General features: G+C 43.0%; 1 protein-coding gene, 1 long non-coding RNA gene, 1 other non-coding gene and 1 pseudogene across 5 annotated transcripts; 2 read left to right on the forward strand and 2 right to left on the reverse strand.

Annotated features, from left to right (window-relative positions):
• The first annotated feature begins 16,691 nt into the window (after window positions 1–16,691).
• Window positions 16,692–52,900, forward strand: LOC132407311 (uncharacterized). 2 transcript variants are annotated; one of them, XR_009516447.1, is made up of 5 exons: window positions 16,692–17,654; window positions 35,313–35,367; window positions 36,354–36,422; window positions 51,753–51,893; window positions 52,000–52,900. It is a non-coding gene; the product is annotated as an uncharacterized LOC132407311 (long non-coding RNA). The 2 variants fall into 2 exon arrangements; XR_009516446.1 differs by lacking the exons at window positions 35,313–35,367; window positions 36,354–36,422; window positions 51,753–51,893; window positions 52,000–52,900 and adding an exon at window positions 27,632–31,385.
• Window positions 31,475–49,619, reverse strand: LOC132407309 (zinc finger protein 239-like). 2 transcript variants are annotated; one of them, XM_059993631.1, is made up of 3 exons: window positions 49,432–49,619; window positions 44,504–44,658; window positions 31,475–33,131 (listed from the first exon to the last, which is right to left on the reverse strand). In XM_059993631.1, the coding sequence occupies exon 3, from the start codon at window positions 32,721–32,723 to the stop codon at window positions 31,602–31,604; it is 1,122 nt and encodes a 373-aa protein (XP_059849614.1). In that variant the 5' UTR covers window positions 32,724–33,131; window positions 44,504–44,658; window positions 49,432–49,619; the 3' UTR covers window positions 31,475–31,601. The 2 variants fall into 2 exon arrangements, with proteins under 2 accessions (XP_059849614.1, XP_059849613.1); XM_059993630.1 differs by having other exon boundaries at window positions 44,504–44,662.
• A 66-nt stretch (window positions 52,901–52,966) lies between the features above and the next one.
• LOC132377461 (zinc finger protein 239-like) lies at window positions 52,967–55,387 on the forward strand (annotated as a pseudogene).
• An 18,969-nt stretch (window positions 55,388–74,356) lies between these two features.
• trnal-caa (transfer RNA leucine (anticodon CAA)) lies at window positions 74,357–74,470 on the reverse strand. Its single transcript has 2 exons — window positions 74,433–74,470; window positions 74,357–74,391 (listed from the first exon to the last, which is right to left on the reverse strand). It is a non-coding gene; the product is annotated as a tRNA-Leu (tRNA).
• Between the last annotated feature and the right edge of the window lie 69,709 nt (window positions 74,471–144,179).

A 144,179-nucleotide genomic window follows, 5' to 3' on the forward strand; every position in this document is an offset into this window, starting at 1 on the left:
TCTTCGATGGAGCAGAGTCAGAAACCAAAGAGTTGCCAGCACCAGTCAGGGCTTTGGGGCTCCAGAAAAAGATGGGGTCGTGAGGTTTTGAGCGGGAGGAGGGCAGAGGAACCAGACCAACAGGATCTGGCTATGAATAAAAGATGAGAAACATTTGGAAACTGGTTAATTGAAAAACAAATTGGTTAATTTCTACAAAATATTGCAGATAATCAGCAGAACAGGCAGCAAATGTGGAGAGGAATAAATAAACAGCATTTTAGCTGAACCCCTTCAGCATACCTAGACTGTGTACTCCTCTGCTTAGTTGCTGCCTGAACTGCAAAGCTCCTTCAGCATTGTGTGTGTTTGAGTTCCTTTTTTTCCAGCAACTGCAGAAACATGCCCACTCTGGGTGATCAGAATGGTAATCTGTACGTGAGACAATGTAGATGGGGGAGGTTTTAAATAGTAGTTTTGCGTCTATATTTACTCAGGAGATGGACACAGAGTCTGGAGAAGTGAGGCAAAGCAGCATCAACCGCATGGACCCTGCATGGACTGTTTACAGAGGTGGAGGTGTTGCTGTCTTAGGGTAAATTAGCATGGATCAATCCACAGGGCCTGAAAAGTTGTTCCCTGGGACTCTGTGGAAGACAAGTGCTGAAATTGTCGGAGCCCAAGCACAGATATTTAAATCATCCTCAGTGACAGGTGAGATACTGGAGGATTGGAGGACAGCCAGTGTTGTTCTGTTGTTCAAGAAAGGCTCTAAACTTAAACTAAGAAATTGTATATTGGTGAGCTTGTCATCAGTGGTGGGAAAGTTAATGGAATGTAAGTACAGGAACTCGATATACAAGTTTTTGGATAGATGTGGAATGATTAAGGACAAATAGCATGGCTTTGTGCATGATAGGCCATGTCTAACCAATCTTATAGAGTCTCACGAGGAAGTTATCAGGAAAGTAGATGAAGGCAAGGCTGCTGATGTTGCCTACATGGACTTTAGCAAGCCACTTGGCAAAGTCTCACATTGGAAGTTGGTCAAGAAATTTCAGACATTCGGCATTCAAGATGAGATAGTAAATTGGATGAGACACTGTCTTAGGGAGAAGCCAGAGTGTGGTAGCAGATGGTTGCCTATCTGAATGGAGGCCTGTGACTAGTTCTGTGCCACAGGGATCAGTACTGGATCTGTTGTTGTTTGTCATTTATATCAGTAATCTGGATGATAGTATGGTTAGCTGGATCAGCAAATATGTGGATCACACCAAGTCTGGGAGTTTAGCGGACTGTGAGCAGACTATCATGGCTTGCAGTGCCAACTGGACCAGCTGGAAAGATGGTTTGAGAAATGGAAAATGGAATTTAATGCAGACAAGTATGAGGTGTTGCACTTTGGCAGGACCTATTAGGGTTAGGGTTAGGGTTAGGGTTAGGTCTTACACAGTGACTCGTCGGGAACAGAGCAGTGATGGAGAGGAAAGGAATCTGGGAATACAAGTCTATATTTCACTGAATGTGGCGTCACAGTTCAAAAGATACAGAGCGAAAGATTTTGGCCCATTGGCCTTCATGAACTAAAGTACTATCAACAATAGATGGATGTTATGTTGACGTTGGTGAGGCCTAATTTGGAGTATTGTGTGCAGTTTTGGTCACCAGCCTACAGGAAAGATGTAAAAGAGGTTGAAAGAGTTCAGAGAAAATTCACAAGAATGTTGTCAGGTCTGGAGGACTTGGGTTATAAGGAAACATTGAACTGGACTGGACTTTATTCCTTGGAAAGTAGAAGAGTGAGGGGAGATGTGATGGAGGTATACCACAGTTTTGAGGGTCATAGATGGGTTAAAGGCAAGCTGGGTTTTTCCACTGAGTTGGGGTGGGACTACAACCAGACGCCATGGATTAAGGGTGAAAAGTGAAACGTTAAGTGGATCAAGAGGGAAAACTTGTCCACAGAGATGGTCATCCAGGTGTGGAATGAGCAGCCAGCACAAGTGGGGCATGCGAGCATGATTGCAACGTGTTAGAGTTTGGTATAGGTACCTGGATGGTAGGGGTATGGGAGTGGAAAGCGTAAATAGCTTGGCACCAACTAGATGGGCCAATGTGTCTGAATCTTTCTATGACTGTGACATGAATCTTAAACAATACTAATATTCACTCTAATTCATTTTAACAGCTGTGCAGACCAACCATACAAATGTTATATACATGGCGTTAAAACTGTGGCACTTTAAGTTAACATTACGTAAAATAAAATCCCAGCTTCACGTCAACAAAGGGTATTTGCATGAGAGTGTTTCAGTTACTGTGGGGCCAGGCTCCCATGCAGCTCAGTAGGAACAGAGAATAACACCAATGGAGAGAGTCAAACTGAGCCAATTCACAAATTGGAGAAGGTAGAAATGCCCCATTCTTCTAGAGACTGGAAGAGGATCAGAGACTTTGATGGTCATTCCAGATACCAGCACTGCTCCCAGTTACAAGATGATTTCTCTCTGCAACTTGGGTTGAACCTCACTGTAACAGTGTGATGTCAGATCACACCTTCGTAACTAATCTGATCTCATCTGAAATGTTGTCCTTCACCCACTGATTGATTTTGTAAATCTTTTTACAGGTTAAAAATGACAAGGAAATTGCCTATGGGAATTCAAACAAGACACACCAGTCTTGCTGTCTCTGTCCAGATATTTAAGAAGTGGAGCAAGGGATTCCCTCAATCATCCTTCCTGCTCAGACTGTGGGAAGGGATTCACTCTATCATCTCAGCTAAAGTTACGTCAGCAAGTTCACACTGGGACAAGGCTATTCACTTGTTCTGTGTGTAAGAAGGGATTCAGACGATCTTTCCAGCTGTGGGCACACCAATCAGTTCACATTGAGCAGAGGCTGGTCATCTGCTGAAATTGTGGGGAAGGATTTACTAGGCCATATCTGACCGAATGGCACACCAGCGAGTTCACACCGGGGAGAAGCTGTTCACCTGCTCAGACTGCGGGAAGGGATTCACATGCTCATCTAAACTGAAGGAACATCAGCGAGTTCACACTGAAGAGAGGCCATTCACCTGCTCAGACTGTGGGAAGGGATTCTCTCAGTCATCCTCCCTATTGGCACACCAGTCAGTTCACACTGGGGAGTGGCCGTTCCCCTGCTCAGTGTGTGGGAAAGGATTCACTCGATCATCCTCCCTATTGGCACACCAGTCAGTTCACACTGGAGTATGGCCATTCATTTGCTCAGACTGTGGGAAGGGATTCACTCGGTCATGTGATCTGCTGGCACACCAGCGAGTTCACACTGGGGAGAGGCCGTTCACCTGCTGTGAATGTGGGAGGGGATTCGCTCGGTCATCTGATCTACTGATACACCAGCGAGTTCACACTGGGGTGAGGCCGTTCACCTGCTGCGAATGTGGGAAAGGATTTGCTCGGTCTTCTGATCTGCTGGCACACCAGTCAGTTCACACTGGGGAGAGACCATTCACGTGCTCAGTCTGTGGGAAGGGATTCCATCGATCATCTGACCTTCATAGACACCAGCGATTTCACTCTGGGGTGAAGTCATTCAGCTGCTCAGACTGTGGGAAAGCATTCACTTTATTATTTCACCTACGGAGACACCAGTCAGTTCATGCAAGGGAGAGGCTTTTCACCTGCTCAGTCTGTGGGAAGACTTTCACTCAGTCATCCACTCTACAGAGTCACCAACGAGTTCACACTGGGGAGAGGCTGTTCACCTGCTCAGACTGTGGGAAGGGATTCATTCGGTCATCTCATCTACTGAGACACCAGCAAGTTCACACTGGGTAGAGGCCGTTCACCTGCTCTGAGTTTGGGAAGTGATTCATTCAGTCAGCTTATCTACTCAGACAGCAGCAAGTTCACACTGGGTAGAGGCCAATCAGGCTTTGGGAAAAGATTCTTTCAGCAATCTCCACCAAATGTGTGTCATTGAGTTCACACTGTGGAGAGGTTGTTCGCCTGCTGCGAATGTGGGAAGGGATTCACTCAGTAATCTAACCTTGTGACACACTACCGGGTTCAAGCTGGGTAGAAAGTTTCAATAAGCTGCATGTTGGATATTTGTCCATCACCATTGCTGAATGTCATTTCGAGAGTGACTGTCGGTGCTGAGCTCTGCAATTATTGCTGCTGCTTGCCCCACCCAGTTCTGCACCCTGGTCACTGGACTTGGGGGGAGTTTCTTCTGCTGCACCTTCACCTTTAATGGGACTGGGGTTCAATATTCTGCATCTGATACAAATAAATCAGCTCTATTTTAAACTCGGTCTCCGGTACTTAGTGAATTTATAACAGACCTTGTGTACAGTAGAGAGTCAACTCAGGCCTGCTGGACCCTGCCAGTGATTCTGTTCCAGAGCAGTCCTTTTAGATCTTCTCCTGTTGTTCATCTCTCGCTCTCCCTGTGGTGATGGGTTCCAAACAGTCACCACTCTGTGGGTGAGGAGGTTTCCTTTGCATTTTCTGCAGACTGAAGAAGTTGAGCTGACAGCAGTTCTGCCTGACATGTTCTTCACCCCTCAAATCTCTGCGCTGATAGAGAATGACATTGCTAGTTAACCTCCTTATTCAGGGCTTATTCCACATTATGGATTATTTTCCCTGCTTCTACAGGGTTGTTATAAAACACCACTGTCCTCTAAAGACTGAAATCAGAATGGAAACCATTAATTGGATGTTCAACTGAGCAAGGTCAGAAACCGGAGGCGGGTCCGCACAGGGCAGAGTTTGGTGTACTGGAGGATGGTCGGGAGAAGAACGTATGATGAGGAGAAGGGACTCAGCAGCGGGACGTGGCTACAAATGACACAGTGGAAACATTTGGAAGCTGATTGACAGAGAAAATCTTTTGTTTGTCTGACTGATGGCGCACTTGTGGTGAGGTGCTCTACGGGTTGAAGAACATGCGTGTTGGGAATGGTTTTATCTATTGAAACAGTTGTTCCTGCTTGTTTATCTTGTAATGTTATATCTGGATGTTTATTATGGATTGTCCTATGTGAAATAATGTATTGATTATCATATAATCTGTAAGATTTTGACGATAAAACTGCATCAGGCTAGGATTTATGGTGCCTTTATGAAGTGATGGAGGGCATTCATGAGTTGGTATTTTAAAGCAAGATTTTGGTGAATGATATTTGCCACTTGTTTGTAGCTTCGTAAGTAATCAGATTGAGTTAAACTGCTGCAGGATCCTGGAATGTGTTGCATTGTGTCTGGTTTCTCCTGGCACTTTCTGTACTTATTGCCTTGTTTGTTGTATTTAATGTATTTTTGATTGTTTTTCTTTCTTTTGTTAACTACTTTGGCCTGTATTTCTACAAGGGACCCCTCTGTTTCTGGGAAGAGGTCTCCAACTCTCAGTCAGGTGCTCAATGCTTCCTTGTCACCATCTCGTCTGCTCAGATCATTGGGATGTCTCCCATGGAGGGTCATACTCATTCGAGTGGTTAATGCTTTCTTCCAGAGTGGTGATTTATTTTTCCGATTCGGCCTCTCTTTTAAGTTTTCTGGTCTGTATTTCTTATCGCAATTGCATATACACATATGGAGTGCTGAATCCTGTTCATTTTTGATGAAAATATATACTTAGAAGTTTTATCTGACTGTTGTCTGATTTTTTTAAATGTGTGTTGTTCCTCTTCCTCCTTGTGTCCAAGGTAGTGTTAATCCAAATGTGTCACTCCTGATGAAGGGTTTCAGCCCGAAACATTGTCACTACCTCCTCCCATAGATGCTGTCTGGCCTGTTGAGTTCTGCCACATTTTGTGTTTTTATTTTATTTCCTGCATTTGCAGATTCACTCGTGTCTGAGTGTGAATAGACTATTCTAAAGTTCTTATTTATCTTTGTAAATTATACTGATTAAAATTGGACCAAGATATTTTTATTAAAATATGTCAATGTTGGTATTGATGAAAGTGTTTATTGCCTTTGTTGTATTTGTTAACTATTGAGCTCTTTTTTGGCAGCATTTTTAAGTCTTAAACTAAATTCTGTCAAAGGCTTTCCCTATTTCGCACTATTTGCTTGTTGAAATTCCAGCTACATGGGTATCAAGAGTCTCGATAAAGAGTCTTGGCCCGAAATGTCGATTCCCATCCACAGATGCTGCCTGACATGCTGAGCTCCTTAAAGACTTTGTGTGTAGTTCTCTAGATTTCTAGCATCGGTGGGTCCTCTTTTTTCACAGATAATTATATGTTTCTTGAAAGAACAAGCTGGTAGTGGGGTAGTCTGGCTGTGTTTGTAAAATATTAAATAAAATCATTAGAAAGAGGTGGCATATTGTTGGCAGGTGTATAATCTGTGGAGAGAGTAAAGGAACTGCAAATGTAATAAAAAATCCCTGATGGGAATTGTATAGAGACCTCCAAACAGTAGTAAGTATGTGGTCCACAAGTTACAATGGGAGATAGAAAATGTGTGCCAAAAGGGCAATGTTACAGTAGTCATGGGGGACAGTCACGCAGTTGATTAGGAAAATTAGGATGGTGTTGGTCTCAAGAGATGCTTATTTAGAACAGCTCGTGGTTGAACCCACTTGGGGTCAGCTATTCTGGATTGGGCGCTGTAATGATCCGGAAATGATTAGGTCACTTAAGTTCAAAGAACACTTAAGGGCAAGTGATCTTAATGTGATCAAATTCACCCTGACATAAGAGAAGGAGAAGTTAAAGTCAGATGTGGATATAAAGAGATTTAGAGAGACTGGAGAGAAAAAATGGTCAAAATTGATTTGGGAAGAACACAGGCAAGGATGAAAACAGAACAGCAATGGCTGGAATTTCTGGAATTAATTTGGAAGGCACAGGATATATACACTGGCATGCAGAAGTTTGGGCACACCGGTCAAAATTTCTGTTACTGTGAATAGTTAAGTGAGTAAAAGAGGAACTGATTTCCAAAAGGCATAAAGTTAAAGAAGTTAATGGTTTAAGCAAGATTGTTTTTTTCTTAATTTCCATCTTTTACAATTTCAAAATAACAAAATAGGAAAAGGGCCAGAAGCAAATGTTTGGGCACCCTGCATGGTCAGTACTTAGTAACACCCACTTTAGCGTGTATCATACTGTTTAAGTGCTTTCTGTAGCCAGCTATGTGTCTTTCAATTCGTTTGTGTAAATTTCTGGTTTCAGTCATTAGCAGCAAAACACTGACAGTGGATCTTACAGATCAGAATACTATAAGAGTCACAGAGCCCAGCAGTACCGAAACAGGTCATTCGGCCCTTCTAGTCAATGCTGACCTGTTCTTGTTACTGCCTGGTTCCAATTACCTGCCCCAAATCCTCCATACACCTTCCATCCATGTCCTCACTCAAATTTCACTTTTGTGTGTAAATCAAACCCACATCCAACCCTTCCACTGGCAGCTCATTCCGCTCCCACCAAACTGTGAGTGAAGAATTCCGCTTCAGCTTCCCCGAAAATAATTCACTTTCACCCTGAACTTATGTCCAATGTCAGTGCGGAGAGGGAAACAGAGCTGAGAATTTATACTTAATATCTTTCAGAAAAACTAATTGTTTGAACTTACTGGCTGTAAACCTACTATCCATTCCCTGTACGTTCTCAACCTAATTTTTGAGTTAGATGACAAGTAGCAATGTTCAAAGTTCAAAATAAATGTTATTATCAGAGTACACATTTGTCACCACATACGACCCTGAGATTCTTTTTCCTACAGAAGCACTTGCCAAATCTATAGAATAGTAACAGGGTGACACAATGAAAGATCAAGTAGAGCATAGAATTCAACAAACTGTGCAAATGCAAATATAATTAAATATCAATGAATAATGAAAGCAATGGGTGTAACCCTGGGGAACCCCACTAGGCTGGGCCTCGAGTCCAATAAACAGACTCCCACCATCACTCTCTGCTTCCTACCATCAAGCCAACTGTGCATTCAGCTCTTCCTGGATACCATGTGATCTGACTTTCCACAGCAACTTACCATGCTAAACCTTAGCAAAGGCCTCACTGATGCCTATATTGGCCTCGATCCTGGGACACAGTTGTCTCAGCTCAGAGGGCACAGATTTAAGCAGAGGATGTAGAGGTTTAGAGGGATCTGAGGAAGAGATTTCTCACTCAGAGGGTAGTTGAAATCTGGAACACACTGCCCGAGGTGGTGGTGGAGGCAGGTCCCTTCACGACATTTACAAAGTGGATGAGCATTGAAACTGCCGAGATACAGTCTGCTATGAACCAAGTGGTGATAAATAGGACCAGTGTAGACAGTGAGTGGATGGTCACAACAGGCCGGCCAAAGGCCTGTTTCGGTGCTGTGTGAACCTCTACTGGACACATTAAATTAACGATGGTGGCACCATAAGGGATTGATTTCAAAACTCCACACAAAACTCCAACCTGAAATAAACCGGACTGCACCCCTTTGTCACCACTGCAAGTATCTGTTTCTCTCAAGGTAACATAGATTGGTCACTTCTGCTAAACAACCGGCAATTGATGAAGTTCCCGTGTCTTCTTCCATTAATATTGTTTCCTTACAGCAAAACTAATCCTCTCACTGTGACAGAATCAGTGACTAAATCCGGCCCCCAAACACTGTGCTTTCATCCCTGCACATTGTAACTTGAACCATCTCATTGAGGGTCTGATGGAGACACAACCTCTGCCCCGGCTTCTGACATTGCAAATACCCTCAGAATGGTTTTCTGATTCTGTCTGAATGTTTTGGTACATTCAGTTCATCATCAGAACTGACAAACCATGTCTTCCCACAGCTGGTCCCACCTGTTGGTTTGTTCTCTTTCGTCCACCTCCGGGGAAGCTGCAGCTCCACACAAACTCCTCACTTGAGTCGACTGTTTATACATCACTGTCACTATTCCAGCTGCTACCATCCAGGAAGTGGTACCGCAACATAAAAGGCAGGACCAACAGGCTGTGGGACAGCTTCTTCACCAGGACATCAGACTGATGAACTGACACTGATTTGAGTGTACTCTATATTACATTGCCGGTTTTATTTATTATAAACTATTATAAATTACTATGATTGCACGTTGCACATTTCGATGGAGACATAACGTAAAGATTTTTACTCTTCATGGAGGTAAGAAATAAAGTCAATTCAATTCAATTCCTGATTCTGTGTCTGACCTACTCGCCTCTGGGTATCTTCCGTCAATAATTTCTTCCTCAGTCACCACCTGTGAGATTACACACAAAAAAAATCAAAACGATCTATGAGACAGCTCCTGTACCCCTCCACCCCTGAACATGTGTAAACTCTCTCCTCAGCCCCTTCCCTATTACCTTTCCCATTCAGTCTCCCGATGTGCCAGCAGATCTCATAAAAGGCTGTACAAAGCCGTGACCTTCTCTGACGTACAATTCAGTGACATTGTTCCTTATCTGCACTCGCAGCCCATGACGTCTCTCCTAGATTCTGGGGCTCTGTAACACACAATTTTGTAACACATAATCTTGTTAGCAGCAAGATTAGACAGTCATTAAAATGATTGTTGTTTCCTGAAAGGAGACGCGAGCTAAGCTGTCTGAACCAATGCACCAGATCCCCCCTTGTTAACAACTTAATTCGTCTCGGGACCCGGACCCACACTCCACTCATAACCTCTATCTACCCACACACAGTCAGAGCTGTCCCTTCATCCCAAACCCCTCAGAGAACCACAAGGAATTGATCCCACAGCCGGGGCTCGGTTGCAAAGTTAAAACCGGGACTGAGGAGAGCCTGGAGCCTCCAGTCGAGACAAAACCGCGCTGCTCACTCAGTCAACAAATGGACGCAGGACTTTACGTCACACAACGCCGGATTCAGAGCTGAAACCCTAATTTAATTTTGTTGTTCCAAATCGTACGAAACAAAAGGTGTTTTACAATTGAAGCGCTCCCCCGCACGTGACGTCACACAGGAGCCCCCACGCGCCTGACGTCAGGCAGGGTCCCGTCATTTCTGCATTTGCTGCCACGAGCACGGTCACACGCGCTGCTGTGCTCGAGCTGTTTCGGTTTAACGGCTGAGCAATTAAGCACGAGCCAACGCCTCCCTCCCCGAACAGTCAACCGAGGAATTGAATTGATCGCAGAGCTGCGCTATTCCCATTGGTGCGAAGTGATGTCAATCACTGGTTACACCCAATAGTGGAGGCGGACCAGCCGAGCGGGCGCAGATCCATCTCCTGCTGCAGCTCGAACTGTACGTTAAAGCGGAACAAATTTCAAAGAAACTTGATTTTGATTTATATCTATTTCCATCCAAGGAAAGTTGGGGGCGGTTGTGAAGCGTCTGAGGAGGTAGTAGACCACACGATCCATCGCTTGATGCCGCTTCCCCGTGGAGGGATCACGACATAAAAAGTGAGGAGAGGGGGATTTTATTGAAAGGATGAAGATGGTGAGAGAGGGGCGGACAGGATGTTTGTCCCGGTGAGGACCGGAGGAGCCCACGGTGGTGGTGAGCAGAGGGATTCACCACATTGAGGGGCAAACACCGGCAGACTGCTTCCCTGCAAGCGGGGCCAATTGTCCGGGCAAAGTGACAAATAATTGGGATTTGTTGAGACTGTACCTGGAATACGGTGTAAAATCCCGCTCCCCATACTAACACGGGTTAACACGACCAAAGAACAAACTGCCAGAGGAACTTAGTCGGGCAGCATCTGTGGTGGGAAATGAACCATCAACATTTTGTGCGGAGACCCTCCCTCTGGACTGAGAGTGAACAGGAGATATTCAGAGAAAAGAGGTGAGGGGTGTGGATTGGGCAAGAACTGGGGAGTGAGAGGTGGATCTAGCTGAGGGGGGAAGTGGGGTTGGAAATAGTGATTTGGGTGGGTGTTGAGTGTTTGGCGAAACACGGGTCGACAGAAGATGGAAATTAATTCCGTATAGGATTAGCAAAGTTTTCAGAGAGTATTTGCTATACAGAGTGCAATTAAGATTAACCAGACTGATCCCTAGAGTGGTGGGTCATCATATGGAGAAAGACCAAATGCGATAACCCTTTCATTTAGAGAATCGAGGACTCAGAGGTGAACACATTGAAATGCACAACATGATTACCGGTTGCACCAGGGATCCCAGTCACTGGAAAAGTGGTTGGACTGTCCGGGACTGAGATGAGGGGAAATGTCTCCACTCAGCGGGTTGTGAATGTCTGTAAATCCCCACCACAGAGGGCGGTGAAGACTTGGTGACTGTCCTCACATAAAACAGAGGATGGCATATGTGTGGAGACCGAAGGGATCGAGGAAATGAGGATCGGGGAGGAACGTGTGGCTGAGATGGGAGAGCAGCCGTCATCTTGTTGATGGTCAGAGGGGCTGAATGGCCCACCTGTTTTTCACTTGATGTTTCAGTGTTCCTGTCCAGCGAGGCCAGAGGAATGTGAATAGAAATTAGTGTTTGTAAACATAGACTGATTTAAATGAAACCAGCACATTTCCTGTGTGGGTCTGAATTGTGTGTCTGCCCGGGATGGAAATCGAAACTCTTATTCCGAGAACTCTGTGACCTGGCGGTGGAAGGAAGGGGATCGGGGAAGATATGGAGGGAAAAAGCTGAATATGTATCCGGTATTCATATGAAAATAGTATAGGGAAATAATGAAATGATATGGGAAATGTGGCGATTGATTGGGCAGCGTGAGAAGAGGAGCAGAGTCTCCGGGTCACGTGGGAGACCGAACGTCACGTGCCACTATTTCACTGCGGATCCGCAGCTCCTGTGGGTTTGTTTCTGAGACCCCGCCAACTGCCTGATGAAGCGTTAAACAAATCGCGCATGCTCAGGCCAGGATGGGCTCCGTTGTTTTTTAGTCCTTTGTGGAAGCGGGTCGGCGAAGGGATCGGGATCGGGAGGGGGCCTTCCCCCCTAGGGCGGGGATCCAGAAACGGATTTTTCTCTGCGGGGCAACACCAACAATTTCTCTTCGGTAGGTATTGAAGCCGGTCCCGAGCGGAGAGGTCTGGCAGTGGGGAGTGAGTTAACTTTCCCGAACTCAAACAGGAGAAAAGCTGCAGATTCTGGAAATGCGAGCAACGCGCACAAAATGCTGGAGGAACTCAGCCGGCCGGGCAGCAGATAGGAAAAGAGTACGGTCGACGTTACCGGCCGGGCAGCAGATAGGAAAAGAGTACGGTCGACGTTACCGGCCGGGCAGCAGTTAGGAAAAGAGTACGGTCGACGTTACCGGCCGAAACCCTTCGGTAGCACCTGAGAATAAAAGTTGGGAGTGAGGAAGAGACAGAGAAGCACAAGGTGATCGGTGAAACCTGAAGGAGGAGGGAATGGACTGGCAGCCTGGCCTCGCTTCCTTCACAGAATCTGCCGGGGTCGGTCCGGGTTGTGAGACCTTCACACAGAACCGTCTTGAGATGAGCCGCCGCTCAGCCCCTGTTGTTCTGTTCTGATTAGCAGGGTGACGTAAAACATGTTTCTACATTGTTACTGACAGAGAATTGTATAATTTGTATTCCGTGTGTTATCTGAATGTACTTGCCTGTGATTCTGCTAAAAGTCAGTGTTTCTCTGTACCTGTACCCTCCCGTACTTGTGCATTTGGCAATAAATTCAACAGGACCTGAGAAATCTCAGTGAGCTTTGATTAGTGATGATCTTCTTGGCAGCTCGGTAGGTCGAATGTGTGAGACAGTACACTGTTAAATGCAAAACCCTGAACAGTTTTGATGGTCAGAGGGATCTCAGACTCCAAGTTCATCGCTCCCTGAAAGAGACTGCACAGACTGATCGGGTGGTTAAGAAGGCAAATGGTGTGGTTGTTTTTATCACCTGATTCATTGTGTTCAAAAGATGGGAAGTTGTGTTGCAGCTTTATAAAACTCGTTAGACCACATCTGGAATGTTTCATACCGTTCTGGTCGGCCCCATTCTCGGAAGGATGTCGGGGCTTTAGAGAGGGCGCAGAGGAGGTTTACCAGGATATTGCCTGGAGTAGAGGGAATGCGCTATAACGAGAGGTTGGACAAAATTGTGTTGTTTTCTCCGGAGCTGTGCCGGCTGGGGTGAGACTGGATAGACATTTATAAGATTACCAGAGTATTATAAGAAATGTCTCAGAAAGGCAGCGTCCATTATTAAGGACTCCCTGTACCCAGGGGTTGCCCTTTTCTGAATGTTACAGTGAAGGCACACAGTCAGTGATTAAGGAACATTTTCTTCTCCTCTGCCATTCAATTGCTAAACGGACGTTGAACATCTAATGTTACGTACTCGTGACACATGACAGTGGTACACTTGTCACGTGACTGGGGTTGAAACTATACTGGACTTGAGGTAATGGTCTTGTGATGGTGGAGGTGTGTCATTTTCCCGCCAGTAGAGATCACGTGACAGTTTTTTTTACAGGTTATAAAACGAAGACCCCACCCTGTTATGAGGGGCAGTTCGTGGCTGGATTTGCCATGTTGACTTCATGCCGCTGCGTGATTTAATGTGATGACGCAGTTTAGTTGAAGGATGAAGTTTTATATAATGCCTACAGTTTAAAAGGTCATTGCCAGCAGTTTCTTTACAATACTGCTAGTTGAGAATCAGTGGAGAGTGAAGATCGGAGTTCGGGAGTTAAATATCGAGGAGAATCTATTTCGACGGTGAAAGGCGTTCGACCTTGTTTAATCCTTATTCGGAAGGAATTCGTTGACTGTTCTCGTGTTAATCTCTGCGGGATAGCTGAAACGATTGAGGACAGTGTGATAAAGGAAAGGTCAGTGCTTTTAAGCCGTTTCGTTTCGTAAATTCTTCGTGGGAAAAGTTCGACGTCGGGGATCGAAGCAAAACGACGTGAAAGAGAATTTAAATCGTCTTAAAAAGTCTCTCCCTTAAATGGACTGTGAGCATTAAGAACTGTTTAAGCTGCCGCACAGCAGTTGATTTCCGATTACGTTAGTGTTTGTTTACTTTTGGGGGGTTTGTTTTCATTGTTTAAAAAACGTGTTATTTGTTATATAAACCCTTGCCTAACTCGTATTTATTGTTGCCTGAATACGTAACATTAAACACTACCTCATTTTTAAAATATATAGTATTTCTGTCTTTTTGCACAATTTTTTAATTTATTCATAGAAACATAAAAAACCTACAGCACAATTCATGCCCTTTGGCCCACAAAGTTGTGCCAACCTGTCCCGACATTAGACATAACTAATGTTACCCATAGCCCTCCATTTTTCTAAGCTACTTTTTCTCTCTTTTTTTCTCTGATGTCTCCAAGTACCTATCCAAAAGTCTCTTAAAAGACCCTATCATATCCGCCTCCACCACCGTTGTCGGCAGCCCATTCCACGCACTCACCACACTCTGAGTAAAAATCTTTTCCCTGACATCTCCTCTGTACGTACTCCCCAGCAGCTTAAACCTGTGACCTCTTGTGGCAACCAATTCAGCCCTGAGAAAAAGCCTCTGACCATTGTCACGTACACCGTGACCGGGTTACCGAACCAGCAGAAATGGAAAGCACATTGGAATCTGGTATTACTGTAACTATAGTGTTTATTATTAAACTAAGCAATACAATACTCTAAAAATGCACATATATGAAACAGGTTAGCAATGATATATGCAGAAGTGTGGAAATAGGAATCAAAACCAAGCTTTTTCAAAGACTAGAGGTAAATGGATAGTCTTACGATGGTGAAGAGTTCAGTTCAGTTTAGGCCGTGGTAGTTGTTTGTGTAACGTTGGAGAGACAAAGCGAGAGGTGATATTGCTGTCGAACTGTCCGTTGTCTTCCTGTTGTGACCACGGACTATGACCATATCACGTATGACCGTTCTTCAGTGGTGTACCTGTCACCCAGGCAAGGGTGGACACACAACAGTTCCCCACCGATTGCACTTTCACACACTGTGAGTCACTGATCAATTTCCCGATTCTAACCTCCAGAAACCCCCACCTTCACGTGGATGCACAATGCTTTTTCAGTGTCCCGTGGTGTGTCCACCTGCATCTTAGCAGGCCTGCTTTTTATCTCCCCTTTCGGGGCACCAGCCATCCATCAAACTGGTCCCGCCTTGCTGTCTCGGCAAGAATCTTAACGAGCAGGCAAAAGTGTCCTTGGAGCAAAGGTAAACACTCAGCCAAGGAGCCATTATATTAAATCATGTCCCTCTGTCTCTCTCATCTGTGCTGGATGCCTCCCCCCTCTTCTTCTTCTCTCTCTCATTAGCAGCATATTTCACGGGGGGGGGGGTGGGGAGTCAACTCTGAACTCCATCTCAAGCTCGGTTTGCTCACCACACTATCCACATGATCAATGCCACACATTATAATATGCACTTCTGTCAGGTCACCTCTCATCCTCTGTCACTCCAAGGAGAACAGTGTGAGTTCACTAAAACTATTCCCATAAGGCATGCTCACCCATCCAGGCAACATCGTTGTAAGTTTCCTCTGCACCCGTTCTAAGGTTTTCACATCATTCCTGTAGTAAGACGACCAGAACTGAGCACAGTGGGGTATGACAAGGGTCCGATATAGCTGCAACATTACCACTTGGCTCCTAGGATTCATGGAGGTCAATGCACCGTACGCCTCCTTAACTGTAGTGTCAACCTGCGTAGCAGCTTTGCGTGTCCTATTGACTCAGACCCCAAGATCTCTCTGATTCTCAACTCTGCCAAGTCTTACCTTTAACGCTATATTCTGCCATCATGTTTGACTTACCCAAATTAATTACATCACACTTACCTAGGTTGAACTCCATTGCCCACTTCTTAGCCCAATTTTGCATCTTATCTATATCCCGCTGTAACCTGTGACAGCCCTCAACATTATCCACAACAACAAAAACCTCAACAAAAACTAACTCATCCCTCCACTACCTTATTCAGGTCATTTATAAAAATCACCATGAGCAAGTGTCCCAGATATACGTATACTGTAACTGATTTAGTTATATTTTCCCTCCACCTTCAGTGTTCTTTTTCCTTCTGTATTATGCATTGCAATGAACTGCTGCTGAAAAGTTAACAAATTTCATGATACATGCCGGTGATAATAAACCTGATTCTGATTCTGAGAGGCACATTCAGACAGTTCAGAGGTAATCTACTGTAAACAGTACAATTTGTCCGTAAATAATTGAAAATGTTTTATTCCATGAACGTCTCTCACTGAATCACCTACGACAAGACCTAATCAGTGATTAAGACAGTGCCAAATTGTCACATCAAGGTAATGTACCTTGAGAATTGTAGCAACACCAGATTTGACACTATGCATTATGCTCACCCCATCACTAGCAAATGCTACAAGGTTCTTTTTCAGGTAAGAGCCATCGAACCCATAGTTATGGAGACAGTTCAATAGATGCTTAGCAATATTTGCAGCTTTCTGATCAGGCAATTCAATTAGATCTAAAAACATACAATGGGGATCACCTGCCTTATCACTTTCACATTTCAAATAATCTATTAGGGCGGTCTTAACCCTTGTTGATTCATCCATGAGAACAGAAAATTTGCCATTTATCTGCTTGATATACTAGGAAATTTTCTTTTTCATTTGAATGGCTACAGTTGAAGTCAGAAGTTTACATACACCATAGCCAAATACATTGAAACTCAGTTTTTCACAATTCCTGACATTTAATCCTCGAAATCATTCCCTGTCTTAGGTCAGTTGGGATCACTACTTTATTTTAAGAAAGTGAAATGTCAGAATAATAGAAGAGGGTGTAAAAGAGGTTTACCAGGATACTGTCTCGATTACAGGGTGGACAAACTTGTTTTTTTTTTTCTCCAGAGTGGCGCAGGCTGGGGTGAGACTTTTATAAAATTAGGAGAGGAATAGATTATGTTTATTCCTGGGGGTTGAAATGTCTGATCCAGTTAAGTTGAGAGGAGATGTGAGGGACAAGTTTGTTTCTTTCCACAGAGTGGTGGGTAGCTGGAGTGCTCTGTCAGGAGTGACGGTAGTACCTACTGGTCACGTAGCCCCATTTTCCCCTCCCATTCAACCGCAGATGTAACAATCTCTTCACGTATGCTGTAAGTCTCCGGATGTTTTTTTTTTCCCTTTTTGCTCAGTATTGAAGTGGATTGTCTTCGAGATTAGGAAAGTGTCCACGCCTCGAGGGCCGGGGAGCCAGGGGTCGGGGTCAGGATCACTATACATCACTGATCTACATCCTGGTACCAATTTGCCTCTTATTCCTGGAAAAGTATTCAGTGCAGTTGTTGCTAACAAGGTTTACAAGAGTAATATCAGGAATGATCGGTTTTAAGTATAAAGAGCATTTGATTCTGATGGTTCTGGACCTGTACTCAATGGAGTTCAGAGGGACGGTGGGGGTGGTGGAGGGATGTACGGTTAAGTAAACCTACCGAATGCTGAAAAGCCTGGATACAGTGGACATGGAGAGGATGTTTCCATCTTTGTCTTGTTCTTAATAACATTAAGCAGAAATGTTTGGTTCCTTTACCGTTAATGTGCTTCATTAACTTTTATGTTAAATTTAGACCTGCGGTGAGAGATCTATTGCAAGAAAAACCCCAACTGGAAGCGAACCACGACTGAAGACGAGGGAATATCAACAAGTGAACCAGCCCGAGGATTGAGAGCATCAACTAGAGAGGACCCAACTGATTTGGAAATTCCAGTGATTCCGTCAGGAGAAAGTTTGGTGAGTCTCATTTACTGAAACACTGGTCCTTTAGACATTACATACCTGTACAAAGGAAGGTTGGAAATATTTGGAGAGAGAATGAATGTGCCCAGAAGAAACAGTTATGCCCCTGTCAGACCCATTTGCAATCACTCAAGGTCTGGTAATGTGCTTCCAGCAGCCCAGCCCTTTAAAACCACTCTTATTCAATGGAAGTCGAATCCGGATAGAGTCACTCAGAGACCGTAGAAATACTTTATTTCAAGCACCCGGGGCTTACTTAGTTAGTCACTCAAACAGAGACAGTTTTTCACTGTTCCGACCCATCCACTAACTGACTAACAATTCCCCTTACACCACAGATATATCCGTCCAGATACCCCCCACACAAGACGGGCTGGAGCCAAAGTTATTTACTACATGACAGCCCTTAAAGTCAATTTACAAAATAGTCATAATGGCTTACACGCACAGAACAGACTAAAGCTATTCTATCTCTACAAGTAAATGCACAAGTAGATAAGCATCTGGAAACCCTAGACAGCTACCCTCAAGAAGAAATATGGCTCAGCATGACTTAGCACATCTGTTGATCACTAGCAGTCTCTCGGAAAAACAGGCTGATATTTTTGTAACAAACTGTTAACACTTTTACATACTTTATCATTCCCTCCTTTTGACAATTACATGATCAACTGTGCAGTAATGTTTTACAGAGAAAGCAACCGAGTACAACATTGACTTATCAGTGTGTAAAAACAGCGTACAACGGTAATTATAACAATGATATACACAACTATTAGGTCATAATGCAATATCATGCCCCACATATTACCGAACAGGCCTTCAAATATCATCATTTCGACCCTTCAGTAAACCCGTGTAAATCCACTTTCTTGATGCAGTCAATCTCCTTGGCAGTGTGCCCAGAGAGGGATGTGATGTTAATAGACTCATCAGGGATATAGGTGCAGCATTCTGCGTCAATAAGAGCACTGGTTTCCCCTTTCTCAGCTGGGATAAAATCTAAAGCCATACGATTCTTTTGCTGGATTGCACTCATTTCAGTGGATATTTCTGTTACTTGGTCCTGTGTTTTTGTCAAGGTCCCTGCAGTATTGTGGCCAGCTCTTCACGTGCTGTAGCCAAATTGATTATCTCTGGTGAATTCCTGGCTACTCCATAGGAGAGAAAAGTGCTCATCCAAAATCACTCAGTCTCAGTTATTACTCTTCGCTTCTGGGCACCTGCAAGTATGGCCAGGATGCATGTTTCCCAGTAAAGGAAGTTCCATTTGGTGTGGGCCTGAGATACCATCCCTCAAAACACTGACAGTCACAGTTATCTCTGGCTGGACCACAGTTCCTCACTTCTCTTCCCTCGGTGTTACTTGAGAAAGCCCAGGCTAAGAGTTCCTCACTCTGGTTGAGCGGGATTACTGACATTGGAATCATAGTTTTACCATGCTGCAGAACTTCAGCAGAACCCCAGCAAGACCCTAGTTCTACCTGTTTGGCATCGGTGTGACAGCGAGACAGCAAGGTGTTAACATGCGGGCCCCCGGATGCTGAGGTGATTCTTCTCAAAGACATAAACTGACATAAATATATCACTGTTACATACCCGTAATGGTTTAAATGAACCAGCAGCAATAGACCACACCTGGAGTCTAGTTTTGATGTTAACACCACTATCTATATTTGTATCTACTTATAACAACTTAAGCAAAACAATCAAAAGTTAATGGTGTTATGAGTATACATATGTGTAAATATAACTCCCAAACCATTGAGCTCAGGGAATACCAAGCTTAAAGTCTTGAGATGGTAAAGTATGAAAGACAGTTCATCCACGGAATCAATGATGAGTGAGCTATTTGTAATCCAGGGTAAATGTCGAGAGAAGGCAATTACATCGAATTCCACAAATTCCACTGTGGTAAAACAGGGTAACAGTCGCCGTAGGTCATATCCATCGTCGTTCCAAATCCACATATGAATTATCACCAAAAGTAGCTTATCACAGGTGTACCATCTTCAAAGGGAACTACCACCCAAGCAAGTGTTAACACACAGGTAGATTCCACAAGGTACTCCCAATCCAGATCCAACACACAAAGTATTACCGACAGTGATTTCCACAGAATATCCCCTCTCACAAGTGGTTACCACATAACACACCCAAATCCAGCTGAGGGTTAACAAAAGTGGTAGTCACGGGATACTCCATCAAAATCTGCATAAGGATTATACGAATTATCACCAACAGTGATTTCTCACAGGGGTACACTCTTCAAGTGAATTACCTCCCCCAGGCACAAGTGGTCCTCACAGGATTCTCCCAAACCAACAGATCCACTCCAGTGGATCAAACGAAGTGACAATCACACATTCGGTATACGCAGGATCAATAATCAACCCACCGACTTTGGCACAGGAGAGTCCAAACATGACCTTTGGCCACTAGGTCCTCTATTTCGAACCTTCTATCTTCTTTCTTTCTCTACATCTGACTGTGTGTCTGTGACTGTCCTTGCGGGAAGAAAACCTGACTGCGAGCTCTGTAAACACAAGTTTAAACACTCTGCATAATCAAATAGTTCTTCCCCTATCTCTCTTAGTAAGAATCAAACAGGAGCGGAGAACACCGGCGGCTGATGTCACTCAGGCACTCTCTCTTAAAATGACAGTCCACGGCAAGAAACCTGGGGGTTCATCACTCTCCACTATTAACCAATACATTTTACTTTAGTCCGAGAGAGTCCAACTACTCAGTTCCTACAGTAACACGTTTGTAGTCTGTTCGATGTATCCACCGAGACTGCCCCTTCAGTTTAACAGCCGTGGGAGTGGTCAGTAACACCTGATATATTCCTTTGCACCAAAATCTGAGTTTCCCTCAATCCCAGTTCTTAGTCAGGAGAAAATACCCAGGTTCTATGGTGGGATAGTCACTCCTCTCTGTGAGGTAGTTCTCTTCCTTGTAAGCCTGTCGTACCTGTGAATGGAATGTTTGGAAAATGTTGGTTAGTTGGCATATATATTTCCCCACTTCTTCCCCTAGTGTATGCCTATCCAATTTTGCTGGTCGACTTTCTGGGAGCAATGGTACACAAGGTTTTGGTCCCCAGGGTGTCCTCATGGACTGTCCATAAATGATTTCAGCTGGTGACAACTCTGTTTTCCCCTGTAACCTTCATTTAGAATAGGACTAACGGTCGGACCTTCAACCAAGTGAGTCCAGTGTCCGCTGTTAGTTTGGCCAGTTTACTCTTCAGAGTGCCATTGGCTCTTTCCAGCGGCCGGTGGGTGGTGTATACAGTGGAATTGTTGCTGAATAGCTAGTTTATTACATATCCCTTCGTTAACTTTCACTATAAAGTGTGGACCATTGTCAGAGCTCAGCATCTCTGACAGGCCATACCTGGGAATTATATCCCGTAATAATACCTTCACAACAGTAATAGTAGTATTATTGGCAGTTGGAAAAGCTTCGATCTATCTACTAAACACACCTATAATAACTAAGCAGTATCTATAGCAATGTACTCTAAGCAATTCAATAATATCAACTTGTAGACATGAAAAAGGTGCGCCTGAAAAGGGAGTCGTACATGGTGTGCAGGGTGCATGTTTCCACCCATTCCCTCCTTTCCCAGGTGTGTACAATCATGTATATAATTGACCAACATTGGTTAAAAACTGTGTAGGAATACGAACCTGTTCCACTGGGGTGATCCAAAGACCTAGATTGGGGTCTTTCTGGCACCACATTTGGGACCACAGTTTGCGCCCCTCCTCAGAGGCATCCCACTGAAAAGTACGTATCTACCACGTCTGGCAAACCCGTTCTGCTTAAGTCACGGAAGGTTGCTTGACGGGAACCCGAGAGGACTACAACTACCGAGGATTGTGCTGCACTTTTCGCTATCTTATTCGCTAAAGCATTGACTTCAGTGTTCCAGTCGGACATGTGCGTGTGGGCCGCACATTTAATAATCGCCAAAACTTGAGGTAGCTGTAGAGCGGTGAGTAAGCTGTCTACAAAGGTAGCATTACTAATGGGGTGGCCAAACGAAGTCAGGAATCCCCATGTTCTCAGAGAGCCCTGCAGTCATATACAATTCCAAATGCATACCGAGAGCCTGTGTAAACGTTCGCACTTTTGTCTGTTGCTAGGATACAGTCACGAGTCAAAGCAAATAGCTCAGCCTTCTGGACGGAGACAGCTGCTTCAAAAGAGGCTTGCTCAATTGTAACACTCTCTGTCACTATCGCATAGCCAGAATATCATTTTCCTGCTGGATCCAAAATAGAGCTTCCATCCTCATAAAATGTTGCCTCGGGCTTGAGGGTGTATCGCAGAATGGATGGGAGAGTCTGCCTGCTTTGATGGTGATATGGACCGTGGTGGTGGGGGGGGGGGGGGAGCGCAGTTGCTGTGGCCGACTTCATGGCCTTAAATTGCCCTGGGATAGGATACATCATCGTGGGTTTGGTCAATATTGAAAGTGTGTTTTCTTTCCAATATCTTTATTAATCTACATATAAGAATATGGAGTACAAGAAAAAAAAATCAGTACATAATACCAAATAGCATATAAAGACTACTTTCCCTATATTCATACATATATAACCATATAACAAATACAGCACCGAAATAGGCCATTTCGGCCCTTTAGTCTCTGCCGAACACATTACACTCACATAATCCCACCGACCTGCACTCAGCCCATAACCCCCAATTCTGCTACATATACCTATCCCACTTTTATTTAAATTACAATATCAGAACTGCCTCCAACAGTTCTACCAAAAGCTCTATCCACCCAGGCACCACTCTCTGAGTGAAGAAGTTCCCTCTCATGTTACCCCTAAACATTTGCACCCTAACTCTCAAATCATATCCTCTTGTTTGAATCTCCACTATTCACAATGAGAAAAGCCAATCTATGTCAACTCTATCTATCCCCCTCATAATCTTTAACACCTTTATCAAATTCACCCTCGACCTTCTACACTCCAAAGAATAAAGACATAACTTGTTCAATCTTTCTCTGTAACTTAGGCACTGAAACCCAGTTAACATTCCAATAAATCTTCTCTGTCCTCTCTCTAGTTTGTTGACATCATTCCTATAATTCAGTGAACAGAACTGTACACAATACTCCAAATTTGTCCTCACCAATGCCTTGTATAATTTTAACATTACATCCCAACTCCTATACTCAATGCTCTGATTTATAAAGGCCAGCATACCAAAAGCTTTCTTCACCACCCTAAACACATGAGATTCCACCTTCTAACTGGCCTAACTCTCTCTGCAAGCTTTGAAAACCTACTTTATTATCTACAATGCCACCTATCTTAGTATCATCTACACACTTACTAATCCGATTTACCACCCCATCATCCAGATCATTAATGTATATGAAAAACAACAATGGACACAGTACAGATCGCTGAGGCACACCACTTGTTAGTGGCCTCCACCCTTCAAACAGATTTCCACGACTACTCTCTGGAATCTCCCATCTTGCCACTGTTGAATCCATTTTACTACTTCAATATTAATACCTAACGATTGAACCTTCCTAAATAACCTTCCGTGTGGAACCTTGTCAACGGCCTTACTGAAGTACATATAGACAACATCCACTCGTTTTCCCTCGTCAACTTTCCAAGTAACACCTTCAATAAATTCAATAAGGTTTGTCAAAACATTATCTTCCACACACAAATCTATGTTGACTGTTCCAAATCGGACCGTCTATCCAGATAATCATATATACCATCTCTAAGAATATTTTCCATTAATTTACCCACCACTGACGTCAAACTTACAGGCCGATAATTGCTAGGTTTACTCTTAGAGCCATTTTTAAACAATGGAACAACATGAGCAACGTGCCAATCCTCCGGCACCATCCCTGTTTCTAAAGACATTTGAAATATTTCTGTCAGAGCCCCTGCTATTTCTAACTAAATTCCCTCAATGTCCGAGGGAATTTCCTGTCAGGATCCGAAGGCTTATCCAGTTTTATATTCCTTAAAAGTGCCAGTACTTCCTCTTCTTTAATCATCATAGTTTCCATAACTACCCTACTTGTTTCCCTTACCTTACACAATTCAATATCATTCTCCTTAGTGAATACCATAGAAAAGAAATTGTTCAAAATCTCCCCCGTCTCGTTAAGCCCCACACATAGCTGTCCTCTCTGATTCTCTAAGGGACCAATTTTATCCCTCACTATCCTTTTGCTATTAATATTAATATTAATATTGAGGTGATTTATTTTCACCTTACTTGCCAAAGCAAACTCCTATCTACTTTTAGCTTTTCTAATTTATTTCTTAAGATTCTTTTTACATTCTTTACATTCCGTGAGCATCTCACTTACTCCATGCTGCCTATGTTTATTGTAGTTCTCTCTGTTTTTCCAAACCGAGTTTCCAATATCCCTTAAAAACCCTGGCTCTTTCAAACTTTTAACCTTTCCTTTCAACCTAACAGGAACATAAATAATCTGTACCCTCAGAATTTTCCCTTCAAATGAACTCCATTTCTGTATTACATCCTTCCCATGAAACAAATTGTCCCAATCTATTACTCTTCGCATCTCCTCAAAGTTAGCCTATCTCCAATCAAAAATCTCAACCCTGGGTCCAGACCTATCCTTCTCCATAATCTTATTGAAGCTAATGGCATTGTGATCACTGGACCTGAAGTTCCCCAACACATATCTCCGTCACCTGACCTAACTCATTCCCTAACAGGAGATCCAATACTGCCCCTTCTCTAGTTGGTGCCTCTACGTATCGCTGCAAAAAACTATACTGCACACATTTTAAAAACTCCAATCCATCCAGCCCTTTTACAGAATGGGCTTCCCAGTCTATGTGTGGAAAATAAAAATCTCCCACAAGCACAACATCATGCTTACTACAAATATCTGCTCTATGCTTATAAATTTGCTCCTCCAATTCTCGCTCCCCATTGGATGGTGTATAATACACCCCTATAAGTGTTACTATACCTTTCCAATTCCTCAATTCCACCCAAATAACCTCCCTAGGCGAGCCCTCTAATTGCTCCTGCCAGAGCACTGCTGTAATATTTTCTCTGACAAGCAATGCAACACCTCCCCCTCTTGTCCCTCCGATTCTATCACACCTGAAGGAACGAAATCCAGGAATTTTTAGTTGCCAGTCACACCGCTCCTGAAACCATGCTTCACTAATAGCTATGCCATCATATTTCCAGGTATTAATCCATGCTCTAAGCTCATCCACCTTTCTTACAATGCTCCTAGCATTAAAATAGACGCATTTATGAAACTCTCCACGTCTTCCTCTCTGTTTATCCGTAACGGAGCAAACAATTTATTTTGCCTTTTTCTTCCTTCTCCCCTACATCTTCATTCTGAGCGCTCCCCTTCTCTATCACTTGCCTATCCTCCCTCACACAGTCTACAAACTTACTCTATTTGTGAGCTAACCTTCTCTCTCCTAGTCACTTCAATTTGATTCCCACCTGCCAACCATTCAAGTTTAATTATTCCCCAGTAGCCTTAGCAAATCTCCCCGCAAGGATATTGGTTCCCGCTAGGATTCAAGTGCAACCTGTCATTTCTGTACAGGTCACACCTGCCCCAAATGAGATCCCAGTGATCCAGAAATTTGAATCCCTGCCCCTTGATCCAATCTCTTAGTCACGTATTTATCCAACACCCCATTCCATTCCTACTCTCACTGCCGCTTGGCACAGGCAGTAATCCTAAGATTACTACCCTTTCGATCCTTCTTCTCAACTCCCTTCATAACTCCCTATATGTTCCTTTCTGGATCATTTCACTTTTCCTACCTATGTCATTGGTACCGATATGTACCACGACATCTGGCTGTTCACCCTTCCACTTCAGGATATCTTGGATGCGATCAGAAACATCCCAGTCCCTGGCAGCAGGGAGGCAAACTACCATCCGGGTCTCCTGACTGCGTCCACAGAATAGCCTATCTGACCCCTTAACTATCCCTAATACTACTGCCTTCCTATTCCTTTCCCTACTCTTGTGAGCTACAGGGCCAGACACTGTGCCGGAGGCACGGCTACTTTTACTTCCCGCAGGTAGGCTGTCCCCCTTCATCAGTACTCAAACAGGAGTACTGATTGTCAAGGGGTACAGCCACAGGGGTAGTCTGTAGTACCTGTCTCTTCCCCTTCCCTCTCCTAACTGACCCACCTATCTTCCTCCCGCGGCTCTGGTGTGACCACCTGCCTGTAACTCCTCTCTATCATCTCCTCACTCTCCCTGACCAGACAAAGATCATCAAGCTGCATCTCCAGTTCCCTAACACGGTCCCTTAAGAGTTGCCTCTCAATGTGCCGGGTGCAGATGTGGCCATTCGGGATGCTGGGAGACTCCAAGACCTCCCACATCTGACTCCAACCACAGAAAACCGGCCTCACACACATACTACTTACTTTTGCAATCAACAACTGCCTCGTCTTGTCACGTTACCGCCGAAGCCCATTGAGCCAAAGCCCTTTCACTCTGCTGCCCGCTGGATTTGGCTGCCTGCTTTTTAAACTGTTCACACTCAACTGGCTGACATCACGCGCCTGCGCAGTCTGGCCTCACTCTTCTCCGAGAACTCAAAATGTTTCCCATTAGAAGTCCTTCGGTGCTCTGCCGCGGCCTTGTTCCGAATCAAAAACTTATGCAGATTTCTTGCCCTTTTTAAACTGTTCATGCTCAACTGGCTGACATCACGCACCTGCACATTCTGGTCTCTATCTTCCCCCGAGAACTCAAAATGTTTTCCCACTGGAAATCCTTAGGTGCTGTCCTGCTTCCTTCTTGTTCCGATCAGTCAATTCGTAACATTGAAATATAGTAATTTTATTATATTAAATAACATTTAATAACCAACGAATATTAAAGTGAGAGTATCGATTTTTGATAAATCCAGTTTGGTTATCGAAAAAGACAGTTGGTAAAATATTTTCAATCCTATGGGTCAACTTTAGATAGGATCTTGGTATCAACATTAAGTAAAGAAATTTGCCTATAAGAAGATCATTCAGTTGGGTCCTTATTATTTAAAGAATAAGCATAATGGAAGCCTCATAAAAAGATTGAGGGAGTCTGCCCGACTTAGCTGAATTAAAACACAAAAAAACTAAACATAAATGAGGTATAAGCAGTGAGGAAAATATCTTGTAAAACTCTCTAGAAAATCCATCGGGACCCAGAGCTTTCCTCAATCCTAATGAGCGCACAGCCTCAACAAATTCCTCAAAAGAAATAGGTTGTTCCAACAACTTTGTTGTCGGCAGAAATTGTAGGAATGTCTAGTTGAGCTAAAAAATTGTTCATTACAGTGTTATCCTTAGGATGTTCAGAGCTATAGAGTTTAGAATAAAATTCTCTAGAAGTATCATTTATTTCTAAATAATCAGTTGTCTTATCACCATTAGCTTTGCATATTTCTTTAATATACTGTTTAGCTATAATAGTTTTAATTTGATCAGCCAATAATTTACCTGTTTTATTTCCATGAAATAAAAATTGACTTATCTTTTAGGAGTTGTGTTTCAATTGGGTAAGTTAAAAGAAGTTCATATTTAGTTTTAGTTTCAACACGTCTTTTATAGAAGGCAGATTCTGGAGCCAAGGCTACACTTGGTGTAACTGTTTCAGCTGATTAGCTAAATCACATATCTCCTTTTTAGCTTTTTTTCTTAATACTTGCAGTATAAGAAATAATTTGTCCTCTAATATATGTCTCAGACATCCCAACTGATAAGACGAGAAGTCACCTCTAATGTATTCTCTTCAGAAAAATTGTCTCTCCATAAACTTTAAAAAATCCTTATCAGAAAAGAAAGCTAGATTAAATTGCCAAAACCTATTTGTTGGAAGAAGACCATGAATGTTTAAAGATAGGAACGCAGGAGCATGATCTGAGAGAGCAGTCTCTTTATATTCACAGGATCGAACTGATGGAAACATTTGGCGAGCAATAACAAAAAAAGCAATCCTGCAATACGTATGCTGGACATGAGAAAAATAAACAAATATCCCTTGTCTGCTTGATGAAAAAAACGCCAAGCATCAACAGAGTCGGGGAGAGTGTGCAATGAGCTGCCAGAGCAAGTGGCAGGAATGATTTCAACCTTTAAAAGAAGTTTGCTTATGTTTGTGGATGAAAAGGACATGGAGGAAAATGGTCCAGGTGGAACTTGTTGGACCTCGGCTTTAGCACGGACTACATCTTCCAGTGCTGTAGTATTCTATGACTCTAATGCCTTCGCAATCTCTTCAGCTACCTCTTTCTGCACCCTAGTGTGTTCACCTTCAGGCCTTTCAGATTCCAAAACACGTTTTCTCCTTTGTAAAAGCAGTGGGTGGCTTCAATCTGTAGGAAAATTGGGAAAGTCAGATTGGTATGAGATCTCAAGAGGGAATGTATTGAATGCTTATGAAATTGATTTTTAGAACAGCTTATGGTTGAGCCTACTCGGGAATCCGCTATCTTAGTTTGGGTGTTGTGTAATAACTCAGATCTTATTAGGTAGGTTAATATAAAGGAACCATCAGAAGGCAGTGATCATAATGATTGAATTCCTACTGCAATTTGTGAGGGAAAAGCATAGTTCACATGCATAGTATCACAATGGAATAAAGGGAATTACAGAGGTATGAGAGAGGTGATTCCCCAGGTGGATTTGAGAAGGATACTGGTGGGGATGACATCAAAGCAGAAGCGGCTGACATTTCTGGGAATAGTTCATAATGTACAGAATAGGTCATAATGTCCCGCAGTAGTAGTTCACAAACGGCGGGTCTAGACTACCGGGGCTGACAAAGGAAGTTATGGACTTAAGGTAGCAAAAGTGAGTAGGAAGTTTTATAATTGGGTAGCTTTGAAAATCCAACAACAGGCAACTGAAAAAGGCTATATGAAGGGGAAAGGTGAAATATCAGAGCAAATTAGACAATAATATACACCATTATAAAAATGCAAAAGGGAGGTTATAGTTTATTTCGGACCTCTGGAAAATGATGCTCATGGGGTAGAAATGGGGAAGAGATGGTAGATGAACTTGATAAGAACTTCGCCTCAGTCTTCTCTGTGGACACAGCAGTGTGCCAGAGATCTGTGAGTGTCAGGGAGCAGGAGTAAATGCCATTGCTATTACAAAGGAAAACGTGCGAGGCAAACTCAGGTTCTGAGAGTGGACAAGACACCTGGACCAGATGGACTACATCCCAGAGTCCTGTGTAACGTTTTAGAAACAAACCAGCAGCAATACAGTTCACACCAGAGTCTGGATTTGATGTTAAAACCATTATCTTTATTAGTAGTTACTTATAATATTGTAAGTTAAACAAATTAAACAAAAGTTAACGGTATCATGTGTATAAATATGTGTAAATGTAACTCCTAAACTATCGAGCCTGGGGGATCAAGGTTTAGAGTCTTGAGATGATAACGTAGGAAAGTTCGGTAATCGGAGGAAGAAATGATCAAAGAATATTTGTAGTCCAGGGTAATTGTAGAGAGAAAGCAATTATATCCAATTCCACAGGTAAACGCAAACCGTCGTCGCAGATCTCGTACGTTGAATCGATCCAAAATCCACTTCGAAATATCACCAGTGACCTGTCAGACGAATGTCGTCTTCAAGTGACTACCACATAACTTATCCAGGCAAGGGTTAACTTCAAGTGGCACCACATTACAATCCACTCCTTTGGATTATACGAAGTGACAAGACACACATTCTGGAGCAAACCTTGCCCTGGCAGTTCTTAAATAAAAGTCTAACCCAGACTACGAGAGTAGCTGTTCTGTCTCCCTCGTTCTGACTCTGTGTGTGTGTCATATATATCTATCTATATATTTCGCGCTCTCCACATCTCTATCTCGCACTCTCTTTCTCTCTCTCTATCTCTAAACTGAGAATGCAGCCTGCTGACGTCACTGTTAGTCCCGCCTCACTCAGGAACTTTCTTAAAGTGACAGTCCACAGCAAACGAAACCTAGGGATTCGTAACAACTGAGAGAGGTTGCTGAAGAGATAACAGATGCAATGGTCATGACCTGTCAAAAATCACTTGATGTGGGGTGCCTTGCAGAAATACGCATCTATGTGGTTAACAAGAGGAAAGAAAAAGTCGATAGTACATGAAATACAAACAATAAGGCAGTAATTAATTTTTACACTCGGTGAATGTGACTGTAGCAAAACCCAATTTCCCTCGGGATCAATAAAGTGTGTCTGTCTGTCTGTCTCTGCAGAAAATGCCAAGAGAAATCAGACACAATCCAACACATTTCAGGACCCCAAAGCACTTTAACTCAATCTGATTACTTACAAAGGTACAATCAGTGGCAAATATGATTCACCAAAATTTTGCATTAAAATACGAACGCATGAATGCCCTCCATCAGTTCATCGAGGCACCGTAAGTTCAAGCCTGATCCACTTTTAGAGTCAAAATCTTACAAATTACATGATAATCAATACATTATATCAGGTAGGACAATCTATAATAACCATCTGGATATAATATTACAGGATAAACAAGCAGGACCAACTCCCTCAATAGACAAAAGCATTCCTCCACCAGTGCAGCACCTCACAACAGGGATTGTTTGCGTCATCAGTCAGATAAATGAATTATTTTCTCTGCCAATTATCATCCAAATGTTGCTGCTCTGTCATTCGTTGCCACACCCTGCTGCTGATTCCCTTCTCCTCATCATACATTCTTACCCCAACCATCGTTCAAAGCCTCAAACACTGCCCTGTGTGGACCCGCCTCTGGTTTCTGACCCTGCTCCGTTGAACCCATTCTGCCTTCAGTGTTTAGAGGACAGTGGTGTTTTCTGACAACCCTTCAGAAGCAGGAAAAATGACCCATAATGTGGAAATGAGCCCTGAATAGGGAGGTTAACAACCAAAGTCATTCTTCCTTAGCCCAGAGATTTGAGGGGCGAAGAACAGCTCAGACAGAACTGCAGTCAGCTCGACTTCCTCAATCTGTAGAAAATTCAAGGGAAGCCTCTTTACCCATAGAGTGGTGACTGGAATTCCTCCCACAGGGAGAGTGAGAGATGAACAACAGGGGAGGATTTAAAAGGACTGTTGCAAACAGTACCACTGGCAGACTCCAGCCAGCATGAGTTAATTCTCTACTGTACACTAGGTGTGTTATAAATTCACTAAGTTTAAAATAGAACTGATTTACTTGTCACAGATCCAGTCCCATTAAATGTGAATATGCAGCAGAAGGAACTCCTCCCATACCAGTGACCAGGGTGCAGAACTGGGTGTGGTGAATAGCAGCAATAATTGTAGAGTTCAGCACCGACAGTCTCTGTCGAAATTGCATTCAGCAACAGTGACGGACAAATATCCAGCATGCAGCTTATTGAAACTTTCTCCCCAGTGTGAACCCGCCAGTGTCTCCCAAGTGTAACATGCTGCAATGTTTCACAGCTAATGTAATGGCCTCTCTGTAATGTTTCACTGCTGAGGTAATGGTTTCTCTGTGGCAGAGATAACAAGGTTTTGGAGTGCGGTGCTATCCAATGAAAGAAATGTTCTTTCTTTGTGTCTGGAAGAGAGATTTTCACGGTCGCTTGCCGGGACAGATGAGAAGACAAATGGAGAAAATGGGCCCGTATTTTTTTCTTTACTAACCCTATAGTGAAAGTAAGAATTATAGAGCTTAGTCCTTTAATGACATAGTTTGTTATTTCAGGGTACTGATCTGTAACAGGGGGCACATCGCGCAGCATCCACCCAAACAAGATTTCTTAAGTTTGGCTAGGCTGGGGGGGGGGGTGGTGGCAAACACCCCCTATATTAAGCTGCTAGGTGAAGAGAGAGTTACATAAGGTTAGATGACAGAGTGAATCCCTTTCCACATTCACAGCAAGAGAAAGGATTCTACCCAGTGTGAACTCGCTGGTGTCTCTGGAGTTGAGATGATGAAGCAAATCCCTTCCCACAGTCTAAGCAGGTGTATGGTCTCTCCCCAGTGTGAACTGATAGGTGCACTTGTAGGTGGGATGACTGAGTGAATCCTTTCCCACACTCTGAGCAGGTGAATGGCTTCTCCCCAGTGTGAACTCGCTGATGTTCCTTCAGTTTATATGACCGAGTGAATCCCTTCCCACACGCTGAGCAGGTGAATGGCCTCGCCCCTGTGTGAACTGACTGGTGTGCTTGTAGGTTGGATGACCGAGTGAATCCTTTCCCACACGCTGAGCAGGTGAATGGCCTCTCCCCAGAGTGAACTCGCTGATGTACCTTCAGTTGAGATGATGAGGTGAATCCCTTCCCACATTCTGAGCAGGTGAACAGCCACTCCCTGTTGTGAACTCGCTGGTGAGCAATTAGGGAGGACAACCGAGTGAATCCCTTCCCACAGTCTGAGCAAGTGAATGGCCTTTCTCCAGTGTGAACTCTCTGATGTATCTTCACTTGAGATGACCGAGCGAATGCCTTCCCACAGTCTGAGCAGGTGAATGGCCTCTCTCCAGTGTGAACTCGCTGATGTATCTTCAGTTTAGATGACTGAATGAATCCCTTCCCACAGTCTGAGCAGGTGAACGGCCTCTCTCCAGTGTGAACTGACTGGTGTACCTTCAGATTAGATGAGCAAGTGAATCCCATCCCACAGACTGAGCAGCTGAATGGCCTCTCTCCAGTGTGAACTCGCTGATGTACCTTCAGTTTAGATGACAGAGTGAATCCCTTCCCGCAGTCTGAGCAGGTGAATGGCTTCTCCCCGGTGTGAACTCGTTGATGTACCTTCAGTTGTGATGAGCAACTGAATTTCTTTCCACAGTCTGAGCAGGTGAACGCCCTCTCTCCAGTGTGAACTCTCTGATGCACCTTCAGTTGAGATGAGCAAGTGAATCCCTTCCCACAGTCTGAGCAGGTGAATGGCCTCTCTCCAGTGTGAACTCGATGATGTACCTTCAATTTAGATGCTTTAGTGAATGCTTTCCCACAGTCTGAGCAGGTGAACGGCCGCTCCCTGGTGTGAATTTGCTGTTGAGCCATTTGGTCATAAGACCAAGTGAATCCTTCCCCACAAATTCAGCAGGCGGTTAGCCTCTTCCCAGTGTGAACTAACTGGTGTGTCCACAGGTGGGAAGACTGTCTGATTCCCTTTTCACAAACAGAACAGGTGAATGGCCTTGTTCCAGTGTGAACTTGCTGATGTACCTTCAGTTGAGATGACCAGGTGAATCTATTCCCACTGTCTGAACTGATGAATGGGTTCTCCCCTGTGTAAGATGATGGGCATGCCAGTCGTTCAGATGAATGAGTGAATCCCTCCCCACAGTCTGAGCAGGAAGAATGATCGAGTGATTCCCTTGTTCCACTTCTTAAATATCTGGACAGAGACAACAACACTGGTGTGTTGTGTTCAAGATTCCCGTAAACAAGTTCCTTGTCATTTTTAACCTGCAAGAAAATTTACAAAATCCATCAATGGGTGTAGAGCATCATTTCAGATGAGAACATTTAGGTTATCAAGGTGTCATCTGGCATTAAACTGTTACATTGAAGTTCAACCCAAGCTGGAGAGAGAAATCATCTTCTAACTGGGCATAGAGCTGGTATCTGGAATGACCCACAAATTCTCTGATGCTCTTCCTATTTCTATAAGAATGGGGCATTTCTGACCTGGCTCAATTTGACTGTCTCCATTCCCTGTTCCCACTGAGCTGCATGGATTCCTGGAAGTGGAAGCATTGGACAGGCAGGAGGACAAAACTAGCTAAACTGAGAAGCCAAAGCCAACATAAAAGCCAAAGAGAGGGCAAAATATAGTGCAAAAACTATATGGAAGCTTTTAGAAACCAACAGAAGATGACTAAAAAAAAGCCAGATGAGCTCAGGGCATGGGATTATGATATGGTTGTCATCAATGAGTCTTTGTAGACTGTTGTCTGAGGCATTTAGAGGAACAAAATATCCAGGGCCTCAATATCTCTTGAAAACCAAGGTTCCCTGCACCAGTTACCTTTCAACTTTTATTTTGTCAGGCACATACAAACTCTACACCATCAGAATTTCATTTCTGAAGGCCTCCCACTTACCAAGTACTCCATTGCCAGAAAACAGCCTGTCCCAAACCACACTTGTCAGATCCTTTCTGATACCATCAAAATTGACCTTTCTCCAATTCAGAATCTCAATCCGTGGTCCAGATCTCTGTTTTTCCACGTTTACTTTGAATTTCATGGATTATGATCACTAATTTCTGTCACCAGCCCTGGATCACTCCCTAACGGCTTATTGCACACTTCTACATCGGGAATTCTACATATTAATTAAGGGCACATTTGACAAACTCTGCTGCATCTAGTCTTTTACGGTATGGGAGTCCCAGTCAATATATGGAAAGTTAAAATTATTTACTGTATCAACCTTTGTTTCTTCGCATGGTCTGCAATCTCTCTACAAATTTGTTCTTCTAAATCCCGCAGACTGTTGGGTGTAAGCAAGTCCCAATAATGGCTACAATAACATAATGCCCTGTCCTCAGCTCATCTGGCTTTCCTACGATGCTTCTTGCATTGTGATATACACAGCTCTACACATTCATCACACCATGCTCATCCATTTGATTGCTGACTCTATCTGAGGTCTGAACAACATCTGACTGGTGTCAAGAAAACAATCTCTCCATCATTGTCACAAAAACAAAGCAGCTGATTGTGGATGACAGGAGGATTGGAGACAGGCTAGCCCATATTGACATCAAGATATCAATGGATCTGGGGCTGAGAGGGAGAACAGGTTTAAGATCCTCAGCAGAAATATCAACAAGGATCTCACATGGTCTGTACATACTAGCTGTGTTGTGAAAAGAGCTCAGGAGCCCCTTTTTCACCTCAGATCATTGCAGACGTTTGGTATGGGCCCCAAATTCTAAGAGCATTCTACAGGGAGACAACAGAGCATCACTGCCTGGTATGTGAACTGTACTTCCCTCAATCTCAGGAACCTGCAGAGAGTGGTGCAGACCGCCCAGCGCATCTGTAGATGTGAACTTCCCATGATTCAGGGCATTTACAGAGACAGGTGTTTAAAAGGGGCTCAACGGATATTGGGGACCCAATTCCTCACAACCACAAACTGTTCCTGCTGCTACCATCCAGGAAACGTTACCACAGCAGAAGGATTAATAGGCTTTGGAATGGCATCTTCTACCAGGCCATTAGACTGATTAAGTCATGCTGATAGAATTGCATTTTTGCTATATTGACTGTCCTATGTACAACCTATTTATTAGAACTTACTATAACTTACACATTGCACATTTAGACAGAGATGTAATGTAAAGATTTCTACTCCTCATGTATATGAAGGACTCTGAGCTGATCCAGAATTCATCCATTTCAAGTTCCAACTCCTTAAACTGCAGGGTTACAAGCTGCAGCTGGATGCACATCTTGTAGGTGAGGGCACCAGGGACACTGGATGTCTCCCCACATTCCCACCAATGTCCCCTCTATTTTATAATGACCAGTGTGCACATAAATCATGTACAACATGACAACATGTGCATAGTGATTTTTATATAGTGAGGTATTCAGCTAGCAAATCACTGTCAATAAGAACTTTGATCTCCTCTAGGTTCGATCGAGTTCATCTGCTCACTCACAGGAAGTGCATAGAAGGCCTCTAATAGGTAATGAAGGATTTTCTCACCAAATTTCTTGCATATTGTCCATAAGTGGTTTGTTTGCTAAATTACGCTTTAAAAAGTCAGAGTTCCATATATCACTCCACTTCTTCCCACTTGTAAATTCTCCAGCAACATTTGTATCACCACAATTCACACAGGTAACACCCGTTTCTATAATGGACATAAATATTTCCTGTGAACCCTCCTGAGGAATGAAGGATATATTAAAAAAAAAACATTTTGAACCTATGTAATCTCTGGCTAAAAGAATATTTGGGACTGAATAGGAATTTTTGAACTGAAGTAAACTCTGTGTTCAGAGATTAGTTAAGACAGGCTCATTACCAGTTCTCTGTGACTTGCAGAGAGACTCACTGAGAGCTGATAACATTATGCATTCTACCACAGTTTGAGTGAAGGGAGGAGGACTCGCTGATAAGGACAGGAATAAACATCTGTCTGTAATTAAATCAGGGTCTTGCAAAGGGAATAACTGATAAGGAATGGACAGTACACCCATCTGTAATTAAAACCTTCATTTAGCGAACTCTCTTATCTATGTAAATAGGTTTTTGCACCAACAGACTTGGTGGGCATACCAGTTCAAATAACATCTTGCAATAGTAATGTTTGGGGCTTACTATGTATAAATGTCTGGGTTCATGTATAAATACACGGCTGTAACCGGACTGAGTCAGTCCACTTGTCAGATGGTGGCAGTGCTTACCTGTCTTCCCTTTGACAAATGGGTCTCAAACTCCTGCAGGAGAATGCGCAATAAACCGTGGTAACGATAAGAACCTGGTCTCCCAGGTTTTATTCAGATACAACTTTAACATTTAGCGTCATGAACAGGATCCCAATATAGGGATGCCAAGCAGACGGGCTGAGTAAGCTGCTGGACCACTCTGGGGAATGCAGAGACTGACAGGGCGCCCAATAGGTATTTTACCTTTTGTCATTCTCTGTTTGTTCCTTTCGATGTACAGTCCTTCACCCAAGGCTGATCGCATACCTTGATGGGACTGGAAAAGTATCTGTTGGGAGACTTGTATAAGGTAGGCAAAATTTTACTAACTAGGCAGGAGGAGGTTTCAGGTAAATTTCACTAAGTGGACAGGAGGCCGATGTGCCGGGTAAATTTATTAAATGAGCATGAAGTGCCAGCTGGGTAAATTTATCTGATTGTTAATTGAGCAGGAGGCTTAGTGCCAGGTATATTACTTGGTGAACATGGGTTAATTGCAGTCATTTGTTACGAGTGGGACAAGAGCAGCCCTACATAATATGTGTGAGAGTTTTCCAGACAAGGAAAAAGATTTGCGAATATGGAGTGTAGTGCTGAATAAGAAATTGGGGAACAAAATGTGGCCACTGTGGGGGGGGGGGGGGGCGCCCTGGGATATTACCTTATGAGAACAAACAGTAAATTTGATATGGAAAAAGAACTGTGGAAAGAAGTGGAAATTGTTGAAAAGGGAATGGAAGGAAAGGCAGATGCAAAATGGAACAGTACATTATTAGCAAGTTGGAGGAATAATATATGTGACAAAGGAATAGAGGTATATACCACAGAAGGAACGCCAAAGGTTGCGAGACACTAAAAGCGGAGCATGAATGGGTGGATGGGTGCCGAAAACAAGACCAGGGAAATCAACATAAGCAAACCAAGGCCAGCCTAGATAGGAGAGCAGGGCAGGAACATCAGTCTGAAGTTCGAACTGATGGGGAAACAAGGGATCCCAAACCCATGTCTGGCATACCAACCCTGTATGAGGACAATGAAAGTGATGAGGAGTGCGCACCCACCGTAGCACCCCCCACCCACCTTACCAGGAGCCAAGTGCACCCAGTGCTCCCAAACCCCAATGCTCCCAGTACTCAGATACAGTGCCCTCTCAGGTAAAACAGAGGCCGCAGGGAAAGGGAGGTCCCTATACCCTGAGAATCAGAAAGGGAATACTGAGGATTATTCCGAGACAGGGAGGGAAGGATCCAATAGGACTCCAGAGTTAATGGCTCCACAAAGACATTGACTCAATGGAAGCAGCCAGAGAGTGGTAGTGGAGGATTGCTACTCTGAGTGGAGGCCTGTGACTAGTGGTGTGCCACAGGGATCAGTGCTGAGTCCATTGTTATTTGTCATCTATATCAATGAACTGGATGATAATGTGGCAAATTGGATCAGCAATCTTACTGATGATACAAAGATTGGAGGTGTAGTGGACAGTGAGGAAGGTTTTCAAAGCTTGCAGAGGGATTTGGATCAGTTGGAGGAATGGGCTGAAAAATTGCAGAAGGAGTTTAATGCAGACAAATGTGATGTATTGCATTTCAGAAGGTCAAACCAAGGTAGAACATACAAGGTAAATGGTAGGATACTGAGGAGTGCAGTAGAACAGAGGTATCTTGGAGTACAGTTACATAATTCGATAAAAGTAGCATCACAAGTAGATAGGGTTGTATAGAGAGCTTTTGGTAAATTGGCCTTTATAAATCAAAGTATTGAGTATAAGAGTTGGAATGTAATGGTGAGGTTGTATAAGACATTGGTGAGACCGAATTTGGAGTATTGTGTGCAGTTTAGGTCACCTAATTACAGGTAGGATAGTAATAAGGTTGAAAGAGTGCAGAGAAGGTTTACAAGGGTGTTGCTGGGACTTGAGAAACTGAGTTACAGATAAAGGTTGAACAGGTTAGGACTTTATTCCCTGGAGCGTAGGAGAATGAATGGTTAATTGATAGAGGTGTAAAAAACTTATGATGGGTATAGACAGATTGAATGCTAGCAGACTTTTTCCACTGAGGCAAGGGGAGAAAAAAAAGAGGTCAGAGGTTAAGGATGAACGGGGAAAAGTTTAAAGGGAACATTAGGGGGCTTCGTCACGCAGAGAGTGGTGGGAGTGTGGAATGAGCTGCCAGATGAAGTCGTGAATGTGGGTTCACTTTTGACATTTAAGAAAAACTTGGACAGGTATAAGGATGAGAGGAGTTTGGAGGGATATGGCCCAGGTCCAGGTCAGTGGGACTAGGCAGAAAAATGGTTTGGCACAGCCAAGAAGTGCCAAAAGGCCTGTTTCTGTGCTGTATTGTTCTATGGTTCTAAAGATAATTGCCCACCTGAATGTTGCCCAATCCACGAGCAGGAGGGACAGCCCTCAGCGATTCCTGTGTATGCACCCTGGAAGCCTCAAGAAATGAATCAGGCCCAAATAGAAAAGAAAAACCAGCACAGTTTGCTCAGCGTGTCTGCAGTACTATCCAAATGTTTAATGCGACCCCGCAAGATTTATTCGGTCTCTGCTGCATGATTCTCTCAGCTGATGAGGGGCGGAAATGGAAGGCAGAACTGAGATACCAAACCTATCAGGAGTTACAGGCGGGAATCCATAATGAGAATGAACAGACAGACCAGATCATTCAAGCCTTGGAAAGGGCTCTCCGGCAACCTGTAAACATCACTAAAGTACATCAATGCAAACCTAAGCGTGGGGAAACAGGACCACACTATCGGGAGCGATTTCTGGCCTGCTACAGCACTTTCACAGAAAACCAAGTCTTTACTGATGGGAATCTGTTCTCCCCAGTTTATTGCCTTACTGATCCAATGCGCACCAACTAAGTTAGCCAACATGATTACAACAAATAAAATGGATTGGCCTGACAATGACTGAAATTGAATGCGATGAGCTTTGACATATTATTGGGACCCTACATTCGTATCCCGATCAAACCCAAAGGGAACTAATATTAAAGGTGAATATGTTCAGTGGGGAAAAAAGACATGACTGTGCTATATCAGGGGATAAGAAATGAGAACAAAAACCTAAGGGACAGGTGGGGACAGCAACCTGTTTAGGAATTGACAATCAAGGATGCTTCCTACTGTGAGTACCACTCCTCAGGAAGAGCCCAATGTAATATTGCAAGTTGCTGGAAATCCCCTTCTGTTTCTGATTGATAGGGGGGCATCCACAATATCTCTCAACCAGGAAATAGCATCGGAAAAGGGATTCCAGCTATCAGACGTTACAATCACTGTGTCTGGGTTTGAAGGGACGGAGCATACATATTCACGTACCCAGCCACTGAATGTGGAATTCCAGGGGACCCAGTGGGAGGTTTAATTTACAGTCACCACCAGTCGGGGGTGTAATCCTGCAGAGAGAGACTTGCTCTGTCCATTGGACATTGAGAATCTCTGCGTGGACAAGAGTATCACCCTGGGACTAGTAAACAACCGACAGCATCCCCAGTTTCTGAACACCCAATCTGGCACTTAATCTGGACTCCACTGCGCTTGAACCCTTTCTGCCAGCGGCCGACCCTCATGTGACTCTGTGCTTGACCCTCCGAGGTGCTCAGCTGAGAAAAACCAGTAGTATGCACCCCTCAAGGGACAGAGGGTCCCAATCACGGTGACTGGAGATGTTAAAGGAAGAGAGGGCAGTGCATTACTGGCCGAAGTTCCGGATTTCCTTTGGCGACAGATAGGACTGGTGGTTTCCCATACCACCGTTAGGAATTGCCCTGGGTTCCTTGCCTACTTTTTGATGTAACAAGCCTCCAGCAACGAGGGAGACTGGCAAAACTTGGTCGCAGGCGAACTCAAATACTGGAAGGACTCTGATCCAAAGGCGAGACATTTGGTAAGACACTCTTTTAATATAGACCGAACCCCAGATGTTGTACCCCATCTCTGGGCAACTTCAGGCCATGAAGTTGGCCTCACCAACTGCCCCCGCCCCCCCCCCCGCCTGGATCACCATGAAAGAAGGACAGACTCTCCCATCTATTCTGCAATATCCCCTCAAGCCTGAGGCAACATTTTATGAGGATGGAATCCCTTTTGTGGATCCAGAAGGAAAACAATATTCTGGCTGTGTGATAGTAACCGACAGTGAAGTAATTGAGCAGGACTCTTTTGAAGCAGCCGTCTCGTCCAGAAGGCTGAGCTGTTTGCTCTGACTCGTGCCTGTATCCCAGCAACAGATAAAAGTGCGAACGTTTACACAGACTCCGGTTATGCATTTGGAGTTGTACATGACTACGGGGCTCTTTGGGAACAGGGGGATTTCTGAATTCGTCTGGCCACCCCATTAGTAATGTCACCTTTGTAAACAACTTACTGCTCAACAGTTACCTCGAGTTTTGGCTATTATTAAATGTGTAGCCCACACCCACATGTCTGACCGGGTCACTAAAGGCAATGCTTTAGCAGATAAGACAGCGAAAAGTGCAGCACAATCCTCGATAGTTGTATTCCTCTCAGGTTCCTGTCAAGCAATCCTCCGTGACTTAAGCAGAATGGGTTTGCCAGGTATGTACTTTTCAGGAGGACGTCTCTGAGGAGGAGTGTAAACTGTGGTCCCAGATGGGGTGCCAGAAAGACCCTGACCGTGGTTTTAAGATTACCCCAGCTGGATAGGTTTGTGTTCCTACACAGTTTTTACCTATATTGGTTGATTATATACATAATTGTACACACCTGAGAAAGGAGGAAATGGTTGGTAACCTGTACCCTGCACTCTGGGGACGACTCACTTGACAGGTGGACAAGTTGATTTTATTGAGTTGCCTAGAGTACATTGCTATAGATACTGCTTAGTTATTATAGATGTGTTTAGTAGATGGATTGAAGCTATTCCAACTATCAATAATAGCGCTATGACTGCTGTGAAGGTATTCATATGGGATATAATTCTCAGGTATGGCCTGCCAGAGATGCTGAGCTCTGACAATGGCCCACACTTTGCGGTGAAAGTAAACGAAGGGGTATGTAATGAACTAGCTATCAAGCAATAATTCCACTGTGTACACCACCCATGGGCCACTGGCATGGTGGAAAGAGTCAATGGTACTCTGGAGGAAGTTGGCCAAACTAACAGTGGAGACTGGGCTCACTTGGTTGAAGGTCCTACCGTTACCCTATTCCACATGAGGATTACCCCACAGGGGAAAACAGGGTTATCACCAGCTGAAATCATTTATGGATGGCCCAAGAGGACATCCTGGGGACCTAGACCATGCGTACCATTGCTCCCAGAAAGTCTACCAGCAAAATTGGATATGCATACCCTCAGGGAAGAGATGGGGAAATATATATGCCAACTAAAAAAGATTTTCCAAGCATTACATTCACAGGTATGACAGGCTTACAAGAAAGAGAACTACCCCGTAGAGAGGAGTGACTATCCCACCCAAGAACATGGGAATTTTGTCCTGACCAAGAACTGGGATCGAGGAAAACTCAGAACTCGGTGAAGAGGACTATATCAGGTGTTACTGACCCCTCCCACGGCTGTGAAACTGAAGGGGCAATCTCGGTGGATACATCAAACATACTACAAACGTGTTACTGAAGGAACTAAGTAGAAGGACTATCTCAGACTAAATGAAAATGTATTGGTTGATTGTGGGGTGATGAACGTCTAGGTTTCTTGCCATGGACTGTCATTTTAAGAGAGAGAGTGCCTGAGTGACGTCAGCCGCCGGCTTTCTCAGCTTCTGTTTGATTCTTACTGAGAGAGAGGGAGGGGTGGAACTATTTGACTCTGCAGCGTGTTTACACTTGCTCACAGCTTGTGTTTCCATAGCTCGCAGTTTGTTTTATTTAAGCAAGGACAGTCAGAGACAGCCAGTCAGATGAAGAGAAAGAAAGGAGATGGAAGGTTTGAAACAAAGGACCTAGTGGCCAAAGGTCACTGTTTGAACACTCCTGTGCCCACAAGAGCAGGTTGATTATTGATCCAGCGTATACCGAATGTGTGATTGTCAATTTGTTTGATCCACTGGAGTGGATCTGTCGGTTTGGGAGTATCCTGTGAAGACCACTTGCGCTAACCCTTGCCTGGGGGTGGTAATTCACTTGAAGAGGGTACCCCTGTGACAAATCACTGTTGGTGATAATTCCTACAATCCATATGTGGACTTTGTTGGGAGTATCCCGTGGCCACTACTTTTGTTAACCCTTAGCTAGATGCGGGACTGTTATGTGGTAACCACTTGTGAGAGGGGATATTCTGTGGAAATCACTGTTGGTAATTCTTTTTGTGTTGGATCTGGATTGGGAGTACCTTCTGGAATCTACCTGTGTGTTAACCCTTGCCTGGGTGGTAATTCCCTTTGAAGATGGTACCCCTGTGATAAACTACTTCTGGTGATAAATCGTATGTGGATTTGGAATGACAATGGATATGACCTACGGCAAATGTTATCTTGTTTTACCACCGTGGAATTTGTAGAATTCGATGTAATTGCCTTCTCTCGACATTCACCCTAGATCACAATTTTTTTGTCTCTCATCATTGATTCCGTGAATAAACTGAACTTTCATACTTTACCATCTCAAGACTTTAAGCTTGGTATTGTCGGAGCTCAATAGTTTGGGAGTTATATTTACATATATGTATACTCATAACACCATTAATTTTTGATTATTTTGCTTAAGTTGTCATATTATAAGTAGATACTAATAAAGAAAGTGGTTTTAACATCAAAACCAGACTCCAGGTGTGGTCTATGGCTGCTGGTTTATTTAAACCACTACGGGTACGTAACAGTGGTGTTCGTGTTTATGTCTTTGAGAGGGATCACCTCAGCATCCAGGGGCCCCCATGTTAACACTTTTCTGTTTCTCTGTCACACCTATGCCAAACAGGTAGAACTAGGGTCTTGCTGGGTTTGTGCCGAAATTCTGCAGCATGGTAAAACTATGATTACAATGCCAGTAATTCCGCTCAACCAGAGTGAGAAACTCTCAGCCTGGGCTTTCTCAAACAACACTGGGGAAGAGAGACTGCTGTGGTCCAGTCAGAGATGACTGTGACTGTCAGTGTTTCGAGGGATGATCTCAGGCCCACACCAAATGAAAGTTCCTTTTACTGGGGAACATGCATCCAGGCCATACTTGCAGGTGCCCAGCAGCAGAGAGGAATAACTGAGACTGAGCGATTTTGGAAGATCACTTTTCTGTCCTTTGGACTAGCCAGGGATTCATGAGAAATAATCAATTTGGCTACAGCACTTGAGGAGCCGGCCACAATACTGCAGGGGCCTTGACAAGAAACACTGGGCCAAGTAACAGAAATATCCACTGAAATGACTGCAATCCGGCAAACAGTCCTACAGAATCGTATGGCTTTAGATTTTATCCTCGCTGAGAAAGGGGGAACCTGTGCTCTTATTGACGCAGAATGCTGCACCTATATTCCTGATGAGTCCATTAACATTACATCCCTCTCTGAGCATACTGACAAGGAGATTGACTGCATCAAGAAAGTGGAGAAGGATTTACACGGGTTTACTGAAGGGTTGAAATGATGATATTTGAAGGCCTGTTCGGTAATATGTGGGGCATGATATTGCATTATGGCCTAATAGTTGTGCATATCATTGTTATAATTACTGTTCTACGCTGTTTTTACACACTGATAAGTCAATGCTGTACTTGGTTGCTTTCTCTGTTAAACACTACTGCTCTGTTGATCATTTAATGATCAAAAGGAGGGAATGGTAAAGTATGTAAAAGTGTTAACAGTTTGTTACAAAAATATCAGCCTGTTTTTCCGAGAGACTGCTAGTGATCAACAGATGTGCTAAGCCATGCTGAGCCATATTTCTTCTTGAGGGCAGCTGTCTAGGGTTTCCAGATGCTTATCTACTTGTGCATTTACGTGTAGAGATAGGATAGCTTTAGTCTGTTCTGTGCGTGTAAGCCATTATGACTATTTTGTAAATTGACTTTAAGGGCTGTCATGTAGTAAATAACTTTTGCTCCAGCCTGTCTTGTGTGGGGGATATCTGGACGGATATATCTGTGGTGTAAGGGGAATTGTTAGTCAGTTAGTGGATGGGTAGGAACAGTGAAAAACTGTCCCTGTTTGACTGACTAACTAAGTAAGCCCCGGATGCTTGGAATAAACAGTTTGTACTTCTACGGTCTCTGAGTGACTTTATCCGGATTCTACTTCCACACAATTGGAGTGGTTTTAAAGGGCTGGGCTGCAGGAAGCACATTACCAGACCTGGAGTGATTGCAAGTGGGTCTGACAGAGGCATAACTGGTTCTTCTGGGCACATTCAGTCTCACCAGGCATATAATGTCTAAAGGACCAGTGTTTCAGTAAATGAGACTCACCAAACTTTCTCCTGAATGAATCAATGGAAACTCTGAGTCAGAAGGGTTCTCTCCAGTTGGTTCTTGGGCTGGTTCTCTTGTTGCTGTTCCCTCGTCTTCAGTCGTGGTTCGCTTCCAGTTGGGGTTTTTCTTGCAATAAATCTCTCACCGCAGGTCTAACTTTAACATAAAAGTTAATGAAGCACATTAACAGTAAAAAAAAACAAACAGTTCTGCTTAATGTTACAAAGAACAAGACTAAGAACAAGATGGAAACATCCTCTCCATTTCCACTGTATCCAGGCTTTTCAGCATTCGGTAGGTTTACTTAACCATACATCCCTCCACCACCCCCACCGACCCTCTGAACTCCATTGAGTACAGGTCCAGAACCATCAAATTCTCTTTATACATAAAGCCGATCATTCCTCAGATTATTCTTGTAAACCTTGTTAGCAACAACTGCACTGAATACGTTTCCAGGAATAAGAGACGAATCGGTACCAGGATGTACATCAGTGATGTATAGCGATCCCGACCCCGACCCCTGGCTCCCAGCCCTGGAGGCGTGGACACTTAACCAATCCCAAAGACAATTCACTTCAACACTGAGCGAAAAGGAAAAACAAACATCCGGAGACTTACAGCATACGTGAAGAGATTGTTACATCTGCGGTTGAATGGGAGGGGCAAATGGGGCTACGTGACCAGTAGATTCTACCATCACTCCTGACAGAGCACTCCAGCTACCCACCACTCTGTGGAAAGAAACAAACTTGTCCCTCACATCTCCTCTCAAGTGAACCGTATCAGACATTTCAACCCCCAGGAATAAACATAATCTATTCCTCTCCTAATCATATAAATGTCCATCCAGTCTCACCCCAGCCTGCGCCACTCTGGAGAAAAAAAAACAAGTTTGCCCACCCTCTAATCGAGACAGTATCCTGGTAAACCTCTTTTACACCCTCTTCTATTATTCTGACATTTCACATTCTTAAAATAAAGTAGTGATCCCAACTGACCTAAGATAGGGAATGTTTTCTAGGATTAAATGTCAGGAATTGTGAAAAACTGAGTTTCAATGTACTTGGCTATGGTGCATGTAAACTTCTGACTTCAACTGTAGCCATTCATATGAAAAAGAAAATTTGCTAGTATATCAAGCAGATAAATGGCAAATTTTCTGTTCTCATGTATGAATCAACAAGGGTTAAGACCTCCCTAATAGATTATTTGAAATGTGAAAGTGATAAGGCAGGTGATCCCCATTTTATGTTTTTAGATCTAATTGAATTGCCTGATCAGAAATCTGCAACTATTGTGAAGCATCTATTGAACTGTCTCAATAACTATGGGTTCGATGGCTCTTACCTGAAACAGAACCTTGTAGCATTTGCTAGTGATGGGGTGAGCATAATGCATAGTGTCAAATCTGGTGTTGCTACAATTCTCAAGGTACATTACCTTGATGTGACAATTTGGCACTGTCTTAATCACTGATTAGGTCTTGTAGTAGGTGATTCAGTGAGACGTTCATGAAATAAAACATTTTCAATTATTTACGGACAAATTGTACTGTTTACAGTAGATTACCTCTGAACTGTCTGAATGTGCCTCTCAGAATCAGAATCAGGTTTATTATCACCGGCATGTATCATGAAATTTGTTAACTTTGCAGCAGCAGTTCATTGCAATGCATAATACAGAAGGAAAAAGAACACTGAAGGTGGAGGGAAAATATAACTAAATCAGTTACAGTATACGTATATCTGGGACACTTGCTCATGGTGATTTTTATAAATGACCTGAATAAGGTAGTGGAGGGATGAGTTAGCTTTTGTTGAGATTTTTGTTGTTGTGGATAATGTTGAGGGCTGTCACAGGTTACAGCGGGATATAGATAAGATGCAAAATTGGCCAATGGAGTTCAACCCAGGTAAGTGTGAAGTAATTCATTTTGTTAAGTCAAACATGATAGCAGAATATAACATTAAAGGTAAGACTAGGCAGTGTGGAGTATCAGAGAGATATTGGTGTCTGAGTCCATATGACACTCAAAGCTGCTACGCAGGTTGACACTATAGTTAAGGTGGTGTACAGTGCATTGACCTTCATCAATCGTGGGATTGTATTTAGGAGCAAGAGGTAATGTTGCAGCTATATAGGGCCCTTGTCATACCCCACTGTGCTCAGTTCTGGTCGTCTCACTACAGGAATGATGTGTAAACCTTAGAAAGGGTGCAGAGGAAACTTACAAGGATGTTGCCTGGATGGGGGAGCATGCCTTATGGGAATAGGTTTAGTGAATTCACCCTTTTCACCTTGGAGTGACAGAGGATGAGAGGTGACCTGACAGAAGTACATAGATAATGAGTGGCATTGATCATGTGGATAGTGTGATGAGCAAACCGAGCCTGAGATGGGGTCCAGAGTTGACCCCCCCCCCCATGAAGTATGCTAATGAGTGAGAGAAGACGAGGGGGGAGGCATCCAGCACAGGGGGGAGGGGGAGGGGGAGGGGGAGAGGGAGGGGGAGAGGGAGGGGGAGAGGGAGGGGGAGAGGGAGGGGGAGAGGGAGGGGGAGAGGGAGGGGGAGAGGGAGAGGGATCTGATTTAATATAATGGCTCCTTGGCTGCGTGTTTACCTTTGCTCCAAGGACACTTTTGCCTGCTTGTTAAGATTCTTGCCGAGACAGCAAGGCGGGAGCAGTTTGATGGATGCCTGGTGCCCTGAAAGGGGAGATAAAAAGCAGGCCTGCTAAGATGCAGACGGGCACACCACAGGACACTGAAAAAGCATTGTGCATCCACGTGAAGGTGGGGTTTTTGGAGGATAGCATCGGGAAATTGATCAGTGACTCACAGTGTGTGAAAGTGCGATCAGTTGGGAACTGTTGTGTGTCCACCCTTGCCTGGGTGACAGGTCCACCACTGAAGAACGGTCATACGTGATATGGTCATAGTCCGTGGTCACAACAGGAAGACAACGGACAGTTCGACAGCAATGGCTTAACCTCTCGCTTTGTCTCTCCAACATTACACAAACAACTACCACGGCCTAAACTGAACTGAACTCTTCACCATCGTAAGACTATCCATTTACCTCTAGCCTTTGAAAAAGCTTGGTTTTGATTCCTCTTTCCACACTTCTGCATATATCATTGCTAACCTGTTTCATATATGTGCATTTTTAGAGTATTATATTGCTTAGTTTAGAAATAAACACTATAGTTACATTAATACCAGATTCCAATGTGATTTCCATTTCTGCTGGTTCGGTAACCCAGTCACGGTGTACGTGACAATAGTCAGAGACTTTTTCTCAGGGCTGAATTGGTTGCCACAAGAGGGCACAGGTTTAAGCTGCTGGGGAGTACGTACAGAGGAGATGTCAGGGGCAAGTTTTTTACTCAGAGAGTGGTTAGTGCGTGGAATGGGCTGTCGGTAACGGTGGTGGAAATGGATACGATAGGGTCTTTTAAGAGACTTTTGGATAGGTACCTGGAGACATCAGAGAAAAGAAGAGAAAAACTAGCTTAGAAAAATAGAGAGCTATGGGTAACATTAGTCATGTCTAAGGTCGGGACAGGTTGGCACAACTTTGTGGACCAAAGGGCTTGAATTGTGCTGTAGGTTTTCTATGTTTCTATGAATAGATTAAAAATTGTGCAAAAAGACAGAAATACTATAGATTTTAAAAGTGAGGTAGTGTTTAGATGTTCAACGTCCATTTAGCAATTGGATGGCAGAGGAATAGAAACTGTTCCTGAATCACTGACTGTGTGCCTTCATTGTAACATCGAAAAAAGGGCAACCCCTGGCTGCAGGAAGTCCTTAATAATGGACGCTGCCTTTCTCAGACACTGCTTATAATCCTCTGGTAATCTCATAAATGTCTATCCAGTCTCACCCCAGCCGGCACGGTTCCGGAGAAAACAACACAATTTTGTCCAACCTCTCGTTATAGCGCATGCCCTCTACTCCAGGCAATATCCTGGTAAACCTCCTCTGCGCCCTCTCTAAAACCCCGACATCCTTCCGAGAATGGGGCCGACCAGAACGGTATGAAACACTCCAGATGTGGTCTAACTAGTTTTATAAAGCTGCAACACAACTTCCCAACTTTTGAACACAATGAATCAGGTGATAAAAACAACCACACCATTTGCCTTCTTAACCACCCGATCAATCTGTGCAGTCTCTTTCAGGGAGCGATGAACTTGGAGTCCGAGATCCCTCTGACCATCAAAACTGTTCAGGGTTTTGCATTTAACAGTGTACTGTCTCACACATTCGACCTACCGAGCTGCCGAGATGATCATCACTAATCAAATCTCACTGAGATTTCTCAGGTCCTGTTGAATTTATTGCCAAGTGCACAGGTACGGGAGGGTACAGGCTCAGAGAAACACTGACTCACAGGCAAGTACATTCAGATAACACACGGAATACAAATTATACAATTCTCTGTCAGTAACAATGTAGAAACATGTTTTACGTCACCCTGCTAATCGGAACAGAACAACAGGAGCTGAGCGGCGGCTCATCTCAGACGGTTCGGTGTGAAGGTCTCAAATCGGCACCGACCCCGGCAGATTCTGTGAAGGAAGCGAGGCCAGGCTGCCAGTCCATTCCCTCCTCCTTCAGGTTTCACCGATCACCTTGTGCTTCTCTGTCTCTTCCTTACTCCCAACATTTATTCTCAGGTGCTACCGAAGGGTTTCGGCCGGTAACGTCGACCGTACTCTTTTCCTAACTGCTGCCCGGCCGGTAACGTCGACCGTACTCTTTTCCTAACTGCTGCCCGGCCGGCTGAGTTCCTCCGGCATTTTGTGCGCGTTGCTCGCATTTCCAGAATCTGCAGATTTTCTCTTGTTTGAGTTCGGGAAAGTTAACTCACTCCCCACCGTCAGACCTCTCCGCTCGGGACCGGCTTCAATACCTACCAAAGAAAAATTGTTGGTGTTTCCCGCAGAGAATAATCCGTTTCTGGATCCCCTCCCGATCCCTTCGCCGACCCGCTTCCACAAAGGACGAAATAACAACGGAGTCCTGATCTGAGCATGCGCGATCTGTTTAACGCGTCATCAGGCGGTGGGCGGGGCCTCAGAAACAAACCCACAGGAGCTGCGGATCCGCAGTGACGTTCGGTCTCCCACGTGACCCGGAGACTCTGCTCCTCTTCTCACGCTGCCCAATCCACCGCCACGTTTCCCACATCATTTCATTATTTCCCTATACTATTTTCATATGAACACCGGATACGTATTTAGCTTTTTCCCTCCATATCTTCCCCGATCCCCTTCCTTCCACCGCCAGGTCACAGAGTTCTCGGAATAAGAGTTTCGATTTCCATCCCGGGCAGACACACAATTCAGACCCACACAGGAAATGTGCAGGTTTCATTTAAATCAGTCTATGTTTACAAACACTAATTTCTATTCACATTCCTCTGGCCTCACTGGACAGGAACACTGAAACATCAAGTGAGAAACAGGTGGGCCATTCAGCCCCTCTGACCATCAACAAGATGACGGCTGCTCTCCCATCTCAGCCACACGTTCCTTCCCGATCCTCATTTCCTCGATCCCTTCGGTCTCCACACATATGCCAGCCTCTGTTTTATGTGAGGACAGTCACCAAGTCTTCACCGCACTCTGTGGTGGGGATTTACAGACGGAGTGGAGACATTTCCCCTCATCTCAGTCCCGGACAGTCCACTCACTTTTCCCGAGACTGGGATCCCTGGTGCAACCGGTAATGATGTTGTGCATTTCAATGTATTCACCTCTCACACCTCGATTCTCTAAATGAAAGGGTTATCGCATTTGATCTTTCTCCATATGATGACCCACCACTCCAGGGATCAGTCTGGTGTATTTTAATTGCACTCTCTATCGTAAATACTCTCTGAAAACTTTGCTAACCCTATATGGAATTAATTTCCATCTTCTGTAGCCCCGTGTTTCGCCAAACACAACACCCACCCATATCACTATTTCCAAACACACTTCCCCCCTCAGCTGGATCCACCTCTCACTCCCCATCCCTACCCCTCACCTCTTTTCTCTGATCATTTCCTGTACACTCTCAGTCCAGAGGGAGTGTCTCCGCCCAAAATGTTGACGGTCCATTTCCCTCCAGAGATGCTGCCCGACCCAGTAAGTTCCTCCGGCAGTTTGTTCTTTGGTCTGTATAATCCGTGTTAGTATGTGAAGCGGGTTTTTACACCGTATTCCAGGTACAGTCTTATCAAAACCCAAATAATTGTCACTTTGTCCGGACAATTGGCCCCGCTTGCAGGGCAACAGTCTACCGGTGTTTGCCCCTCAAAATGTGGTTAATCCCTCTGCTCGCCACCACCGTGGGCTCAGACATTTCCACAGATGAGCCCCTCCGGTCCCCACCGGGACAAACATCCTGTCCGCCCCTCTCTCACCATCTTCATCCTTTCAATAAAATCCCCCTCTCCTCACTTTTTATGTCGTGATCCCTCCACGGGGAAGCGGCATCATGCGATGGATCGTGTGGTCTCCTACTACCTCCTCAGACGCTTCACAAACGCCCCCAACTTTCCTTGGATGGAAATGGATATAAATCAAAAAGCGGGACATTTTATTTGAAATTTGTTCTGCTTTAATGTGCAGTTCGAGCTGCAGCAGGAGATGGATCTGCGCCCGCTCGGCTGGTCCGCCTCCACTATTGGGTGTAACCTGTGATTGACATCACTTCGCACCAATGGGAATAGCGCAGCTCTGCGATCAATTCAATTCCTCGGTTGACTGTTCGGGGAGGGAGGCGTTGGCTCGTGTTTAATTGCTCTGCCGTTAAACCGAAACAGCTCAAGCACAGCAGCGCGTGTGACCGTGCTCGTGGCAGCAAATGCAGAAATGACGGGACCCTGCCTGACGTCAGGCGCGTGGGGGCTCCTGGGTGACGTCACGTGCGGGGGAGCGCTTCAATTGTAAAACACCTTTTGTTTCGTACGATTTGGAACAGCAAAATTAAATTAGGGTTTCAGCACTGAATCCGGCGTTTTGTGACGCCACAACTGAGCCCCGGCTGTGGGATCAATTCCTTGTGGTTCTCCAAGGGGTTTGGGGTGAAGGGACACGGATCCCGAGACGAATTAAGTTGTTAACAAGGGGGGATCTGGTGCATTGGATCAGACCGCTTAGCTCGCGTCTCCATTCAGACAACAATCATTTTAATGACTGTCTAATCTTGCTGCTAACAAGATTACGTGTTACAAAATTTTGTGTTACAGAGCCCCAGAATCTAGGAGAGCCGTCATGGGCTTCGAGTGCAGATAAGGAACAATGTCACTGAATTGTACATCAGAGAAGGTCACGGCTTTGTACAGCCTTTTATGAGATCTGCTGGCACATCGGGAGACTGAATGGGAAAGGTAATAGGGAAGGGGCTGAGGAGAGAGTTTACACATGTTCAGGGGTGGAGGGGTACAGGAGCTGTCTCATAGATCGTTTTGATTTTTTTTGTGTGTAATCTCACAGGTGGTGACTGAGGAAGAAATTATTGACGGAAGATACCCAGAGGCGAGTAGGTCAGACACAGAATCAGGAATTGAATTGAATTGACTTTATTTCTTACATCCATGAAGAGTAAAAATCTTTACGTTATGTCTCCATCGAAATGTGCAACGTGCAATCATATTAATTTATAATAATTTATAACAAATAAAACCGACAATGTAATATAGAGTACACTCAAATCAGTGTCAGTTCATCAGTCTGATGTCCTGGTGAAGAAGCTGTCCCAGAGCCTGTTGGTCCTGCTTTTTATGTTGCGGTACCACTTCCTGGATGGTGGCAGCTGGAATAGTGACAGTGATGTGATTTCCTGTGTCACGGGTATAGACAGTCGACTCAAGTGAAGAGTTTGTGTGGAGATGCAGCTTTCTCCTTCCCCACTTACCCACGACCTCTGGTTGTCATCCCACCCAACCTCAGTGGAAAGAGTTGCTGCCATTTAATCTATTGTTTTCCTCATAGTTTTGTAGACTTCTAATGAATCCTCAAAGCAATGTATAATTTCCTTGTTTATGTTTAGAGCCGTTTTTTAGGTGGATAAGATGATGAGGGGCATTGATCGTGTGGGTAGTCAGAGGGTTCTTTCCCAGGGCTGAAATGGCTAACACAAGGGGGCAGAGTTTTAAGGTGCTTTGAAATAGATACCGAGGGGATGTCAGTTTTTTTTTACACAGAGAGTGGTGGGTGCGTAGAGAGTGTTTCAGTTCCTGTGGGACCAGGCACCCATGCAGCTCATTGGGAACAGGGAATAATACCAATGGAGAGAGACAACTGAGCCAGATCACAGGTTGGAGATGGCACAACTGCCCCAATGTTATAGAGACAGGAAGAGCATCAGAGAGTTTGATTGGCATTCCAGATACCAGCACTGTGCCCAGTTAGAAGATAATTTCTCTCTCCAACTTGGGTTGAACTTCACTGTAACAGTGTGATGTCAGCTCACACCTTGCCAACTCAAGTGATCTCATCTGAAATGTCTAACACCCATTGTTCGATTTTGTAAATCTTTTTACAGGTTAAATATGACAAGGAATTTGTCTATGGGAATCTCGAACACAACATGCCAGTTTTGCTGTCTCTGCCCAGATATTTAAGAAGAGGAGCAAGGGATTCACTCGATCATCAGAACAACTGGCATGCCCGTCATTTTACATGGGGGGAGCACATTCATCTGCTCAGACAATTTTAGCTGATTCACTCGGTTATTTCAACTGAAGGTACATCAGCAAGTTCACACTGGACAAGGCCATTCACCTGTTGTAAGTGTGAGAAGGGATCCAGTCAGTTATCCCACTTGTGGACACACCAGTCAGTGCACACTAGGCAGAGGCCGGTCATTTGCTGAATTTGTGGGGAATGATTCACTCGATCATTTGACTGAATGGCACACTAGCAAGTTCACACTGGAGAGAGGCTGTTCACCTGCTCAGACTGTGGGAAGGGATTCACTCAGCCATCTCACCTACTGAGACACCAGTCAGTTCACACTGGCGAGCGGCCGTTCACCTGCTCAGACTGTGGGAAGGGATTCACTTGCTCATCTGAACTGAAGGTACATCAGCGAGTTCACACTGGGGAGAGGCCGTTCACCTGCTCAGACTGTGGGAAGGGATTCAGTTGGTCATTCCATCTGAAGGTACATCAGAGAGTTCACACTGGCGAGCGGCCGTTCACCTGCTCAGACTGCGGGAAGGGATTCACTTGCTCATCTGAACTGAAGGTACATCAGCGAGTTCACACTGGGGAGAGGCCGTTCACCTGCTCAGACTGTGGGAAGGGATTCAGTTGGTCATTCCATCTGAAGGTACATCAGAGAGTTCACACTGGTGAGCGGCCGTTCACCTGCTCAGACTGTGGGAAGGGATTTGCTCTGTCATCTCACCTACTAACACATCGGAGAGTTCACACTAGGTAAAAGCCGTTCACCTGCTCAGACTGTGGGAAGGGATTCTCTCAGTCATCTAAACTGAAGGTACATTGGAGAATTCACACTGGGGAGAAACCGTTCACCTGTTCAGATTGTGGGAAGGGATTCACTCCGTCATCCATCCTAATGGCACACCAGCAAGATCACACTGGGGAGCGGCGTTTCACCTGCTCAGACTGTGGGAAGGGATTCACTCGGTCATCTCATCTACAGAGACATCAGTCAGTTCACACTGCGGAGAGGCTGTTCACCTGCTCGGACTGTGGGAAGGGATTCACTCGATCATCCACCCTCATGGCACACCAGCAAGTTCACACTGGGGAGAGGCTGTTCACCTGCTCAGACTGTGGGCAGTGATTCACTTGTTCATCTCAACTGAAGGTACATCAGCAAGTTCACACTGGAGAGAGGTCGTTTACCTGCTCACTGTGTGGGAAGGGATTGACTCAGTCATCTCATCTACAGACACACAAGCGAGTTCACACAGGAGAGAGGCCGATCAGCTGCTGAGACTTTGGGAAGTAATAGTGTCAGCAAAATCAACCAAATGTGCATCATTGAGTACACAGAGGGGAGAGGCCGTTCAACTGCTGTGAATGTGGGGAGCAATTCACTCAGGTCATTTAACCTTATGTAACTCTTGCTTCAGCTAACAACTTAATATAGGGGGTGATAGCCCCCGAGCTTAGCCAATCCTAAGAAATCTCGTTTGTGTGAATGCTGCATGATGTGTCCCCTGTTACAAATCAGTACCCCAAAAATAACAAATGGTACACAATATGCGATTAAACAATTGAGCTATTTAATTCTTACTTTGACTATAGGATTAGTAAAGGAAATAAAAAAATAGAAAAAGGGCCCTTTCTCTCCATTCGTGTCTTCTCATCTCTCCCTGGCAAAAGACCGTGAAAATCTACCTTCCAGACTCACAGGAAAGAACAATATCTCTCTCATTGGATAGCTAGGCACTCCAAAACCCTATTATTTCCAGTCATAAGCTAAACATTGCTGCTGCAGAGAAACCATTAGCTCAGCAGTGAAACAGAACAGAGAGACCATTACGTTAGCAGTGAAATCTCACAGCATGTTACACTTGTGACACACTACCGGGTTCACACAGGGGAGAAAGTTTCAATAAGCTGCATGTTGGATATTTGTCCATCACTGTTGCTAAAGCTATTTTGAGAGTGACTATCGGTGCTGAACTCTGCAATTATTGCTGCTGCTCACCACATCCAGTTCTGGTCATGGGAGGAGATTCTTCTACTGCATATTCACCTTCAATGGGACTGGAGTTTAATATTGACTGGGGTGGAGTGTGGCCAGTGAAGAAGTGGAGCTTTGAGGCTTTGGCTCAAGTAGTTTTGGAAGATGGATTGTGCAATCAAGTCAATCCAGATTTGAATAGCTCCTGGAGGCTGCGCTTGTCTGTGAATGGAGTAACAGCAGTTTCTGTGCTGCTCCTAATTTTGTCCCTTTCCCCCTAGTATAAACAGAATTTAATATCTTTTGTTGCTGATTCTTGAAGGGGAACAATATGTCTTTGAGGAGTGGGAAGTACCTGTCTGAACCTAATGATAAAGGCAACGGGAAAGGAAAGATGCAAAAGGTAGGATCTGATGAAATGCCATTGTGGGCTTGGACACAGTTCATTTAAAGACTAACTTGAAAAGAATAGCAATGAAATGAAATGGAAATGATGTCATTTATGGGAAAACTTATAGATCTGGAAGCTCAAGTTAATACACACAAAGAGGAATTGAAGATAATTAAGCAAAAATTGCTTGAAAGTAAAATAAAGTAGAACTTGTTTGGAAATATATCAAAATAAGATTATAGACTTGGAAAATAGGTCTCGCCGAAGGAATATACAAATTGTTGGGCTGCAGGACGGAGTTGAAAATGGAGATTTAACTGCTTACATGAATGGACAAAATATTGGATTTAATAAAAATAGACACTCCCTTAGTTTTATTTTGAGAAGTGGAGTGCAAACTCTTCCACGATCCAAAAAAAACCTATTTTGATCTCCCGCCTTGATATCAGGTTGAAATCAATTAATGATTTTAAAAGTCTTTTTTCATTTGAGAGGATGATTCCAACCACGTACATTCTAACTTATTACATTAATCTGTTTAGATTCCATACTATAATTTTGTTCTACTTTGCACATGTGCCGAGCACATACCAATACAGGATGATCAAAAATGGTGGCGATGGAGAATACAACCACACAGAAAACACGCATGCACCGGAACAACCCAATGGGAAACAAAACCCTAATTCTAACCCCATCCCACTCCCCCCACAGCCCAGAAAAAGCAGGCACCCTATGATAGAAAACACAGCTAAGACTGCTCTGTCTGTCCAAAAAAAAAGATTAAAAAAGGTTCTCTATCCATCCCCCATTTAAAAAATGAAACCCACTGACCTTGTAAGAGGGACAGCAGTCTCAACAAAGGAAAATGTTTACATTCCAGCATCTACAAACTATCCCATGTATATATTTGCTTTTTTTTAAACAAAGAGGAAACCAAAAAATTGTTACCTCTTAAAAAGAAAACAACAGCTCCATCTTAAACTTAACATTAAATCCCCTAAAAAAGTCAGATTCTTTTGTCGATTTTTAATTGTTAAAGGAGTAATTTGTAACAGAGAAGCTGTTTTGGTCAATTTGAATGGTCCCAACTAAGATGATCTTTTTTAAAAAAATGTATTTGCTTTACTGCCTCATTTAAATGTATATATATTGATAATGGGCGGGGATTTTAACTGCTGTTTAAATCCTTTGATTGACAAGAGCTCAACCAACCAGCAACCTCCAAATCACTCCGCATTACTTATTAATTCCTTTCTGACAGATTTTTGGATTGATTGAATTATGCAGGTATTTACACCCTGATGATAGAGAATATTCTTTTTTGTCACATGTTTATAGAAAATATTCAAGGATCGATTATATTATAGTTGACCTTTGCTTCTTGCCTAGTGTTAAGAATTGTGAATATGACACTATCGCTGTATCTGCTCATGCAGCTTTCAGTTTGTCTTTCGAATTCGATGATGCCATCCTTGCCCACCCACCTTGGCGCCTGTCTCAGACATCATTGCAGAATTCAGACTTTGTTAGCTTCATTGAAAACCAGGTAAAATAATTTTTTTTTTCTTTTTAATGTTATAGGGGGTACATCTAAATTAATCATATGGGATACATTTAGAGCATTTTAAGGTGGTCATATCATTTCTTATTCTGCTAACCTGAAAAAACAGACTAAAGTAGAATTAGATAAGATTACAAAACAAGTTAAAGACTTTGATAATATTTATGCGATTTCCCCTAATTTAAACAAAGGATGGAACTTCAATCACAATATAATTTATTATTAACTCATCCTATTAAAGGCTATTTGCTTAAGCTAAAAAGTCAATTTTATATGTTTTGAGATAAAAATAACAAACTGCTTGCATCTCAATTAAAAACGGCCAGAGCCAAAAGGCAAATTTTGAAAATCTGTCGGAAAGATGGTACCTACCCTGGCTTGGGAATCTGAAGATATTAATATGATTTTTCTAGATTTTTATACTGAACTTTATAAATCTAAATTTCCAGTAGATTCTTCTAAAATGATTTTTTTTTTAATGAAAGATTGTTTTTCCTCGAATTTCTGTTAAGGATCAAAAAACCCTTAACGCCCAAATTCCCAAAGCCAAAATTCATAAAACTATTTTTTCAATGCCATCTGGTAAGGCCCCTGGACTTGATGGGTTCCCTGTAGAATTTTATTAAAACATTGGAAAATTGCTCTCTCCGTATACGTAGGAAATGTTTAAGGACTCTTTTGTGAAAGCCAATTTAAACTTTACTTTTTATGACGCTTCTATTGCTTTAATTCTTAAAAAGGATAAAGGTCCTTCAGATTGTGCCTCATATAGACCTATTTCATTACTGAATGTTGATGCTCAGATCCTGTCAAAGATAATGGCCAATTGGTTGGAAAATTTTTGGGTAAAGTTATTTTTAAAGATAAAACAGGCTTTATAGACAGCTGTTATTCCTTTTCAAATGTTTGGAGATTACTTAACATTATATACCCATCTTCTTTTATAACTCCACAATGTGTCATCTCTTACGTTGCTGAAAAAGCGTGTGATCGAGTTGCATGGAAATATTTAATGTTTTAGAGAAATTTAGTTTTGGTGTTAATTTAAATAATTGAAATAGAATGATATATAAAACTCTTTTTGCCTCTGTTATTACTAATAATTGTAGATCTCTTTATTCAGCTTTCACGGAGGACAAGACAAGGTTGTCTATTAAGTCCTTTGTTATTTAACTTAAAATTAGAATCCCTTGGTATCACTCTTCGTGGAGCTAAAGATATTCACAGGATTCTTGTGAATGAGAGTTCTCTTTACACTGACAATTTTCTGGTTTATGTATCTAATCCGGAGGAATCTCCCTGCCTTGCTAAAATTATTTAACAAATTTGGAGATTTTTCAGGATATAAAATAAAATTTAATAAAAATGAACTGTTTCTTTTAAATGAATCTGTTTCTATATATGGTAATACTCCTTTCCACATTATGGATTCTTTTGGATATTTATGCGTTATAATCTCTTTTAAAAAAAGGATCTTTACAAAGCTAATTTTGATCCCTGAGTAGATTCTATGAAATATTTATTTAGTGGATGGAGCCCACTTACATTTTAACTTGTTGGTCACATCCATATAGTCAAAATGCTGATTTTAACAAAATTGTTATATTTATTTCAGAATATCCCTGTTTTTTTGACGAAGATGTTTTTTTGATCGGATTGATTCTATTATCTCATCTTTTATATGGAAAGATAAAAGACCAAGAATTAGTAAATGTCACTTTCAAAAATTGAAAAAGTATGGAGGTCTTACTTCGCCTAATTTAAGAATGTATTACTGGGCTGTTAATGTACAATATATGTCCTTTTGGTTACACTGGGTTGATAAGAATGAAAGGTCAATTTGGGTAGATTTGGAATTGAAAGCTGTGAAACAGTTTTATTTAACCTCGTTGTTGGGTGCTGCTTTACAATTAGCTATACAATTAGCTAAAGTTGCTAATTTAAATTTATACCCTGTGATTAAGTATTCTTTACAAATTTCGCTCCAGATCCATAATTTTTTAATCTTAAAAAATTAAACTTTGTAGTTTAATTTATAATAAATTTCTAAAGCATTATTTGAGTGATCCAATTTTTTTACTTTGGAAAATAAAGGTATTAATTCTTTTTTGGATCTATTTAAAGAAGATAGACTGATGCCTTTGGAACAATTAGTTGATAAATATTCTCTTTCGTACTCACACCTTTTAAAATACTTTCCAAGTTAGACATTTCTTACAAAAACATTTAACTAATTTTCCTTACATATTGAATGCCAGCTTGTTAGATACTATTACGAGTATGAATCCTTTGATGAAGGGTTCCATTGGAAGAATTTATAAATTACTATCATAATGGGATAACTGTCCTTTATTTAAGGTTAAATAAGATTGGAACGTAATTTGACTTTTATGACGGAGGACTGGACACGGATTCTGAAGTTGGTTAACTCCTCTTCGATTTGTACTAGTCATGCACTGATTCAATTTAAAGTTGTACATCATTACTATTTGACGAAGAAGAGATTGTCTATAATGTTTCCTGATGTTGATAGTTATTATGATAGATGTAAAACTGAGACAGCTACACTGACACACACGTTTTGGTCTTGTTCTACACTGGAACAGTTCTGGAAGTCAGTTTTTTTCTACAATTTCTAAAGCACTTAAAATTAATTTACATCCTAACAAATTAACTGTACTTTTTGGAATAATTCCTCAAAATATCCAAGCTATTTCTTTGTCTGACCAACATGTTATTGCGTTTGTTACATTGATAGTTAGGAGGGCCATTCTGCTGAAGTGGAAGGAAACGTCGGCTCCCACTCTGTTACAGTGGTTCTTCCAAGTGATGCTATGTCTTAGTTTGGAGAAAATTAGAAGTTGAACCTTTGAACCTGTGTTTGATTTTGAGGGAAAAAAAGGGGTTCATTTTCTTGTTATTACCATTTGAGTTAATTGATAATTTTCTCCACGATCAAATTGTATTTTTTTTTTCTTGCTGGCAGTTTAATGGTTATCTTTAGAAGCTTTTTGTATGACGCATGGCTCCAGGGTTGAGTTCTTAATAGTTTTTTCCCCCTCACTTTTCTTTGCTTTAGTGTTTTTTTTCTTTTCTTTTTTTTGTGTCACCATATTTTTCAATCTTAAAAACAGTGTTTTTTTTTTTTTCCTTGGCACATTGTAAGTGTTATTTACTTCGATGTACTCTTGTTAGTTTGGACATTAATAATGAAAAGATTTGAATAGTTCAGACTCAGCAGAAAGCAGCTGATTGGGCTATCGTTCAGGTGACCAAGCAGTCTGATTTGGTAATCGTAAATTGAATAGCTCAACAAACAAATAAAAACAGGGGTAGCTCAAGCGGAGCGGCTAGTGAGTGAGTGGGGCCAGAGCAGCAGTGGAGCTTTGAGGCTTTGACTCGAGAGGTTTTGGCAAGCAGAGGCGGAGGACGAACTTGCTCCCAGTGGGTAAGGCCGGGTAAGGTTCTTTAATTAATTTAATTAACTTAGTTGGTGATGGAGGCAGTAGATAGGGCAGTCCAGTGCTCCGATTGTAGGATGTAGGAGTCAGGGACAGCACAATTGTCTCTGATGACTACACCAGCAAGAGAAGCATCTAGCTTCATCTCTTGTCAAATCGAGTTAGGGAACTGGAGCTGGATGAACTTCGGATCATTCGGGAGGCAGAGGCAGTAATAGATCAAAGTTTCAGGGAGACAGTCTCCCCTAAAAGTCAGGAGACAGGTAACTAACTGGGTGACTGTCCGGAGAGGGAGGGATTATAGACCGAGAGAGCAGAGCACCCCTGTGGCCATTCCCATCAACAAGAAGTTTACTGTTTTGGACATTGTTTGTGGGGATGAGCTACCCGGGACAAGTTGTAGTGGTCGTGTCTCTGGCACAGTGACTGGCCCTTTTGCTGAGAAAGGAAGGAGGGAAAAGAGGAGAGCAGTAGTGATTGGGGATTCGATAGTTAGGGGGACAGATAAGAGGTTCTGTGAGAGAGATCGAGAATCCTGGATGGTGTGTTGCCTTCCTGGTGCCAGGGTCCGTGATATCTTGGATCGAGTTTTTGGTATTCTCAGGAAAGAGGGTGAGCAGTCAGCTGTGGTCCAAGTGGGGACCAATGACATAGGTAGGAGTAGGGATGAGGTCCTGAAGAAGGAATATAGAGAGATAATATAAAAGTTAAAAAACAAGGGTGGTAATCTCAGGTTTGCTGCATGTGCCACGAGGCAGAGAGGGCAGGAACTGAAAGTCATGGCAGTTCAATGGGTGGCTGAACAGTTGGTGCAGGAGACAGAGGTTCAGATTTCTGGAACATTGGGATCTCTTCTGGGAAAGGTCTGACCTGTACCAAGTGGACTGGCTGCACATGAACTGGAAAGGGACCAATATCCTGGCAGCCAGGTTTGTTGGAGCTGTTGGAGAGGGTTTAAACTAGTTTGGCAGGGGGTGGGAATCAGAATGTGAGTGCAGAGATTAGGGTACAAGGACAAGGGCATGGCGCTATGTGTTCTGAGTTGGTGAGGAAGGACAAGCAGGCGATAAAACATAAATGTAGCCACAGAGGGGTTGAAATGTGTCTATTTCAATGCTAAGAGTATCAGGAATAAAGTGGATGAACTAAGAGCATGGATCAGAATGTGGAGTTATGACACTGGCTGTTACTGAAACCTGGCTGGAGGAAGGACAGCATTGGCTGATGGAGGTACCGAGGTTGAGGTGTTTTAAAAGGAATAGGATGGGAGGTAGAAAGGGGGGGGGGGAGTAGCAGTACTGGTCAGGGATAGTTTCTTTTCTTTTTCAATCTTTTTATTGATTTTCATATATAAAAAATAACATAACATAATAGTGAATAGATTGTAAATAGATTAGGCTTGACATTGAATTAGTAATAAGATATCAATATCTTATTAAAATACCAGTAAAATATACATCGTATAATAATCAGTCAAACCTATATTGATTATACATGAAAAAGGATAATCTCTAAAGAGAGAAAAGAAAAAAATATTTAAAAAATACAAGAAAAAATATATATTGGAAAAAAAATAAATCTAGACTAACGGGCAATAATAATAGTTTATATATACATGATAGTGTCAAAAACTCCAGAACTCCATACCAGAACAAGGATAAAAAGAGAGAAGGTCTGGAAGAGGTCAAATTAACTCATATGAAAATGTTGAATAAACGGTCCCCACGTTTCTTCAAATTTAATTGATGGATCAAAAATAGTACTTCTATTTTTTTCTAAGCTCAAACAAGAAATAGTTTGAGAGAACCACTGAAACGTGGTAGGAGGGTTTATTTCTTTCCAATTTTGTAATATAGACCTTCTAGCCATTAGGGTTACAAAAGCGATCATTCGTCTAATTGAAGGGGAAAGTGGATTACCATCCTCATTTGGTATACCAAAAATTGCAGTAATGAAATGGGGTTGTAAATCAATATTCCAAACTGAGGAAATGATAGCAAATAGGTCCTTCCAATAGTTATATAAGGTGGGACATGACCAAAACATGTGGGTCAATGAAGCAACTTCTGAGTGACATCTGTCACATTGAGGGTTAATATGGGAGTAGAATCGAGCTAGCTTATCTTTCGACATGTGAGCTCTATATACTACCTTAAATTGTATTAAAGCATGTTTAGCGCATATAGAAGAAGAATTAACCATTTGTAGATTTTTTTTTCCATTTTTCTGTTGATATAGTATATTGAAGCTCTTTTTCACAGTCTTGTTTAATTCTGCCTGATATTTCTGGTTGAATCTTAATAATCATATTATAAATAAGAGCCACGAATCCCTTCTGACAAGGATTCAAGGTAAAAAACATATCTAAAAAATCTATGAGTTGAATTGGGAAAGAATGGTAAAACTTTATATAAAAAATTTCTGATTTGTAAATATCTAAAAAAAAATAAGGTTTAGGTAACTTACATTTGTTAGAAAGTTGGTCAAAAGACATCAAATTACCTTCAAAACATATTATACCTTTCCTTTTCCATACACTAAAGCCTTGATCTATTAAAGAGGGTTTAAAAAAAAGTTAAATAAGATAGGGCTATCAAGAACAAAATTCCTCAAGTTAAAAAACTTACGAAATTGAAACCAAATTCGTAATGTGTGTTTGACAATAGGGTTAGATATCTGTTTATTGAATTTGACTAAAGCAACAGGAAGAACCAAGAACGGAGAATAAAGAATATCCTTGTCCATCATTACATTCCAAATTTACCCACTGTGGGCATAATGGTGAATCCAAATCTTCTTTCCAGAATATTAAGTTTCGAATATTATTCGCCCAATAGTAAAATCTAAAGTTAGGTAAAGTTAAACCGCCATCTTTTTTAGGTTTCTGTAAATTTTACTTCACCTGGGGTTTTCATTTTGCCACACAAATGAGGAAATTTTTGAATCTATGTTGTCAAAAAAAGATTTAGGAATAAAAATTGGTAAAGCTTGAAATAAATATAAAAATTTCGGTAAACCCATCATTTTAACAGCATTAATCCGACCAACCAATGATAAGGATAAGGGAGACCATCTAGTAGTAAGTTGTTGAATCTGATGAAGCAAATGTAAAAAATTCAATCTGAATAAATCATTATGTTTCTTGGTAATTTTTATACCTGGATAAGTAAAATTATCAGTAACAACTTTAAATGGTACCCTATCATTCAATAAAGTTTGCGCATTTAAAGGGAACAATTCACTCTGATCCAAATTTAATTTATAACCAGAAAAACAACCAAATTGAACCAACAAGGATAGAATAGCGGGAATAGACCTATCAGGATCAGAAATATATAACAACAAGTCATCAGCATACAGTGATAACTTATATAACTTCTCATTACGGGTAATACCAAAAATATTAGGTGATTCACGAATAGCAATGGCTAAAGGTTCTAATGCAATATTAAATAATAAAGGACTTAAAGGACAACCTTGTCCCGTACCTCGAGATAATTGAAAAAAAGGATCTATGATTATTTGTAAGAACAGAAGCAACAAGCTTATAATATATTAGTTTAATCCATGATATAAAATTAGAACTAAAATTAAAATTTTTAACGCATTAAATAAGTAAGTCCATTCAACTCTATCAAAAGCTTTTTCAGCATCTAATGAAATGACACATTCTGGGGTTCTAGATGAAGAGGTATAAATTATATTAATCAATTTTCTAACATTGAAAAGGGAGTTCTTAATAAAATCAGTTTGATCTTCTGAAATAAACTGTGATAGTACCTTTTCTAACCTAATAGCTAAAATTTTTGTAAGAATCTTAGAGTCTACATTTAATAGTGATATAGGGCGATAGGATGCACATAAGGTAGGATCCTTATCTTTTTTTAAGAATTAGAGAGATAGTGGCTTCATAAAAAGACTGGGGTAATCTCTTCTTAGTGAATGCATCATTGAAAATTTCACATAACCATGGGGAAAGGAAAGAAGAAAAAGTTTTAAAAAAATCCATAATATAACCATTCGGGCCAGGAGCTTTCCCTGAATTTATTGATGAAATAGCCTCTCCTACTTCAGCCATAGAAATAGGAGCATCAAACAAACTCCGATCTTCATCTGTCAGTTTGGGGATATTCAAATTATTAAAAAAATTCCATCATGGACAGATCGCCATCAGATTCTGATTGATATAAAGATTTATAAAAATCTTGGACAGTATTATTAATTTCTTTATGATCAGTAGTCAAATTACCGTCTTGTTTACGAATTTTAATAATTTGTTGCTTAGTCCAATTAGCTTTTAATTGGTTTGCTAATAATTTACCAGTTCGATCACTATGGATATAAAATTGAGCCCTGGTCTTAATTAATTGATTCTCAATTGAAGAAGATAATAATAAGCTATGTTCCATTTGAAACTCAACTCTCTTCTTATAAAGTTCTTTGTTAGGAGTCACGGAATAAATCTTATCAATTTCTTTAATTTTATCCACCAACTTGGCTATATCAAGATACCTTTGTTTTCTTTTACCAGCGGAATATGAGATAATTTGTCCACGGACAAAAGCTTTAAAAGAATCCCAAAGTATTCCTCTGTCAATCTCTTCGATATAATTTGTTGAAAAAAACAAGTCAATTTGCTGTTCTATGAAGGTGACAAATTCTGGATCTTGATGCAAAGTAGCGTTGAGTCTCCAAGATCTAGTATTAATGGAGGAATCCGATACTTTAATAGACAACTTCAAAGGAGCGTGATCCGAAATGGCAATAGAATCGTATTTACAATCAGTAACATCTGTTAATAAACGGTGATCAATAAGAAAATAATCAATTCTAGAATAACTATGATAAACATATGGAAAAAAACGAAAATACTTTATCTTTAGGGTTCAAAAACTGCCATATTTCAGTAATTCCCGAATCAACCATAAAGGAATTAATAAGTGAGGCTGGTCTATTCGGAAGAGTTCGAATAGGTTTAGATCTATCCATCTAAGGATTCAAACAACAATTGAAATCTCCACCCATTATCAACATATGTTCATTTAAATTAGGAAGGGAAGTAAATAAACGTTTAAAAAATTCAGGGCAGTCAACGTTTGGAGCATAAATATTAACTAGAGCCACTTTTCGATTAAAAAGTGAACCAGTTATCAACAAAAATCTGCCCTGTGGGTAAACGAAATTGAGGGGTCTATGAAAATAGACACACCCCTAATTTTGGCGGTAAAATTCGAGTGAAATTGTTGACCCTACCAGAACCTTTAAAATCGTTGATTATCCTCCCTCCTAATATGGGTCTCCTGTGCAAAGATAATATTAGCGTTTAGACTATGGAATACTTTATTTTTTTTTTACGTTTAATCGGATGGTTTAAACCATTAGTATTCCAAGAGATAAAGTTAATAGACTTATCCATCATGCCAATATTAATTGTATATATCATAAAAAGGTTAAAAAGACACATAACCCATAATTCAGGAAGAAGGAAAAATGATTCAGGAGCAACCGGAGAACATAACACCTTAACAATATTAATAATTTAAAGTCGGCCCATAAACTAAAAGCAAAAAAATAAAAAGCAAAAGCGTGAAAAAAGATCCCTACCCCCTCCCCCAAACCCTCGAAAAAAAGCCAAGCGGCAGGCGCACAAACTAATACTAATATTACCCCCATTTCAAGATGGCAACTCCACGAAAAGGCAAAAAGAGACAGTATAACACCCAGGCTTAGATAAAGGGTTGATAAGAAAAAATATATATCAATCAAAAAGAGGAAAAAAAGTAATATAATAAAACAAAAGATCATTAATAAAAAAGAATAAACATTAGAGTTTAAAAAAAGTGTAATATGCCTTTAAAAAAATTCCATATTCAAATACAAGTAGATGACATGTTCCAAAGGCAGAGACTTATGGGAAGAAGAAACGACATTTTGAAAAAAACATATTACAAAATATAAATGTAAATTCAAAAATCTATTAAAAAAAATTAAAAAAGTCATCAAAATAGAATAGAAAAAGGATTCAATAATCACTACAATCTAAAAAAGGTCCAAAAATCTAAAACATTCGTCCCATATTCAAGTACAAGCAAACAAATAAACGATCACGGAAAGCAAAGTCTTGTGGGAAGAAGAAACGATATCTTAAAAAAAATTAAATCTTATTACAAAGTATAGATGTGTATATCCAATTCAGAGGAAACAAAATAAGAAAAAAAAACATTATAGTAAAATTAAAAGAGCGTCTATAACCATGATAGTAAAAAAAAACAGGTCTACAGACCAAAGTAAGAAGCTATAACGCGGCTTCATGAGTTAAAGCCCAAAACTAAATGGCATCTTCTCTACAAAAATTCTTCAACGTAACACATAGTTCAACTTATGGTATAAGATCGATATTCTTCGACGAATTTCTTCGCGTCTGCTGGAATTTTAAAGAAGCTCTGGCTGTTGTCACCCAAAGTAACTCTGAGATTCGCTGGGTATCTCAAAGCTTGTTTAAGTCCGATCGAATGAATCTCTGCCATCACTGGTTTAAAGGCGATTCTTTCTCTCATCACTTCAAACGAATAACCTTCAACAATACGAAACTTATTGTTTCTGTGAAAGATCATACCTTTCTGACGAGCTAATCGGATTAAAAGCTCTTTCTGCCGAGAATAATGGAGGCGAACAATCACAGCCCGTGGCTTGTCGCTCGAGACCGAGAATCTCGAAACTCTGTGGGCGCGATCAATAGTAGGTTTAACTTGCAAAGCTTCAGCACCAAAAACTTCCCACAGAAAGTTAGAGAAAAATTTAGTTAAGTCACTAGACTCAGCATTTTCGGGAAGGCCAATGATTCACAAGTTCTGTCTGCGAGATCGGTTTTCAAGATCGGTGATATTAAACTTATAATGCTCTACTATTTGAGCAGTCAACAGTACCTTTTTCTCCAATGTTTCAAGTGTACGTATTTTTTCACAAGTTAAGTTTTCAAGAGTCGTGATGTTAACTGCATGCCTTTGAATATCTGATGCCTGCGATTGAAGCTTGGTATCAAGCGATCTAACAACTTCTTCAAGCTCAGACATTTTCGCGGTAAGCTTATTTTCCAAACTTGTCATTTTACTTTCCATTTTACTTTCCAAACTTGCAAGTTTAGTATCCAGAAGATTAGAAATTGCCTCGAGGGATAAAGGCTCTTTAGACGATTTCTTAGCTGTAGCCATTTTAAGTTTGAAAAGATTAGATCAAGTATTGTTTTAGAGAAAAAGTAAATCGTAAGTATCAACCCATATGATTAAGTACGAAAAGATTTGATTAAAGGGTGATTATAGTTTAAAAAGTGAAGAGCGCCTAAAAGGCAGATGTCTACGTCGTCATCTTGAAACTCCGCCTAGGGATAGTTTCAAGTCTATAGAAAAGGGAGGACACTGCAGAGGGCGTGTCCATCGAGTCGGTGTGGGTGGAAGTCAGAAATAGGAAGGGAACAATCACGTATGCTGGGAGTAGTCTATATGCCCCCAAATAGCCCTCGGGACACTGAGGAGCAGAGAAGCAGGCAGATTTTAGAATGGTGCAGGAAATACAGGGTTGTAGTTATGGGTGATTTCAACTTCCCTCATATTGACTGACACAACCTGACTGCAAGGGGGATAGATGGGGCTGAATTTGTCAGATGTGTTCAAGAAGGATTCCTGATACAGTATGTGGACTGGCTGATGAGAGGAGAAGCCATACAGGATCTAGTTCTAGATAATGAACCTGATCAGGTGGCAGAGCATTTTGGTGAGAGTGACCTCAACTCCCTTAGCTTCAGCATTGCTACGGAAAAGGATAAAAACAGGCAATGGGAAAGTGCTTAACTGGGGAATGGCTAACTGAAGGGATGAGGCAGGAACTAGCGTGAGTAAATTGGAGACAGATGTTCAAAGGTAAAAGCACAGAAGTAATGTGAAGGAAGTTTAGGGAACACTTGTGCTGGGTTCAGGATAGGTCCCACTGAGGCAAGGCAAAAATGGTAGGAAAAGGGAACCGTGGCTGACAAAACCTGTGAGGCAACTCGTTAAGAGAAAGAAGAAAGCATATGTTAGATATAAGAAGCAGGAAGCATGAGAGGGTCATGAGAAATATTGGATAGCCAGGAAGGAGCTTAAGAAAGGATTTAGGAGAGCTTGAAGGGGGCATAAGAAGGCCTTGGCATCCAGGATTAAGGAAAACTCCAAGGTGTTCTATGCGTATGTGAAGACCAACGATGACAAGAATGAAGATGGGGCCGCAAAAGGATAAAGAGGTCAACATGTGCCTGGAGGCGCAGGAGGTTGGAAAGTTACTAAATGGATACTTTGCTTCAGTATTCATAAGTGAAAAGGATCTTGATCAGGGTGAGGTCGAAATAGAACAGGCCTATGTGCTGGAGAATGTGGAGATTAAGAAGGAAGAAGTGTTGGATCTTCTTAAAAAACACAAATCCCCAGGTCCAGACGAGATATACCCCAGGTTGCTGTGGCGAGTGAGAGAAGAAATCGCTGGAGCAGTAGCTATGATCTTTGAATCCTCTTTGGCTGCAGGGGAGGTGCCGGAGGATTGGAAAACGGCTAATGTAGTTTCCTTGTTAAAAAAGGTAACAGACAAACCTGGTGAGACCTGGTATAGACCGGTGAGTCTTACGTCGGTGGTCTGCAAACCATTGGAAAAGATTCTTAAGGACAGGATCTACGAGCATTTGGAGAAGTACAGTCTACTCAAGGATAGTCAACATGGCTTTATGAAGGGAAGATCGTGCCTCACGGGCCCAATTGAGTTTTTTGAAGAGGTAACAAAATAAATTGATGAGGATAGGGCGGTAGATGTCGTCTACATCGATTTTAACAAGGCATTTCACAAAGTACCCCGCGAAAGACTCATCCATAAAGTCATGAGGCATGGGATCAGCGGATCCTTGCTGTTCGGATAAAAAAATGGTTACGGGAGTTGTGGAAGGAAAGTATTCCGCCTGGAGTTCGGTGACTAGTGGAGTGCTACAAGGATCAGTCCTGGGACCCCTGCTCTTTGTGATGTTTATAAATGACCTGGATGAAGACACAGGAGGATGGGTGAGTAAGTTTGGGATTAACACTAAGATTAGAGGAGTTATGGATGGAGCTGTAGGTTGTCGAAGGTTACAAGAAGGTATGTACTGGATGCAGAGTTGGCCAGAATAGTGGCAGATGGAGTTCAATCCGATTAAGTGTGCGGTGATGCATTTGAGAAGGACAAACAAGAAGTCTGAGTACAGGTTTAATGGTCGGATACTTAAAAGTGTGGATGAACAGAGAGACATTGGGGATCAAATCCATTCATACCTCACAGTCGCTGCACAGATTAATAGAATAGTTAAGAAGGCCTATGGGATGCTAGGCTTCTTTAAATGGGGGATTGAGTTCAAGAGTAAGAAGGTCATGTTGCAACTCTACTAAACTTTGATGAGACTACACAGGGTATTGTTTTCCTTTCTGGTCACCTGATTATAGGAAGGATGTGGAAGCTATGGAGAGGGTGCAGCGGAGATTTACAAGGACATTGCCTGAATTGGAAAACAAGTGTTTTGAGGCATGGTTAGCTGAGCTGGGACTTTTTTCTTTGGAGCATAGAAGAATGAGAGGGGTCTTCATAGAGGTCTACATGATTATGAGAGGCATAGATAAGGTGATAGCCAGTACCTGTTTCCCAGGGCACGAATAGCAAACACCAGAGGCCATGCATACACAGTTAATTTAAGGGAGAGAAGTTTATGGGAGTTATCAGGGGTAATTATATTTACACAGAGGGTTGTGAGTGCCTGGAATGACTTGCCAGGGATTATGGTGGAGGCTAAAACATTAGAGATATTGAAGAGCCTCTTGCACAGGCAAATGGATGAAAGAAATATATGGTTTGGCTCAAAATCGAGCGCTGAAGGGTCTGTATTGTGCTGTCATATCCTGGTGTCTAGTGTCTTCTGGTGTCATTTACAATCCGTGTCCACGTAATTGCCATTGGTGCCTGTTAGTGCCCTTGGAATTCCGGGGCTTAGTACTGATAAGTACCCATACAATGGCTACTTTTCGTTGAAGCTGGCATTTATGGAAGCAGATGTTGGAGTAACTGAGACTATGGAAACGGATGGAACTTTTTTATTCTTCTGAGAAGGTTCCAAGGAGCAAGCAAAGAGAGAAGTAGAACACCTTGTCCATTCACCATATGTTTAGAGCTGCTTTTAAGAAGGTGCAAGTTCCTGCTAAGTAGGATTATGAGCGGAACGGAGGAACTGTGAGCTGCATCCCGTCTAATCCTGTCATGTTGCATTCCGGGAGCAGCTAGAGTGACCGGAAACCCTACATTTGCTGAAATGTTCGAGGAATGGAAATGGAGATTAACTGATAACGTGTTGGTACGTGAAGACGCCTTTTCCACTGGCAGTCCTGAGTTTGATTTCTCAAAGAGTACTTGCCACAGTATTAGAGCAACCGAGGGCAACCCTTTCCGAGAGAGGTCTCGCCGATTGGTTCCAGCGGGGGTTCCTGACATTCATCCGCAGCTGATGAAACAGAGGGAAGCTGTGTTTAGTCATGGAGCAGGAGCGCCTAAGACGCCGGGAGACACGAGTGATAGACACGGGGAGAGATGGTCCAGTAGTCAGCTGGGTGACACGAGTGATAGAGACTGTCCAAGGGGTGATTTGATGTGCGAACCACTCACTCTTCTGAATTCCCCTGAGTAGAGACCAAGAACCAGCACATGCTTCTCGCATGTCAAAGCTTTCAACCCGGGAATAATTTTCTAAACCACCTCTGAACCGTCTTCAGTGACAGCACAACCTGTCTCAGACAAGGGGCTCCAAACTACTCACAATACTCGAGGTAAGGCCTCATCAGTGCATTTTAAAACCTGAAAGTTCCATCGCTGCATCCATACTCCATTCCTCTGGAAATGATCGCGAACATCGCATTGGCCTTCCTCACCACTTTCGCAACCTGCATATTCACTTTCAGGGAATGCTGGACGAACAACGTTGAGTCCTTTTGCACCTCAGATTGTCCAATTTTCTCTACGATTAGAAAATAGCCTTCCATTTTACTTCTTCTGCTCAAGTGCAGCACCATACATTTCGTGGCAGTGTTTTATGTCTGCCACTTCTTTGCCCATCCTCCTCATCTTCCTCTGTCCTTTTGTAGACTTTCTACTTCCTCCAGATTTCCTGCACCTCCACCTATCTTCATCTGGACCGCAAACCTGTCCGTATGGTCATCAATTCCAGCATCCAAGTCATTAACATATAAAATAAGAGTATTCATCCCTCAGTTGTACTCTATCCTGCAGTTCTGTTATATATTATGCTACCTCAATTGCAACTCTCTTTATACTTAATCTAATACGCTTATTTTGTCCAGATTTTATTTTTATAACTTTTTAAATCACATTTACTATCTGTATTAAGTGTTTCACCTTTACCGTGAATAATTTCAAATCGTGCATATTCGATCCTCTGTCAATGTGTAATTCATCTGGTCGTCTCTGAGGGAGGTTAAATCTAAACAAACTCCAGTGAGCTTCATAGTCGCCCTGGATTATTGCATAAAATAACAACTAATATTGCTATTATAATTTTTCTTTCACTTGACTTTGCACAGATTGTTGCATTGTACACATTGAGTGTTTTGACCATCCTGGTTCATGGATTTTATTCTGTTTCTTGGATGCCCGCAGGAATGTCAATCTCTTTGCTTCAAATGGTGATATATGGATTTAGATATGCTGAGATGCAAAATTTACTTTCTACTCTGAACTTTGAATCAATTGGGCCAAAGGTTATTTTCCAAGCTGTACAACTTAAGATATCTGCATTGCAAAACAAGGAAGAGTGGCCTGTTAAACAACGGAAAGTGAATATAATCCAGTCCGGAATGATCAATCTGCTATTCCCAAATCCAGAAAGGTGTTAAACACAAGTTACGGAGCTCCGCAGCAGATGTACGCTTAAGAACGACAATGTAAAATGTTGTTTCAATATAGAGATCAACAACGTGTTTGAATGGCCCCGAAGTCATTCTGTCCAAACAACAGCCACGGATAAGAAGGTGACACAGACAGTCTTCAACGAGGCCTCTTCCTCATCAAAATCTGCAGTCTGAATCCCATGTAACCCGTTGTTCTGCACTCTGTTGAGACTAAAACAAAATCTTTATCTTAATTGTGTCTTTCTCATACTCCCAAACATACCACACTTTGATCGCTGCAGTAAAAATACAGTGATTGCATTATAAATAACAGCACGTGAAAAACAGAGTATTTGTCGGGAGTGGGGTTCGAACCCACGCGTTGGAGATCAGAACAATCGCGTTTACTAGGAAGCGACTTTCTCTCCTTAAGTCTGGCGCCTTAGACCACTCGGCCACCCTGATAGCACCTGTTGTACTCTCTCCACATGCCAGATAAACAGCTGTATTTTGGAATAGTCTGAATGTGTGCTTTGATGAGAGGGTATACATACAAACACATTCTATATCCTGGGATTTTAAATGAATATGGACGTGATGCATTTTCTCAGGTTGCCGAGCATGTGCGAAGTCAGGGCGCACAGCATCACAACACTGGAATTGTGCTGCACCCCGTTCAGGCCATCCTCCATAGAGAGGATGACGCGGATTCGGAGAGTGTGCAGAAGAGCATCACCAAGATGCTACCTGAATTAGACTGTTTGTGCAATAACGGGAGTTTAGTTAAACTTGTTCTTTTTCTCTGGAGGTGAGGAGGGATCTGATACACGTGTCTTAGATTTTCAGGCACAGATATTGGTAGAGCACGCAGAAGTTGTCTCCATTCCAGGGTTTACATTTCTTTAAACGATCCACTCTTAGGGCATACATTTCAACTAAGAGGGGATCGTTTTAAACAAGATGTGCCAACACACTATCACTCTATGTCACAAGACCAAGGACTGATTGTTGTCCTCAGCAGAGGGAAAACCAGAGGTCTTTGAGCCAGTTCTTGTAGGATCAGAGGCGGGGCGCGTCAGTAACTTTAAATTGTTGGTACAACTCTCTCCTCTACTTTCTTAGGAGACTGCGGAAATTCTGCATGACATCAAAAATCTGGATGAGCTTCTATAGATGTGTCGTAGAGAGTATACTGTCTGTCTGCAACAAGACGTGGTACGGAAATACCATACCTTTGAAGGAAAATCTTTAAAAAGTTAATGAATTCGGCTCAGTCCATCACGGGAGAACACTTCCAAACATTAAGCAGATCCCTATAAAACGATGTCATTGGAAAACAGCATCCACCGTCAGAGGTCGTCACCATCCTGCCATGTTCTTTTGCGCTGCTGCCATCGGGTAGATGGGAGAAGAGCCTCAGGACTCGCACCACCACGTTCAAGAACAGTTACTACCAATCAGCAATTAGACCTTTGATCAACAGGTGATAATGTACGCTCAAGTGCCCATCCATTGAATAACCTGACAACCAATGATTTCACTTCATAAGCTTTTCTATATTGAACAGCTGAGTATGCCAGGAGGAGCTCAGCAGACCAGGCAGCATCTGTGGAAAAGCGTAAGCAGTCGGCGTTTCGGGCCGAGATGCTTCACTGTGAACTTTTTTTTTCTGAATAAATCACTCACCTAGAATTCGGTGCATGGTGATCTGTAGTAATATGATGAACAATATGATGAATATTATCCTCCAACAGTTTTTCTAAAACTCTTCAACAACCTAGGTTTTGTTTGCAGAAATACCGTCGCCTCGATTGAACGCTTAAAGACAAATTTTGTCAGGAGTGGGATTCGAACCCACGCCCCCAGATGGAGACCAGAACCCTCCCGTTTGTCGGAACGACTTTCATTTCTTGAGTCTGGCGCCTTAGACCACTCGGCCACCCTGACAACTTTTGATTTGTGTTTGAGAACGGAATAAATGCCTGATTTGTAAGAAACGTCATTTACACACAAACACATATATCATCCTGTCAATCGGAAAAGAAATCGAGAGAGTTACAGTTTGCTCAGGTTAGGCAGCTTGTGTGGAGAGTGAAGCTGTAAAGTATTACAATTCGAAGACTCGTGAGACGCGTTTCGAAAAGGATTTGGGAAGGACGTTTGTTGAGATGAATGAGAACGCTTGGAAGACTCAGTGTTTTCACATTTATGGAAGCGGAGAAATAAACGTCAATAGACAGGATTGAATCTAAAAACAATATTTGGGAGTTGATCGCAATAACGTCAACAGAAACCGAACGCAGGATGTTCAATTATACGGTGCAACGCTGCTTTACAGATGGATGTTGGTAGGTAGACTACAAGGCCCAATAATCTGATGATTTTGGAAGAAATCCAAAATGTGACAAGGTTCACAAGAACATAAGTCATCGTGCATAAAGGCCGTTTGATCTGCTGTGTCTGGTTCATCATTCCGTCATGGATGAGTTATGACAGTCAGAATGTTGTGCAGGCTTTCCGGTCAATATGATGGAGAGGAAACAGAAGTGTTTGGGACGTTCGAGCAGCGGCCTTTCTGAGAGTGAGATGAGACGCTTACAAGAAGGTAATTCGCTCAGGTTCTCTGATCCACTGAACACATTAAAATAAGACAGGGACCGGCTCTGGACGCCATCGATTCAGTAAAAGGCTCCTCGCCGAATGTGGACGACGGGAAGGCCTCCAGAGTTCCTGATGACGACATCTGCGGGAAGTGCACACAAATCCGCCCTAGGGTGCTGGATTTGAATCTGGATGAACTCCGCTTCATTCAGGGCCACGGACGTGATGGACCAGAACATATAGAGTGGTAGGACAGCCAGGGTGCAGGACACAGAAAACTGGGTGACAATCTGGAGGAAAAAGCGTTTAAAGACCCAGTGCAGACTATCTGTATGGCCATCACCGTCAGCAACAATTGGATGCCGTTTCTGGTTGGATGACCCAGCAGAGGAAAGACATAGAGGTCGGATCGCTGGCACCGAGTATGGTCTGTGACTCAGAATGGTAAGGGAAGAACAGATTCATGGATGGTATGTTGCCCTCCCGTGTGCCAGGGTCCGGGACAACTTGGATTAAGGCTTGAACATTCTTCAGTAGGAGCGTGAGCCGGCAGGGGTTGGCTCCATCTCGGTTCCAATGACATCGGTAGGAACAGTGACGAATTTCTGTAATGGAAATTCAGAGATTTAGGTGCTGTGGTGTAGGGCAGGATCGTCGGGGTTCTGACAGCGACTCGTGTCGCGTCCTAATCAGGCCAGTAAAGGAAATATGATGCAGATTAACACGTGACTAAGGGTCTGGTTCAGGAGGGAGGCCATACGATTTTTCGATCATTGATCTCTCTTCCAGGGAACCTGGGACCCATTGATAAAGACGATTTGCACGTGAACTAGAAATGCTAATATCCTGCCGAAGGTTAGCTAGCGCTGCATGATTAAGTTTAAACTACATTTGCAGGGAGGTGGGAAGGAGTGTGCCGACATTTTGATAAGATCTCACACAACGGCAGGCAGGTACGACTAGTGCCCTGCACTGCGTGTACTTCAGTAGCAGAAGTATCGGAGAATGAGTCAATGAACTCTGGGCTTGGATCAAAACCTGGAATCATGGTAACTTAGCCGTTAATGAGACTTGGTTGCAGAAGAGTCTGGTCTGGCATTTCAGTATCCCTGAGTTCCTTTGTTTCAGAGTGATAGAGCGGGATGGAATAAAGCAGGAAAAGTAGCGATAATAGTCAGGGAAAATGTCACGGCTGACTTCAGTCAGGACAGATGCAGAGTTAAACTATTGTGGTTTTATGAGTGAAACTGAAAAAGAGGAAAGGTGTGATCACGTTAATCGGGATAGTTTACTGACCACCCAATAGTCAATAGTATTTAGACGGCCAATGTTGAGGAGATATCGCTGTTTATTGCAAATCATTACGGTTGTTAGAGTAGGCGCTTTTAACATTCCGCACATTGATTGTTAATTCCACACTTTTAAAGGACTATATGGGTAGGAAATCGTCCAAAGTGTTCAGAATTTTTTTTAAAAAATTGTGCGTTTACGAGCTTCCGAGAGCGTGTGCGATACTTGATATACTATTATGAAATTAATGAGTCGGGGCAAGAGATAGAAGCTTGATTTAATGAACTCGTTGTACCTCGTGATTACAATACCATTGGTTTCAATGTAAATATGTAAACGAGCTTTTTGCTCGTTGTCGTTTGTGCGTTGAGAATTTTCTTTGGAGAAAGGTCAATTTTGACGGTATCAAAAACACTTAACTAGTGTCGATTGGGGACGGACGTTTTCTGGTAAGTGGGACGCATTCAGAAATGAGCCAAATATCTGTACATGTACTCAGTGAATGACCACTCTCCTTTGTCTTGCACTCTTCCAAATCACATTATTTTACAAACACTAATACACAAAATTCATGGAAACATACAATAGTTTTATTTGAGAAGCAGCCCAATAGTGTATATTATGGAGCTTGGTCCACACACCATAATCGGGAAAAAATGCAGTTCTATACAATTGATAAATGATCACAAATATTGAATAAAACATGAATGTTCAAATGAAATCCAGGCTGGAGGCGTTACTTTTACCTTGCGACTGTGTTTGCTAATTATGTTAACAATTATTCCGTATTGCCTTCCTAAACACGGGTCTCAGTGTCGGCTAATAATCCCATCCTTTGCCAAGACGCTCGCTGATGGGTTGAAGATCAGAGTGAGGATTCACCGTCGGGATCACTAGAAGTAGAGGGTAGTACGAAACTTCGGGAAAGCCCAAACAGAAGTTTTTTTTGGCACTGTGATTGATTTGACCAGTGGAATTGTTTCTCACTTTGAGTTCCTATTGACATTAATGGATCTGGTGTTGAGAGGGTGAATTGCTTCGAATTCCTCGGCATAAACATCACCGAGGATCTCGAGTGGTCTGTGCACACCAGCTCTGTGGTGAAAAAGGCACAACAGCGCCTCCTTCACCTGAGACGTTTGAAAAAGTTTGGTATGGGTTTCCAAATTCTAAGATCATTCCATAGTGGCACGATTGAGAGCAGCTTGACTGGCTGCATCACTGCCTGGTATGCACACTGTACTTCGCTCCATCGCAAGACTCTAACATCCAGGCTCATCTGTACATATGGAATTCCCACTATTCAGGACGTAAACAAAGACAGGTGTGTAAATAGGGTCCGAAGGATCATAAGAGACCCGGGTCACGCTAACCACAAACTGTTCCAGCTGCTACCATCCAGGAAACTGTACCATATTTTAAACGCCGTGAACAAAAGCTACGGGATATCTTCCACCAGGCCATCAGGCGGTTTAATCAATTGTTTTTCAATTGTTCCAACAAAACCACCATTTCCATCGCTAAATCAATGACATATAACGCAAAAAAGAATAGATCCCAACACAGACCCCTGTGAAGCACTACTGGACAACGCCTACCAGTCAGAAAACGCGCTATTTACCCGCCCCCACCACAGTCATCAGCCTCTGCTTTGTCCATGGTGGAACTTTTACTGTATTACCATGTAGCTTGTCAAGCAGCCTCATGTGTGGCACCTTCTCAAAAGCATTCGGAAAATTTCATTTGTCCGGCTTGTTCCCCCTTGAAAGAATTGCATTAGATTTCTCGGGCAAGATTTTCCCTGGATAATGCCATGCTGACTCCGGCCTCGTTTCTCATGTGTCTCCAAGTACACTGAGACATCATCCCTAATAATTAACTCGGACATCTTCCAAACCTCTGTGGTCAAACAAAATGGCTTAGATTTTCCTTTCTTCTGTCTCTCCCTGCTTGAAGAATGAAGTGACATTTACAATTTTCCATTCCTCCGGAAACATTGCAGACCGAGTAGTTGTTGCAAGTTCATTTATAATACTTCACCATGTCTTCAGTCAACACTTTCACAACTATGGCGTGTGCACCGTATGGTCCATCTTGTCTACCTTCAGATATTTGAGTTACTCACTAACCTTCTCTCCCGTCATGGTAACTTCACACACTTCATACCCCTGACACCTCAAATTTCCAACACACTGCTAGCGTCTTCCACAGCGAAGCCTGATGAAAAATATTTATTTAGTTCTTCCGGTATTTGGTGGTCCCACATTGCTACATCTCCAGCATCGTTGTTCAGCGATCTGATGTCCAGTCTTGCTATTTTTCTTACTTTTTATGTATGAGGAAGAGTTTGATGTCCTTACTAATATTATTCGCTAACTTACTTTGGTACTCGATCTTTCCCTTCATAATCACTTTCCAGTTCTCCAACTTCACACTAATCTTGCTCAATTGTTCACCCTCTCTTTTGCTTTTAATTTTCGTTTTGAAATCCCGTATTAAGACCAGAAAACCATAAGATACAAGTGAAAGTATTCCATTCGGTCTGTTGAGTCTGCTACACCAGTCAATCATGGGTTGATCCAAATCTTCCAGTCATCCTCACTCCCCTGTCTCTTCACCACATATTCTTTGATGACCTAGTTAAACAAGAACCTATCTATTCCTTAATTAAATACATCCAATGTCCTGGCCTCCACAGACGCTCGTGGCAACAAGTTCCACTGATTTACCACCCTCTGTCTAAGCTAATTTGTCCTCATCTCAATTCTAAATGGACATTCCGCAATCCTGAAGTCGTGCCCTCTTGTCCAACCTATGCTTCCCTGGCTTCACCAACTTCCCTGTGATTCCATGGGCTCTTATCCTGTTAAGCAGCCTCACGTGTAGCACCTTGTCAAAGGCTTTCTGAAAATCCTAGTACACCACTTCTACTGCATCTCCTTTCACTACCCTGCTTGTAATTTCCTAATAAAATCGCAACAGGTTTGTCAGACAGGATTTTCCTTTCAGGCGTTAGCCTACCTTGCTAAGTGCCTCTAGATACTCGGTGATCTCATCCCTTTCAAGCGATTCCAACAAATTTCCAAACACCGATATCAGGCTAACTGGTTTCTAGTTTCCGTTCTGCTGCCTCCCAGCATTCTTAAATAGGGGAGTAACATTTGCAATTTAAAATTTTCCAGTCTTCCGCTGCAATGCCAGAATTCATCAATTCTTGAAAGATCATCGTTAATGCTTCCGCAATCTCTCCAGCTACTGATGGTACTTTCCATCAGGTCAGGAGATTTATCCACTCACAGACGAGGAAGCTTCCTGAGCACCTTCTCAGTCGTAGTTTTCCCTGCATAAATTTCACTTCCAGGACACTCTTGAATGTCCAGTTTACTGCAGTCGTCTTCCAATCTGAAGACTGATGCAAAATGCACATTCGGATCCTCTGCCGTGGTGTTAGCCATGGTTGTGTCATCATTTCTTTAAAATATATTTTTTTCTCTTTGAGATGTATATATCTTGTGCCTTCCAGATTGTTTCCGCGTATTCCAGACATTGCAGTTCAGCTGTCATCCCTGCCAGTGTTTTTTTTCTTTCTCAATCAGTTCTGGCCGAATCCTCACTCAGCCTCTGTAATTCCGATTACTCCACTGATATACTGATACATTTGTCTCTAGCTTCTTCTCAAATTTAAGGGGGAATTCGATCATGTTATGATCACTTTCTCCTAAGAACTCTGATAGCTGGAGCTCTCTTATCAATTTTGGTTCATTGTGCATCACCCAGTCCAGAAGAGCCGATCCATTGAGCTCAAACACGAGGGGCTCTGATAAGCCATCTAGTAGATATTCTAGAAATTATGGATCCCGTAATGAAGCACCCACCTGATATCCACCAATCTACATGCATATTGAAGAACTCCATGACAATTGTAACATGGCCTTTCCAGAATGCATCTTTTACGTCCCGTTGTAATCTGTAGGCCACATCATTACTACTGTTTCGGGGTCTGTACACCCAGCAGTGTTTTGTTTTTAACTTTGCGGTTCTTTCGCCCTATCACAAATAATTCAACACAATGGAACCCTATGTCCCCCTTTCTAATGATACCATGTTGAACCAACAGAGCGACGCCGCACGATCTGCCCTTCTACCTATCCTTTCCAGACAATGTCCCTTGGACATTGAGCTCCCAGCTATAATATTCTTTCAGCCCAGATTCAGTGATGCCTACAACATCAAACCCAGCAAGCTGTAACTGTGCTGCAAGTTCATCCACTTTATTCCGCTTTCTGCACCGAATCCAGCTATAACTCTTAGAGTCCTGCATTCGCCATGTTTGCTTTTGTCGCGCTATCCTCAACAATTTAACTCTTGACATCGTCGGAGGTGTTCCCAACATCTGTCTGAAAAACCTCTCCTCTACGTAACTGCTCTGGCACTCTGATTCCAATCTCCCTGCAACTCTAGTTTAAAACCCTCAAACGAACCTTCCTTCTAGGATACTAGGCCCTTTTCGTTCAGGTGAACAGCATCCATTTCCCATAAGATCTTTTCTTCCACCTTCTCTGGAAGAGAGCCCTCGAGATCCATTAATCTTATTCACTCGGCCCTACACCAACTCAACAGCCAAGCATTAAACTGTATAATCTTCCTTGTTCTTCCCCCACTAGTACGTGGCAAACTTGATATCACAATCCATAATATCCTGCCTTTTAATTTAGCACCCAGTTCTCTGAAATCACTCTGCAGTACCTCGTCAATCGCCATACCTATGCCATTGACCTTACAGAACATGACATCTGGCTGTTCAGCCGGCCATTTTAGAATGCAGAGGACCCTGATCCTGAGAGACTGTAGGGAACACTCTATCCGGGAAACTTGTTCTTGTTCACAATCCTACTTCCTGTTTCCATAACTAATGAATCCCCTGTCACGATAGTGTACCTTTATTTCCCCTTATCCTCTGAGCCACAGAGGCATACTCAGCGCCAGAGACGAGACCACTGTAACATTACTCTGTTAAATCATTCTCATCGACAATATCCAAAGTGATATTGCCTGTTGTTGAGGGGGAGGAGGGTGACTGCCGGGTACACTGCATTGGCTCCTTAATACCTTACCCCGTCTTGACGCTCATGTGCTTTGTGTTATCCACCTGGGGTGTAACATCCTCTCTATATTTCCTATCTACCACCCATTCAGCCTCTTGTATATTCCGGATATCATCCAGTACCATCTCCATCTCCTTAATACGGTTTGTAAGAACCTGCAGCTGGATGCACATCTCGAAGTTTTAGTGCTACCGAATCTAGAGGTGTTACTGTTTTCCTACATCCCACAAGCGGAGCATTGCACAATCTTGACTGTCATCTCTACACAGCTGAGCAGATATACAGAAGAGAAGTGACCATAAAACCTCGAGCTTTTCTTTCTTTCGCTTTCTCTGAGTCAAAATTTTCTTCGTTGAAGGTTCGGCTAAACCCTTAAGACCACCACTCCGACTATCGCCAAGCAGACGATATCTGCTGCGCTTGTCCCTGACCACTTTTAATTTGCTCTTATTAATTAATCCCAATCGACTATTGGTCACTCGTCAAAAATATATTACCCTCGTAGAACCGCTCCTGCCTGTTTATCCCCTTGCGGTGAATCTGATTGAGGCCCTCTCTACTCCAGATCGGGCTTTGGTCAAAGCTTCATTACGCTGCCGCGACCCCTCTTGCATTTGCTTCTCGGACGGTGGAATTCTTGAATCTCCTTTTCTCCAATCTGCCGATGTCCGGATTGTCCGCAGGTCAAATCTTCATTGATTATATTGATTGTAATGAGAATTGTACAGGTTCCCTCACCAGATGCTCACCGGGTCCTTGGAGATGTTTGTGCCGGTTAATAGGTGGTAAAGCAGCCCTGTGACCTGCTTGATCATTGCTCCGGGCACTGTTTCAAGAGTTGTAAAACTGTGTTGAAGATTTCTAAAACTCTCTCAGGCCGTGTTTGGAGTGTTGTATGCAGAACTTGCTGCTTCATTGCAGGAGGTAATTGGAAGATCTGGAGCGGATGAAGGAACAACCTATCAGATGAGAGGATGTGTGTCATTAGGAGATGTTGAATAAACATGTTCTGTTTCCTCTGGAGCGGCCGATGCTGAGTGAGGGTATAGAGAAGTTTTATCAGCAGAAAAAAGCAAAATAAACTTCCATTTTGCTCGCTGTGTCGGAATACGAACTAGATGCATGCATTAAGTGTGAAAGAATTTAAAGGCGATCTCTGAGACTGTTTTTCACAACGAGTGTTGGGCACGTGGATCGACCTGTGAGATTTGGATGTGCGGATATTCAGGGAAGCAGATTCGCCGAATCAGTAAGTGGGAGAGACAAAGCTCATTACGAGTATGCACATGAAATGTTTTTTTTGTAGACAAACATTGAAGTACGCGACTAAACGTCTGCTGTAAATCGAACAGGTATTTACCTAAAGCACACTCAGTTATTATAGTTCCGTCAACAAATGTCCAACAGCACACCAGCATCCTTGTGCCCCGGAACGCCAACATCTTCACCCAAAGTGTAACAGATCCACCCCTTCCCGCACTGCCTAAACCTTATCGACCGACTGTTTAACATATTCCTCCTGGTGAATTGTCTTCCTCGACTCGTCAGCAATGTGGGTCGGTGCAGCTTTCCTTACACCTTACAGCACATGTGACACGTTTCTGTGTGAGCACGTGATCAAAGGTCATCCGGTTCAGCAAAGCAACCAAATCCAAAAGCCACTGTTCTCCGCCTACCGTTTGTGGCTCAGGTCAGTTGTGATAGAGTTTCACTTTTTGCTACTGTTCAATTTATATGCCCCACATTTTCTGCTATGCTAGAAGTCAATTTCCCCGACGATAAATTCACTAATCCTTGCGATCGCTCCGGGCGTTCGTACAACAGGCTGAAAACAGAGAAAGTGAAGCTGTCCTTGAGCTTGATGGTTTGTGCTTCCAGGCGTTTATATCTTTTGCCCTGAGGAATCGGGAGAAGTCTAAAGATCTGGGATGATTTTGATTATTATATTGCTGGCTCAATGAGGCAGCGAGAAATCTAGACAGAGACCATGGAGAGGCGGATGGTTGCCATGATGAGCTGAGCTACCACCACAGCCGTAACGACAGAACAGTACAGTACATGAACAGGATGCTCAGCCCAATATATTGTGGGAGATAATTTAATTTGGCAATCACTACTCCAGAGAATATAATCTGTTTCATCAATACTGTGTACAATTCCTTCCATGCCGTGCACTTTTGCAGTAAGTATATCGCTGAGAGCCGGTAATACATGCATTTCCATTGAACGCCACGGGAATCGGTATCGAACTTATCTCCCCTCACCTGTAAAGTAACCTTCTGGTATTCGGCAGACCAACTGCGGGGAAATATCTACGCTGACTATTATCGCCATAATCTTATTGTCCTCGATCGAACTCCGACCCAAGATCCTTCTGCATCTCAATACTCTCCAAGCCTTTCCCATTGATGTGTTTGTACTTCATCTCTCAAAGGTTAAGGTTTCGTATTTGAGCGGCTTAAACGTTATCTATCATTTCTTCGCCAATATTTGCTGTTGAATCTGTAATATTTCATTATTTGAGTGTATTGTAAATATATTGTTTTATTAAACATTATTTCTCGTTAGCTTAAGTGTATTTAAAGTAATTGGCTTTGGTATTTTTCCTGTGATTAGACCAAGATTACCTTCGGTGATTGCTGGACTGTGGGGCTCGAGGAGCAAACGGGTTCTGTGCTAAGCTTTGTCAGGATGTGCAAAACTGTATCCCAGAATAATTTTGATGTCTGCTGAAACCCAATCTCCTCCTTCACCCCCTTCACTTATTTCCATGACCGTTTTTCCTTTTCTATCGGATTACTTTCTCCACTCCTTTAGATCTTCCATCAATCAACTTTACAGCTATTTACTTAGCCCAAGCTCTCTCTTGGTTTCATCCAGCACCTACCACCACCCAGTTTTTCCTCCAACCCCAACAAGCTTACTTTGATTTATCTTGCTTTCCATTCCAGATGAAGTGTTTTCTGCCGGAAACGTCGAATCGTTTCACATTTCCATAGAAGCTGCCTTGCATGCAGCGTTCCTCCACTATTGTGTGTGTGTTGCTTCGTCGGACGGAATTTTGTAGTTTGTAATTCTCCGTGATACGATGGTGTCGCTGTCTCGGAGGACAGTTTAATACAGGCTGCAGTTCACCGGAGTTCAGATGCTGTCGGTGAGTCAGAGGAATGTTTGATATCGGCTGTAATTTCCCAGAGCTCGGATGGCAGCACTGTATTTTAGGACTGTTTGCTGCCGGCTGTAATTATCCAGAGCTAGAATGTTGTCGCTTTCTCGCAGGATTGTTTGATGTCGGCTGTAATTCTCCGGAACTTCAGATGGTGTCACTGCCTCGAAGGATTGCTTAATATAAAATATAATTCCACCCTTGTGTTTCTTTTAAACGTTCAGCGTTCCTTTCTGTTATCAAAAACCTTTAAACATCCTGTTAACGTTTTCACTCGCTCACACATTCGATCAAAACAACTACGCGTCACTGTCACGAAATCAGCAGCAGCTATTCTAGTACTTAGCGCATGCCGTCAGATTCCTAACAAAACAGCACCTTTTTTTGTACTTTTCGCCTGTTTCATTAACATAATCAACTTAGACCATGCGAAAAACCTAACGGAGCAAAATTAGGTCATTTGGCCCACCGAGTCTGTTTCGTGTTTAGATCATGCATGATCCACTTTCCCTCTCAGCCTCAATCTCCTACCTTCTCCCCGTAAATCTCTGCCTTAAGTACGCATAGAGAATTGGCCTCCACAGCTTATTGCGGCAATGAGTTCCACAGATTGACCATACTCTGGTTAAAGATATTCCTCCTCAACTTCATTCTAAAAGGACGCCCTCAATTCTGATGCTTTACACTCTGGTTCTAAACTCCCGCATGGTCAGCAGCAAGGTGAGTGAATGAGGCCTTCTCATCGGTGTACAGTATAGGGCTGGGGGTGGTCTCGATTAGAATGACTGCAAAAACCTCTCCGCGGCAGTACACCCTTCCGAACTGTCCAGTCGATCGTTGACCCAACCGCTGAAAGAGCCCAGCTGATTTGTGTTCACTGAACATTCTGACTGGGGGTGAGTGCCCTTTCTCAGTCCACCACGCCATCGCAGTATTGTTACCGGATATCTGCTGTAACTTGGATCCCTACTTTCCACAATATGTTTTTATTTCTACTCTTCGCTCTACAACTGATCATCAGCTTTCAATATAGAATGCCATTACCAATATACTTTAGCGTGCTATTCACGGCTTTGTGTCACGCTCTCGGAGTATTCGGCATATACGAGGAGGAATAGAGTCGACGTTCAGGACTATGGGAAGGATGTGGAAACCATTGAAAGGGTGCAGAGGAGATTTTCAAGGATGTTACCTGGTTTTGGGACATGCCTTATGAAATCAGATTGCGTGAATTCGGCCAGTTCACCTTGGAGTGACGGAGGATGAGAGCTGACTTGATAGGAGTATAAGATGATGAGAGGAATAGAACGTGTGAATAGTCAGAGGTTCCCCCCAAACACCCGAGGTCTGAACTGGTTGCCACAAGAGGACACAGGTTTAAGGTGGTAGGGAATAGGTACAAAGGAGTTGTCAGGGGTATGTTTTTTACATAGAGGGTGGTGAGTGCGAAGAATGAGTTCCCACCAACGGTGGTGGAGGCGGATATGATACAGTATTTAAAAAAAAAACTTTTAATAGGTACATGGAGCTTAGAGTAGGGACATGTTAGGCAAAACCTTGTGGGCGAAAGACCTATATCGTGCTGTGGGTTTTCAATGTTTCTATGAGACACATCCATCACATAATTAGCATTGACCCTTCGGGGCATGGGTTAAAACCTGGTGTCATGGTATGGATTTGTGAGTGCGAACATATTTCGGGGTTATCGTTGACCTTTGTAATGCATTTAAAATAATCCAACTTTTTCATGTGGATCCAGCTATTTTCTCATCTGTTTGAAAGATTTGAACTGGTATAATCAATTATGCATCTGGTGAGTTTGATGCTGTGTAAAGATTTTGTGGGCACACAGATTTGTGAGTGTGTGCGGGTTTGGGCACTGATTTAGGGGTGTATGGATGCACATGGATTTTGGATGTCGGCAGATTTGGGCGTGTGACTGATTTCAATTTGTTTTCATTTTGTTTGTTCTTGCAACTTTTTCAGGTGGAGGCGATTACTTGGTGAGCTGTTTAAATATATTTTCGCTGGGATAATCACATATGCATATGGGGGTTTGAGCAGGGATGCATACTGATTTAGGGTGTATCGTCGAATAGGTGACTGCGCACGGATTTGCAGACTATCCGTGCATTTGGGGGCGTGACGAAACTCAAAATTGTCTCATTTATACGAGGGCTGACTGATACGTTCGTGGCCTGTGTTAGAAGCAGATGAATTGTACAGCTCTCGTTACATACACGTGCAGGTCAACTCTTTAAGTGATTATGCAGAATGTTTGTAGTTAATAATTAATCTCCTATCAGTGATGGGATTCCTAGCACACAAAAAGTTAAGATCAAATGATGTATTGATCTTACACAAGAATATCAGTAAACACTAGCTGTTGGGGAAGAACGCTCGCTGTGTTTTATCGTTGTCATTACATCAGACTGTGGTTACACTCCGAGCAGAGCGGGGAAAAGGAATGTTTATTGCACAGAGCTACACATCCGTAAAAGGAGTTTGTTGAATTTACACCGAAGAAATTTATGATTTATACGCTCAAATCTAAATCTAATCACTGTCCAGTTGATCAGCAGACGAAACAAAAACATGTGCAGCCTGTATTCAGTGCCCGGACGTAATGGTGACAAACGAATAATCTAATAATATCTTTACTTCGACACCTACTGTGCAAAAATTGTGCTTGCCTGATGTTTTGTCTGACGAAGAAATATGTTTTATTGTAACCTGTACGCTTTTAATGAAACCCTCTCCAGGTTTGAACACATTTCTGTCAAATGCCCAATGTGAATAAACATGTCCTCTCTGCTGTTTCGACATTTCTAAGCTTGAAGAGAAGCTCATTGTAAACCACAGCAGAGATTAATAACAGTCAAGAAGAGACGTGCTTCTTAGTTCTCGGTCGACCTTTGAAATCTTACAAATATGACATGTTATTATTCAGGGGGAAAGGAAAATAACACCCGTTTCCAAAGATTTGCAAATAATATATGAAGGTGGATACTGTTCAAAACACGAAACATTCCAAGAAGGCACACAAAGGGGGAAAAAGGTAAATAATCTGTAACCAAAGTAAAATAATCTGAATAACCGAATAGGAGCACTGGTGGCTGTTGGTTTTTGTGAGAGCTTCAATCGAGGGCAAATTGTACAAACGTAGAGCGTCACCGTTGCTTGACAATAAATACAAAGTCACTTCATTAAAAGGTGATGATGCCCCTGGATTAAAGCGTTTTCTATCATATCGACTCTTTACATCCAACGGAAAAGCATCAGCTGCCGTACAGTGATAATGTCTGTATGACTGCGGCCTGGCCTCTTGTGTGGGATACGGGTACGGGTATGGACAGTGAGAGAAACATTTTTCCTTGTTTCTTTCTGATTTAACAGCATGAGGATTTGCAGTAAAGTGAGACAGAGTGCACATGTTGAATATTATTAAGCTACGACTATATCCGGATGACATGAGAAATACTAATCAGCCACTTGTGAAAGCACAAGTGCAAAGACTGTGTGCAAAGACTACTTATCGACCACTCAGTGATATTATCTACATGTGCCGGACGGAACCCTGCTGCCGACAGTTAATTCCATCATTCTTTGTCTCTGATTCTGCCTTTCTCTCTCTCACACCTCCTGCCTTCCGCTCCTCCGCATGTCTGACGTTCTTGCCTCGTCGCTACTCCCGGCTACAAAGATAACTCCTTTTTCGAGAAAGGCTGATACTCTTTCCCTCTTCTAAAATTGACATATCCTGAGCTAATGCCGCTGTTTCAGAACCGCTGTTTGCATTTCTCATTTTACACACATCACGGAAGAATGAAATGTGATTTTGACTAATTTACCTCATTTCTTTCACGGGATTTTAAAAGTAAATACATACATTTGTTTATTATTTAAGTACCATTTTTCTACTTTATATTCAGTTAAGTCGACCGAAATATTTTTAGTTATGTTTAATTAATTTTGTAATTCCGGTATATGTAATAGAAGTATAGCAGCTACTCGGTAAACCAAGGGTTAACTCTTTCTGTCATTTCATGGTAAATAAATAACATCTTTTCAAGTTATGCGGTTGAGGTCACCGGAAGGTTTCTCTCTCTTATTAATAAGAGTCCCTTTCTCTCAGTTCCCCAGTTTCAGCGAGAGCAGCCTCTCCTGCCATGGGCAGAGAACCGGAGATGCACAAAGAGGGAAAGTAACGACAGACTAGCTCGTTCTGTCATGGAGCAGAATTCTGGAAGGACAGCTTGGAATATAGCAGGAAATGGGAAAAATATCTTCTGGATGGATCCATATATTTTTGCAGATGATGAACGGATAACGTCAGATGTTCGAGTCACGAATGCTTTAATCGCCATTCAAGTGATTTTCTACCCAGTCCTCGCTATCATTGCTCTTCCCGGTGAGTCCTTTCTAAAGATAATTCATAAAACAACATTTAACCGCACATTTTCCTTCTGACGTGTATCTCTCATCATAATAATTAATGCGGCTGGCACACATCCTAATTGATAATTAAGCAAATCTTTGCTGCATGCGCTTTCATAACTTACATTCATAACAGGACTCCTGTCTGAGGAAATATGTGCTGACAGTTGTGATGATCAGAGCAGATTTACGACAACAGTATATCTTATTATCTGTCTCCTCGTAGGAAAAGAAACCTCATTGTGAGCACTCCTCCTTCATTTCTCCCTGGTCGTTTTAACCAACATCGGTCGGAATACAAACTTAATAAAATCGTTCATAACTTTCCAGCTTTCATGTCAGCCTCATTTTCCACTGAAGCAAAGGAAGCATTCTTTCCGCGAATGTCATAACGAGTTCCCTCTTCTACATCTGGCCATCTTCCTCCCCATTGCGTTCTTAAAACTGCATTTTCTATTTGGGATCCTAAAAAATATAAAATGCGAAGATCATTACTGTATATTTTCACACCATTTGCATTTGACGGTTTTTAAAGCCCAAGTAACAGATGATAGAGCACAGGAATTTCTTGAAATATTGATTATGACGTATTGTTATGCAGACAAATCAACTTCATTGTTGCCGAGAAAGTAAAGCGTAACTGAGACTGTAACAAATACCACACGAATATAAGGGCAAACATACAAGAGAGGCGGGCAGGCTCACGGTATAATTTGAAGGTAATGTTCACTCCCAAAAGGTCGGGCCACTGGAAGATAGGTGCAATAATTGGGTTTTGGGTTGCTACTCCATTTGCCAATGCCGGTGCCCTGGGTGACGAGCAGTGACGGTTAGCTGCTTTTTATCTAATGGAACACTTAGTTCACGACAGTTGAGATGCAGCAGATTTAATGCGCCATTCAGTGCTTTTTCCTCAAGAAATACGAAATCCACCAATCATCAGACGTGGTTATCTGAAATCTCCGCTCTCTGTTTCTTTACTGGGTGTCGGTCCAACATACGGCATTGAGTGCACACAGATTAGCAAAGATGTTTAATTTTAATTGAATGGTAATCGCGACGATTGCATTATTCTGTCAGGTACGTACTGTTCTGACATTGTCACTTACTGAAAAGTGGATTACTTTATATGCTTTCTTGTAGAAAACGCTTCCTTATGTGTTTACCCTGATTGATTCCTTTCTTCGCAGTGAACACGGTGACCATATTCATCCTGTCTCGGGGAAAGTGCGGCCTCTCCGGAGTTGTCACTTGCTACCTGGTTGCCATGGCAGTGGCGGATCTTCTGGTTCTTATCATGGACCTGATATTGAGCAAAATTCCACTTATGTACATGCCAATCGACATTTTCTTCCGATTAATGAACAAGGGGTGTAATATCCACTCTGTTCTCCTTTACACTGCAACCGACTGCTCGGTCACGTTCACCTTTGATTGGTTTATCGCCATTTGTTGCCAGAAGCTGAAATCAAAATATTGCAGAGAGAAAACCGTGGCCGTAGTTTTGGAGACAGTGAGTGCCATTGGGTTTTTAAAGAATATTTACTGGTATTTTAGGCTCTCGGGGTACTACACGTGGATAGCTGTTCCACTTATTTGTAGGGTAAGAGGGCATTATTTGAATTTATTTGTCGCGACACAAATTGAACTATTTTATTACTTCCTCACCCCTGTATTCCCATTTGTGCTGGTTCTGCTGACGAACGGCCTCATCGTCAGGCATATCTTAGTCATCAGCAGAGCTCGCAGGAGACTCAGGGTTACCGGCAACAGACCGAGTTCCAGAGACCCGGAGATGGAGAAACGCAGGAAATCCTTGGTTTTATTACTGATCGTCTCGGGCAATTTCATCTTGCTGTGGGCACCTTTCACTGTGTACTCTGCGTGGGATCGGCTACATGTTTATGCCACATATGTGCGTCCACCTGATTCGCAGCGAGAGCTGGGAGTCACTCTGCAGCTCCTGAGCTGTTGTACAAACACGGCCCTTTACGCCGTTACGCACACTAAGTTCAGGGAACAGCTGAAAAATGTTGTGAAATCTCCACTCGCTCCAAATTCTGTGAAGGACTCGTGACGTTGCGGCGTCACCCGACCAAAAACCACTGAAGTTTTATCCACTGTGGGCAATTTTTGTTCCTCTGGGCCCTGCGATAACCTTGTTCCACACACACCTCCCAAACGGTAATTACATGAAAGTGCCCATTATACAGCTGCAACGCTGTTCCCTCATTCGCCGGCCAATCTTCTCATCTCTACGCGTACAGCCCCGACAGTCACGACTGAATTGGTGCTGCCATTCCACTGACGACTGAATCGGTGCTGCTTCCTGCACCCACGCTGAACCGGTCAATTTTATCTAGAGATTGCCACACCGCCCTCAGATCAACTTGGTCCCATTCCGACACCACTCTTGTCTCTCTGACCCCAACACCATTGATCTATTAGAATTCCGAATTCTATAACTATCCCTTTATTGGGCTACACACCCCTAAATGAAAGAGCGTTCCCGAATCGGCGAGCATCTCCACATTGGTGGGCGCGGCACTAAATCTGCACAAACCTGAAATAGGTGCACATCACAAACACGCTGACACCCCATAATAGATCATTCCAGAGTAGGAATTATTTCAAAATATTCCCAAAATGGGGGCATTTCGAGATTACTGATCCGTACGCACCCCAAATCTGTAGGTAACTCCAAATCTGTGCGCAGCCAGATATTCGACATCACGCTCTAAATCTGCGCACATCATCAAATCCGCGAGTACACCCTTGGTAGAGAGCACGCCTAAATCTGTGCACCTGCTGAAATCCATGTGCAGCCCCCAAAACTCTGTGCATCCCATATATGCCGACTTTACCTTAACACTGTGCAATTCCCAATTGAGTGCGGATCCTAAACACGCTGACACCCCCGAACATTATGTGAACAGTATCCGGGAGGAAGAATCATTTGAAACCGTTCACAAACTGTCTGCCTCCACCATAAAGTAACAAGAATACTGTTGAAAAGTCAAAGTGCATTCATTCTGAAAGTATCTATAAATTAAACAAAATTCATATACGTCACACTACAAATCCGCAGGCACCACATCTCTGTGAGAAACAGTTCACAAAATAGCTGCGTCCGCTTTCAAACGACCTTGAAGAAGAAGAAGAAAGCCCTTAACTCCGAGTGCAGTCATCACGACGCCGTCATGACGGTATTTCCTTTTAGCAGGCTCTCTTGTTTTTACGAGGCCGCATTGCGAGCTCGATGCTGAACCCAGCACGGATGGGAGCTGGGTGGATTCGAACTCGAGAGCCATCGCTCCCAAGTCCGGCGCTGATATTTGTCATTACCCCAAATCCAGCAACACCCACAAGTACGTGCGGACACCCATATCGGTGCGCACTTTGAACCCGCTAACACCCTCCAGATACACAATAACTTATCCCAGAGGATGAATAATTTCAGATAATTCACGACGTAGCAAACTCCAACTTAAAAATCAGAGTAAAAGAAGAGTAGAAAATTAAATGTGTATTTATTAATGAAGTGCCTATCATGATACAACCTTGACATTCCTCATCACTGACACGTCCACATCCGTGAGCACCCTGAGACCGTGTGCACCACCAACCCAGCTGGCACCCATGTATCACATTTGATTTTCAAACATGAATCCTTTTTAAAAGTTCACAAAATAGCAGCATTCGCCTGACAGAATTAGTGAGAACAAAGTTCAATGTTTAAAGTGCGTTTATTAAAGACCTTAAAAATGAAACTACTTTGAGATGTGACACAACCTCAAATCGACCGCCATGCAGAAATCCATGTGCACGCAAAAGCACCGACACAAGCCTAAACCTGCGCACACGCTCAAATCCGATCACACTACCCTACCTGCGTGCATGCTCAAATCCGAACACACTACCCAACCTGCGCACACTCTCAAATCCGAACACACTACCCAACCTGCGGACATGCTCAAATCCGAACACACTACCCAACCTGCGCACATGCTCACATCCGAACACACGACCAAACCTGCGCACATGCTCAAATCCGAATGCACTACACAACCTGCGCACATGCTCAAATCCGAACACACTACCCAACCTGCGCACATGCTCAAATCCGAACACACTACCAAATCTGTGTGCGGCCCCGAATCACTTTTGCGCACATACCCGCCGACACTTTCATCAATCTGCGTGCATCACCAAATCCGTATGCATCCTTAAATCTGCTGACACATCCACATGAACATTAGATAATCCCAGAGCAAGAACCATTTCCAACAGTTCACAAAATTGACTTTAAACAATCAAGAAAGAACAAAGGACACGATTGAACGTGCGTTTATTAATAAATTATCGAAAACATCAACCGACACGTCAAATTCCCATTGTATAGGAGTAGGCCCGTGGCGAGAGTACAAGAGTTAGCCTTTGTCTCAAAGGGGCATTCGTCTCTGAGGACGCGTGGGCTCTGTGTAAAGCGTCTGTTAAGGTTTCATTTTTGTTTCCTATCTCTCCTACTATGCCACTTAAACTGCTGTGGGGTGCTGTTCATGCCGGTTGGGGAGCTGAGAGTCTCTGTGTCTCCCGGGGAAATTCATCTGCGTGAAGTGCATTCGGCAGCAGCTCCCAAAAAACCGTGTTAGGGAGCAAAAATTGGATTACCTTCGGCTTTCAAAGGCTTTCAAATCTCTTACTATCTTTCATTTCGGTTAGTCCTGGCGAAGGGTCTCGGCCCGAAACGTCGACATCGCTTCTCCCTATAGATGCTGCCTAGCCTGCTGTGTTCTACCAGCATTTTGTGTGTGTTGTTGTTTGAATTTCCAGCATTTGCAGATTTCCTCGTGTTTGACCTCCGGCTTGTCTCGAGAGCGAGTGTGTAACTGATCAAAGATACAGGGAAGTAGTAACTCCGAAATAGCAAGAGTCGAGTGGCCGTCAGGAAAAATGGAAATAGGCAGTTATGGCAGAATACACCTGTGGCCATTCCGGAAAACAATGAGGTCCTGAAAAGAAAATTTAGAGAACTCGATCGAAAAATGCGAAATGTTTCTGCGAAAAATGAGAAGGTGCCAGGCATGTGTATTCCAAAGATGAATAAATGCCCAAATTGTAAAATAGTACAACCAAGACGGACAAAGGAAGTCAAAGCTATTGCAAAAGCTAAAGAAAGGGCATACAAAAATGCGAACATTAGTGGGAAGATAGAGGATCAGAAAGTTTATGCAAACGTACAAAGAGCAACTATAAAATCATTAAAAGGGGAAAGATGAAATATGAAAGCAATCCAGCATATAATATAAAAGAGGATAATAATTTTTTTTTAAAGTACAGTATGTTAAAAATAAAAGAAATATGAGACACTGAGAAATGAGCGGCTAAGAAATAATAACGGGGCAAGGGGATGCCTCATGAACTGATGAATATTTTTCCTGAGTCTTCACAGTGGAAGACAGTAGCAGTTTGCCTGACGTTGTACTGTGTGAAGGGAGTGAAATGGGTGCAGTTAGTGCTACAAGACAGAAGGTGTTCAAAAAACAGGAAAAATCCCTAAAAGTACCAGAGGAACTTCACTCTACGGTTCTGAAAGAGGTAGCATTAGAGATTGTGGTGGCTTAGAAATGTTTTTGTTTTCAAAAACTATTGGATTCTAGCATGCAGCCAGAGTGCTGGAATATTAAAAAAAATACAGCACTCTATAAAAAAGGAGAAAGGCAGCAGAAAGGAAATTATAGGCCCGTTAGCCTGACCTCGGAGGTTAGGAAGATGCTGGAGTCATTTTTTAAGAATAAGGTGATGGAGTACTTGGTGACACACAGGCCATGTAGCACAAAGTCAGCAAGGTTTCCTTCAGGGTAAATCCTGCCTGAAAAAGCTGTTGGAATTCTTTGAGGAGTTGACAAGTAGGATAGATAAAGGGGATGCATTGAATGTTCTATCTTTCGACTTTCAGAAGATCTTTGACAAGGCACCACACAAGAGGTTGCTTACTAAGTTAAGAACACTTGGTATTACAGGAAAGTTTATAACATGGTTGCCCGCCAGTGACTAGCGGTATTCCGCAGTGGTCGATGTTGGGACCAGTTCTTCTAATGCTGTATATAAATAATTTCGATGATGGAATAGATGGCTTTGTTGCCACGTTTACAGATGATACGAAGATTGGTAGAGGGGCTCGTAATGTTAAGGAAACGGATAGGATGCAGAAGGACATACAGATTAGGGGAATGGACAAGAAAGTTGCAAATGAAATACAATGTTGGGAAATGCATGGTCATGCATTTGTGAATTAGAAATAAATGTGCGGACAGGAATAAAATCCATGATTTGAGATGCAGAGGGACTTGAGAGTCCTTGTGCAGAACATCCTGAATGAAAACTTGCAGATTGAATCGGTGATAAGGAAGAGAAATGTCATGTTAGTATCCATTTCTTGAGGTTAGAAATATAAGAGCAAGTGTGAGATTTTTTGGCATGGTAAGACACTGGTGAGGCTTCTCCTTAAACATTGTGAACCGCTTTGGTCTCATCGTCGTAGAGAATATGTGTTGGCATTGGAGAGCGTCAAAGGAGATTCACAAGGACGATTACAGGAATGACAGTGTTATAGTGCAAGGAATATTTGTGCGCTCTGGGTGTTAAATCGCAGGAATTTAGTCGGATAAGAGGGGCATCTCATTGAAAGTTTGGAATTTTGGAAATTCCTGGACCGAGTAGATGCTGTAAATATTGTGTTTTACACGTGCTGTTTTTAGAATGCAATCACTGTAATTTTACAACCTCGATCAAAGCACGGTCTGCTGGGGAGGATGAGAAAGACGCAAGAAAGATAACCATTTTGTTTTAGTCACAACAGAAAGCAGTACAACGGGTCACATTACATCGGATTCAGGCTGCAGAGTTCGATGGGAAAGAGCCCTCGTGAAGAGTGTCTGTATCACTTTCTCAGCCGTGGCTGTTCGTTGGACAGAACGATATCGGGACCATTCAGACACCTTGTTGATCGCCATATTGAAACAGAATTTTACATCGTCGTTCTTAAGCATATACCTGCAACGGAGCTCAGTATTGTGCATTTAACACCTGTTATCTGTATCTTGGAAAATCGGACTGATCATTGCGGACTGGATCATGTTCACTTTCTGTGGTTTAATAGATATTCTTCCTTCTTTTGCAATGCAGAAGTTTTAAGTGGTACAACACGCCCAACCGGTTGAAAGATCAGTGCAGAAAGTACATTTTGCATCACAGCATATCTATATACATATAACATTATGGATAACAATGAGACTCAATTATGGCGGGCATCCAAAATACACAAGAAAATCAACGAAGGACCGCACTAATAGGACGGTCAAAACACGCAATGTGTATAAGCCAACAAATAGTGCAATGTCAAGAGAAATAATAAGGATAAAAGTAATATTAATTGATACTTAATTAATAATCCTGGGCGACCATGAAGCCCACTAGAGTCTGTACAGATTTTAGGCCTCTCTCAGAGACAAGACGAATTAACCCAGCCGGAGGATTGAACATGTACGATTGAAACCCATGAAATGTGAAAAGTTACTGTATTAAAGGAATACAATTCACACACACACACACATACACACACACACACACACACACACACACTCTCTCACCCACACACAAACACACACAGACTCACACACACACACACACACACACACTCACACACACACACACACACACACACACACACACACACACACACACACACACACACACACACACACACACACACACACTCACACACACACATCCTACTGAAGTGTTTCGGCCGAATACATTTTCCGTGGATGATGCCTGTTCTGCGGAGTTCCTCCAGCGCTTTTTGCGCATTGCTTGAAAATTACAAAATAGGTGTTTCCAGTTGATCATGACGGAATCATTAGCCTCAGCATTACAGGGATATCCCTTTTGCAGTTGAATTGCCATCACTATTAAACTGTTACCCTTGCTTCTCGGTTCTGATAGAACTGCCTAATATTGCAGTATGTTTTCTGTCGGGAAGTGGCCTGGATGAAGGAGGTGCCTGGTGTGAAAAGTGCTCGTCTTTGGCTCGAGAGCCTTCGGCCAGGACGTTGAGGGTGTAGACTGCTCCACAATTGGAGAGGGTGAAGACATGACCGCTAAGCTAAGTGCATGATGTGCTAAGTGCTATGTGCATGATGTGGGAGGTCAGGGATACTGACAGTGTCCCCGGCTCCTACCGTTGTGGAATGTGTGTCCAGATTCAGCTTCTGAAGGAGCATGTTGCTGTACTGAAGAAAGAAGTAGATGACCTCAGGTTCATCCGGGAAAACGGGAGATTTCTGGACAGGACCTACAGTGATGTCGTTCCACGGAGGATACCGGAAGAGAGAAGCGGTCGACGATGAGGAAGGAAAATATGCTTGAAGTACAGGAGACCCCGGTGGATGTACATCTCGCAAACTGGTTCACCCTTTTGGAAGCTGTCAGGACAGAAAATACGGCAGCCTGAGATGCGGACAGGTCTGCGAGCCGAAAATTGGTGCAGAAGCAGAGCCGAGGAGTCAGACATCAGGAAAAGCCCTGGTAGTAGGGGGACTCCATAGTGAGATGTACGGAAAGAGGTTTCTGCGGCAACAAGCGAGATTTAAGGATGGTGTGTTGCCTCTCTGGTTCTAGGATCCAGGCTATCACGGACCGATTGCAGGGAATCCTCAAGGGTGAAGGTGAACAGCCGTAAGTGGTAGTGCATGTCGGCACAAATGACATCGGGAAGAAGAGGAAGGACATTCTGCAGCGGGACTTCAGAGAACTCGGAAGAAGGCCGAAAAGCTGGACTTCCAGGGTAGTTATCTCCGGTTTGCTTCCACTTCCTCTTGCTGGAGAGGGCAGGAACAGGCAGATAATGGATCTGAATGTGTGGCTGAGGAACTGGTGCAGGAAGCAAGGATTTACATTCTTGGACCACTGGGATATGTTTTGGGGTAAGGATAAATTGTACGAAACGGACGGGTTGCACCTTAATAGGCGGGGGACCAATATTCTGGCAGGCAGGTTTGCCACTGCAACACAGATGTGTTTCAACTAAGTAGTGTGGTGGGGTGGGGGAGGGGATGAACTGGAAATATAAAGATGGAATTAAAGGGAAATTGAAAATTAGAAAAGTTAAAAAGGACAACTATCAATGGAGCAGAAAGCTCAAGAAGAGATCATACAGTGTGGCCAAGTGAAATAAGAATTGATATGAAAGGTGAGGGGACTAACGAATTAAAAGTATTATATATGAATGCACGAAATATAAGGAATAAAATAGATGAGCTTGAGGCTCAGTTGGAGATTGGCAAGAACGATGTTGTGCAAATAACAGAGACATGGCTTTAAGCAGACAGGGCCTGGGAAATGAATATTCAAGGATATACATCTTATTGAAAGGACAGACTGACTGGCAGAGGGGGTGGGCTGACTCTGTTGGTGAGGAATGATATTCAGTCCTTTGCGAGATGGAACATAGAATCAGGCGATGTAGGGTCAGTATGGATAGAACTGAGAAATTCTGAGGGTAGAAAGTCCCGAATGGGTGTTATCTACAGACCCCCAAACAGTAGACTGGATGTAGGGTGTAAGTTGAATGAGGAGTTAAAATTGGCATGTCGCAAAGGTAATGATACAGTTGTCATGGGGGATTTCAAAATGCAGGTAGACTGGGAGAATCAGAATGGTACTGGACCCCAAGAAAGGGAGTTTGTGGAGTGCCTCCGAGATGGATTCTTAGAACAGCTTGTACTGGAGTCTACCAGGGAAAAGGCAATTCTAGATTTAGTGTTGTGCAATGAACCGGATTTTATCAGAGACCTCGAGGTAAAGGAGCCATTGGGAGGTAGTGACCATAATATGTTTTAACCTACAATTTGAGAAAGAGAAGGGAAAATCGAATGTGTCAGTATTACAGTTGAACAAAGCGAACTGTGGAGCTATGATGGAGGAGCTGGGAAAAGATGAATGGAACAAAACCCTAGCAGGGAAGACAGTGGAACAACAATGGCAAGTATTTCTGGGAATAATGCAGAAGGTGCAGGATCAGTTCAATCCAAAGAGGAAGAAATATCCTGAGTGGAGTAAAAGGCGGCCGTGGCTGACGAGGGAAGTAAAGGACAGTATAAATATAAAAGAGAAGAAGTATATTATAGCAAGATGAGCGGGAAACCGAAGAACTGGGAAGCTTTTAAAGAGCTATGGAAGATGATAAAAAAGGCAATACGCCATGAAAAACTGAGGTACGAAGGTAAATTAGCCAAGAATATAAAGGAGGATAGGAAAAGCTTCTTTAGGTATGTGAATAGCAAAAACATAGTTAAGACCAAAATTGGGCCACTGAAGACAGAAACGGGCGAATTTATTATGGGGAACAAGGAAATGGCAGATGAGTTGAACAGGTACTTTGGATCTGTCTTCACTAGGGAAGAGACAAACAATCTTGCAGATGTAATAGTGGCCAAAGGAACTAGGGTAATGTATATACTGAAAGAAATTTATATAAGGCAAGAAGATGTGTTGGATAGACTGTTGAGTCTGAAGGGTGATAGGTCCACGGGACCTGATGGTCTACATCCCAAGGTACTTAAAGAGGAGGCTCTGGAAATCGTGGATGCATTGGTAATCATTTCCCAATGTTCTATCGATTCAGGAACAGTTCCTGCTGACTGGAGGGTAGCTAATGTTGTCCCACTTTTCAAGAAAGGATGGAATGTGAAAACAGGGAATAATAGACCGCTTAGCCTGACGTCAGTGGTGGGAAAGATGCTGGAGTCAATTATAAAAGAGGAAGTTACAACACATTTGGATAGCAGTAGAAGGATCAGTCCAAGTCAGCATGGATTTATGAAGGGAAAATCTTGACTAATCTTCTGGAGTTTATTGAGGATGTATGCAAATTGACAAGGGAGAGCCAGTGGATGTAGTGTACCTGGACTTTCAGAAAGCTTTTGAAAACGTCCCACATAGGAGTTAGTGGGCAGAATTAGGGCACATGGTATTGGGGGCAGAGTACTGACATGGATTGAAAATTGACTGGCTGACAGGAAACAAAGAGAAATGATTAACGGGTCCCTTTCAGAATGGCAGGTTGTAACCACTGGGCTACTTCAAGGTGCGGTGCTAAGACCGCAGCTGTTTACAATATACATTAATGATTTAGGTGAGGGGATTAAAAGTAACATTAGCAAATTTGCCGATGACACAAAGCTGGGTGGCAGTGTGAAATGTCAGGACGATGTTATGAGAATGCAGGGTGACTTGGATACGGTAGGTGAGTGGACAAATGTATGGCAGATGCAGTTTGATGTGGATAAGTGTGAGGTAATTCACCTTGGTGGAAAGAACAGGAAGGCTGATTACTATCTAAATGGAGTCTAGTTAGGAAATGGGGAAGTACAACGAGATCTAGGTGTTCTTGTGCATCAGTGAATGAAAAAACGCATACAGGTACAGCAGGCAGTGAAGAAAGATAATGGCTTGTTGGCCTTCATAACAAGTGGAGTTGAGTACAGGAGTAAAGAGGTGTTTCTACAGCTGTACAGGACCCTGGTGAAACCCCACAGGGAGTATTGTGTGCAGTTTTGGTCACCAAATTTGAGGAAGGACATTCTTGCTCTTGAGGGAGTGCAGCGTAGGTTCACAAGGTTGATTCCCGGAATGGCGGGACTGTCATATGTTGAAAGATTGGAGCGACTGGGCTTGTATACACTGGAATTTAGAAGAATGAGAGAGGATTTGATTGAAACATATACGATTATTAAGGGATTGGACATGCTGGAGGCAGGGAGCATGTTCCCGCTGATGGGTGAGTACAGAACTAAAGGCCACAGTTTAAGACGTTAGGAGAATACAGGAAGACTTGGATAAGCTGGGTGAGTGGGCAGATACTTGGCAGATGTCATACAATGTGAATAAATGTGAAGTTATACACTTTGGAAGCAGGAACAAGAGGGCAGAGTATTGTCTGAACGGTGTAGAGTTAGGTAAGGGAGAAATGCATAGAGACCTATGAGTCCTAGTTCATCAGTCAATGAAGGTGAATGAGCAAGTGCAACAGGCACTGAAGAGGGCAAATGAAATGTTGGCCTTTATTACAAGGAGAATTGAGTACAAAAGCACGGATGTCCTTTTGCATTTGTACAGGGCCCTGGTGAGACCACACCTGGAATATTGTGTACAGTTTTGGTCTCCAGGTTTAAGGAAACACATTCTGGCAATTGAGGAAGTGCAGCGTAGATTCATTAGGTTGATTCCTGGGATGGCAGTGCTGTCTTACGCAGAGAGATTGGAGAGATTGGGCTTGTACACACTGGAATTGAGGAGATTGAGAGGGGATCTGATTGAAACGTTTAAGATAATTAAAGGATTTGATAGGATTGAGACAGGAAATATGTTCCAGATGTTGGGAGAGTCCAGTACCAGTGGGCATGGATTGAGAATAAGAGGTCAGTTATTTAAAACAGAGTTGAGGAAAAACTTCTTCTCGCAGAGAGTTGTGGAGGTGTGGAATGCACTGCCTCGGAAGACAGTGGAGGCCAATTCTCTGGATGCTTTCAAGTAGGAGCTAGATAGATACCTGATGGATAGGAGAATCAAGGGATATGGGGACAAGGCAGGGACTGAGTATTGATAGTGAATGATCAGCCATGATCTCAGAATGGCGGTGCAGACTCGAGGGGCCGAATTTTCTACTTCTGCACCTATTGTCTGTTGTCTATAAAAAGGAGTACGCCATTTAGAACAGAGATGCGGAAAAACTTTTTCACCCAGAAAGTGGTGGATGTGTGGAATGCTCTGCCCCAGATGGCAGTTGAGACCAAGTCTCTGGATGCATTCCAGAGAGAATTAGATAGAACTCTTATAGATAGTGGGGTCAGGGGATATGGGGAGAGGGCAGGAACGGGTTACTGATTGTAAATGATCAGCCATGATCACAGTGAATGGCGGTGCTGGCTAGAATGGCCGAATGGACTACTCCTGCACTTATTGTCAATTGTCTATTTTTTTTTTATCTTGGATGGATGTTCACCCATGTGAACGATAAAGGCAGCAATGTGAGAGTCATGTTATTTTATTTCTCCGTGTTTTTACACCATAACGCCTGTTTTACTGGTGTAAGCTCACGGAAATGCAGGTAGATACTCCGCTCGTGTCCCCTATTACTGATCACATATTCTGATGTCCACAGAATATGAGATTACAGAGCTGCTTTTCAAACACACAGGCACCTCAGTGGACAGTCCAGTCCCCATTCCTGTTCAACAAATACCTCGGACTTCCTAATGCAACTCGGAGTCCTGCCACCCACAGATTCGTCCGCTGTGGGCTGTATCTGACGGGATAAGAGGGTGAGGACGGAAGAGTGGTACTGTGTGCTGAATCACCTGTTGCTCAATAGCATGAACACGAAAGAGTTGGTGTTGGAGTTGAGGAAGGTGAAGACGCCCTGCATTCCCATCTGCATCAGGCAATAGATGTGGAAGTCGTCAGGCTCTACACATACTTGGGAAATCTCCTGGGACTACACTGGACTAAAACTCCAGAGGCCCTGTGCTTCTTTGGAAGTTCTTGCAGTTTACATGATAATAGCTACTCTGTCTGCTCCTGTTATAATCCGTCCGTTTCTTCGCCCTCTTTCTTTCTTTTACATCGGTTCTCCTTCTCTCTGCTACACCCATGAGTTATTCCCCACGTTATTGACTCCGATTTGCCCTTCACTGATCATCTGACAAACTGATCAATTTCACCCCGTAACTGACGACCCATTGTCGTATTTCTGCACTGAGTATCTCGACATCACGGAAGGGTCTGCCTGTGAGAGCTGCGGTTCAGCGCATGCGCACATCTCCGTGCATGTCAGGGGAAAAATAAACCCGGAATCTAAATGTTGTGTCTTACTTACAGTGAACATGCAGTTCAGATTGTCAAATGTGGAAAGACAACCTCACTATCAACAATTCTACCGATGGTCATTGTTGGTAGAAAGATAATGAAGACAGATGTTCTGTCGGTTTATGCAATTACATCAATTCGAGGGTGATGCCTAGGACTACTGTATTACTTTGCGTCATACCAGTGCGAACTTTAATGGGGGCGGGTTTGCTGTGAGGTACTACCTCAATCTGACGCACATACAAAATGCAGGCAGAACACAGTCGGTCAGGAAGCGTATGTTGAAATAAATAAACTGTTGATGTTTCGCGCCGGGACCCTTCAACAGCCTTGGAAAAAGGTAGACGATGCCTGTATAATGAGGTTTGGGGATCGGGGAGGAGGACAACCTTGAAGGTGGTAAGTGTTTCTAGAAGGTGAAGCTCGATGGTGCAGGTTGGGGCACGGGATAAGTGCTGGAATGTGATCTGGAAAAGGCAAAGGCCTGGAGAAGGAATCTGATCCGGGTGGAGAGTGCATCGTGAGAGAAGGGGAAGGAAATTGTGCAGCCGCGGGAGGTGATAGGCAGCAGGAGAGTAGCATAGGAAGCCAGAGCGGGGAAATGAAGACAAGGGAAAGTGGAGTGGAAATACTGGAAGACGGAGATATCCATCTTCATGCAGTAAGATTGGAGGTTACCCGAACGGAATATAAGATGTTAGACCTCCAGCCTGAGAAGACATCATCATGGCAGAATAGGAGGAAGTGTTCCGATAAGTCGGATCGGGAATGGGGATACGCACTGAAATGGTTGGCCACTTGAGAACTCCCGCTTTTTGTTGACGGAGCTGTGGTACTCGATGAAGTGTTAATTCATTTGAACGAGGGTCTCGGCCATAAACGCCAACTGTTCGTTCAATTCCATCGATGCTGCCTGACCTGTGGTGTTCCTTCAGCATTTTATGTATGTTGCAGTTAATTACATTCGCAGTTTTCGTGCGTTCAGTACTTTAATGCAATTGAGCATTCCAATGAGAGTAGAAGATTGATCAATTATTACAAAATCTATGCAGCTGAACAAGATCTACTATAACAATCATGAAACCCGGGGTGAGCCGGGGAGTGGTTCATAGCAATATTCACTGAATTCATAAATCGTCATTCCTCCGGCTTTGAAATTTTACAATTCCGTGTTAGGCTATCCATACCTCATCACACTTGGGATTTGACTTGAATTACATCATGTTTATTCTTATCCCAGCTGTTGGAAGACACGTCAGCCTTGTGTAGCATTGAATATTCAGCGTGCTGGAGCGAGTGTAAATGAATGACCTTGGAGATTCATCAGCTCAGAGTTTCTTCAGCGATATCGCGGGCAGCTGGAAGACAGGCTGAATCTCACTCAGCATGTTTGAAACAATTTACCGTGTGAAAAAGATATTTTACTTAATCATTGCCGTCATCGGTATTCTTGGTAAGATCAGAAGCGAGCTAACTTTTGCGGTTCTGTGTGCGCGGTCTTTGATGACCGACAGCGTTGTGATGCCGGTGTATCAACAAGTGCGGAACATGCTCTGGGAAGAAATTCTGCCTTCGTTCGAACGTTCCCTTGTAGTTTAAACCGTGGCCTCGGCTGAAAGTAAACCGGCCGTTGTAAATGATGCAGTATGGGTGATCAGCGAGGTGGTTTCATTCTCTAAATTCATAGCAGACAGTTTTGATTTAATAATGCAAAGCCGCTTTCAAAGTAAACTCCCGTCATTCCCTGTGCTCCACACCTTTACTGGTCTCTTTATCCGAATCAATGGCGCAATATGTTTTGATACAAACTTAAAGATGTTGCTCTATATTTTAAGAACTTTGAGGGAAATGCGGAAATCAATACAATTTGACGGTGAGGGTATCACGGTACTCATCACTTCTGAGTTAGACACCGTTGGGAGCTTCGAAAATTGAAAACTGGTCTGTGTGCGTTTTAGTGTACCAAGGTTTGCTTCCACGCCCTATTGTATGTGAAATGAAAAGGCAGTTAAGAGCCAACCCAGCGCAGTCAGATGTCAGACAGGGTGAGGATCCTGCGATATTCCGCTCTGGGACAATGAGCATTCAAGCGTTGGCAATAGTGCTGTAATAATTTGGAAGGATTCCTGAAAGAGGCCACTTTTGAATTTGAACCACTTATGTTGTCTTTCCTTTGCAAATTGTATGTATTAAACACTAACGTGCAAAAATTCGGAAAATTCCACCGGCGAGCCAATATATTTAAAAACAAAAAATGAAACTTTCAGATAGGATTTATGACATAGGGTTTATTTCTATAGCAAAAAGTGTAGCAGCAGAATATCAAAGAAGTGAGACTAAGACGTGCAAAACGAGAGAACAAGTAACACACACAAATGCTGGTGGAACACAGCAGGCCAGGCAGCATCTTTCGGCGAAGCACTGTCGACGTTTTGGGCCGGGACCCTTCGTCAGGACGTCAAAACGGGAGAAACTAATTTTCTTTCAACATTGATTTTTTTGGAAATGAACCGAAACAAAGGGAGCGTGTCTTAGCTGAATGGAAATTGTCAGAACATAGGTGACAGGAATGTGGCGGAAGTTGCCGAGGCATCCTGGCTTTACACATCAGTCGCAAACTTGCTGGTGGTGGAGTTGTATTTATTTTCCCAGCGCGCCCTAGTTTGTACGTTTACAACGCCTCCTCCCACAAACAGTGCCCCACCCGCCGGTAACGAGTACCGTACCCTTTCAACCAGCATGCACTCGCTTGAAACAATCTGTGACTCCCACTTTACACTTTTAATCATCCAATAATTGAACGTTGAGAAAAGTTTTGTCGTTCACAATTTCAGACTTATCTCCGTCCCGAGACCAAAGGAAAGGCGAGACACTAATTCACTCATTCTTTCCGTTGTTCCCCCAGAGAATTTACTGGCGATTGTGATCCTGTCCGGGGGAAAATGTGGCCTCTCCACCTGCATCACTCGCTACCTGGTGGCCATGGCAGCAGCGGATCTACAAACCATCATTTTTGAGGTCCTACTGTGGCGGGTCAGTTATTATTACTTCCCCGGATCTTTGCTGGACATCACCCCGGTGTGCAGTGTCATCTCTTTCCTGGGAGAAACAGCCACAGACTGTTCTGTCTGGTTCCCTGTCGTTTTCACGTTTGATCGGTTTGTCACCATTTGTTGTCTGAATCTGAAAGCAAAGTATTGCACCAGGAAAACAGCGGCTGTGCTTCTGGCAACCACCGGCATTCTGCTCTGATTTAAAAATGTGCCCAACTTCTTTGTGTATAGTCCTGTGAAACTGATTGGCAATATACCCTGGGACTGCATTCCAAAGCCGGGCTACTGTACGAATGCCGGATGGGTGAGGTATAGATGGGTCTCTACCGTTCTAACACCGCTACTCCCATTCGTGTTAATACTAATGTTAAATGTTCTGACAGTCAGACACATTTTAGTGTCAAGTCGCGTCCGTAAGGAGCTGAGGGATAATGATAAGGCGGAGAACAGCAGTGACCCGGAGATGGAGAGCAGGAGGAGGTCTGTGATCTTACTTCTCACCATCTCCGGAAGCTTCATCATCCTGTGGTCAGTGGATGTTGCTGAGATTCTTTATAACATAATTGCTGGATTGGATCAGAATTATTACAACGATTCGGAGTACATATTTCAACAACCCGGATATATGCTGGTGATACTAAGTTGCTGTACAAACACATTTATTTATGGCGTGACTCAGTCCAAGTTCAGAGAGCAGTTCATCAGCGCAGCGAAATATCCGCTCACGTCAATTATTCAACTAATTCATAAATAAAATATTTAAGTTGTTTTTAGAGGCGGTCGCAGTGTTTTCCACCTTGACACCGCAGATCTGGCGGTCCTCGGAGAACTTGGCAGGGGTGGGGGTGAATCAAGCCGGTTTGGAGCCCGAGCGGGACAGAGCACAAGTACAGACCCTTCGGCACCCACAGACTGCGACGTCTCCTCCGAGCAAATATTAAACCCCCGCTACCTTTTACTTGTTTTCACTAAACTTCCCTTCTTTCTCCGCCACACCCCTTTTGACAATGAATCCTGAACCCCATCCTAATGCTCATCGGTCAAATGACCTACAAAGCCGTTGCTTCGCGGCGACGGAGAGGAAGCAGAGCACCTGACAGAAATATTGGCGTCACAAGGAGACCGAGGCGGAATTTACACAGAACTCGCCGCAGATCAGATCGGACCTGGTTCATACTCATAGTGAGGAAACAGCGCTGCAAAGAGATTCAGATTATTGTGTACATCTTCGGCACGTCCTCCAACTCGCTATAAGCAGTCAGCATCCTCGTATACAGACACCTTAACTTCCACTGTGAGTTTACCTGCATCGAGTGAGTTAGTATAAACTTTGTGATGTAATCATCTGCACAGGGAATACCTCGGCATGCCACAACTATCATCTGCGAATGTTTATTTCTAAAGTTTTCTTGAATGAAACTTTGAGGAAGGAGCATTTATTACACATTTCCTCGAGTGTTTTTAGGAAGTAACACAGAATTTCAATGTAAAATCTGTCAATAGGCACTGGACAAAGGATTTTAGCGTAGGATGAATGGTTAAGTCAGACGGTCCAATTGCACGGTAAAGACCATTATACCACTGGGTGTAGAAGCAGAATTGGGCTATATTTTCCATCGAGCTCGTCCACGTTTCTTTCTTGGGTGAATCATCCTCAATCTCTTTCCATCACCCAGAAACACAGAACTATAAAAACTTCGTTTCCTCACTGCATCCAATGCCTCTACAATGTCTTTGTCATCAAATTAGAATCTGCTTGAAATATGTTCCAGCACTGCATTTGTCCTCGTTAATGCCAAAATAACCTGCGAGGACGCCATCAGGAAATCAGGAACAAGGGCATAACTCCATACACATCTCTTATTTCCGACTTTTCTCTTCTGTTAAACCTTGCTACACTTAGGTCTGTCGTTCCAAAATGCTTCCTACACACCTTCATACGCTGTATTCCACATGTCACTTATTTCCCCAACGATTTCAAAGTGAGTGCTCTGCCGGCAACATTGATTGTATCTGCGGGCAAATCCCGTCCAGCTGAATCCCATCCAATAGCTGATTCCCCACCGATCAAAAACTCATCTATCCTGGCGTATCTCTGCTTCCTTTATGTAATGGCACATTTTTAGATATCTCTCGGACTTTCGAAACATTAACGTTTGATAAGGAGGGCACGAAGTTCTCTGCAGAGGTCACAATGATCTCTGATCTTGTTTCATATAATATCCCGGGATACAGATGGCCAGGATCCCAGGATATTCATGAAAAACTTCAACACTTCATCCATTATAATGTTGATATGCCTCCGATAGAACAGTCCCCTGCGGTGACTCACAAACCTATGTCAGTCCCACGAATAAATGCAGATGAGTCATCTTATTTAACACTACCATAATTCTCTTCACATAGATCACCCCTGAGGCTAGCGATGTCTATTTCACACCCACACCATATATCCAAACAGGTATTTACCCATTTACCTCCCAGATGCAGTAAATAAATGCGCAAAATTCATTGTTGTTCGTTTTCACGCCTAGATGCGCATTGGTCGACATTTTGCTGTTTCCGCATGAATTTCGGATTGAAATGCATTTCCTCCTTTCCAAAACTGACGGATCGCAACGTGGAATATCCATACAACTTCATTTATTTTCTTTATGCTCAGGATTAATAGGAACACGTAACTTTGCAGAAAAAAACCGCTTCTTTCTTAGTTCATTTGTAGAGGTTCCCGCCTCGAAAAGCGTTCTTGTCATCCGAGAAGTGTGTTTATTAAAGACGCATTTGATTAACATTGCACCAGATTAACAATTTTCATAAGCCTGTGCTAACAATATTATACATTTCTCAGAGGATTTATGAATTGAGCAGAGCTTACGGTATCGTAAGTGTAAGCCATTAATTACCTGCCGCTTTTCGTATCCAAATACACTCTACAATTATACTATTATTTCCGTGATTCTAATCTCCATTAGAATGAAAGTTTTCTCTTCACTTAATTTCATCTTTTTCAACGCATGCATGTTCCAGAAGCCCGAGATGCCAACCGTTTGCATTCATTAACCACATCTCTACAGTCAGGTAACGGTAATAGTTAATATTCGCAAACAACTCATTTCAGGAGATTCACTGGTCCAACTGTCTCAGTGATAAAGACGTTAAGTCAGTAGCGTTAGCAAATCCCCTAAAAGCCAGTAAGTGCAATAATATTTAGGAAAGACAATGACAAATCATGGCTTTGTCTTAGAATACACTTTACCAGAACATAGAAGACAGAAATCTACAGCACATTACGTGCTCTTCGGCCCACAATGTTGTGCCGACCATATAGCCTACTCTAGAAACTGTATGTAATTTCCGTAGCGCATAGCCCTCTATTATTCTCAGCTCTTTGTACCTATCTAAGAGGCTCTTAGATTTCTCTATTGCACCCGCTTCCACCACTGCGGCCGACGGAGCATTCCACGCATACATCATTCTCTGGATGAAAAAAAAATCCCCCTGACGTCAGGTTTAAAAAGAAGACCGTCATATCCAGCGGGCAGCGGAGATAGAGAGAAGAGTGATAGGGCTTTGGGTCAAATGGCTTACCCGGTAACGGGACGAGGTGTCAGATGTGGGAAGTCCTGGAGTCTTCCAGCCTCCCGGACGGCCATAACTGCACCCGATGTGTCGAGCTGCAGCTCCTTAAGAGGCCGATGCAGCTCGATGAACTTCGTCTGGTTAGGGAGACCGTGGAGGTGACAGAAAGGAGTTATTGGCAGTCAGTCACACCGGGCCACAGGAGACAGACAAATGGGTAATAGTCATGAGAGGGAAGGGGAAGTGTCATGTACTAGGAGGTACCCATCTGGCTGTCCCGCTTTACAATAAGTAGTCCTGTATAAGTACTGCTGGAGGGGACAACCTACCTAGGGGAAGTAACAGTGGTAGTGTTTCTAGCACAGAGTTTGGCCCTGTTGCTTAGAAGGGTAAGGAAAGGAAGGGAAAGGCAGGTGTAATAGGGGACTATAGTTAGCGGGTCAGACAAGCGATTCTGTGGACGCAGGAGAGAAACTCGAGTGGTAGATTGACTCACAGGTGCCAGGGTCCGGGATGGTTCAGATCTCGTCCAAGATATCCAGCTGTGGGAGGGAAAATAGCCAGAGGTCGTGGTACATATCAGTACCAATGGCATAAGTAAGAAAAGGGAAGAGCCCCTAAAAACAGACAACAGGGAGTTCGGAAGGAAGTTGAGAAGCAGGATCGCAAAGGTAGTAATCTCGGAATTACTGCCTGTACTACGCGACAGTGAGAATAGGAATGGAATGAGGTGGAGGATAAATGCATGGCTGACTGATTGGAGCCGGGGGCAGGGATTCACATTTCAGGATCATTAGGACCTCTTTTGCGGCAGGTGTGACCTGTATAAAAAGGACGTGTTGCACTTCAATCCCAGGAGGACCTGTTTCCGGGCAGGGCGGTTTGATAAGGCTACTGGGTAGAGCTTAAACTAGAATTGTTGGTAGGTAGGAACCGAACTGAAGAGACTGCGGAAGAAGCAGATTGCTCGCAAGTAGAGAAAACTTGGAGACAGTGTGTGAGAGAGAATAGACCGGTGACAGAGAAGGGACGCGCTCAGGTCGACCGTTTGAGATGTGTCTATTTTAATGCAAGGAGTATTGTGAACAAAGCAGATGAGCTTAGAGCGTGGATCTGTACTTGGAGCTAAGATGTTGTGGAGATAATTGAGACTTGGATGTTTCAGGGGCAAGATTGATAATTTCAAGTGCCGGGTTTTGGATGTTCGAGAAAGGACAGGGAGGAAGGCAATAAAGGTGGAGGCGTGGCACTGATGATAAGAAATAGCGTCACGGCTGCAGACAAGTTGGACGTCATGAAGGAATTGTCTACTGAGTTTCTGTGGATGGAGGTTAGAAACAGGAAGGGGTCAAAAACTCTCCTGGGTTTCCTTGTATTGGCCGCCAAATAGTAATAGGGATATCGAGAAGCAGATCGGGAAATAAATCCTGGAAATTTGTAAAAATAAGAGTTGTCGTGGTGGGAGGTTTTAATCTCCCAAATATCGATTGGCTAATCCCTAGAGCAAGGGGATTAGATGGGGTGGAGTTTATACGGTGTGTTCAGGAAGACTTTGTGACACAATGTGTATATCAGCCTATAAGAGGAGAGAATGCACTTGATTTGGTATTGGGAAATCAACCTGGTCAGCTGTCAGATCTCTCAGTGGGAGAGCGTTTTGGAGATAGTGATCATAACTCAAGTCGTCTGTTTTTATCGTCATTTCGGCCATAACTGGTGGTACACGACATAGTTAAAAATGGGACAACGTTCTCCGAACCATGGTGCTACATGAAACAATACAAAAACTGCACAAAATACTAGTCTAGACTACAGACCTAGCCAGAACTGCATCAAGTACACAAAACTGTGCAGGCATTACAATGAATAATAAACAAGACAATACGGACATTAGCGGGCTGCAAGTTGGTGTCAGTCTGGACTCTGGGTATTGAGGAGTCTGATGGCTTGCGGGAAGAAACTGTTACAAAGTCCGGTCGTGAGCTATTCTATCTCCTTTACAATAACTTGGAAAGAGATAGGAATTGACAAGTTACAAAAGTGTTTCATTGGAATAAGGGGAATTATGAGGCTCAGGCAGGAACGTGGAAGCTGAAATTAGGAACAGATATTTTCAGGGAAAGATACGGAAGAAATGTGTCAAATGTCCAGGGAATATTTGAGTGGAATTCTGCATAGGTACGTTCCAATGAGACAGGGTAGTAATGGTAGGGTACAGGAACCGTGGTGTAGAAAAGCCGTAGTAAATCTAGTCAAGAAGAAAAGAAAAGCTTACGAAAAGTTTCGAGAGCTTAGTAATCATAGAGATCTAGAAGATTATAAGGCGAAAAGAAAGGAGCTTAAGAAGGAAATTGGGAAAGACAGAAGGGTCAATGAGAAGGTCTTGGCGGGCATGATTAAGGAAACCACTAAGGCATTTTACAAGTATGTGAATAGCAAAATGATTAGATGTGAAAGTATAGGACTCATCAAATGTGACAGTGGGAAAGTGTGTACGGAACCGGAAGAAATAGCAGAGGTACTTAATGAATAGTTTACTTCAGTATTCACTATGGAAGAGCATCTTGGTGATTGCAGTGATGACGTGCAGCAGACTGAAAAGCTTCAGAATGTAAATATTAACAAAGAGATTATGCTGGGGCTTTTGGAAAGCATCAAGTTGGATAAGTCGTCGGGGCGGAGAAACCAGGAATGGTACAGGAATGTATGTTTGTCCATGGGACAACGCGTGTGTTATCTTGCTCACTCTAATAAATGCAGACATTACTGTGCACACTGAGGTGCGGTGGCTGGGGTCGACAGGTTTGCAACTAAATCGTTGCATCAATTCGTTATATCAAAAAGAAACGAAGAACGTCAGCACCTTACGGTAATTTACTCTAAACGTTACACATCCATGAAGCGTATTCCCTTCACACTTGAGGCGCCTGACATGGAGAATTTGTTTCAATACTGAACAAATGTTTGCCACTGATAACTTTTAAACTAATGTACGAATCACCTTTTCCTCCTTCTCTTCAATGAGAGAATGACAAATTATCCGCTGTTAACTGAAAAGTTCCATGTTCGGCAACTTCAGGGTGAAGGCATCGGCTCCACGGTAATCACACACAATACCTATGTGGATCAGAAGAATTACCAAACTCTAATCAGACCACTATTATCGATGAGTCCATCATGACCTTTCCCATCAGTGGAGGCAGGTATTCGGACTGTATTGTACTCCATATTATTAATCCGCATCGCCACCATCATTGATGTTTGAAATTCCATTTCCTTGTCCGTCTCTACACCAACACTCTCGAGAATTCCTTCCCTCTGTGAATATCCCGGCCCAGCTCACGCATGGAAGGTAATCATCTCGTACCTCAATACCGACCCCTGTCTATCCTTCGGTAACTATATGACAAAATGACCAATTTATTCCCATAACCAATAACTCATTGAGTTACGACTGTGTCTCTAGACACAGTAAATGTTTCTACTTATGACCATTTCAATACATAAATACATCGAGGTAACACGTCAGCGCAAAAGAAAAGACAGAAAATATAATGGTGCGTTATATATACAGTTCTATATATATGCAGCTCAAATTGTCAAATAAGTTATTACGACTCTCTGCCGACAAGGCTAAAAATTTTGTTCATCTGCCGAACTATAGTCATTATTGGTACAAGTGTAATGAACGCAGATGCTCTGTCGGATTAAGCATTTGCACCAGTCCAAAGGTCCTGTACACGGTGATTGAAGTACATTGCTTCATACCCGTGTGAACATTGACGGCCACTGGTCTAGTACGTGAAAGAATGCATGTGTATCATTGGAATGCACATACAAACCCAGGGGGCTCTCCGCAGGTCTGACAGCATCTACAGAAATGAATAAATAGAAAACGTTTCGGGTCTGGACCCTTCGTCATAGGTGAAAAGGAACGAGGAAGAGATTAGAAGAAGTACCTTGAGAGAGGGGAGCAGTACAAGCTAGAGGCGGATAGGTGAAGCCACATGAGTGGGGAAGTGTTTACATAACAGGCTGGGTGGTGGTAAGTGAAATAAAAACAATGGTCCGCAGAAGAAGGAATCTGATAGGACAGGAGTGTGGATCCTGTGAGAATGGGAAGGAGGAGGTGCAGTACCTGAAGGTCATAGGCAAGTCAGGAGAATTGATAATATGCCAGTGTAGGGAAACGAATAAGGGGAAATTATCGGAAGTCGGAGAAATCAATGTTCCTCCCATCAGATTGGAGGGTACCTGGACGGAATTTGAAGAGTAGCTCATCCAGCCTGAGAGTAGCCTCGTCGTGGCACACTGGAAGACCATTCACGGACATGTCCGATCGGGAATGGTACAAAGAGCTAGATGATTGGCTACTGAGAAATGATGCTTCAATCGATGGAGCTGAGATGCTCGACACAGAATTAATTACTTTGATGAAGGGTCTTGGCCGGAGAGGTCGACCTATTAACCACTTCCAAAGATGTTGCCTGACCTGTTGAGTTCGTCCCGAATTTTGTGGTTGTTGCAGGTAAATTGACTAACGGTTTGCATGCGTTCAGTATCTGCGTAAGCCTGGCTGCGATATTAGTTTATGGCTCTTCACTAAATTACAGGAGCGTGAATATAACATATTCGTTTTTGTATTTCTTTTGCAAGATCTGTAACAGAGATAATTCCCAGAATGAAGCAGAGCAGCCGAATGACGTTATATCATCGGTCTATGATTACAAGGTCTATGGATTCTCGGAAAGGACAGGACCATGAATAATAATCCTGAAACCGAGAGGTGAGCCCAAGAGTATTTAGTAACAGCATTCACTGAATTCACAAATCGTCATTTCTTCTTATTTGAGATTTTGCAACTTACTTGTCAAGCATTCACATCGCAACTGGGATTATTTTTCAGTGACATCATGGTTATTTTTTACCCCAGCTGTTGGAAGACACGTCAGTCTTGTGCAGTATTGGATATTCAGCGTGCTGGGTCAAGTATAAATGAATGACCGTGGAAATTCAGCTGCTCAGAGTTCCTTCGTTAGGAATATAGGCAGCCGGAACACAGGGTGGATCTCACACAGAATGTTTGTAACATTGTACCTTGTGAGAAAGGTATATTATTTGATCATTGCCGTTACCTGTGTTCCTGGTAAGAACAGAGACGAACTAACAACTGCTTTTCTGTGTGTGCGGTATTTGGTCACATTCAGTTACCGACAGTGAAACGATGGGGTTGTATCAGTGAGAGTGGAGCCAACATTGTGATAAAACCGAGCAACACACACAAAATGCCGGTGGAACGCAGCAGGCAGCATCTATAATTGACGAAGGGTCTCGGCCCGAAACATCGGCAGTGCTGCTTTCGATAGATGCTGCCTGGCCTGCTGCGCTCCACCAGTATTTTGTGTGTGTTCCTTGTATTTCCAGCATCTGCAGATTTCCTCATGTTTGCCGTGACAAAACCGAGTTGGCTGAAAATAAACCGGCAGATGAAAGTGATGAAGAGTAGAAGATCGGGGAGATGGACTCATGGCAGGCAGCTGTGATTTAACAATGCCAGGTCGCTTGTCGAAGTAAACTCCAACAATCCAGCGCACTCGTCACCTTTACGGGCTACTTGGATTTGCACCGTATCAATAACACGACAGACTTTAAATTCAGATTTCAATATATTGCTGCAAATTGGAAGGGAACGCATGACCGGAATCGACTCGTCCGTGATATTCAACAGAATATTAGAACGTTTTTGACATTAACGGGCCTTTCGGCCCGGTAACGATCGCCAACGTCTTCTTTATAGTGTATCGAAATAACTATAGCGTTTAGATCTGAAAGTCTCTCAGATAATACTCTCAACTACACAGTTAGCTAGTTTGCTCCATGTGCCCAAGGATTAGGAGGCAACCCAGCGGTGTCCATTAAAAGTCAGACGGTGTAAGGCTCATGAAATACGCCGCTCTCGGACAATGAACGTCGAAACATTTGGAATAATGCTGCAGTAATTTGCAGCAAACCCTAAAAAAGTCAGATGTTTTCAAGTACATATATTGTCTTTTCTTTGGTCGTTCGGTGGAATAAGCAAGAACGTGCAAGATTCCTGAAACATTCAGCGGGTCAGGCTAAGTGAAACTTGGAAACTTCTGATCCGATACTTTGACATTCTGTGAAATAACCCCGATCAACAGTAGTTGTAGAATGTAAAATAAGAGAGGCAAAAGGGGCTTCTATGGGCGCGTGACAAATGGGGAATCGAGGCGGAGACAAAGACATGCGAATGGGGTAAAATAATTTGACTTCAACTTTCAATTCTGTGAACGGGCAGAGCTGGAGGGAGCAGCGTTTCGCCGTACGGATAGTCCCAGAAGAAAGGTAACTGAACGAGGCAGTCAACATCGCTAAGAAAGATTCCAAAGTACCCAGACTACACATCGGGGGAGTGGGGAGGGGGGGAACAAACAAACTAATGCTGGAAGATTTAAATTGAATTCTCCAAAGTGCCCTCGACGATCAATTGAAATGCTCCTTCCCAAACGCTACTCCTCTTCCGATATCGAGTACAGTACCCCTTCACCAAGTATGGACTCGTTTAAGGCATCTGCCACACCAAACTTAAACTGTTTAAACTTCCGGAAATGAGCTACTGTACAGTTAAAGTTCTATTGTTCTGAATTTCCAGTTAATCTCAGCCTGGAGACACAGATAGCGGCGAGACAATAATTCACGCATTTTTTTTCTTCTCCCAGTGGGTTTAGTGGCGATTGTGATCTTGTCTCGCGGAAAGTTCGGCCTCTCCATCTGTACCACTAGCTACCTGGTGCCCATGGCGACAGCGGACCTGCATCCATCGTCTTTGAGATCATTCTGTGGCGGGTCAGTTATTACTACTTTCCCGGGACTTTCCTGGACATTACTCTAGTATGAAGTGTGATCTTTCTCCTGAAAAAGACAGCCACAGAAATGTCTGTCCGGGTCACTGTCACTTTCACGTTTGATTATTTTGTCGCCATTTGTTGCCAGAAGCTGAAAGCAAAATATTGCACCGGGAAAACTGCTGGCTGTGGTTCTGACAACTACCGGTGTTCTGCTTTTTTGTAAAAATGTGCCCTGCTTCTTTGTAAGTAAGCCTGCGAAAGTGATAGACAATATACCCTGGAACTGTATTCCAAAACCGGGTTACTATACTGACCCCGCCGTTTTCCGCCGTTATGCTGGCATTTGTTTTAATACTACTGTTTAATGCTCTGACGGTCAGACACATTACAGTGAATAGTCGTGTCCGTAAGCGGTTGAAGGGTCAGAGCAAGTGATCCGGAGATGGAGAGCAGGAGCAGGTCTGTGATCTTACTTCACACTATCTCTGGAAGTTTCATCATCCTGTGGTCGGTGATTGTTGATGAATTCCATTATTACACTATTGTCGGGCTAGATCAAAAGAATTACTATGACTCGGAATACATATTTCAACACACTGGATACATGCTGACGATATTAAGTTGCTGCATAATCACGTTCATTTATGGGGTAACTCAGTCTAAATTCAGAGCGCAGTTCACCAGCGCAGCGAAATATCCGCTCACGTCAATAATTCAACTAATTAACAAACACAATATCTAATTCTACCCTGACGAGGTATTAGTATTTTCTATCTTCACACAACAGAACCGACCGTTTTCTGGGAACATGAAAGCGGCGAGAATAAAACAGGCCAAGAGAGACACCCCACAGGAATAGACTCTTCGGCCACCCACACCTCAACATCCCACCAATTATTAAACATTCCCGCTTTTGTATTTGTTTTTAATTCTGCAGCATCATATTCCTGCTCATCATATTCACCAAGTGAACACGAGCAATTAATTCCATTCGTTTGCTTAGCCTTTTGCTTAAGGATGAACTGATAAGGAATGATATGAATCTACAGGAACTTACATTAACCCTTACATGTCCTTGATATTATATAAATCTGTTATTGAGATGTGTTAGCACTACAGAACTCGAGCATGCTATTCATAATTGCACAGATTTCTATGGAAATCCCCAATTCCTAGTGTGCTTCAAGGAAGGAACGTCGTTTCCTGATTTCTAATAAATTTCCATCCGAGCAAACTGCATCCCCTGCATTCACTCCAGAACAATCGCATGATCATTATCATTTTAGTTTTTAAGTGAAAACTGGCAAAATTGGACAGACGGGTGTGGGGACGGAGATAAAAGAGATGGGATTGACAGATGGTAAGGGGAGAAACGAGATAAGAAAAACGGGAGGAGAGAGACGGAGGGAGAGAGATGGTGTGGGAGAGAGATGGGCGAGAAGGCAGACCAGAGGAGAGAGACAGCGTAAGAAAGAGACGGAGACAATGGGAGAAAGAGGGCGAGAGATTGGTCAAAGAGAGATGTTCAGGGAGAGGTAGGTCTGGAAACGGAGAGAGTATGGGACCAGAAAGATACGGGGTGGAGTGAGAGAAATTGGAGAGGAAAAAAATGGAAAGAATGACACGGGAAAGAAATAATCTGAAAGAGAGTATGGAAGAGTATGGAGAGTGACGTGGGATTTGGCTTGGAGAATGAGGGGAGAGAGCCCTCTGGTAGAGATATAAAGGTTGGAGGTTGGATATGGAGAGTCCAGTGGAGTGTGAAGTGTTTCTGGATGGGGAGAGCTACCGATGTGAGGACAGGCTTCTGGAGTGGAGAGATTTGTAGTGGGGAGAAACCGCGAACAGGAGTTCGCGGAAGACGAGAGACACAGAGGAGGAGAGTGAAACCGGGACCGGAGCGAGAGACAGGAAGTGAGAGGTTGACCTGAGAAAGCGAGTGTGGGGAGAGCCTCAGGTTCTAGAAAGTGAATACAGGAGAATGAGAATGGCCGATAGAGAGTCCGGAGGAGCGAGATTGTGGGACAGAGGTCGGGTTTGGAGAAAATTACAACCCTGTCCTTACAATCCGTGATATAAAGTCCGTTGCTTTCGACCGTGTATAACACTTTCCTGGGCCTCATGCATATGTTGTATGTTTCCTATGGCTACCTGACTACAGAAGCATCTCACCTGCATTTCTGACAGACTCGTCTATCGCATTCCGTTTTTACTATCTGGCCGAACGTATATCGCTGAACACAAACAGAAATTCAGTGATGAGTCCGCGATTTCTGGCGCTCAGACTGCACGTTTGAAACTAACCATTCCGTTGCATGAGAGTTTCCTTAATTACGTGCTGACATCTGGATGTTCCGCTGCTACTCGAGTACCAGAGGAATCAGAGGAACACGATTCCAGCTTTAGAGAAGACGCATGACAACGTTTTGTCCTCACAAATCATTTTTAAATCTGTGGGTGAACCTTCATGCACGCACTCGTGTTTATTAATGTCCCTTCCTCAACCCTTCTGAAAGAAACCCCCAACAGGAATCACATCTGCTCCGCAAGGTCTCATCTGGTGTAAATAATCTCCATATTATCTTCGTCTGACTTTTCCAAGCTCTCATCTGTGATTTGAATAGAGGCCCTCTTATACTTGACCCGTCCGAAAGTGGGTGTTAACTGTGCTTTCCCACTTATTATTATTTACCGTCGGACTTCCTCAAGCACTCTCTGGCATGTTTTGCAAGGAACAAACACGATTTTATCAGTAACAACCTAAAAAAGTAATATAAACAAGATAAAGCAAAAAGGTTAGCAGGGCTTTTGCATATATAAGTGTGTAAATATAAAACCACAAACTTATTCCAGCTCAGGTGGTAAATGATACAGTCTTACGATGGTATATGTATGAAGTCAGTTCAGTTCGTGATGTTCAGTTGAGTAGAATTGAGGAGAGAGAGAAGATTTTTAATCCAAAGGTGTATGTTGTTAGAAAGCAATTACGTTCATATTCCCCAAATTCCACTACAGCAATACAAAATAACAATGGCAGTAGGTCTTATCTCCGAAGTTGTTCCACTCCACACACGAAGTTTCACAGACAGTCATCTTGAACGAATATCCTTTCAACACTAGTGGTACCACACCCGAATTCAGCTACGGGACATCTCTAAATGGTGGCCACAGGATACTCAAACACAATCCACGTATGGATGATCCCCACAGCAGCTTATCACAAAGGGGATTATCTTCAAGGGAACCACAACACAGGCAAGTGTAGGCACACCAGTAAATTCCACAAGCTTACCCCAAACGCACAACGTGACAGCCACTTATACAGTTCCACGACATACGGAATAACTCCAACAGTGATTTGCCACAGGAGTGCCTTTCCTCTGTGAAATACCACACCCAGACAAAGGGTAAACACACACGTAGTATTCACAAATCTTTTCCCCTCACCAGAGAACTCACTCATGTGGATTAACTAAGTGACAATCACACTTCCGTAGCCGAATGTAAACAAACTCACCCTTACGGTCCACATATAGAGAGAGTCCAAGCAGTGATCTCTTTGTCACCAGGTTTTTTCTGTTCCAAACTTTTCTCTCCTCTCTTTTCTTCCAGCAAACTTGTACTAATTTACAGAAAGCTTGTGAGAGTCATTTATCGATACCCCGGACGATCTCAAGTCACCTCTTTTGGGTTACTGAAAGTTTAAACCATCAACCGAGTCACTGGTGTTTTCCATTGACCGAATCCATCTCGACTCTAAGCTATATCTTTCTGTGTGCCCTTCTTTCTTCAAAATGAGCTGCAGGAAAATTTTAAACAAGCTGCAGAGAAACCATAACATCGATTCTCCATCAAATAGCTCCACCTCTTTTCGCCTTAGCAACTCAAAAGCAGGCAGTATCCTTGCATAAGTTCAAACACACTGTCGTCAGTTGAAATGGAATCGAGCAAAAGACCGTCTCAATCTCCTGGCGTTTTAAAGTGATAGAACACAGAAGAAATTAACCCTAGTGGTACAAAACACCTCCCTCATTTCGGAAAATGATTTTGATGAAGCAGCAATTTTTTTGTATAACTATCGATTATGCAGCTTGAAGCAGTACGTGTGTACTTATCAAGTAACGTAACAAAACCGTATACAAACTTTTAGCTTAACATCTGGATAAACGGTCGACCATGATATTGTCTTTATCTTGTTACAAAAAAGTCAGGTTCCTGCAAAACCAGATCCTGTTGTTCAAAATGGCGCTTGATCACCCATTGCCCCTTCTCCACTTCACCACAGAACAATTAACCATCACGTGATCAGTTCGAACAGGGCTTTCAAAGACTCTGCACAGGTGCTAACTACTCACTCATGTTTTCTAAACTAAGTCCACTTGCTGAACTTCCAAACAAATCCTTTGTTCCAAAAAATTCATTAATTCTATCTCCTAGAATTTTAGTTCTATATTTTCCCATAATAACACCGACAAATGGCTTCCCTTGGTCAAAACAGCACTTTCTCCCCACATTACAATTGTGAAAAGCAAGTCTGCATTCTTGAAGGTGTTTACATTGAAATGGTAAAAGAAAATTCAACAGGGTGGCACATACTTCTTCAGCAGGCCATTGTCCTTAAAGCAGGGTCAAAGGTCGTGAAACCAATCCAGACTTCACGAGTACTTTATTCAAAAGTCCAGAAACAGCACCCTTCTCAATAGCTACAATAACATTTACCCCACCCGCTTTCATCTCATCACCAACTTTTAGAGCACTGTCTAACTCAAGTGACTGAGAATCCTCAATTTCCACTGATACGGAGTTTAACCCATTATTCTCTTAAACAAGTCCATCTGACACAAAAGAACTGCATTCCATTTCAACAGAGTCAGACACCTCAGACCTTAACTGAGTTTTAACATAAGGCTTATTACGCTGTAAATCCACAAGTGTTTCAACAGCCTGTACATAGGCTCATAGGGCCAGCTGCCTCTTCTGGGCTTTCGTCTCTAGTCCCTGTTTCAAATTCCAGGGTCCACTGATATTCCCAGCGAAACTCTTGGAAACACTCTTTCCGAGTAAGCTCAACCTTGTGGGTTAAAACAAACTCTTCGCTTTTCTGCTTCGTCAGCGTCGTTTTCGTTACAACTCATGCTCAGTCTCTAATTTAAGTCCATCTAACTTCATTTGCTCCAGTCGCAACTGAATCTCCTATATACCTACAGGAAACCCTTTTACATCCTCTTCAACAAATTGCTTCGTAGAGATATAGTCCTAAACTATTGTCCTTCGAAGTTTCGCATTTGTCATACTCTTTTTTGCCTCCGTAATTTTCAATTGATTAACAACGTCCCACAAATCATCCTTTCTAGCTTTGTTCAAAGCCACAGGATCTGGCAATGCCAGAAAGTCCCCAATGTCTATTTCTGCTGTGTTCGACGCACGAGCCAATCAGAGAAAGATTAGCCGATAAGATTGATAATCACTGAATCAACAAGCCGCCAAATGATGTTCATATCCCCAATTTTACGCATGCCCCAATTTTGTTATGTACCCCATAACGGGTTCAAAGGACCAGCAAAATTGGAACAGCACTGGAGTCTGAGTTTTCGGTTAGCAAACACTATGTTATTAGCTCCTCTGAACTCACTCTGGAATAGGTCGTGTTACATTAAAGCGCACTTAGACCCTTCCGTGAAGTTTGAAATCTCGAGATGGTTCAGAGTTCAACTACCAACAGAAGTCTATCTATCTTCCCTGAATCACACCGGGAATTCACTTTTCTCTTTGCCTTCAAACTTGCAACAATTTCTTCACACCCGGCCCAATAACATTAAATATGAAATTATATCATATTGTATCATTGATAAGGAATAACAGTTTGTGGTCCGATAAAGGAGCCGAACGTGTTGGATTGTCGGAGATTAATTTGACAGCGGCTTTGCATTGATAATTCAAACTGCCTGGCACTGAATACACAGAAACAAAATCCATCTTTCCGATTTTCAAGTCTACATCTCTCTTAACTGGCCGCTTATACTCAGCAGAGGCCTCAAATTAAAATGGAAGGGCACATCTGGCAGAACACAAAGAATTGACGCAATGTCTGCACCACGCTCCTTGATACACCAGCATTCCAACGCTGTCTTTAACGGAACGAGTCCAAAGAACGCGTGAACACAGCAGCAAATGTTACTTCATCTATGTTCTTACTTGGGACACCAATACCGGAAATGATGAAGTAACATATCCCTCTTACACGGTAAAATGTTGCAATCCTGCTCTGTGAGATTAATCTTGTCTATATCTGCCCGCGATTTCGCTGAAGAAACTCTGAGCTGATGAATCTCCGCGGTCACTAATTCGTACTCGGTGCAGCACTCTGAATATTCAATATTGCCAAGGCTGACGAATCAGCCCGCATCAGCTCCAGTAAAAAGAAACCTGATGTCATTCAACTAAAATCCCATTTATGATGAGGTATGGAGAACTAGAAAAAAATTGCAAAATTTCAAATTCGACGAAATGATGGTCCGAAAAAGCAATGAATATTGTTGCGAAACACTCTCAGGCTCAGCCTCTTCGTTTCATGATTGTTAATGTTGATCTTGTTCTTTCCTCGGCTCCATGGAATTGTCACCATAGACGAATGCTATAGCGTTATTGGGATGCTCTGTTTCATTCAGGATTTTTTTTCGGTTATTGCTGATGCAATGTGTGCAATAGAAACATAAACAAAGAATAGGTTGTCTGTACATTCTGTAATATATTTCAGAGCCTTCAACTAGTATCGCATCCGATCCTACGGTGATACTGAACAGATGCCAACCGTTATCAAAGTAATTAGCGGGTTTTCGTCCACCACATTCAATGCAGGAATAGTGCCGCGAAAAAGAGTCGAGACTGGTCAGGTACGTGACGTTTCAAAATGGAGAGAAATGGTTCAACGGTCTATTAAATCCAAGCTAGAGGCTAAGAATGAAGAACTGAAAGCATCTTGGAGAGAAGCCTTTTCTTTTTACTGATCGGGGAAAAGAGGCTAGACTGCTCAGGCGCGTAACGCAATACACTACAGGTTGTTGCTGTAGTTTTTTTTTAAAGACCGCCACGTACAGCAGCTGTCGTCGTAACTGCCATTGTCGGAGTGGAATGAGTCAGAGTGGGATGGCTTTGGTTCAACAGGCTTCTGCGTGAACAGGCGGAGCCGAGGGTAGGTTTCGATAAGTTTAGATTTGCTCATTTAGAAGAGAGAGAATGTCAGGCAGGATATTGGAATGCCCCTCGTGCAGGATGTGGGAATTCAGGGAGACCTCTGGTGTCACTGACAACCACACCTGCAAGAAGTGCATCCAGCTGCTGCTCCTAACAGACCGCGTTGGGCACTGGAGCAGGAGCTAGACGATAGTAGTTTCAGGGAGGTAGTTGTGCCAAAGGAGCAGCGCACAGGTAATTGGGTTACAGTCAGACGAGGGAAGGGGAAAGGGCAGGGAAAGCAGTGTTCTCCTGTGTCTTTCCCCTCAACAACAAGTATACCGATTTGGAGACTTTGGGGGTGGGCGGAATGACTTACCTGGGACAGTGTATGGTATGGTTCTTCAGTGCAGAAGGGAGGGCGGAAGAAGAAGAGAGCGGTAGGTAAAGCGCATAGTTAGATTGTTCGATAGTTAGAGGTACAGACAGGAGATTCTGAGGTCGCGACAGAGAGTCCCGGAAGGTTTATTCCCTCCCGAATGCCAGGGTCAGGGATGTCTCTGATCACATGCACAGCATTCTGAAATTGGAGAGTGAGCAGATGATGGTACACATCGGTACCAGTGACATAGGAAGAAAGAGTGAGGCGGTCCTGAAGAGTAAGTACAGAGAGCTTGGTAGGAAGTTAAAAATCAGGACCTCAAGGATGGTAATCTCAGGATTGCTACCTTCGCCACGTGCCAGTGAGGGGAAGAATAGGATGCTCTGGAGGATGAATGTGGCTGAGGAATTGATGTACGGGCAGGGTTTCAGATTTCAGGACCATTGGGACCTCTTCTGGGGTAGGTGAGACGTGTACAACAGAGACGGGCTACACTTGACCTGCATATCCTTGCGGGGTGGTTTGTTAGTGCTATTGGGGACTGTGTAAACTGGATCTGCAGGGGGGTGGGATCCAGGGTGCCAGAGCAGACAGTGAAACGAAGGTGAAATAAATAATGTCAAATGTTCATGCAAAGTCACAAATATAAGGTTTGTGTTTGGTGATAATAATCTTCTGAGGTGTGTCTATTTCAATGCGAAGAGTATTATGGGGAAGGCTAACAAGCTGAGGGCGTGGATTGACACGAGGTATTAATGCATTCTAGCCATTAGTTAAACTTGGCTACAGGAGGGGCAGCACAGGCAGCTTAATGTTCCAGGGTTCTGATGTTTCAGACGTGATAGAGGCAGAGAGATGAAGGGTGTGGGGGGGGGGGCGGGTGTTGTTGACATTGGTAGTCAGGGACATTGTTACAGCAGTGTTCAGGCAGGTCAGATAAGAGGGCTAGTCTACCGAGACCATATGGGTGGAGTTAAAAAAAAGCAGGAAAGTTATAATCAGATTAATGGGGTTGTATAATAGACAATCCAATAGTTAGGGAGAATTGGAGGAGCAAATCCTCAGAGAGATTGCAGACAACTGCAGGAAACACAAAGTTGTGATAGCAGGGGATTTTCATTTGCCACATATTGATTTTGGACTCCCATACTATCAAAGGTCTAGACGAGTTAGAGTTTGTGAAATGTGTTCAGGTAAGTTTTCTAAATCAATATATAGAGGTTCCGACTAGAAAGGATGCAATATTAGATATGCTATTAGGAAACAAGTTAGGACAGGTGACGGAAGTGTGTGGAGGGGAACACTTTGGTTCCGGTGATCACAGCGCTTTTAGTTTCAACTTGATCATGGATAATGACAAATGCGGTCCTCGGATTGAGGTTCTAAACAGGAAATGGTTAAATTTGAAGAAATGAGAAAGGATCTAAAAAGCGTGAATTCGGACAGGTTGTTCTCCGGTACGGATGTCGCTGGTAAGTGCGAAAACGTCAAAGGTGAAAATAGAGAGTGCTGAGTTTGTATGTTCCTGTCACGATTAAAGATTAAGTGAATAAGAATTAGGAATTTTGGTTTTCTAGGGATATTGAAATTCTGATAAAGAAGAATAGAGAGATGCATGAGATGTATAGGAAACAAGGAACAAATAAGATACTTGAGGAGTATAAAAAGAGTAAGAGTCCCTGGTCGATATATTTAAAATGTCGATATCTACGGGTGAGGTGGCGGAGGATTGAAGGATAGCCCATATTGTTCCTTTATTTAAGAAAGGTTCTGAAAGGAATCCATGAAATCATAGGCCGGTAAGTTTGACGTCCGTAGTAGGTAAATTATTGGAAGGGGTACAAAGAGATAGGATCTACAAGTATAGACAGGGACTCATTAGGGAGAGTAAACAGAGCTTTTTTCTGGTTCGGTCATGTTTGCCAAATCGATTATATTTTTTTGAGGAGGTTACCAGGAAAGGGGATGAAGGGAATAAATTGACTTCAGTAAGGCCTTTGACAAGGTCTTGCATGGGAGGTTAGTTAGGAATATTCAGTCGCTCGGTACACATAGTGAGGTTATAAATCGGATCAGACATTTGCTCAATGGAAGAAGTCAGAGAGTGGTAGTGGAGAACTGCTTCTCTTAGTGAAGGCCAGTAACAAGTGGTATGCCATAGGGATCAGTTCTGGGTCCAGTAGAACTTGTCATCTATATCAATCACCTGGATGATAATGTGGTAAATTAGATCAGCAAATTTTCTGATGATACAAATACTGGAGTTCTAGTGGACAGTGAGGAATGTTTTCAAATCTTACAGAGGGAATTGGAACAGCTCGAAAATGTGCTGAAAATGGCAGACTGAGTGTAATACAGAAAAGTGTGTGGTTTCACTTTGGACGGGAAAATCAAGGTAGAACATGCAAGGTAAATGACAGGGCACTGTCAAGTGCAATAGAACAGAGTGATCTGGGAACACAGATACATAATTCTCTAAAAGTGGCGACACAGTTAGATAGGGTCGTGAAGAGAGCTTTTGGCACACTGACTGTAGAAATCAAAGTATACAATATAAGAGTTGGAATGTTATCGTGAGGTTGTATAAGGAATTGATGAGACCGAATTTGGAGTATCGGTTGCAGTTTTGGTCACCGAATTATAGGAAAGATATAAATAAGGTTGAAAGAGTGCAGAGATGTTGCCGGGACTTGAGAAATTGAGTTACAGAGGAATGTTGAATAGGTTAAGACTTTATTCCCTGGAACGTAGAAGATTGTGGGGTGATTTGATAGAGGTGTATAAAATTATGATGGGTATAGATAGAATGGATGTAAGCAGGCTTTTTCAACTGAGGTTGGGGGAGAAAAAAAAAACAGAGGACATGGATGAAGGGTGAAAGGGGGAAAATTGTAAAGGGAATTTTAGGGGAGGGCTACTTCACACGGAGAGTGGTGGAAATGTGGAACAAACTGCCAGATGAAGTGGTGAATGCGGGATCACTTTTAACATTTAAGAAAAACTTGAACAGGTACATGGATGAGAGGTGTATGGAGGGATATGTTCCAGCTACACGTCAGTGGGACGAGGCAGAAAAATGGCTTGGCACAGCCAAGAAGGGCCAAGAGGCCTATTTCTGTGCTGTAATGATGTATGGTTCTATCGCCAGCTACTTCAATTCCTCTCGCTATTCCTCTCCGACATGTCGGTCCATGTGCTCATCGTCTGCTATAAAGAACCCATTCTCATTTTGGATACGCAACGGTTTGTATTTCGTCTAGGTAACCTCCAATCTAGTGGCATTAACTTCGATTTCCCTAACGTCCTTGTTGTCCCTGCTTCTTTCCCCCTTCCTCGTTTCTCCAATCTGCCCTATGACGTCTCCTCCTCAACTGCCTATCACCACCCATTTCGGCAAAATTCCAACCGCCCCCTCCCATTTTTTGCTAATATCTCCTTTCAGGATCCTTCTCACTTCTCCAGCTCTTTTTTCTTTACACTTATGAATTTCTAGTCGGGTCCTTAACCAACCCTTCTGTTCCGCCCTCTGCACCTTCTAGCCCTAACTGCTACCATTTCCTATGGCATAAGGCTTGATCCGAGACTTCCTTTCAGTTTTTTTCTCTGTATTCCCCACTCTGACTTATTCCTCAAACCCCTCTTTCGTCCGTTGTTCGTATTTGTACTGTCCTGAGCTATACGATTCATTCTTCTGTAGCTCTTGACCTATCCGATCCACCTGGCTTCATCTATCACATTCCAGTTAGCCTCTTTCCTCTCCCCCACCTCTTTTATGTTGCGTCCATTGAGTCTTTATTCAATTTTATAAATGCTACCTGATCTGCCGAGTCCCTCCAACATTTTGTGTGCGCTGTATTCGATTTTTGGCACCTACAGGCGTTCTAGTGTTAGTGACTCCCTTGTTACTTTTTTTTCTATCTTGCAACATTTTGTGTGTGCTGCTGAAAATTAAGTTTGTTCATTTTCATTTTTTCAGTAAAGCACTACAGAGAAGGAAATTATGCATACAAAAATAAGCACATTCAGCCTGAAACACACAATAAGATATATATACACACAGTAGATTAGGCTTTATACCTGGACTGATTGTATACAGAATAAGTGCCACTGGGTAGAGGAGTATCTGTGAATGAGTTGACTCTTGCCGGAAATTGTAAACTAGTGGGTGGTGGAAGTGGGCGGGGTGGGGTGATGGGTTACAGGATGGATTTGTTGATTAACCTGGCGGTTTGTGGGGAAGAATTATGTTCGAGACTGGTGACCGAGGTGAGTCTGTTGGGGGCGAGAAGTAATCTTCCTCGTGGAAGTGCGACAAACAGTCAATAATCAAGTTATAAGGAGTTTTTCATGATAGGGAAAGCGGCTACTGAGTGAGTGGTCCACAGTAATCGACTCTGAGTTCCCCTCTCCTGCCATCTACAATAATCCTTTCGTTTTAACTACATTGAGTGAGGGGTTGTTGTCATTACACCACTCAGCCAAGTTTTCAATCTCCCTTCTATATGCTAATTCAACGTCACGTTCGATACTGCTAACAACAGTGTTGTCATCAGCGTACTTGTGTATACACTGTCGGAGCAGTACTTAGTCACACAGTGATAGGCGTATTGTGAGTAGAACAGAGGGCTATGTACATATCCGTACTGTGCGTCTGCGCTGGTGGTGTTTGGGGAGGAGGTGTTTTTACCAATCCGAACTGACTGAGGTCTACATGTGAGGAAATCCAGGATCCATTAAAACATGGTCATGGAAGCCCAGGTCATGGAGATTACAGATCAGACTTTACAGGATGATGGTGTAAATACCGAGTAATGACTGATAAAGACTATACTGATATATGTACCTCTGCTGTCCAGATATTCCAGAGTTGTTTGAAGAACGAACGGGAAAATATCTGTTGCAGCGTCTTAAAGTGCTAATTTTGAAGCATGTTAGATGCTGTCTGAAGCGTGAATTGGATGGGTTCCATTTGGCCTGCCGAACACTTCATCATTGTGTATGTACTTACCTCTGGGAGATCATCATTTAGACCGTTTACTAAGCTTTTCTTGGGCACCAGCACGAACCTGCTTTTTGCTCGTGAGTGCCAGCTACTGCTGGACGAGGCTGAGGTCACCCGTGAACACACCAGCCAGCTGGTCGGACCTGGTCTTTATTACTTGGCCAGGTACTCCGTCCGGATAGGATGATTTTTTTAATTACACTTTATTGAAGTGAATCGGCACGTCATCTTCAGAAACTGAGATTAAAGTATCATCGGGTGACATGGGGTTGTACAATGGTTCCATCCTGTATTGATGGTCGAAGCGAGCATACAGAACATTGAACTCATCCTGAAGCGAAGCTCTTCTGGTCCCGATGTCGTAAGATTTAATTTTGAAGGATTTCATGGGATTCAAATCCAGGCACTGCCGTCGAACATCCCTTGTTGATTCAGTCTCGTCCGGAATCTCCAGTTCACCCGAGAAATGCCTTTACTAAACTCATATGTGCTCCTCGTGTAGGACTCTTGATCTCCAGACTTGAATGCCTCTTAGCAAGTCCAGGATTTCATTGTTCAACCAATTTCATTGCACACCAATACAGTGCCGTTTTAATAAAGTCACTAACGCCCCTGGTGTAGTTATTCAGTCATGTTATAGATTATTGAACAGGTCACCGACCGTCCATCTAATGGTATTAACTCTTCAGCCTTTCTCTTTCGGCTCTGTCTTTATGCAAGTAGCAGGATCCAGTCCAGTGATCCGATTTGTCAAAATGCGGACTCGGGTAGCAGCGACAGGCCTTACCTATCGTAGTGTAGTACTGGTCTAGTGTTTTGGAACCTCTGGTACTGCGGGCTAAGTGCTGAAGATACTTGGCAGGGTTTTCTTCAAACAGGCCTGGAAAAAGCCGTCCGCTATATTTTGAAAAGTGTCGGGATGGGCAGTTTCTTGATTACGGGCCGCATCGTGCTTGCTTATCATCGGTCACTGGTTTTTGTTATCTATATCGATGATCTGTTTGGTAATATGATAAACTAAAACTGCAAATAACACCGAGATTGAATGTGCAGTCGATGGCAACTGTGGTTAACGTGACTCAATACAGATGGACAACGATGCAGTACTTTGGGAAGAGAAACCGTGATAGGACGTACACAATGGATGGTTGGGCACGGAGTAGTGCGGAATAACAGACGGACCTGATAATACAGATCTATAATTCCTTGAAAGTAGAGTCATAAGTAGATAGTGTCTTAAGGAGAACTTATGACACTTCGGCCTTCATATATCAATGTAACGAGTACAGGATCTATGATGCTGTGTTCATGTTGTAGAAGACAATGTTAAAGTTTAAGATGGAGTATTGTATGTGTTCGGGTCACGTACTTGCATGAACGATATCAGCAATTTTGAAAGAGTACAATGATATATTGCGAGGACGAAGCCGGGATTCCAGGACTGGGGTCACAGGGAAAGTTTGGGACGGTTCAGAATCGGTACCGATACTATCCATTGATTTCAATATTTAAAAGACAATGGGATAACAACATCAATAACATGGGAGGACAATGGGATAACAACAACATGAATGTCAGCGTTCTGGATGACACGGTCCAAGTGCAACATTAGTTCAGCACTGACGAGTGAATGGAGGAGTCTGTTTCAAGGCCGTACTGTTCCATGTTTCTCTGTTCTGTGATTCTGTTACCGAATGCAACTGCGGGATGGTCTCCAGAGGGTTAAATATACTTCCGACAGACTGCGTGTCGAGTGACATCAACATGGGACCTCTTACGTTCTTCCCATCGTCTGTTGTGGGTAAGATATTCTGTTTTTTGTGTTTTTGTGTTTCACATTTTGTGTGCTAATGTTGTCAGCGAGTTAGCAAATGAAATGGCAAAAGAAAATGTTGTTTTCCAAAAGAAACTCAGAATTACCCTTTGAATTTTTTTCCCGCTCCCGACTTGACCTTATGTAAGCACAGAAATTCCTGTGATTGAATACATGAACAACCAGGACTGTCTTTAAAATATCAGGCAGCATCTCTGGAGGATTACGGACAACTGACCTTGCAGGTCCAGACATCTTATATGGGCCCTTCATAAAATCCATGATACACAGATCATCAAGGAGGGAATCACTGCGCTCAATTAACTATTTTATTCTCATGCACGTACAAAGAGTTTCGAGAATTACTGCCGGAATGCTCCCTGATATGCCATTAAATCCAAATCTCCGACACACAGATATTTCAACAGCTGCAATTAGAAGCCACTGCACAGCCGAAAGCTGAGTTACTGATACTGGTTTCAGAATGCTGATCTGTTGAATATTAACTTGCGTACGATACATAACAACCATCGGCACTTTCCTTTCTACTCGAAAGGATTTCCTAAATGTTGTATGATAGTAATTATAGATTATTTTTTTTAACTGCTCAACACTTGAAAGTATGCCGTGCACTGTGATGGTTTAAAGTGTGAAAGCATTAAAATGTAAAATATTGCACAAGGATTGGACATTTGTAACTTCAGTTCAAAGAGAAACAGGCGTAATGAGTTCGTGAATCTACCTAAGATTAGTCTTGAGATTGTTAGGATTGTATGGCAAAGAAGTTTAAATTAAACCTTTTCATTCACGATAGGGTCTCACTTCCTGCAAATGTCTGCTTCATTGTTTGAAATGAATTTGCAGGAACATGTGAAAGTCAGAGACAGCTTCTTTTTCCAAAATTGTATAGAATCTTAGTGTATGGGGGTCGCAATCAAACACATCTGTTTTCCCTTTGTTCTTAATAATATTTGATAAGGATTTTCTCTCCAGGAATTGAATGTTTATTCTGCATAAGCCAGTTACCGACGACAGATTTGAAGGAGAAAACGTTGAGCTTAGAATTTTGTTTTGACCTAACTGCGTATTTAGATTGTGTTCCTTCGTTCGTTTGCTTTGGTATTGATTTCAGAGGGAGACACGGATTCCACACTGGCCATGTGAAATCAAGGTTAAGATGATCGAGTTACTAGTTTATCTATTCTGGGTACTAGAAGCCAGCTGCTCACAGGTAAATTGACTGTAAGATGAATTCCGGGTGCTGCAGGATGTTCCAATTAATGTCACTCTCTCAGAATACTATTGTAGTGTGTACTAAGAATTCTACCTTCCATCCGGAACATCTCCATCCACTGGCATTCCTTGCTTAGCCAGTTCTGAATCTGTACAGCCAGGTTTCACAAGATCCCAGACCATCTAACGTTCTGAATGCGTGCTGCATACGGAGATCAGACAAACAGCTTCACATTTAATATACCTCAGCTGGAATGTTGTGACTTCATTAGCTCATTTTCCACTTTTTCATCGTTTTTATCTGTTTATAGGTTTGGGGAAGGGGTGCGTGTATTATTCGCAGAATACTTCCAAACGAGTAAAGGCTCGCTTTCTGCTTCAGTAATATTCTTACAGTCTATCAATGGACACTCTCTCCACAATTTCTTACCTTTCTACAGCTGTGGTAATATAATAATCACTCCTCGTTTCAGTGGCAATCTCTTTAGTCTCTTTTACCCAATTCTGATCATTTTCAAAAATCTGAACCCGCAGGTGTCCAGAAGCAATTCCCACCCTTATGAGTGTCAATTCTCTTTAATAGTTTGGAGTGTACCTCAGCATATGTAAAAATCAAGCCAGATCAATGAACGTTTGTCCCATTTCCTACCTTAAATGCAGGATGTAGGCAATATTCCGTGGATTGTGCATTTTCAGGATGACCAGGAGGCAAATGATTGTTTGAATTGATGACAAAACTACTCATGCTTAAGACAGTTTTATTCGAAATCTCCTCTGAATTTGAACTCGACGTGGGCGTCATCTACACAGGACTCCATTTAACGTAAACACCTATTTCAATCCATTGTTCAGTTCCTCTCTGAATTTCCTCTGTGTCAGTATATAGATACAAGTATTGGTGCACATGCTCAGAATTTGCGACATGTACCCAAGTTGTTGTAGTATATACACCGTGGTATTCAAATATCTATCCTGATACACATAGTTTTCCGCTTGCCATTTCAGAGAATGAGCTACATAGGGCATCCAAAATAACATGAAATTAGCTGATATTGCAAACAACAAAATCATTGACTTTCTGCGGTTTTCCATTTCGGTATCTTTCTGTTTATTACTGCTGTTCCGAAGCCCCCTGCGGACACTATTTGCCACAAATATATTTCTGAATGTTAACTCTTTGAAGACAAGAATTAAGCTGATTGGGAGGAACGGTGTTAAACTGCTGTCAAACTATTCGTTTCCTTTCCACACGGATGAAGTGCCATATTCATGTGTGAGGGAACAACGCCACGGCACGTTGTCAATGATGACGTAAGGTTCAACAACGAAGTAAATCGGGGCATATCTCCAGCAGCTCACTATGGCCACAGTCAACATAACCAGCGTTGCTATTCTCTCAGTGCAGTATCGTTCACGCAGCTCTCGACAACATATTGCGATGAAACGATCGAAGGTAAAACTGACCGTAAACCAAACAGAACAGTCCCGGGTTACAACCCTAAATACAAGTGTCGGAGCACAGACAGGAGTGATGAGCAGGTATCTAGAAAAAATGTAGATATTGTTGGTCTGATCCACCAAAGCAAAAACTATAACCACCATCAAATCCGCTGTTGCCATTCCAACCAGGTAACGTGTGATGCATTTGGAGAGTCCGCACTTTCCCTGAGATAGGATCACAATGGCCATTAAATTAACTACAAAAAATTTGGAGAGGGAGAATAAAAAAGCATCACAGAAGTATCGGTGTCTTCAACTCTCTGATTTCCCACCATTCTTCCAATGCTATGCAGGGTACAGTTTTTTTGGAAGTAAAAAGTAGAGGTTCAATATACACTCCGGCTGGAGTACAATAATGGACCGGAGTGGCAGTGTGTTGGTGACCTACGGACAGTTCAAAGCGGGGCATCGGATTTCCGCGATGCACGTACCGGTGAGCAGTCGTTCCCTCCAGAATCAACACCATTTCCATTAGTAGAGGTGAGATTGTTGAAAGGATTATGTGCAATGAAATTAATGTGATTCAAAGCATGTTATACATTAGTGATTATGGAAGAACTGACTTGTTTGTCGATATTTGACTCGAAGGTCAGTTGAAAAAGCTGCGTATCTGGAAAAGCGACCGCTGTCTTTTAAGAAAGCAGAGCAAGATCAAACCATGAAACTGCGGCAGTATTGGCACAACGTATTTAACAAAGGAGTAAAATAAAGCATCATCACACGGAAAAAAATGTGGAAAATGAACTGAGGTGAGTGAAAGTCCAAACAGTTCAGAGGAACAAAAGCAAGACAATGGTACTATAAATAGAGTGAAAACTTCCAGTATCTTACCGGGGATACCAATCGCTACAATTGCAGGATAGAAAACGCTCGCGATGAAGTAAATCGCTGGATATCCCATATTCCGTCGGAAGCTGCGTTCAGTAGTACGAAACGTTCCACCTGTTCATATGGCCCGGAGATCAATTTTGCAGAGTTATGTAGAATTCAGAGTAATTCCTCTGAGGCAATTACCGTGGCTATGACAACAGTCACACAAGGGTGAAAGATCTACACAACACTTACATTAAAGTGTTCTTCTCACTCCGAAACCATGCCATAAATTCATTTCTCCATGGGCTGTTACAGGTTATTAAATTTAAAACAAGTGCAAATATGAACATTACCAAAGTAATTTCCAAGACACCCGGCTTCAACTGCTGAAATGGAACATTTTCTGATTAGTGTTGTTTTTAACATAGACAATTAACCTGAACAATCAACGTGGACAATCAACTTTAAACACATTTTGTCACATTCGGCGGAGTCATTCGTTTCCGACATTACGGGCAGGAGTTTAGCTCAGGAGGTGAAATGGAGTACACGCCTTTATTGACAGTTTCATTCTTTTCATTCGTTCTTTCCATTCATTTCCAGTGGTTTGAGTGCTGAAATTCACAGTAACAGCCGATGACATATATCGCAATTAAAAACGATGCACATATGTGCTTCTAAGCATATACAAGGGACCGAGAGCAATATTTCAGGGACCTTTGTTAATAAAAAAGGTATACGGCGACATTAGTTGCGGTTTGTGATCCGATTGCTGCACGTTCCTTTAGAGTACACACATCGGCCGTTCGGTATGAAACATAGAACATCTACTGGTGAAATACTTGACCACTTTACCATACACCAATGGCGTGTGGTTCAGTCTATGTAACTTCAAAGACATTAGCCACAGCTGCCATAATTCCAACACCATTGCATCCTGCATATTCGGTTTGAACAGAAGTAAAAACTAAAATCTGTAATCTATCTCGTCTATTATTCACCACGAAAGCCGAAGTAAACACCACAGAATACAATACATTATTTTGGCACTGAAACTGAATGCTAAAAGTCTAAAGTGTGGATTATGTCCCCATGAAACACTGCTGAGGTAGCACATTGTTTGTTTCTTCAAGTGAAAGGGATATGTTATCTTCCAATTTTCATTTAGACACATCAAACTAAAACTTGACACCAACACCGTTAAGGCATAGGAGGTCAGAGTGTGGATGGTTGTTTCTTTGACTGTGACGAGTGTGCTACAGGGAGTGGTGTTAGGACAGTTCTTATTTATCATCCATTTGGTAGGGTATTTCACAAACACGAAGATTTTATATGTAATTGTGTTGAGCACATGTATGTACAATTACATGCAATGTACATTCAGAAATGAAATCAAATCAATGTGCATTGGTAAATCTGATGGCCTGATGAATGAAACTTTCCCGGAGCCTCTTGGTCCTGGTCTTTATGCTGCGGTACCTTTTGCCAGGTGGAAACAACTGAACCAGTTTACGGTTTGCGTGGCTGGAGTCCCTGATGATCTTCGAGCCTTTTTTAAAAAATTCACCCGCTGCTGTACATGTCCTGCCGAGAAAATGGTTCACATCCACAGATGCGTTGGGATGTCCGCAGCATCTTCTGCAGTGCCCTGCGATTGAGGGTAGTACAGTTCACGTACTAGGCAGAGACAGTGCCAATCAGGATGCTGTCGATGATGCCGCTATAGAAAATCTTGAGGTTTGGGGGACTCATGCCAAACCTCCTCAGTCGGTGAGGAGGTGAAAGAGGCACTGCTGTCCATTTTCACAACTCAGCGGGTATGTAGGTTTCAGGTGAGATCCTCAATAATGTATAAACAGAGGAAGTGGACACTACTAAAACTCTCAAATACAGTCCTACTGATGTCGACAGTTGTTAGCCTGTCTCTGAACACAAAAATACAGCTGCAGATGCTGTGGATCAAAGAATACGTACACAACAATGGAAGAACTCAGCAGGACAGGCAGCATCCGTGAGAAAAGAGTAGCCAACTTTTCGGGCCGCGACCCTTCATCAGGAATGGGGGATACTGATACTTTTCTCACTGATGCTGCCTGACCTGCTGTGTTCTTCCAGCTTTGCATGCGTAGCCTGTCTCTGTACCTCCTCTAATCTACTATCGGCTCCTTCGTTTTTTCAACTTTCAAAGAGATGTCGTTTTCTTGGCAACACTGTGTCAGGGCGTTGACTTCTCCTCTGTAGGCTGACTCATCATTGTTGGAAACAAGTAACATCAATGTCCAGTCGTCTGCAAACTTGATCAGCATGTTGGAGCTGTGCGTGTCAACACGCTCGGGACTTTATAAGGAGTAGAGGGCGGGGACAGCACAGAGCCTTGTGTGGCTCCTGTGTTGAGGGTTAGAACGGCTGCGGTGAGTAGGACCAATCCTTGCCAACTGCCGGCGGTCCAACCGGAAGTATAAAATCTTGCTTGACAAGGTACGGTGCAGTCCAAGGTCACAGAACTTCTTTTCGAGATCAGTAGTTCAACAACAGCATTGTAACGTATGTATCACTCTCGATAAGTGCCGCGCCATACCTTTGCACAATCTGTTGATCGTTTGTGTCGTTAGGCGAATTGAGGGCGTCTAATTCATGTGTTTGCATGTTGAAGATGCCGACCTTGTCCAGCCTCTAAAAGCATTTGTGTATGATTGAGGTGAGTACGACAGGACACACAGCGTCCAGACATGGTACTTTGGTATTCAAATACTTTGAAGCTAAAGGGCACGACACAGTGGAAGTGGGAAAAAATAACAATTTCTGTGAACACACCAGCCAACTGTGCCGCGTACAATTTGAGTTCTTGCCCTGAATGCTGCACGCTCATTGGCTAATGAGATGCGTGGGATTCAGTGGGTGATTGCGAAGCGATGGCTTTCCACACCGCGGTTCCACAGTCTACGCTGGGTCTCACTAATTTGAAGGCGGCCGCACCGGGAGAATCGTATTAACCTGAAAGGACAGATCTTCGTGAATAGTAGTTCGTGATGGAGGAGTTGCAGATGCAGGTGTGATACTTGTATAGCTTGCAGAGATAGATGCCAGGAAGGAGATCGGTACAGAGTGATAGTGGACAAGGGACCGATGTGAAAGAGATAGCTGTCGCAAGCGGATGAAGCTCTGGGACCATGGGAGGGTATGCACGTAGTCGTAAGACCCCGTTGGAGACTGAAAAATGATGGAGAATTATATGCTCCTTGGATAGTAGATAGCGACATAAAGAACATGTTTGAATTGAGAGAATGGTATTAGTACAAATTCTCTAGAAAGGAGACATCCATCTCAATAAACTCTCAGCTCTTTCCGGGTGATCATTTCGTTCAGCCAAACCAAGGCCCGGCAAACTTTGTATTCAAAACAAAACATTGGAAACTGCAAATTAATGGTGATTACTAGCTGAAGTAAATGAAATTGCAGGAAAACGCGCAACACTTCAAGCGTTTGTGGGTGGTTTGTCAGGTCCGTCAATGGGAGATGTCCATGGGATTCGGACTGAAAGTTATATTTAGGTATAGGTAGTGTTGTTCCCCCAACTCCACATAAATTCCAAGTGGTGTATCTGCGCTGAATCCAAATGCTACCATTTTCTGTGTGAATGTGTTGATCTCGTGCTGGTCAAATAAATATCGCAAACAATTATGCTAAATATCAGCAACTACAACCAGCATTAAATTACTAAGAGCTCAGGAAAAGGTGGGTTTTACACCTTCAGGAGCACGTATACATATGTAACATTCTGTGTAACTGCTAATGTGACAACTACTTTGTAGCAGTCCTCTTTGGGTTATACCTAGAGATAACGGGGTTCTGGAACGCCGGGGCTATCCAATGAGAGACGTGTTGTTTGTTTATGTGTGTGTGAGTCCGGAAGAGAGATTTTCAGTCATTCTCGTCGGGGAAGCGATTGCGAGAGAGGACGCGATGGAGAGAGTCCGAAAACCACCGGATGGAGTGGACTGAGGAACGAGCGTCCGAGGGCCGGCTACCTTTGGAGGTCGACGGGAACAAGGGTATGAATTGTGAACTCCAACGTTGCGCATTAGACTGTTTCAGGATAATGGCCGTTTTTTGTTTCTGTACTATCCTTATAGTCAAATTAAGAATTACAAAGCTCAGTCGTTTAATCGCATATTGTGTACTGTTTGATATTGTACGGTGCGAGTTAGAAATTGGGACGATATATTACGCAGCATCCACACAAACGTAATTTCTCAGCTTGCCAGACCAGAGGCCTTTTGCCAGAGGACGAATACCTGCTGGTCGAGCCTGAGGATTACAATCGTGTGCGCTTGTCCGGGAATGATTCCACTAAATTCTGCGTGATTGCATTGAGCTTTATAACAGTTGTCTATGTGTATAAATCTGCGCTGGTATGGATGCTTCTGGAATGCAGCGTTGGTGCACGTCCGTGGGGTGGATACTTGTACCTCGGGCGAATTGTTAATTCGATATTTGAGTACTATTAAGTCTGTTGACAAAGTTGAAACTGTAGCGTAGACGTAACGGTGGTGGGACTGCAAGCGTCAATCGGTGGGTCCATGGCCTGTCCATACTGTCAGCGAGGAAGAGAAGGTAGCCGAGGCTGGCTGAGTCACACTTTCTGTTTCCCGTAGCTGTGGGCGGGACTTCAAAGACGGAGTTCTGTCGTTTCTGAGGAGTGAGGGGAAAGGGTGTCGGAGTAGGAGACACGGCCTCGGATGCGCGGTTGGCGCTGAGACCACACGGCTTCCTCCCTCAACTCAGTTAAAGCGAAAGAGATTGTTTGAAAGTTTGAAACGGCAGGCCGTTGACGTTGGGAGAGCGTTGACTTGCATTTTCACGGAGCTACAGCTGTTAATTATCTACAATGCTTTTGGCCGACAGGAGGCCCGATGGAGATCATGATAGGGCTTCAGGATAAGTGTTAGTTTGCCATCAACGTGAAGCCAGAGGGAAAAAAGGGGAATGTTGACAGCGAAGATAGAGGCGGTTACCTCTTCACCAGGACTCGATACCGGGAGCGCTCATCGCTCGTTCCTCGGGGGTCTGTGGTATATTCTGCTTTTCGCTAACTTCCCATTCATTGAGGAAGAGACTCCCGGCCCTTCTACCATCGAGTTAGACGAGGGGGTGCGGAGGTCTCATAGAATGAAGAAACCCCCAGATAGGCTGGCCTACGTAGCACCAGGGGAACAAAGGGTGACCCAGAGGATGTGTTGGGGAGCTATGTCACTGCTTTGTAAACCTGGATTGGACTTTGTGTTTTGCAGGAAGGGTTGGCGAATTATCTCAACGTCATGGGGACATGACTAAATATGATTGGAGGAGAATGTAAAATGCTGTGCAGCTGCTGATGTAATGGCTTCTCTGTCGCAGCCCTGTTTGGGTTATAACGACAGATTATAGGGCTCTGGAATGCAGGTACTATCCAATGAGATGTTGTTCCTTTTTGTGAGTGTGGAAGAAAGATTTTCAGGGTCTTTCGTTTGGGAGCGATGGCGAGAGATGATGCGATGGAGAGTGTCGGAAGAGCACCGGATGGAGCGGACCGAGGAGCGGGGGGGGGGGGGCCGCGGGCCGAATTCGTTTCGAGGTCGACGGGAAAAACGAACAAATGAATGAATAGTTACCTCCAACGTTGCGCCATAGACTGTTTTAGAGAATGGGGTCTTAAATTTTTGTTTCTTTACTAATCCTGGAGTCAAATTAAGAATTATAAACCTCAATCGTTTAATCGCATATGGTGCACTGTTTGATATTTTGTGGTGCGGGTTTCTAACAGGGGCGATATATCACCCAGTATTCACACAGACGTGATTTCTCATAATGGCGGGGCCAGTAGCGGTTTTCCCCTAGACGAACTCGTGTTGGCCGAGCCCAAGTGTTACACTAATGTATGTTTACATGCCTACAGGTTATTTTAACAATTATATTTAATATTTTATTCCAGGGATGAGTCATCTGAGAAAACAATATCAGTTGTGTAAATCTGTAAGTGGTGAAGGGTCGACAGTTTATGTTCCCCGGTGGTTTCCATCATCTGAAAATACTGAAAACAAGCTGTACATATTTAAGTCTTTGAGGTTCTGTATCGATGAACTCACTGAACAATGTCCGGATTTATTTACGTGCGGACTAACTAAATAAAATAAAAATAAGACTTGCAAATAAATAACACCGAATTTGTTTCAAACGTACGAAAGAACAAATTTGTCTCGGAACAAGGCCCAATGCGATGATAAACAAAAATAGTGAATATCTCCCCTTCACCACCGGGTCACCCCTGATATCAGAACGAAAACAACAACAATATCCCAGTTTCCATATCATTGTGTTCCGCCGTTGTTTCCGTCACTCTTTGGCACATTGCCCGTACATATCTGTCCGATAAGGTGCACGGAGATCCTGTCCACATCACGGTGACATTTGGTGAGGAGACTCAATGTCGATTCGGGTATCGCATCGCAGAACACCATCGCAGCTCAATCACCCTCTAAAGTCCATGCCTTTTGCAATAGCGAATGAATGTGTAACCAGTTCCCAGTATTCTATCCAAGTGGATCTGCGGACGGTCTGTAAAGGGGGTTTCTTCTTTTTTCTTTGTTACTCTGTATGTAATCAAAAGGGCTTTTTTGTTTTGTTAAAAGCAGGAATGCTCCTTTATTGCGAAAGAGTGCTGGAAGCTTGTTTGGGTTAAAATTTACTGATAACGAGAATTGTATTCCTTTGTAAACCAAATGGGGATTAATGTTCTTTTTTCTTCTGAGTCTGTAAGCGGTTGTTGACGGGCTTTTGGGCAGATCGGCGCGAGGGGGTGAGAGAGAGAGAGGACGCAATGCTGTAAGCTGGGCGAGGAACGGACCGCAAGCGGGGGTCCGAGGCCAGGAGGTACTCCGAGGAGGGGGAATGAAGCTAGATGTGCTTGGTTGACCACTCGGAGGGTCCTGAGCTGCGAGTCGAGGAGTTCGGAGGGGATCGAATGGTGGTCAGAAGACTTCAGTAATTGATCTCCAACGATTGTGCACGAAGTGGTTTGGACTTTGATAAGTTTGGCGCCTTTTCTTTATTTTTATTTCTCTTGATATATACTGTATCGTTATTAATCACTTAGTTATAATAACCTTTATAAATTGTACTCATTTAATCGCTTATGGTTTACTGTCTGTTTTTGGGCGAGGCGGGGAAATCACACAGCATCCACACCAGCTGATTACCCAATTTGGCGGGGCCGAAGGCTGCTCCCCCTAGACGAGAATGAGCTGACCGAGCCTGAGGTGACCCAGGGGGTTAGAGGTCTATAAGGTTGAGGCCAGTGAATCCCAGGTAGATTGGCAAATTGAGTTTCAAACTGTATGCAACAGGGGACAGAGATTCACGGTGGAGACGTGCTCTGTGACTCGCCTCTTAAAATATCCTAATCTCTGTCTACACAAGGGAAGGAAAAGGAATACAATGGCATACTCCACACTTATGGCAAAATAAGTCTTCAGCATGTAGATAGGAATTTTGATGTCATTCAGAAAAAAGAAACCCGCTTTATCAAATTGAACTTGGCAGAGCTAACTGTTTGCAATGCTGTTCCAGATAGCACCTTCAGCGCCTGGAGTAATGACCACAGCTGCAGGGAAACACTCCACCTCAGTCCCCGTGCCTGTCTGGAAAATCTTCTGCCGAGAAAGATACGTCCGTCCGTCACTGTTCCTCGGTCTGCCTCTTTCCATTCCCTACTTGAAAGAGAACAATCATACATTATTTTCATCGAGGAAAAATTGGAGACAGCTGATAAATTACGTCTTGGTAACAACGGATATTTCGCAAATAAATAAACGAAGCCAGTGCGGGCGTGGATGCATTAATCAATTAACCCGATGTGTTGATTAACGCAATTAACAATAAAATTACGGAGGAGGAAGAGAAATGAACTGTTGTCATAACATAGGACAGCTGTTCACCAGTTAGGAACGAAAACAATTTAGAAGGAAAGGTGAGTCAAATGGTGAGACTGGTGCAGTCAACCTCAGCAAAAGTGTGAGGAGGTAAAGCTTGTTATCAGTGCGGAGATATTCTCAAATGAGTCGAGCGCTTCGCATCGATATCTGCTCCTCAATGGATAGAGAGGTGAGTCATTCTCCAGTGATGATACCAGTACCTCATATTGCACATTACACATCGACACCCGTTCGACAATGGATACAAGGAGGTGATACGCCTGAGAGCCGTGCGCTGCACATCGATAGCCGATCCACAATAAATAGAGAGTGAGGCTTCCCCGAGAAAGTTGACGGCCGCTCATCGGTACAAGTTCCAGAATAGGTACACAGCGGTGCATTGCAAGAGCAGAGGAATTGTGATGAGAGGTGAATCTGAACACATCTTCTGTTCTGCACGAACATAGATGGGTGACGAAGAGTAAAACTGAGAAAACGCTGAATTGAGAAACAGGACAGAGATAGTCATGGAGTCAATAGATTATTACGTCTGAGACATAGGCTCCTCCGCCCCCCCAGATCCTTCCTCTGCGATCTTCCGCCTCGGCCCAGTTATCTGCACCCTCCGTCAGCCTCTCACCCATCTACTACAGAACCTTCACTGAAAAGATACAATTCAATCAGCATCTGCCACTTACGCTGGCAGTTCCTTCCACACTCGCATGACCCTCTGAGTGAATATCCCTCTTGCATATTTCACCTTTCGCCCCAAACCTATGAACCCTACCTGTAGATTCACACAGAGGATGCGGAAAATCTCCGGACATTCACCCTGTCTGCAACTCTCGTAATTGTGTGTACTTCTGTAAAATATCCATTCATTTTCATGCTCTCAAGTGAATAAATTCTTAACCTGTTCAACTTGCCCCTCTAACGCTTGTCCTCGTTCCCCGAATTCTTCCTTTCTATTTATCCCTGCACACTCTGAAGCTTATTGACACTTTAAAGCTGGAGATAACTGACCAGAACAGCCCACGGTATTCTAGCTACGGCCTCACCGAAGTGCTGTACAGCTTCAACATAACGTCCCAACTCTTGTACTCAGTAAATTGATTGTGAAGGCCAATGTGATCAGAGCTCGGTAGAAGCCGATCTGCTGATGACGCCGCTTTCCTGGAATTATCGATCTGTATTCCCAGGTCCCTTTTAAAATACTGCACACGAAAGTCCACCTATTCAGCATGTGTTTCTTAACTTGTTGTATCTTTCCTCACAACGCAGACGACCTCACACCTGTCTGTATTAATTTCCATCTGCCATTTTTTCAGCCCATTTTCCAGTCAGTCAACATCAAGCTGCAAGAGTGGATAGAGTTCCTGGCTGGAACGACGCCCCCAGGCTAGGAAAATTCCATTTTTTTAAAATTCAGTTTTCGGCATCACCATCTGGGTCATTAAAACACATGATAAATAGCAACGTACCTAACACCAATCCCTACACGACACTGGTCACAGTCAAAAAATCAACCTTCCACGCTCTGTCCATCCAGAAAAGATCGTTCATCAGTCTGTCCACAAACAGCACCTAAAGTCGTGAGGGCACGTAGCTTTTTATAATGAAATGTCTCTGGAATATTGCTCTCATCTCGTTTAAATGCGGAGAAGCTTGTCATCAGCCGTTACTGTGACTTCCGCCATTCAAAATACTCGAAATGACTAGAACAAGAGAAAGATCATATCTTCGCCTGCAATAAAGTGTACTC

This window comes from Hypanus sabinus, chromosome 18 (assembly GCF_030144855.1).
Source record: "Hypanus sabinus isolate sHypSab1 chromosome 18, sHypSab1.hap1, whole genome shotgun sequence".
Taxonomy (NCBI): Eukaryota; Metazoa; Chordata; class Chondrichthyes; order Myliobatiformes; family Dasyatidae; genus Hypanus; species Hypanus sabinus.

Coding starts and splice junctions, on each gene's coding strand:
- LOC132407309 (XM_059993631.1), bottom strand. CDS start 32,723: ATGGCTCAACAGCAAATTCACACCAGGGAGCGGCCGTTCACCTGCTCA.